General features: G+C 40.4%; 2 protein-coding genes across 2 annotated transcripts in view; both read right to left on the bottom strand.

Moving 5' to 3' along the window:
- Positions 1 to 20349, bottom strand: part of stk17a (serine/threonine kinase 17a) — a 25358-nt gene extending 5009 nt beyond the window's left edge. Inside the window, exons 1-5 of the mRNA XM_061094133.1 lie at positions 20153 to 20349; positions 9416 to 9628; positions 1672 to 1813; positions 677 to 803; positions 50 to 98 (exon numbers count right to left, since the gene is read on the bottom strand). Of these exons, the coding sequence (XP_060950116.1) occupies positions 50 to 98; positions 677 to 803; positions 1672 to 1813; positions 9416 to 9628; positions 20153 to 20334 (713 nt within the window). The 5' untranslated portion in view covers positions 20335 to 20349. The remainder of the gene's footprint in view (positions 1 to 49; positions 99 to 676; positions 804 to 1671; positions 1814 to 9415; positions 9629 to 20152) is intronic.
- A 7462-nt stretch (positions 20350 to 27811) lies between these two features.
- LOC133026912 (E3 ubiquitin-protein ligase HECW1) lies at positions 27812 to 91083 on the bottom strand. Its single transcript, XM_061093899.1, has 29 exons — positions 91054 to 91083; positions 80918 to 81239; positions 78994 to 79101; positions 75760 to 75854; positions 68083 to 68158; positions 66262 to 66431; positions 59817 to 59959; positions 59396 to 59496; positions 57907 to 58898; positions 56686 to 57259; positions 47233 to 47331; positions 43727 to 43880; positions 42351 to 42454; positions 42080 to 42186; positions 41410 to 41595; positions 40262 to 40396; positions 38720 to 38831; positions 38506 to 38602; positions 36716 to 36799; positions 36457 to 36563; positions 34631 to 34745; positions 34039 to 34152; positions 32775 to 32927; positions 32309 to 32407; positions 31693 to 31822; positions 31326 to 31472; positions 30932 to 31046; positions 29940 to 30138; positions 27812 to 27923 (listed from the first exon to the last, which is right to left on the bottom strand). The coding sequence occupies exons 1-29, from the start codon at positions 91081 to 91083 to the stop codon at positions 27812 to 27814; spliced, it is 4980 nt and encodes a 1659-aa protein (XP_060949882.1).
- Positions 91084 to 144179: the final 53096 nt, after the last annotated feature.

The following is a 144179-nucleotide window of genomic DNA, read 5'->3' as shown; positions in this document are numbered from 1 at the left end:
TGCCCATTAAGTTTATCAGAAAAAAAAGACTTTAAAATAGTTTTCTTACCACATATCTGTTGCTGTGCTTATAGGCTCATAATTTAGGATCTCCGGAGCTGAAAAAATAATAACACAAATTATCATTCAGAATTACATCAGTTTAAAAAGTAAAATTACTTAGTCATGATTTTAAGCCTCTGTCCACCCAGATTTGAGGGTGTGTTTGTGTGTGTGTGTGTTATTGTGGTGAAAGTGTGCGTCATTTGTCCTGCAGATATAAAATATATAATCCCAATGTTCTTGTTCTGCTGTTTGTACATTCATTAAGAGAAAAAAATAAAAAATAAAACTAAGTTGTAGCCATGACAGGATCTTATACATTCACTCCAGATTCAAGGTGGGAAGATCAAGAACACGATGGTCATAATCCAACCAAAATGTGAAATTCAGTCACAGTTTCTCCTTCTATTCCTGAGGTATGGTGTTAAATAAAGGTCATAGAAGTGTTTTTGCAGAACAATGTGATGTCACAGTGAAGTTGACATTGTTGATTTAAAATTATATCACTTCCTTATTTTATTTTTATTGACTTTTGTATGAAACTTAACTTAATAATTCTTGAGACAATGACTTCACAAGAATGTGACGGAGGGACAAAGTTGTGTCGCATAAGTGAACCTTGGCAGCGACTCACCAACATACTCTGGGGTCCCCATGATCTCCCGGAGCTCCTGGTGGCTGCAGACAATCCTGGACAGGCCAAAGTCCACGATCTTAATGTCACCCAGAGGAGAACTGCTGGTCAGCAGGATGTTCTGAGGCTGGAGGGACATCACAGCAACCGTTACACACTCACCTCACACACACACATGTTAGGAGGGACTGTGGCAGTCAACCATCTCAAATTCTGTCCTTCATGGACTGTGCACCAGTGCTTTTTATGGTATACCACTTTCATGGTCGTTTTTCATGTAAATGTGTAAATTTATCGTTTCAATTCAAAAGTTGGTTTGAACAGTAACAGAATAATTTAAGTTAACTTAGGTTTGGTAGCAGGGCCAAAACTCAGCCACACCACAAGATATCATTTACCTGGTCCACCCACCACACTCACTTTGTCTCAGAATATCCCTACCCACCTTTTCCCTTCCTTCCATCATTTCACAATTCGACCTCATCCCTTCCTATTAAGCCTGGTGCACAAGTCTCATTCTAGGTTCCATCTACAGGGTATTTAGTCAGCTTGAGAGGAATGAAGCAGAAGAGTGAAGAGATGGAACCACTACATTGAAACTCCCTCTGCCAAATTCTTCAGGGCATCCTCCAAGACACATCTTCACCTCAACCACTTACCTCAACATTCAATCCTCTTTCCTCTTCATCCAAGTTAGATATTAACAAAACCTTTAAATTACATGCTGTTGTGGCGTGGTCCTGTATAGAACTAATTCATCAAACAGAGCAGGAATTGGCAGAGAACTTTGCAATGCAGGCTTTAACTGCTCTGAAATGTTAAATGTCTGCCATCTTAGGTCACAGCAAAAGCATTTTACCAGAGGATGAAATAAGCTTTTGCTTGACTAACTGGTGAAGGTTTGCAGATCAATGAGGAATAAGAGTGGAACTGAATGGAGCAAAAAATGGAAATGAGAAATATATGTGTGTCACTGTGTGCTCCCCTTCACTGACCTTCAGGTCGAGGTGGACTATGTTGCTCTGATGGAGGAAGGTGACTCCCTCCAGGATTTGCCTCATGAGCCTCTTCACGTCCTCCTCACTGAAGCCCTCGTCCTCTGACACACACTGGTTGAAGATCTCGCCTCCAGCCGCACTGCATGACACATACATCAGATGAGAATACAAAACATGTTCACGTTTAGGCTGAATCTTTAGACTAAAAGGATAAGAGTTCATCCAGGTTTTCTGTAAGGCTCCACCAATCTTTGTCCAGTGTCAGGAAGGCTACAGCCAGGGCAGGTCACCAGTCACTACCTGTGATTTAGAGTTCTCACTTGACCTAACTTCAGTGTGTTTGGACTGTGAGAGGAAACCAGATCGTCCACAGGAAAACTCAAACTACAGCTCTGGTTCCCTGTATCACCACACGCTCACCAAAATGATCATGAAACTTAGGTTTATGTGAGACTTTTTATGGTGAATACCACAAGACACCATGGGAATAAAAACATTGTCTCGTCCCAATGTGTGTTTTGACTTGCTGGAGTTGGAGGCAGAAATAGAAGAAGTCCTCTAAATATAGCAAACTAATTGCAAGCTTCTCTTGAATGAGGCCACTTGTACTGATCACATTCTTATCACCTCTGACATGAGAAAACCAGGACTGCAAGAATAAAATAAAAACAACATGAACATTGACTCAACCTACTATCAACACTGAAAGTACTGGCCTTCTTTAAGCACCTTTAATTTCCTTTGACCTGATAAACTCTGACGGACAAACTCAATTAGAAAACCGAAAAAGGAAAAAGAGGGAGGGCAGTCAGGAATAGACAAGGTGTCCCCTCAGGGTGCTGGTGAATTAGGCTTTATCTCAGAGGAAGGTGGAGAGGGGGAGGAAGAGGAGGGGTGAGGGAGAAGGATGTGGATTTACAAGTTGATAAAAAGGGCCTTTGACCCGACAGAGAAAATAAAAACATAAGTCTGGGGGCTGGACCTAATGAAAGTCAAATAGTTGCTCACAGGACATCCATTCTACTTATTCACAGTTATCAAAGAATCAAAGAAACCCAGACGCACAGAGCGACCAAGTTCAAAGACATTTTAACTGAGCTGCAACAATAATAATCATTAAGATCAGTGTGATTCAGCTCAGTTTCTCATTTTGATCTGGTTTTGAGCATCATTGTTATCTTATTTCAGAAATCTCTGTCTTTCTGTCACTAAACCATTCATCTTAGTGGCTACACACTTGGCTTAATTATTGTTAAGGGCCCATGAAAGTCCAATGTCAAATTTGATGTGATGCGTACAAGACTGGCGCACCAGCAACAACTTCCATGACAACTTCTGGACCTCAGTTGCAAGGAAACTTCTCAAGCTTTAAGATATGTTTCCATTTAACTTAGGTCAAACTCATATAAACTTGTGTTACTATACATCATTTCCTGAGGTAAACCAGATTTACATAAGTAGATGTGGCTAAACACACCAGAACAGCTGTGACGACACCGAGCTAAACCCTTAGCTAATGTCTCTGCTAAAGAGGTCAAAGAGTTGATTCCCCCCCACACACACAACAATTTCTCACTGTTACATCTTGTTTCAGGTACCTCTAACTTTCTCTTATTATAGAATACCACATCAATGTGTGTTTGCCAATGCAAGTACAATTTGTCAAGAAGTCAGCTATTATGGCTAAATCAGTCTTTACACACATCCTCACAATGCAGGGTTTGGTTTGTGTGGCTGCTTTAATGAGGAAGTGTATGTGTGTATATTCAGGAAGTATCAGAAGCCAAAGAGTATTATGTTTTATAATCAGGTCAGCTGAGGGAAATGTGTGCGTGAAATGATTGGTTTCTAATCTGTGTCACTGTTGCGCGAGCACACACACACACACAGGGCTGCTTTCATGCGTTTAACTGTTTGAATTACAGTTCATTCCTCAGAGGATCAGACAGAAACTAAACCAAGTTGACAAACAGAAAACAACAACGACAGACGTCCCCATTAACCCACTCACAAACACACAAAAACAGGAGCTTTACTCATGACTACTGAGACTAGACGCATATCTGGGAAATTTGGCCTTTTATTGAAAACTGAATACAACCCATGTATTTCTTAAAAGTTTGTTTTGACTCAGGAATAGCAGAGTGTGAAACCTGCCTCGTCTTCATCAAAATCTTGAAACCAATGGAATCATCTTTAAAAATTTGTTTTGCCGAACCATCTTCAAAGGTGCTTTGTCAAAATTGTTTCAAATTGCCCTTTAAATCCATTTGCCAGGACACCGTAATGTGCAGAGTGTAGAGTACGTCAAATTATTTGTTGAACTGTGAGACTTGATGCACCAATCAATTAAAGTGACTTCACATATATCTCCATCTATTCTGAAAACCCCAGTGACCGAGAAGCCTCACTAAATGGGTCATTCACACCACCAGCAACATACACACGGCTCCACTGATACGGTCCCTGACAAAAACAGAGTTTTGCCCCTGAACCCTGACCGTGGCTTTGAAGTCCGACGAGAGGTCAGGTTCAGCCAGTCACAGTTTGATTGGCGAGCTCCTAATGTAATGAATGAAATCAGTTTCGGCTCAGTGCTGTGGGAATGGATCATTTCAGCTTTGATCAGCCACCCGTTACGCTCAGGCCTCAGATGGTTTTAGTGGAAAAATAATAACATTAACGTCAGCTGACCTAATTATTTGACATGCTTTGGTCATGCCATAAACATAAACCCATGAAAACAATGAGGGCTGGGAAATGTAGGAAGCTTTGAACTGGAAAGCAGGGGAACTATAAAAGTCCTGAATATTCATTTATGAGTGAGTCTCTTAAGGATTCACAGAGAACGAGTGGAGAGTGCGATCTCAATCAAGGCAGACAGAGATTCTCTGACAGTGGAGGAAGCCATCTTCCCAAAGAACAGCAGAGACAAAGAGACAAATGTGCGTGACAGAGAGAGGGGAGGGATAAAGTCAGATTGAGGTCAAGTAAATTCCTAAATGTGGCCCTCCATATTGAACTCATCATGTTTTCCTGTCCACCAAATTGGAGTTTCCCATGAGGTAATGGCTCCATTTACTGCAGAAAAGTAGCAACGTGCAATACGCTAATAGACTCACATTTGTTCAACTGTCTGACTCATTACAACAAATTAAGACTGTGATGGGTCCTTGGGACATTAATGAGATGAGATCCAGGACATCCGTTTTCTCTCAGAGCCCCAAGAACACACCAATATCTATAACCTGGAATACAAAGCTCCAAGTTTTATTATGAGACTAGACATACAAATTTATGAATATCCACAATATAAACACTAGATCAAGGATTCTTATTTTACCTTTAGTTTTTATTGGGCTTTAGTGGTTAAAAGCCAAAAGGTCGGGGATGTTTTTTTTAAAACATAAACTAAGAAGTAGCTGTCATGCATGACACACAGCTAAAGGTAGGCCAATGAAGTTCTCATACAAAAAAAAGTAAAAGCAGCGTGAAAGACAAGCAGAAAATATATATATTTTGAAATGCACATTTAAAAGCTCCATGCCCCCCTTGTTAATTAACAAACAATAAAACATTCCGTATATTAGCTTTTTTTGGATCACCTAACTTAATTCAGCAAATTCACATGGCTACCATTTCCGTCTGATGTCATGCTCAGTGCGGGAAGCTAGGGTAAGGGTGACGTTAGCTAGGAAGTGGTTGAATGCTAACATTAGCTATTATCAATAGCTACTGTGCTATCAAATAAGCTGTTTTACTTTGAAACGTTTAGTGTGACCTCCAACCATAGCAGAACAACATTACTCTGTAAGGATGATATTTGAAATTCCCATCCTGAGTGTGACATCATTGGAAAATGGTCAAATTGTGCATTGCTGAAAACTCAGTGGAAGGATGTGGTATTGGTAAGGCAAAAAAATATTAGTGCAGAACCAGATCAGGGGCGGATTCAGGATTTTTTTCCCTTCAGCTTATTAATGTTGCGAGGTAGGGTGTTTTTGAAACTTTTTATTTATGTTTAAGTTTAAGACATATTTAGGGAACTGATATCAATGAGCTTGTGTAATTTGTGTTATTCTAGACAGGATATAAAATCTGATGGTACTGCTAAATGAACATGACACATTATTTATTTTGCTACTATAATACAGTAAGAATATATTAAACCAGATATTGAAGACCTGTCTTATCCTAATGTCATTTGCAAGCTGATGATGAATAAGTAAATAAAACAGAAAAACCTCAATAGAGTCGACCTGGGCCATCAAGTCATTCCTCTGTTTTGTTTATGCACTGTGACTCTCTCTCTGGGCGAGCGACCATACTTTGGCTGGTCTAAAGAGCTTGTGCGCCTCAACTGACATAATAAACTCCCAGCTGGAGCTCAGCCAGCAATGAGGCCATGGAGCTCTGGGCTCTCATCCATTCTCTCTGGATTCCTTCATCTCTCCGTTTAATTGTTTTCTCCAACACATTTACACTATTTTTGCTTCTGTCTTTTCCCTTCCTTTTCTCAAACTTCATCACTTGCTTTCATTCTCTCCCTACCAGCCTGAAAAAAAGCTTTGGGCCTCTTTGCCTATTTTCCTCACTCTTACCACCTTCCCTCCCTCTTCTCCTCCCATCGTGGCATGAATAGTTTTCTATGTCAAGTTGACCCTCATTTGCAAAATATCTGCCCCCTCCTTCCTCCTTTCATCCTTCAATCCTCCTTCATTACCATTTCCCCACTACCCAAAATATCTGTCAGCTGTCAGCCAAATAAAAGATGGGCAGAGAAAAAGAAAAAAAAGAGAATGTCGTCCCTCTTCTGAAAGAATGAAAGCATTCTGCTCTACTTCCTTTGATTAAGAAAAAAAGCACAGAAGAGAAATGCTCTAGCAGTCCATCGAACACTTGGCCCTGAAGTCCTGTGATTCCTATGGTCATGACTCGAATGATCTCATATCTTCAGATTGTTGATTGTTTCATGGGGTCTAATGTAGCTTATGGTGCTAGTCTCTTTTATTCAAACACTTAAATGACAAATGATCCATTCTATTGTCTGGGTCAATAACAGCGGATGTGATGCAGACTGATATATGAGCATATTTGATGAAATTTAGGACAATGAATGAGTAAATCATAAATTGTCAGCACGGCCCCATTTAATATCCTTAATATGGCATTTTATACAGCATCCTTAAATCTGGATCCTACATCTATCCATAAATGACAGAATGAAACATGTCACTCAAACTGACCAAACCTCATACAAAAGGGTGTGGCAAAACTACATTATGCTAAAACCACATAAACAGAAAACACATGAATTATGAGATAAATATATTGTCCACTGCAGGGGCCTTTGAGTCATCAACGTGAGAATTCCCATAAAAAAATAATAACCCTCATATGATGCATATTCCTTAATAACTTTCCCAATTATAGTTGAATTGTATTACCACACCATCAAAGTTGTGGTGTCTTTCTGTGTTAGTATGGGTCGTCTGTGTGCGTCTGTGTTGACTGTGTGTGTCTGAGGAGGAGCACTATCCTCACCCAGGACAGCAGTTAATTCTGAGATTATCCTTTTAATGAACAATGGCTGGGATTAGGATTATGGGCTGAGGTGGGGGAGGATTGGGCCAACTGGAGAATTTAACGGGGCATTTATTGGATCTCCTTAACAGAACAGATTGCATTGTATAACCTGTGCTGCTGACTGCAAATAATTCTGTATAACAACAAAATTCACATAACACGGACAATACTTTAACTTAATTTCTCACTCCTTTTACAGTTTAATTCAACTTCAAACAATAATTTACATTAAACAGAGGCTGCACTGATTTACTCATAGAGACAGATTAGGAAAGAAACACCCAACTTTACGAAAGCGCAACACTGAATCCGGGATTAACTTGTCCGTCATCCCATTCAACACAAGGGGCCAGCTGGCCTCCAGTCTCATCAAAGGAGGTTCAATATCGCCACCTGATATGATCTGTTGCTGTGTCAAACAACCACAGATGTATTTGGAGCTGTATACTGTACAGTAAAGGATTCTTGTTTCACATTTGTATCATTTAGTAATGGGAGCTTTCTTACAGCTTATGACACTATATCTGTGCAGTGAAATCAGCTCTGCATTGTCAATGGTGTATGTGTAGAGGTCAAACACGACGGATGACAGCTGATCCAGGATGTGTCAATACCTTCTAATCCGTCAGACTCTGACGGGAAGGGAGTTCTGTGGGTCACTATGGAGAGGGACGCAGGCAAAATCCAATATGGCATGGAAACGGGGAGAAAAACAGAGGGGAAGTGAGGGAGACCTTCTTGATCAGCCCGCCGTGGCATGAACTAACGTGCACGCGCAGACACACACACACACACACACACACTATGGGAACCAGGTCAAGCGTGGTCTGGGCAAGACCAGTGAAATTAGATCATCGACAACTGGTGTAGCTACTGCCATCATCACCATGCAGTATCACATGCATGCGTGTGTGTGTGTGTCTCACATACTGGGTCAAACTGAGCTTTGCTCCAGTTGGTCTTTTTTCACGGTTACTAATGGATTTAACACATCAAACCGCTGTCAGTGTCTGTCTCCTTCACCTCTAATCCTGGGACACAGGAAACCCAATCCAGGAGAGAGAGATAGAGAGAGAGAGAGAGAGAGAGAGAGAGAGAGAGAGAGAGAGAGAGAGAGAGAGAGAGAGAGAGAGAGAAGAGTGTGTGTGTGTGTACAGAGGCGAAGCACATTGTTGGAATAGCTAGTGTTTACAGGAGTGTTAACATTTGTCCTGAAGCTCTACAGAACTAAAGAGCGGTCTGTTTCCTCTATCCACTTTTCTTTAGAAAATATCACGTTGTTCATTTCCTGAACTTTCTATGTTTAGTCACAGACAAAACAAATCTCAAAACATTTATGAAGAATTCCCCGACAAATAAAGTTCCAGAACCAATAATGACAAACATAACTCATAAAGAGAGACTCTATGACTTGGTGAAAATCACCAAGGGAGGACGTGAGGAGGAAAAACTGAAAATAGCATTCAGACAACAGAGCTTTTATTCACAGTAGACGTTTGGAAAAGTTTTGGATCCTTCATTAATGTCATTGGTGAAAACTGTGTGTTTTTCCTCTTTTTTCTGACTGCAGGATAATATCCACCTGGATTTCAAACAGCTAAATATTAAATGTGACATGGAAAACCAATTTTAAACTGTTCTAATATAGCGATAAATAGGAATGAATAGTTTTTTTGTTAATCTACATAATACAATGTATAAATAACTCATATTAATGTTCTTTATCTGATCTGTACTTTACCTATTTACTTTGACAGTAGGTACTAGTAAGTATGTCAATTTGTCATTATTTACTTATTTAAAGATTTCTTCTTAATGACAACGGGGCATTATTCACTGCTTGTTCAGCTTCTACCTGGTCTACCTGTGTGAATATATCATATTTCACCTCCTGACTGATCAGTAACTGAGAAGATAATGAACAGCTCAAATCTAAGGGGGTATGGAGCTTTCTACCCCGAGCGTACCATTAGTGGAAAATGGGCAACGTGTGAATATGGTTTATATATCACTATTTCATTATGTCATACATCCCTTGTTCCATGGCTGATTAGGAAACCCTGGAGTTCACTGGTACACATTAGTTTAAACAGCCAAGTAAGCATTCCTAATTGCCACTGGTATACTAATCATTGTGTATAGATTGGATACTCACAACTCCAGGACCAGCACCATCTCAGAAGCCATCTCATAGACCTGGTGGAGGTTGACCACCCGGCGATTAACTGTAGCCAACTCGAGCACTGCAATCTCATGAATGATCTCCGTCCGGCAGTCCTGGCCTTTCCGTCTCTTCCTCATGAACTTTGCAGCGTACTCATGGCCCGAGCATTTCTCCACACACTTTCTGACCACAGCAAACTTCCCCCTGGAAGACAAGATGAACATCAGTGGTGTGTAGGCACTTGCCATGTACCGTTTTGAATGGAACAGGAGGAACACTTGCACTTGTTGCATTAAGCAGATACCAGGGTTTATTTTTATATGGAAGACCTTCTACTATGCCACACCTCATATTTGTCTAACAAGCTAGTTTATAGTTAAGCATGTTTAATGCTCTAGTGTAATGTCTTAGCGTGCCAACATTTGGTAATCAGCACTTAACACAAAGTAAGATTGCCTTGTGATCATGCTTGCAGTTTGCTATCATGCATACCATACCAAACCACAGTGAGTAGAGTGAAAAGCACACATTGAACACACATCTCCCTGGCTGTAAGAGAACTGTATGCTTGTCGTGCTAACATGCACAGTGAAAAGGGTATCTACCAATGTTAAGCCAAATTCTGCTTTCCTGCAGAGGATGTTAAAAATGTGGATATTTTGGCAGGCTACCAATGCTGTGAGAGAGGGATTGCGCTAGAGAGGGACAGAGAGAGTGAAAGAGAGAGAGACAGAGAGCAAGAACGACAGGGGGAAGAGGTCAAGTGCCGAACATAGCTCTACAATGAAGCAATGATGCAGGTCATCGGGCGGGGGACATTGTCTACCACATTCACGTAGTTAATGGGGACACTGCCCACAATAAAGAAAAAAGATAAGATATGCACTGATTTTGTTTCTCTGAAAAGTTTTGCTGGACTGTATCAGAGTTGAGAAGGAACAGCAGCTGGTAAATCAGAATTCTGAAATCCCAAAAACTAATTTAATAAAAGAGTCAGAGCTGAAAAATGGGTATTATCTGCAAGAAAGTATGGTAAAAACATATGTCAAAGCTAAGTACAGATCTGAATGTAGTTTTATCCAATAATGAGCGGTGCCTGTGGATATTGTTGGCAGCATTTCCATTTCTCTTTCCACCACCACAGACTAGCCTGACCCAGTTTTATAAAAGAGTGGAAGGATGGTTTCATGTGAAGACCACAAAGTGCTGTGTGCACACATATGTGCTCTGCCCAGGGGAAATCCTCTGAAATGCAGCTGGTGATGGAGATGACAGGCTCCCATCACGCCTTCCCTCTGGCTAGTGTTGGCAGTCAATGCTCCAATAATCAGCAGCAGCACCCTGTCTGAACCTGACTGGTTCATAGCCAAGACGAATACACACCGACACGTCAGAGCTCTCACAGCTTCTATAAATTTGGATCAAAAGGTTTCTATGGCATCACATGAATAAAGATGGGATGTAAAGACATTATAGTAAACAGACCTTTGCATTTCTCTAGGTATTTGAAAACACAATTGCACCTACTTTCTACTGACTTCTACCTAAGAAAGAGTAAATGTATATTTCAAATTTTTTAATTTGGTCTGTGTGATAACCATCCAAACATTTGTATATAGTGCAGCTAACATAGCAGTCTACTTAAGCAGCTACTTACAAAGCCACTGCCACAGTAAGTTACACACAGAGTGGCAAGTAAGAGATTTTAATGTTTAATTGTGAATATTAATTTAACCATGTCAAATTTTAGCAGGACCAGCAGACCCTCCTACTACAATAGTATCATGAACTATTACAACACTCAAAGATATCAATGTTTCCTTATATTTTGAAAAAACAGTTTAAATATAAAAGGCAAATATGCTTAATCTGTTAAATGTTTAAATTAACTCTCACCTTCTCATCTCTTGCACTTGTGACTTACACGACTGACTCTCTATAAAAGCTTTACTTTGTACAATTTAAACTAGAATATTACACGCTTTCAGCGACTAAACATTCAAATTTGTTTAGTTCTTCAAATTAAACTTCCACCTCCCATTTGCACCTGCAATTTTCAACATCAAATATCAGAATTTGAATTACTCTGGAAAAAATGGGTGATTTCTAGTTATTGAGTGACTGCCAACCACAGCAATACAATCAGTATAAATGCCTAATGGTTTTCACTGCAGGGTGAAAGTGCAGAAAGAGTGCAGAGTTTTTACAGTCTTTTTACATTTTAATCATAAGACACCATGCTTTACATATGACAACACTCGTTAAAAGTCCAGAGTGAGCGAATCAAGGATTTTAATTTTAACAAAGAAGAGTATTATAATAATTCAGTGCTGCAGGGGCCGTAAAACATGTTATTATGATTAGAAGTGGCTATAGCCTGCACAACACGCAAGAGAGATATTTGAGATAAGACTAATTCAAGTTCAGTCTTTATGAACCCACAGCTAAGAGCGAGAGGGGAAGCTGTGAGATAAGACCACAATGAGAAAGACTGTAGTAGCCATAGAGGCCGAGTGTCAGGGCACAGGGCATGACGAGTGGCTCTGGGCCTGAAGCTCTGCACTGAGCTGCTTCATCCTCAGCTGGCCTCATGTGAGAGTCATGGGGCCGAAGCTGCTGGAAGCTACAGATTCCAGCAGTGAGAGATGCTTTTGATTACGAGACTTGGCATCACAGCGGTGACTTGTAACACATCTATTTATTCCTGCAACTGGCTTCTCCCTTTGTTAAGTGAATTTGATAAGCCCCATTTCAAACGGCAAGATTGATGTCACTAGATAAGTTAGTGAAGGTTTGAGTGATGACAGTGATGAACTTTGATTTGCGTGAGCATAGTTTTTCTAGTTACTGACTTTTTAGGAAAAACTGTCAATCAATTACTTTGATCTCAATAGATGTTGATAAGACATTATAATCACCTGGAACTATTGTCTTTATACAGCCAATACTTTCACTGAAACAGGACTGTCACACTTTACAAAATCATTTTGAACGTTGCCTAACTCGAAGTTACATTATGATTAAACAGTCATCAACACAAGTTCGACATCCGTGAGGTTGAACCCGAAATATGTCCTCAGACTTCCTCTGAAAGGTTTTGTATAATTGGCCATGAATATGCATTAATCACAGATTTCTAGTTTTCTCGCTTTTCAGGCATTCATTGGGTCAGAAAGACACAATATACCACTTGGTTGCAGTTGTACTATGCATTGTGAAATTCAAATCAAATAAAAAAAATTACAATTACAATTTAAATATGGATTATTATTATTTCCCCAAATTCAAATAATATTTCGGCCTTAAAATTAGGATTCCAACACTGTGGAACCATTCCTACCTGGTAATAAACTCAATAAAGTGTCAAAATCAATCACACCGGACATTTTAAAGGAAATACGTGTGTCGGCTCAGTACTGTAGTGTAGAGCTCAAATTTGTTTCTTTAAGTTAGATTTCGCTGTGGGCTTCCTCAGTCACTCTCAATTTGTGTTTTGTGCCATTGCTTGATTGTTGAGCTGCCATCTACCCCGCTGTCGCTCTCTCTCGCTCTCACCCACTCACTTTCACACAAACACATTGACCTGTTTGTAACTGGCGATCAGCAGCACCAGGAGAAACCCCATCAAGTCGGAGAGCTGGTGGGCCATCAGAAAATCCTTTTTTCAATCACATCAGACAGGAAAAAAGCATTATAGCACCTGCCATTTCTAGGGTGCACCTTTCACTGATCACCTTTAAAACTTAAATCACCATCATCAAGTGATATTTCGACAAGTACATTCACTCTCTCACACACACACACAAAAACACACACACACACACACTCTCACACACACACACATACTCTCACACACACACACGCACTCACACTCACACACACACACACACACACACACACACACACAGATCCAAACAATGCCCTGCTTGTATGGCTTTTTTCGGCATGCAGGGGTAATTATTAAATGCAGAATTAAGTTGGGATTTGAATTTTTCTGAGTTTTCATGGCTTACAGAACCCTGGAGGCAGTGTGTTGGAGTCTGGGTGTGGCTATGCCTGGGATCAGTTGAGAGATGATGTTTGGTTTGGGAGTCTGGGCCTGCTCTTTAGAAACCATACTGGGCCACCACAGCCTTTTCTAAAGCGGCATCAGCACATTTTCAAAGCCAGCAGCCTCATTCACAGGCTACACCCTGAAAGAGATGGCTTTTGTGTGTGTGTGTGTGGCGGTGTGTGTGTGTGTGTGTGTGTGTGTGTGTTTGTGTGTGTGTGTGTGTGTGTGTGTGTGTGTGTGTGTGTGTGTGTGTGTGTGTGTGTGTGTGTGTGTGTGTGTGTGTGTGTGTGTGTGTGTGTAAACAAACCAAGCCAAAGGTGGCATGGTTACATTTAATGGAAAGAAGCTTTCTAATGGATGCAGTGGATGGCTTTGAGAGGTCAGAGCCTAAAGCCTAGCTGCAGCAGAGAGCCTGACAGTGTTCAGTGTGTATTAATACACTGATACAGTGCATCAGCTGTTCAAAGGTCTAAGCATGGCCTAGTTACTGTGCAAGTGTTTCCTAACTAAGTGAAGATGTATGCATCACTGATTAGCACATACAATCTTTTATAGAGCTTAGCTTTTACAGTATATATTTACACTGAAGAGTTTTCAGGTTTAAACTCTCTATCTGTCCCGCTAATGTGCCCTTGAGCTTTTCTCCATTGCAGTGACTTCGAGGACGCTCTAAATAGGTTTTTCAGGCGGACAAGTCACAATTTGCCATGTTTTCTTAGTTGTAACAACTTATAGCTTTTAAACATATTATGTATCTGTCACGACTTTGCTGAATATGATGTCGTCAATTTTGTTTGTTGTTGTATAAATGGTTTATAAACTATAACTAAAATGTTGGTTGCACTTATACATTGACTTATATGTAGCACTTGTAGTTTTGTTTTTTTTAAGCTGATTGTAATGACATAATTCTTGCTGTTCTGTGTTTGTACTACAGTTAGATACTGGAATTCTCTTATTTGTATGCATATTATCAGCAACTCCTGCTTGCAATGTATACCACTGGATGTGCAGACAGCTACAAGTGGATTACACCAATACTGAAGTTTCTGGCGAGTCTCTTTTCTATTATTTGTAAGCATAATCATGGACGTTTACTTGTAATGGTCTCTAGAGCTGATGTATAAATCACACTGAATGAAATACAAGTATGTTTCATGCGCTGTATTACCATTTCACTGAGTTATGATTACGATTTTTGATTCAAATCCACCTCATATGGAAACTCTTCAACCCATCTCTTTGGCCTTTGATTTTATCCTGAAAAGTCCCTGTCTATGACTGATCCCATCCTTTAGTTTCCCAAAGGGCTAAAATGCCAAGATGATTAGTACGATTACAGGGTAGCACAGTGACAACTTTATTCCACACTTCCCCTGTCTAAATGGGGCTTCGGATTTCATGCAGTAGAGATGTTTTTCCATCCACAACCAAATATTAGCCGCGAGTACATGGGCTTTATAAAAACCATGTCAGTGAATCCCTGGTTCTCACCATGTGGGCTGTGGAGGCTGTCTGCAGGCTCAGAGCTAGTCTCGGTGACAGGCGGCCAGGCAGCCCTGGATGCATTTAATGTAATAAAGATTTCCATTGGCCTGTGGCCAAACCATCCTACTACAACAGATTCCCTGTGTGCACAGCAGAGCTGGTTGGCAGTGTGAATCCTCATTTACTGTCATCAAATATGTTACAGGCAAGATGACCTCAACCCACACGCAGGTCTAGAAAAAAAGACATTGATCGGAGTGTGCCCAATAGAATATTACAGACAGTATGCCCACGCATCTGGAGGTAATACTGAATGAAGAAACACGAATCAGCCATGAATACACAAGTGAGAGTTTAAATTGATATTAAGTCTGCAATTTCAGAGTGAAACTGTCCACAGACGGAACAGATCGTATTAGCTAGCAGCTAAATCTGTTCTCTGAGCCATCTGCTAATTTTGTCTTCTGAGCTTACAGGTTTACTTCTTGGGATATTAAACATTTTCTACCCATTATTATGCAATTCACACAGTTTTTGGCACTAAAGCAACTCTTCATGTTGATTTCCTCATTAGCTCTCATTTATTTTGGGAGATGACATCATTGATGATTGTTTCTTTGACTAAAAAATGTGTATATATAGTCGACCATCGAGTGTAGGTTCAACTTAACAGTTAGCTTGGATTCTATCACAACATTAGCTGACAATAGAGGACATCGTTTAGATAAACTGTGATTCGGGATCTCAATGTTTTCAATTTAAAGTTGATAGATTAGGTTATGGAAATAGTCAACATCCTGACTTTGTCATGACATGGAGGAGTTGGTATACCGTACTAAAAAAGGACAAGATTAGTAATCAAGCTTGACAGCGCCTTACAAGTGTGTGTGGAAAATTGTATCTATCAATTAATCAAGTAAGTTAGTTTAAGGACCTCCCAGAATAGAATTAAATTGTTGAAGAAAAACATAACATATAAGCAAGTCTTTGTAAATGAAGAGGTCTAAATACAAAATAAGTGTGTTGTGTCGACTATTATCAGCAAATGTATTCAAAAACTAATTTAACCTGAGCCATGCCATTGGCTTCCTGGTGTGACATTCATTCACGGAAGATGAGCAAAGAGCTCTACCCAGGACCATATGGGCTAACAGGAGAGTGACCATCTCGGTCACTAAGACCCATTATAGAAAAAGCTTTGGGTCTTAACCGTATGCAATTCAATTTCCACTTGACCATTGTCGGAGTCACTAAAGGAGCTTGACTGCAGACCATCTGGGACACCCACTGCAGAGACTCAATGGAAGGTATTACCTTAAACTCCCCCCCAGCTGGACTTCAACCCCCAAACATGCGACACACCCAGCCACTATAGTGTGGGGCAGAGTGCAGCTATTTAGTGCATTGACAAATTGTTATTATTCTTTTCACAATACGCACTTTCCTTATTGCTTCTGGAATGGATTTTCCTTTTAAGGTGATCTCAGCAGCCAACTCACAAATCTCATGTCATAGTTTCGAGCAACAACAAAGACTATTTACTGAATAAATACATTATTATAGCCATCATAGTTTTCACTCTAACTTGAAATAGAAGAACTTGACATAAAAATGTGAAGGGTGAGTATGTATATATTATGGATTGTAATTATAAGCCCTGAGAGCCTGGAACTGTCATCTTTTACTGTCAAAGACCAATTGTGTAAGGGAAGTTACTTAAAGTGTTTTTGGCAAAGCAAAGCTGTTCTAAAATGTCTATATTCCGTTTTGGGGATTGAGTTTAATTAGAACAGGGGTTTGTTCCATTATATATACAACATTTTTAGAAATGAATGGAAATAAAACACTAACTTTTCCTTCTTTCTAGATATGGACCAAATCCAACACCAAAAGCCCCACTTCAACCTGAGAGGTGGCAAGTAAAGAAACTTAAATGTTTTAAAAGTGTTTTAACATTTGACTGAGCACAAACTCAGGGCTGAGTAATTATTCACAACTGCTTTTAAAGCTTCTCACACTTGATGCATTTCAGGAGTTGGAAGAATTTTTAGAACCTATGAAGGTGAGGCACTGGAAAGCAGCTCTTACTTTTATTATGAGAACTGAATCATATAAATGCTGAAAATTCTGCTGCTAAATATTCCGTGTTTTAATTTTCATTGTCATTTTATTGCACATATGGTTCTTTCAAGAGACCTCGTGTCTCACAATTGAGCAGCACTGTAATGTCTCGGTTTTCCATTGGATTTAACTGTTGTTTTGATTAGAAACCTGAAATATGTATCTCCTACTATAACCCGTCCAAATTCCTATAAAAGTTTAAATTTCATGTCTCTTGCTGGATGAGAGACATGAAGAGAGACTTTACTTTTTTTTAAATGCTTAGAAAGTGTCAATGGTGGCAGGTTTTAAATGCTTTTGGGCATTTCTCAGAAAGGCAAGCGAGAGAGGATAGTATGAAACAAAGGACCATTGGCTGGACTCAAACCAGGGATTCAGCTTCGATACATAAGCATGCACCTATAAAGGTGAGCGGAAGAGCCTAGGAAGTACACGCTTTAAACTTTGTTCAGCTGTTCTAAATGTAATCTTAACCAACTTCTACCCAGCACAGACTGAGTTGGGTTAAATAAGTTTCCAGGTGATGATTATTAAACTTATTTCATGCCAATGTCTTGATGCAGATGAGTGTATGACCATTGCAATGACAGTTGTTTCAGAATTTAAATTCAGGGAAGGCAGGGCAGATTATAGACTAATGTAAAAGCTTCTGCAACCTGGTTACAGAGTGGGCTCTGGTTATTATCTCTTGATAGCTGCTTTATAAGTCACAACAAAAGTGGCAAAAGTCTTCACTAATCAGAGGAACTGATGTGTTGTGAACGTACAAACTGAGGTTTTTGTGGAGCCTGAACATTTCCCTTTGTGGGCACTGTGAGAAAGTGAGTGGGCCATGTAACAACCAGGAAACCTTGTGCTTCAGTCCACACATGGTGGGAGGTGGGCTGCGTCTCTCAACAGCTCAGTGGGGAAACTGCTCACCATGAACACCGCACTTCACGCTTTATAAACAAACACACACACACACACACACACACACACACACACACACACACACACACACACATGCAGAGCTACAATGCTGCGTTACAGGCAGAATGTTCTGCATGCCTGTTTCATGATCATGCTTCAGTTTTAGGAGCTGTGCAGCTGTGAATTTCCCCAGCAGAGAGAGACCAGTGTGGGATAAAGGGCCAGAAAATTTTACATACAAAGAGTAGAAACAATTTCTATGGAATACAAGTAAAGCCATATCAATTCAGAATTTTTTTTTTTTTAAATGATTATGCACATAATTCAGGTAATAACTCAGTAACTGCACAGAACAGTGTATGGGCAAAGTTTACAGCCAACCCTCTAATCTGAAAAGGCCTCATGAATGGAATTCCACCACGGACTTCAGAAGGCTCGGAGAACTGGCCAAGAGTCAGCCAGGGAATAAAAACACAAGTGGTTTGGCCGAAGCACGCCAACCCCTTCATGTGTGATTACACAGATTTACCACCACAACTATGTGCCAGCTTAGAACAGCTTCAGCATCACAAAGAGAAAAAGAAAAATCACCTAAGTTGATTTGATTCAAAACTATTTAGTGGGACCACGATGCTGCTAACCCAAAGCTCCATCAATACCATCTGGGCTATTGTCCTAACTGCTGCTGCAGAAGAAGTCAGTCGAAGAGTTCTGTAGCAAATGGCCCTGTAGTCGCTGAATTCATCTAAAATTAGGCCATATTTTAGAAGAATATTGATTTTTAAGTGTGTGTGTGTCAGTATGGGAGAATTACTATTACTATTCAAATTGTTTTTTTTGAAAGAAGTAATGTATAAAAACTGTATAAAAACCTGAATAGGCAGAAGAGAGTATTCGTTACTCTCAACACTGTTATGAGCATGCTTACATTAATGAGTAGACTAGGACACAATGATCCAGAGCAGCAGCTTGCTCCACATGAATCTTAACACATGAACTTGGGTCAGCTGATCTGTTTACTTCCATGCTGTGGATCCGAGTAGTACTGCAGATTAATGTAACCTTTCATGTTGTTCTGTGGCAGCTAATCTCAGTCACAATGTCATGTCATGCGATACAAAGCCACCAACTCAACCACACACACACACACAGAGCCTTTGTTGTGGTCCTCAAAGACTCGCACAGCTCTATAGCAGGAGATTGTTGGCTGGAATTTACTTTAATGAGCCAATTCGATGCTCAGCTCTTATCTCTAAAGTTGAATGTGGGTGAAAGCACCAGCACACCCACAGTCCTGTTATCTTTTCCAAGAAGCTGAGAGAAAACCAGTTTACACTCACAATTTGACCAAAGTCATACTGCGGTGATTAATCATGGCAGAAGCACATTCATACCAAAAGGGGATTGGCCTTGTGACTTCGTTAGGGGCTGTATTCCAAAGCAGTTGAGCATACTGGACGGAGGGGATTTCCCGTAATTATTAACCTTTAAGAAATTCTGTGAAACATTAGCTGTTTCAGGCAGGCGCAGAGCTCTGGCATCGCTCAGTGACCTGGATCTGACGTTTGACGTGACAAAGACATAACAGAGCAAAATGGGGATATGTTAGATTTGACAATATTTTTATATAATCCTTTATTCACCAGCATTAAAAAAAAATGCCAATCTTTCAATCAGCTGAATGCATTGCCTAACTATTAATGATATTGCTTTGGAATTAAGTCAGAACGGATGTATTTCTGTGCATCAGCAGTTGGTCATTAATGAAAGTCAATGCTTTACTTCTGCCAAATCAAGCTGGCTTAGTGATCTGAGGGGAACTTGGCACAATAGGATAAGTGATATATATATGCAATACAAGATATATGATTTGATTTAAGTTATTAAAGAAATGGAGCTAAGAAGACACATGTTAACGGTGTCTCTCTGTTAGCTGTCTCGATCCATTCACTGTCATCAGGTGTGGATCCAGGAGCCTGGCAGACAGCCTGTGGTCCCCGTGCCAGCAGCTGAACATATATCCATTCAGCCCAAACAGCACGAAACAAACACAAAACTTCTACATCAACAACCAAAAGTCACGAATTCCGTTTCTGATCGCCCACAGGACACTAACTGGTTCGGAGGTAAGTCAGTAGGTAAGTTGATCGTACCTTCCGAGCTCTTTGCCGGGGATGATGGTGTAGTGGTCGGTGAACGGCTGGTTGTTGATGCTGGTCTGGATCTCCGTCAGCAAGCCGCTGGCTCCGCGGCTCGGGCTCGGCTCGGCCGCCGGGCTGTACACGAAGCGGCCCCGGCTCCTCGAGTCCCCGGCGCGGGGACATTCGGGGATCATGGCGCTCGGTTCGTTTGGCTCGGTCCGTTTGGCTCGGTTCGGGTGAAAAACGTGAGCTAACGGCGAACGTTAGCAGACTGACGTTCAAAGACAAGTTTAGAAACGAGTGGAACGAGTGGAACGGCAGCGCGACGGGAAAGTACCAGGGCTCCTCAGCTTGGGAGTTAAATCATCCGCATAGTGGAATGTTGAGATGAATGACAAGAGAGTCCGGCTCATGTTGGATGAACTTCTTCTTCTCTCCTCTTCTTCTTCTCTACTTCTTCTCTGTCACAAACCTGCGGCTGCTGGGCTGTCAGTTACCATGGCAGCTCGTGTTGACTGACAGGTGCGCTGACCTATAGGATGAAGGACAGTGGAGCGTTGTGTTGGAGGAGGGTCCCGCCTTATTGTTCTGCTGCGTTCCCATGGAAACACACAGCATGGAGCATTGTTCTCACCGAAACATTCAATAAGTGGATACATGAGTACTTATAAAGTAATAATGAAAATGAATAATAGTATAAATTATAAAATACAATTATTAGATGATGAATTAGATGAATAGTATAATGAAAGGATATTGTTAGCAATCATGGAGCTCTCAACTCTACGATGGCCGAGAGAGCTCAACACAATACAAATTAAGAAAACAAATGCAAATAGAAAAAGCATGCCTATATGAAGAAAATTACTGTGATGACATGTGCTCTGCAAAGTCTTGTGACCTTTTGCAGCGCACGTTTCATCTAATTGATTAAGTTAATTTCTTAATTTGCAAGTGGTTTTTCTATTTGCATGTATTTTCTTAATCTGCAGCGGGTTGAACTCTCCTGGCCACCATACAACTCTCTCTCTCACTCTCTGTCATATTCTGACTCCAGATATGACATATACTCATAATAATAATAATAATCATAATAATAACTGGTGCCGCTATTTAAAATAACATAATTACATCAATAAACATCAATCTAATTATTTTCATAGTAACAACTAGTCTGACAGAGCTTAAATAAGACAGCTACAGCACCGTTCCTTATGCTACTGGTTAGCTACGATGCATCTTCCATTTATGCACCAATGTTTGGCAAGGTGCAAGTGTATGTAATAGATCATTCTTCATGAGAGTTATTTCAAACAATATTAAAATGACAAAGGAAAAATGTGTTTGACTTAAAGAACTCTAACCTTTTTTAAAAATGTTAGCCTAAAGTGGCATGCTAGCAAAAATAGCAAATGTTGCCTGAAAAGCCCAAAACAAAAGCCTATAGGGCAAAGTGCAAACTGGATGTGAGCCTAAAGTGGCCCATGTAGTATTTGGTGACTATGGCAAATAGCACAAAACCACATACTTTGTGTGACCTTGACCTTTGACTACTAAAATGAAGTTCAAGTGTATGTTCTCCCACAAGGAGATATCGCATTTATTTATTTATTCACCTTTTGACCTTTGATGAGATATAGTGTTCATAAGAATGGGAAGGACAGATGGTACAGGCAGACGGACAGCCTGAAAACATTATGCCTCTGGCCACTGTCGCCGGCACAGAAACATACAAATGAATGTGGTTATAATACAAATGGCAGCTTAAAACTGCATATTATATTCTTGAAAGGAAAAAAGCATAAAGATATTAGTTTATTGCAACATTATTCCTATCAGCTAAAGTTCACTGTGTAGAATTTAGTGTCATCTAGAAGTTGCATGTGGCAGCTGAATACTCCTCAACTCACACTCCCCTTCCAAACCCGAAAGAGAACCTGTGGTAGCCTTCAGTTTTCATAAAAACTCAAAACGTTTTAAGTTTGTCCATTTTGGACTACTGTAAAAAACATGGCGGCCTCCGCACAGAGGACTTTCTCCAGATGTAAATATGAAGTAATTCTATACACAGGGCACATTCAAGGGTTAACAAAACCCACACAATACGTACATTTTAGATGAATCACACTAGTGAGAACCTCACTAGGATCATTTTATATTCATTTTCTGCCAATAGATCCCTTTCACCTAAATCTCACACACAACTTTAAGAGACTGCACCCACCTATAGATGACTGCTGAGTAAATGCCATTAACTCAAGACCACAAAATGTGGCTAAAAGCTCCAGCAGAAGACAAGTTAGTATGAACCGTATAACACTTTTTTGACAAAATGTTAGAAGATCATCCTGCTGACAGTACAATAACCTTGGGATGAGAACGTTTTGTCTGTTTGCAAGGATAAGAAAGAACCTTGAGATTTTATTTGACGGTCACACAGAGTTTGAGTCTGTACAATACAAACACACAATGGCAGCAAGGTAACAAAGTGACCTTTTTTATTGAGCTTCATAAACAGTTGTATGGTATGGTGGAGCATTAGCACAGCCTGAGTATTTAGCAACCTGTTCTCAGACAGAGCTGTACTATTCAACATTATGTACATACAGAATGTGTAATACACTCTCTCTTTCTCTCTCTCAGACACACACACGGACACACACACACACACGGACACACACACACAAATACGCATGCTTCAGTGTCACTTCCCAGTAAATTTGCCTCCATCCATCGAGTCATTCACATATTCCCTTTGCTAAAATTCCCTTTTGTAAAATAAGAATTAACAAATAAATAACTTGAACAGACACAAATACCAAACTGCTGCTACAATTTGCCACCACTTCACCCCTCTGTAGACGCCCCATAATTTACTACTTGTCCAAAAGCCTAATTAAATATTTCTCAGTGCACTAATGCATCCATGTTATGGGAGTGTTTTTCCTTGTTCAAGAACAAATACCAGTGTTCAAGATCTACAATGCATGTATTCAACATATAAACCCTAATAAGAGCAAGACTTCTGTACACTATCTTTACATTTTACATCAAATAACATACAAAAATCTCTTATTTTTATGCATTTCATTTGTTGTCAAAATTGCTCGAAGCTGAGATTACTTACTGAATACACTTGGCTTTGAAATTCATGGTACAGTAAATTGATCTATCTATATATGTATATATCTATATATATATAAGTTATGACATGGAAGAAAAATCAGTGAAGGCATTGACAGAACCTTAATAATGAATGTGATGATGCCACCAGTGACAGTGGTAATTAGAAAAACAGAGACACTGTGAACTGAATGGAAACGTAGCTTAATGCAGCGCTTAATGTAGCGACAGATGACCAGCTAGTTTAAGAGATTATTAAAAAGACACATATTAAAACACAAAGGCTTCAAAAGTGAAGGCAAACTGTTGGACTGATGCTTCTTAAAAAAAAGAAATAAAAAAAAACAAAAAATAAACAAAACATTCAAGGAAAGCTTCTGGACTTTCCTTCAGTTATAATTACAATACAGTATAAATAACAGTACAAAAGATTTGTAGAAAAAAACACTGGGAATGCAACATAATCACAGCCTTGTCCTGTAGGTCGGAGAGATGTGTGGATAAGGCCTCGCCACAGTGTTGCAAATGTTCTCACTGCCAGTACAGTTATATCGGACTCTGATCAAATCTATTCCTAAACTCACAATATCTACTCTTCACATAAACTGTGGTCTGTCCTACTGCAACAATTAAACATGGTATCCTGCATTTATGTTGCTTTTGCAGCACCCCAATTCCCCCATTTTTGATTATTCTCAGTGATTGAGCGAATAAAACACGTATCAAGCATCATTCCATTGATCTTGTGAATTCAACTGTTAACAGTATAATAAATAAAATAGTATAACGTCATGTGAGGAACAAAAAGCCTGGAATCTCTATGGAGGATTAGGAGGTGGGTGGCTGAATCTTTAACATCTTGCAATGGGTTGACAACAGGGCTGCAGGTGGCCAATCTCTTAATTTAGGCCCCATTTACACTTGACTCATAACTTAACCCCATTGCCAGAAAACACCGTCTCTATCGGATGTTTCTCTAAAATCCAAGATGTTAATTTTCTCCATATGAGGACAACAATTAAACAAATTCTCGCTTTATACAATATCCTGCAAATACATTGTGTTTAAGGTTGGTAAAGAGTGTCCTTGTGGCAAATAGGTTTGGTTAAGGTCTGGTTAGAGTTTGGGACTAAAGCAACTTAAGCTAAAGAACACAGGGACGACTCGCATCAATGGCCTACAAATGAATAAAATCATTTTTTATTTCCCACTTTCTTCCTCATTGCAACTGTCTGTTTTGCTAATAGAGGCTAATGTAGCCTGAAGCCTCAGAGCTGAAGAGCGAGCTACATGACAGTGGTAAACTCACTTCTTTTTAACTTCCCACCCGCAGATTGTTTTCATTTCCCAACTTGTCATCTTCAGACCCAGCTGACACTGACACAAGAGACATAACTTGGAGACATTTATCAGACTTCACACAGCTCACTCCGGAGATTAAAAAAGGCTTTGTACAACTGTTTTCACATATGCAGTGGTACCAGGCAACACCTGACAAACACTTCAGTTTTCAAATCAGTGGATCTTCCCTTTAAGCTTATACAGCTCATTCAATGGTTGCAATAACAAACTGTAAGGTAAGTGGCTTTGAGAGATTAAAGCTTTTACACCTTTTACACATCTGGCTTAAATGTGTCAGATTTCAATCCAGCTGTTATATGTCTGGTTGCATTTTTCTTAGCTTTTTTGGAAATTAGATATTTTATATCTGTGCATGAAGACGGATGAAGATGATGAGTGAAGTCTGGTGTCAGAGTTTCTGACAAACCCGAGTTGTGTTTTGAGCATGACAGGATAGCCACGTGAACACCAGGAGGAACATGCTAACAGTTTTCAAAAGGAACCAATGCAAATTCTGAACTCAGGACCTGTCTGATATGAAGTATCAAGTATGAAAATCACAGGCCACATATGAGGCAGTAAGTAACTGAGGCACAGTTTCATTACTGGACAAGAGATGTAGACAGAGGGTCAGGAATGTGGAGGGAGCACTGCTGTCAGTCACTGTCTTAAAGAATATGGCAGACTGTGAAACAGACTTATGATGCAGTCTTTTAACTGTTGCATATAGTACACTGGTTCATCCAAGGGCCCCTGTCCACAGGAGAAGTTTATAGCAGAACAGCTTTATCAGTTAAGGATCCCGATCTGATGAAGCCCTTGAAGACCCACGTGCTGCTTTGCACTAGTCCCCTTGTTTGAGACAGTACAGGTTCAGATGTTGGAGTACCTGCTCGGTGCACAGAGCAACACCCTGGTACACAGACAGAGAGGTTCATCAGTGGAAGACCTGAATAAGAGTACAAGAAGCTCCCATTCAAACAGCAGGACCAGAGATGCTGACAGATGAAGCACCGTGCTGGCCAACAGGATTCATAAAAAGTCCCCTTCATCCAGTTGGAGTAGACATGTGCATTATTTTTAGTCAAGGACTCATGAACTACCTGTTTGCTGGGTCAACGTGACCACACTCCACAGAGGAAATCCCAGAAGCCCTTGTCTTGGAATTGATGGCTACTTTGAAAGAGGACACATGACATCACTGTCTCTGCTGTTAATAGCTTTGCAGGGCCAGACGGCTTGGAGGGACTGTTGGAAGTTCTTTCTGTTCCTTTCCAAAGATAACAAAATAGTTGTGCCCCTGGGACACAGAGAATGGGAAGATGCAGGTCGTATCAGAACTGGAACTGAAAGTATTGTAGTAGCTGCAGAGCCTGTAACTACCCATAAGACCCACCCATTTAAGGGAGTCTGACATACCCATTAGCTTGATTATCTGTTAGTGTTCTGTATCGCAATTCTTAACTGAAGGATGTATGTAGTATGAAGTTCCTGTTGCTTTCTTTCAGCACTTCTCCAGTGTCACCGCTCCATACTGAGTTGTTTGCTGAAGAAAAGCACTGACTTTCAAATGATTGACATTGAATTGTCATGGTTAACTAAGAGGATAACAACTTAATGTCCATTGATGGGTAAACTGTTTCCTACATTGAAGTATCCCTTCCGTGGTCCAGTTGTCCTTCTAAGATAATTACTTTGGTTATTTTATCCAAATCCTATAGTTCTGTTTTGGGCTGTATTTTATTTTCACACATGCTGTTGTTTGTAGCTGAGGACATCACAGGTGCGTAGTTGTTATACTTATTTCTTGTCCATTGGGAATATGCTTTGATAGATGCATGAGCAATTGGTGCCCTTGCAGCGTAGTGGCCACACAGACCAGCACGGACAAGTCAATGCTAATAAATTGGGGGGGGGGGGGGGGGGGGCACGGATGTCTGCACAGTGGACCCTCGCATTCTTGTGGATAGGGAAAGAGTTACACCAGCCTTCTAGTATTCTGAACAATTTGTCTGTTTCCCAAATGCCTTCTGCTAAAGTTAATGTGCGGTGACTACTTCTTAGAATGAAGCAAACAGACGAGGTCTATATAATTTAAGCATCTTTACACTAGTTCTAATTATAGATTTGTTTGTCCAGCTCTACCTGAGGCCTTGCTACATTGCTTTTCTTTGATCCCGCATTTCTTAAGGTCCCAGTCTGAGATCATATTGACCTGCCACAGTGCAGATTCTTGCTGGCTCTCCAGATTAAAAACCAAACATGATTGTTCCTTTTGCTGCTACACTTCTGCATTATACTCTGAACTACTTTTATAAAGCAACATTTATAGATTATCTGAATGGATGAGTAAATAATTTACTATTATCAGAATTATATTCGAGCAGCAAACCACCTGAGAATTTGTGTGCAGGACTGTGCACGCATCGATAGCATTCAAGTTTGAATTCACAAATTTCGACGTCACCATTTGAAGGACTCACAGGATGCAAATCTTGTAAAACAAAATTTTCCTCAGCAGACAACATTTTCCAAGTAAAAGTGTAATTTTACTTCTCCAACCCTCAACCTTGATGTCTAACCTGCTTCAATTTAAGCTTCTCTTGTCTTTAAACCGTTTATTTTTCTTTCTGACTCTATTCATTTGTTTCTTTGTCTTTTTCTGTATAAGCATTTTCTATCTTTTATTACTTATTGATTTATTACTTAAATATTTTTAAAATTTCAAACCAGGCATGTCACTGTTTTTTCTTACTTTGTACACATTTGTCTTTATTTGCTTTTGTTATGATCTATATATAAATATTTTTATCATTGGATGGATTATGCATTTTAGGGCATGCAACTATAAATGATCTTGAATCCAGCTTGTATACCCTTTCTTTGTGTATACATGTACCGCCATATCAGTAGTTTCGTATTATCCGGTCTTAATGATTAATATAAAAATAACTCTCGACCTTCTGTAGTGTACTAAGTGCTGGGTGCTGTCATAAACATCCGCATAGCTAAGTGAAAGATTTCACCACATTGTACCGTGACAGTGACATACATACATCCACACGACCAAAACCTCTTTGTTCAGTACAATCCAGGTATCTGTACCACATGGGCCAACCAGAGCCAGAGCTTTTTCCTTCTCAGTATGGCCCAGCCAGGTGTGATACCCGGACGGATGCAGTCTTGATTCCTCATATCCTGTCTGTGTCACTCCAGGCCAAATGTGCTGGTTTCCTCCACAGCGATTAACAATTTCTCATACAGCATGATGTATGAAGGGTATGGAGGCAGGTCCAGGCGGTTAAAACAGGTATGCGCCCTAAGAAAGAGAGAGTGAGAAAGAGAGAGAGAGAGAGGGGTACAGAGTCATGGCTTGAAGGGAAAACCTGGACCTCAAATCATAATTTAACCTATTCAAATTAGATGTATCAAATGTACAGGTGCAAACATTTATAGTTTTACGATTTGCCAATAGGTTATTTCAAACAGTATAATCTAACGTGGCTCAATAATATTAACCAGCATAAGGTACTGTCACACTAGACCAAGCAAAGCAAAGACTGAACTAATCAAGCACTGTATTATGTTTTCTCATTCATTCCTTTTTTAATGTGAAAAAAAAGATGATGTTATATTTTTCCTGCCTGTCTGTTTCCTGGAGTGTTATTGTGAGGGGTGGTGCAGCATGCAGGAGACAGGACATGATGTATTAATTCCACTGAAGGGATCATATGTCTTTGTTTACACCACATTTGCCCACATCACAAACTCTTGATTCTTGTCTTTCCTAGTTCAGCGTCTTAGTGTCTGGGTCCTCTTTTTCATCCTGAGATATTAGTGTTCTTTTAGATCTTTTCAGTTTTGCATCTGTGGTGTGTTAGAAACGTCATTATCATGCCAATCCGCTCGCCACACGTTCAAACTGTGGCACTTCTCTGCAGTGAAACGTGAGCCCAGCTCTCTCTTTCTGCTGAGCGCTCTCACATTTTAACTGCTGTTTACCTAATGAATGCCCTGCAGTAAGGTCAGAGGAACACGCCTCAAACAATATCACATCTACTTACACTGCAGAGGAGGGGAAAAAAACAAAACAGCTCTTCTGCTGAGTCGGTGGATTGTTTGTGTACTGATATGGGCAATGCCAGAGCATTTATATAAAGCTCCAAGCGTCAGTTATGCAGTACTGTATACCAAACACAAAAGTGCTAGTGCAGTCTTATTATTTCATCAGTTTCCCTGAATGTTTGAGTCAAGGGAACATGCTGTGGTCCAAAGTGTCAAAAAAAACAGCAGGGGACCTTTGGGGACAAAAGTCCAAACAGTGCAGCTCATTGGTGTCCTTTAAAGATAAGAATCTGTCAGTTTATTGTTGGATTCTTTGTTAATATTGACAATAAGTAATTTAGACCCGTTTCTAGACATGACCTCTAGAGGATGTCCGGAGAATTGGGTCCAGACTTTCTGCTGAGGTTGTCTTTCACACATGCAGCAGGAAATTCTCAGCTCAGACGCGTTCACAACAACACAGAATCTCCAGAATGCTAAGGTGAGGGGTGGTAGAGCATGTGGAGGCAGGATGTAACATAGTTTGTCACGTATGTTTTCATTTACAAAAAAACAAGACCAGCGTCAGCTCTTATCACCAAAGGCTCTCCTGACATCTTTGTCAGTGTCTTCTACATGTAGGCACCAATTATTTTATCCACAGATATTTTTTTTCTTTTCTTTTTTTTCATATTTTTTTCTGTCCTCCATGTCCAGAGGATCTACTGAGTTCAGCAGCTTTGAATATCAATAGTTTAAACCTTTACGATACAGGAAAATATTTCCTCATTACACACACAAAACATTTCCACGACATGTTGCCCCTTATAAAGTGATGCTGTGCTGTGAGTGAACCTTCCACCTCGCTTGTAGCACCTATTTGATATACAAGATGAGGAGATCAGGCAGAAGAGTGTGAACATGGCTTTGAAGTAGGGCTGCAAAATCTATCTTTTCAATTTACTGTCATCAAAATAGCAACATGCGCGATATACGTATTGCAAAAGACTGCTTGAACTGCAATGAATGGTGCCATTAGTTTACGCTCTGCATGTCAATATATTTTGCCAATCAGATGTAGCCCTACTGACCTTGATAATAAATTAAAGGTATTGACGGGCATGTCCAGGTTTTTTCTTCATAGAGAATTGTAAGAAGCCTAGGGCAAAATTTTACTTTAACACCATATACTTAAGCTTTTGTTTATTTATTTCAAGTCATATCCATTCAACAAACGTTATGTTTTCCTAATATCGTGCAGCCCTTCTTTGTAGGAACCAAAGTAAGATACCTTGGTAGTGATGTGACTTTGCCCCACTTCTCGATGCAGAAGCGCCGCAGGCCGTTGGATCCCCGCAGGGCGGCAAAGCCTTCATAGGGCACGCTGGACGTCCCTGTGACGAACTGCAGCAGGCGCAGGCGCTGCTCATTGTTGAAGCGCTCCACAGCGGCCCAGAACCAGCGCATCACGATGTGACCATCATGGTAACCTGGTTAGATGGGGTCAGGAAGTTAATATTGACTTTACCCAGACAAGTTGTTCATTTCTATACGCATTTCTATAACAACGTATACTGTAGTGTACATGATAAAAACAAGTACTTGCATCCAATTACTCTACTTTTTGAAAAACTTAGACCAGACATTTTACGCACTTAATTCAAACGAAGTCGCTTTTGTTGACCAATCAGTATCCAGTTTTGTAAAGGTTATATACCTGAGAATGGGACACTTTACTACTCTTTACAAAAGAGCTGACAGAGAGAGCTCATTATGAGGTGACTTTTTTTCTTCATGTAATAGTTTGGAAATTGTGGGTCTTGTTGAGAGTAACATGAGACGATTCACATGGGTTACACATCTGTACAGTGACGAATAGAGACTGAAATCAGAGGCAGGCAGCGAGCCTACATCAAATCCTCTACCAGCATCTCTACAGTCCACTGCTTAAACATCTTAGCGTAAAAAGCGTAAAAGCGTAATGGCTACTTGCTGACTTCACATTCATCGAAGTGTCCTTGGGCAGTGTGTGATTTATGTGTGTTAGAGAAAGTGCTGCACAAAGATACAGTATGAATGGGTGTGTGAATGGGTGAATGGCACAAACTGTAGTGGAAAACCCTTTTGAGTGGTCAGCAAGAGGAGAAGCGAAGGCTCGATATAAATACAGACCATTTACCAAACTAACTACAACAACTGGTGAGACTCAAACTCATAATCAGAATAGATCAGAATCATACTAAGAAAATGAAATTATTTTGTTCTGTTGTCACACAAACACACCTCCTCTGTACTCTGTGTTGCTTCTCCAATCACCGAGGTCGATCTCAACTGTCCCGGCAATAACCAGCTCCAGCTCCCGTGCATCGAATACGGACACCAGCCTGGAGTCAACCACCTGGGACAAAGACAGGTACACGTTTCAGTGTGTGGTTGCATTCATGTGCACATGTTATAGTGATATAGTCACAGGACAGTTCTAAATAACTTAAAATATAGCAGCGTGGCGTATTTTGTAGGAATTTGATTCAAAACTGACTCCTCCAGCTGGCACCAGTTGGCCTTGGATCTTATTGCTGTTTTAATAAATGAGAGACAATAGTTTCCTAACTTTTCTTTATCTTTCAGTGTTTGTAAACTCATTTCAATCTGTTCTTGACATCTGAAAGTTGTTTACCTCATAGAATCCTCTGACCAAGGCCTCAGTCTGCTGCACCACCCCTCTCTCCACTCTCCACTTGGCCATTCGCTCTATGTAATCCTTCTTGTTCTTCTCCGTCACCTGCAGGTTGGAGCCGCCTGACTTCAACTCCCGTTCCGTTACCTAGCAACACAGCAGGGTTCGAGTTGACGAGTGAGTTATCATAGCGGTATAGTGAAAGTTTGCTACTCATGAGAAATACATGTAAAACAGCACTATGGGCATCATGAAGAAAAATGAAAGAGCTACACGCAGAACAGATCATATGCACATGAGGCAGGGTTTGAGCTGACAGACAGACAGACAGACAGACACACACACACACACACACACAGAAGCTGACCTGGCCAAAAACTTCCTCGTTGACGGTGAAGGTGAGGTCCAGGATGTCGGTGATGTCGTTGTCTTTCATCCATTGCAGAGACTGGTGGAACTCCTCGTCCAGATACTCCAGATCCGATAAGTCTGTCGCCCTGTAGGACACAAACACACACACATGTGATGCACAAACTTTTTATACATAAATATATATATATATATATTTATCTCCTATATTACGTTGTAATCTATTACCAAGTTACAGTAATAAAAGATTAACCTCTGTGATAGCATGACTCTAACCAAAAACATCCTAATAAAGACCTCATCCTTTTCCAAGAAACAGTCATCTAAACCATCACATTCTCAAACTGTGAGCTTTATCACTTGTGAATGACATTTTAATTTATGAACACTGGATGCTGAAAACAGTCTTCCTACTTTACAACTCTATACAAACATTGCATTTTTAGTTGAGGTCTCATTTGAATGCTGTACCCTAAATTACATTTACTTATACTGATTTGAACCCCTGAAACCTGAATAAGATGATGACGTATGAAAAATGCTGTATTTATTGTCTGTGTGTGTGTGTGTGTGTGTGTGTGTGTGTGTGTGTGTGTGTGTGTGTGTGTACTAACAGTCTGAGCAGGGCCTTGTAGAAAGGTCTGGTGAAGAAAGCATCCAGCAGGTACTGATGAATCAAAGCCAGGCCCAGGATACGACCACTGAAACGGAACCTGGACAAACACACACACACACACAGATGCAGACACACATACGGAAATGTGCATGCAATCAGTAATGTGTCACATGACGGTAATAATTCATCACACTTCCAAACATTTTTCTCTAACAGGTAAAGAAGAACACTTGCATCATCCAATGGAATCATCGCACATTTAATTAATAGTGAAACCATAACTTAACCATCAAACATTAAAACAATATACTTTTATCACCACAGATGAAAAACGTTTCCTTATTAGAACACTGGTCATAGATAACTGTGTGTGTGTGTGTGTGTGTGTGTGTGTGTGTGTGTGTGTGTGTGTGTGTGTGTGTGTGTGTGTGTGTGTGTGTGTGTGTGTTAACTTGGCTGCTCACCATTCCAGATGGTTCTCCACAAACGCCGACATGGGGCTGATCTGAACAGTATAAGTGTCGTTGGCTGAGTACTCAAACAGGCCATAATACGGATTAAACATTTCCTGAGACAAGAGGAAGAAGAACTCTCTGGATGGACCGCTGTAATCTAACCTGGAGAGATGGGAAGACAGGAGGACGCATTTTTATATATTTAGTTCATTTGGACACATAGCTGATAATATAGCCTTGTTTTTGACTAATAATAGTATAATTTGATAAAAACAGACGACACAATATCCACAGCAGCAGGCAGGGATTTCTATACCATGGATTTTGCTCTGACATTTCATATTTCCCAAAGCAATAATTCTAAAAGCCTTTTTCACTAAAACTCACTCACTGATGAAGGACAAAACTATAGCAATTCACATTCAAGAATATTTTCTTAGTTTAAACAATGATCACTTGCTAATCTATTCAAAGACAAACCACAGAAACATTTTAGCCAATCAATAGCATAAGAAGCTATATTTCATTGTCCGGTGTCACTAATATGGACGTTCTCTGGATGGTAAACAAAGCTGAATCAGATGCTACAAGTTAAATGTGCATACAAAACTTGTGATGAAAGTAGTTTGGAACAGCATCAACATTGGAAATAGGCCAATCCCAAGCTGAGAAATGATTTGCCCGACATTAACTCTTGTACTCCTGATCCTTACACACAGCTTAACTGCAGTCATGGGGCAATACCTTTTAAACATGCCTTTCATTCTTCTCTCTAATCTCCTTCATTCCTTATGTTGTAAATGTGTTTACATTCCTTAGAGTCAGCAGATATATGTATGTTGTCTAGTTAAACACACTAGTGATCAGTGTGGCCTAACAGATCTTGTTTAATCTTTCATTTGTTGTGTAGCTTGTGCTTGTGTGAGTTTATCTGTTCTCTATAGTTTTGCTCCTTGTGGTCTTGCATTAAATAGAAACCATCTGATAAACGGATTTCCTCCTTTGTGTATTAGTTTGTGTATCAAGTCGTATGAGTGAGCTGCTTTCAGCATACACTGAACTTCAGAGTACTTTTGGACATTCTCCGGAGGGGCTGCATGTGAGAACACAAAAGTATGTGTGACAGACTCCAGACTTCTCCGGAGTGCATGTCTGAAAATGGCTATAATACTCGCAACATCACAAAAATGTGGACTTGTGACCACTTAACTCACAGCAGCACAATACATTTAGCGGTTACATCACTGCTCATGTGTATGTGTACTTGTCTCACCCCTCCTCCCCCAGGAAGGTGACATAGAGTTTGTTCCGCTGCAGCTCTTTGCGGGAGTACGCCATGACCTGGTTAAAGGTTCCTTCCAGTAGGTGTTCTCTCCTGATCAGCAACCTGCAACAACCCCAACAGGCCACACATCACACTAGAACTACATGTACTGACAAAAAATTGAGTTTACAAGTTTCCTCTATACAATCACATCAAAACGTCTGACCACTCACCAAAAGTCTATAACATATTTCAATATGTTGGATTGTTCATTTTTTACTTATTTAACAATTGAATTTATCAATTATATCTTGTACTTTATGTTAAAATTCCATGTCAATCCCATTTCTACAGAGCCAGGAATTCTGGTGGATATTTACATTAAGTATTTCAGTTTAAATTGAAGCCACATGTTGTGGCACTGTATCTATGGCATCAACGACCAACTGACAAATAACTCTGACAAATAACTCACATGATAAAGGCATAAAATATTGTAACATGACATCTGCTTTAAGTGTTATAGTTTAATGGGAGTATTTGATACAGCAGTATAATCGCTGTCATTTATTTCATCTGTGTAGTTTACAACCAGTCTTACTTAATTTTGCCCGGTCCTTGGCCGTAGCCCTTTGCTTCTAATTTCCTGTAGAAGTTTCTCAGTTTGGCTTCGAAGTCTCTGCGGTACGGAGCTGGAGCCCTGGCCCTCTGTAAGCCTTCACACACAGACACACACACGTACACACAGATTCAAACGATTTCCTTTATTTATACAACTAATATTTTCATATAACTTGAAGTATTATACTATTTCTAATGTAATATATTGGAGGTTGAAATAATAAAGCCTCCATGTGCTGAATATTTAACGAATATAGATGTAAATAGCTCAATACACATACAAAAGCATTGTAAATATATAAAAATAACTGAAAATTAACTTTTACTTAAAATTGTTTTTAATGATGCAAAACTTCATCAAAAAGATTTTGTAGCAAAAAATAAGCCAGCTTTCCTCAATGTACAGCAGCTGCAGCAGAGTAAGTCCTGACACTCAGTGGACATCAGCCAGTTTAAAAGCTAAACAGATCCAACTGTGTTGAATCATTTTCTGTTAGAATAATTACTGTAAGTTGTACACATAGATCAGTGTAAACAGAAATACACAAATCACATAAACACCTGATGAAACCCTGGATTATCTCACTTTAACATAGAAGACAGAGCCTCAAATCAAGGCTCAATCAATATGTTTTGCACAAGGAAAGCATTGTCTACATTTTTTATTACAGCAACACTATATTATTTCTACTGCACAACAGCACCCTCAGCAGCCACACATGGTCAGAGGGATTAAATGATATTCATGTAAAGAAAAAACAAAGCCGATGATTCTGTTGGCAGCAGCTCTGACTGTGTAGTCCCACTGAATTTAAACACAATTGATATTATCATAAAGATCATTAATATATAGATCAAATAGCAGGGGGACCCAATGCCGAACCCAGTGGAACACCCATTGTACATATTCATGATAATAGACAAAGCATCCCAGACTTCTAAGTCATTTTAACTGATCTACACTTTGGCATTACTCATCAACTCAACAAGGTCTGATTCTGCACATTAAGGCCACAGGTAATCAGGAATCTCTCACTGGAGATTGTAACCCTTCACCAAAGTTGCATAGTGAAGGAACGGGCATTCGTGGTGAGGAGTGGGAATGAAAGTGGCACCATTCTTCCTATTTCAAGTCAGAGTAGCATCACTCTAATATAACTTGTGGAGCAAACAATCCAAGGGGTGTCATGATAGACCAAGGTCTGAAACTGCTGATCATGTAGTCATGGTGACGGGTTTAAGGTTTTAAGCCTGGTCCGGATCTTTTCATTGCCTTTCATATTTCAAAAGTCAATACGAAATGGACTGACCCGATGATGGATCTCTCTCACAGTGAGACTGATTGATATGGAGCAGTTCAATTCAACACTTCTTACTCTGTTTCCAGGTCATGTTTCAACAGAGGCAATACACAACTAACGAATGACGCACAATTACGAGCCAGGATTCCCTGCTGTGACCCAATTTCCCTTTATAGAACCTTCCATCAATGGAACACATAGATACACGCACACACACACACAAACACACACTTGTGGCCCAATAGTGGAGCTCATTATGATAACATAATTGGAGCACAGCACGCTCGGTCAAACAGCAGTGATTGTTATTGTTGGGTTTCGGTGAGTGTTTGAACTCAAATAGTAAACTAGAGTAGAAAGCACTCATAACTCATATTAAGCCTTTTAAAGACGTTTCTTATACCAACTGCATTACAATCTACAGCCTGTTTTACGATCATACCGCTCAACAGTGAGTATGTGCTGGACACCTGTGAACTCAAGACAATTGTAACTGTCCACCTACCAGGAGAGTTCTGTGGTGAGGAGACGGGAGAACAGCGAGGAGAGAAGCTGAAGCCGGGGTGGATGGGGTGAGGTGGAACATAGGACATGATTTCCTCTTCACATAAACTGCAGAAACGGACAGAACAGCAGATAAGACAGCACATAGAGTCCGAGTGTACGTTGAAGGTGTTATTTCAGTGATTCGTGAAGATAATACTGTGAAGAAACAAGATGTTAGGTTGATACTGGTCCCAGTTGAAGTCAAGGAGGTTATTTACCTCAACAGAATGACCAGGTCTGCATCACATGACAGCTTCTCCACCCCTTGGGTCCCCTCTGTCCGAATGTAGTGGATCTTCTCCCTGAACAATCGTCAAAACAAGAGTCCATTTGAGATACTGCGACCCACGTTCGCCGACTTATTGATGTAACCATACTCATAGAAATAAATTTAAACTAAATCAATGGTCAAACATCATATCAATGAAGGTTTAATCATCCTCAGTCTGTATTTCCAGTAGATTAGAGAGCACAGTCACGCCTCCACTGCCGGTGTGAACTGTCAAATCATACTGACCATTATTCTTCCATGACATCAATGCAGCATGATCCTTCAAGCCTAGCACATTTAATTTGCAAAGGTATTTTAGAAAAGTCCCTGAAGTACACTTCAGAAATGAAAATCGGTGACCGTTGTGTTTATATTAATTTTGTGGGCAGCACCGACCAAAGGTTAGAGAGGCTCTGTGGTTGGATCATGGACTGGCAGTAAAAACCATGCAGGAAATTTGCTCCAGTGACGAACAGACAAAACTGTAGTTGTTCTGGGAAACCTTCAGTGCATTCATGAGTGAAGCGATGCATTTCTGTTTGCTTGATTTTTTTCTGATTGAAAAGAAAACAACTCAGAAAAATGGACAAAACAAACTCCTCAACTGATTTAGACCACAGCAAACTAAATCTGGGTCTGAAAAGCACCTTGAGGGATGACTAGACGAAGAGTATCTTATGAGGTCTTATACCATGTTAAACTACATGACTTTGAATCTGTCAGACTACTGTCTCCAGAAATTGAGCCTCATAATTAGTTCCTATATATTGACAAAATGAAACAAAGTACAGGTATGAAAGTGGAAAATTATACAAAGTCTTAAAACAGTTGGAGAAGCCATGTCGATTGTTGCAAGCAAAGCTGCATTCATTTCATTAGGTGTATACTACACTATCTTTAACCTATGTGCCGAGCAAAACATGTCTTTCTAAAAGCGGTGGGGGAGCATCATGGACACAGCTATGGCTGCAGCTCTGTCTGTCTCCCTCTAAAAGTTGTATTTACAATCAGGAGAAGAGAAACACAGACAGACTCAGAAACTGGTATGTTCTGACCTCCTCCTCTCCATATCTGTATCAGCAGGGCACCTCCACACAAACAGGGCAGTCAGAGTGTGTGTGTGTGTGTGTGTGTGTGTGTGTGTGTGTGTGTGTGTGTGTGTGTGTGTGTGTGTGTTGTGATGTGAACCTGTGTTGGTTGTGCAGACTTAAAAAGTCAATGAAATCTAATATTAATGTAATGCTACTCTGAATGATAATTTTGTACATTAAGCCTTTATTCACAGAGATCATCATCTTTCTCACAACCCTAGTTTATAATTATATCATATTATTAAAAACAATTTGAAGTATATTTGGCATAATTAAAAATATCTCAAATTAAATAAACCTACAAAAATGTACTAACTGAATGAAAATTTGTATCATTATTGTTAAAACCTTCAATGGATATTGTGGTAATCTTGCCATTGTGACTTGTTTTGGCCACAATATGATGACTGAATGACAGAGGAGCAGCAGTAATAATGCACTTTGTATTCACTGCACAGCAATGAACACAGCCTGAGCAAACACAGAGGAAATAATTGATTCTCTAAAGTGGACTGGAAGAATCAAGTTCTCTTTAGATAAATGTGTTTGTCTGTGGGGAAAGAGTTGTGGTGGAGGAATTCTCACTACATAGATATGGACAGTGAATATAAATCCAACTCGTCATTATTTCTGAGTCAGTTCTTACCTGAGTGCGTGGTTTCTGCTCAGGCTGGGCTGTCGCTCCTGCAACATTTCAAAAATGTTCGGCTGTCGGAGGAATGCAACGATCTTGTCATTGTAAGCTGAGAAGTGAGAGAGAGAGACAGAGACGTCAACACAGCCTGAATATAACAAAATTTCATCAGAAAGAATAGTTACAATGATCCAGATTAATAATGGCGTGTTATGACAGTGCCTACTTGGAGGGTTCAGTGGTGAGTCAGTGTGATGCTGGCTTCTTATGGCGGCTACCAGACTGTTTCCTGGCCGGGCCATCAGAGAAGCCACCCGACTCCTGGACACATCGGAGGCCTGAGGACAAACAGGAGCAGGAAACAGAAGGTGGTCAAATAGAGTCACAGAGCACACCACCTCTCCGCTTCACCCACATTGATGTTAGGGGATGTAAACAGAATATATTGTGATATACATAAAAAACATTATGATTCTAGAGTCAGTTATGAGGAGCATCAATTTTTTATATGCTCTGGTACTGGTGGAGCTGACAGTGCCATAAGAGGAGAAGTGGGAGATAACCCGTTAAAGGAAGAGCGTACATTTGCAGACCAGAGTGCAGGGAAGGTGGATGGAACACAAAACTCTGTCCGGTGGAGATCGGTTTGTTGGTAGCTCAACACTACACCTGCTCTGAGACATTAGACCACAGGACAAGGAGCTACAGAGAGACACTAAGGAGCTATCACAAGAGGCAGAGAGGCTGAACAAGATTTGGGGAGCGAGCAGCTCCTGATAAAGTTTAGCTGCTCTGAGTGTCAGGGAGATGTTCAGGGATAAGATCTATGAACACTTGGCTAGCTGATGACCCAGCAGCCAGTGGACACCAGTGGAGGTGCGGCTGGCCCAGAGCCGGGCGGGTGTCAACATCTACCTGTTCAAGTCGATGTATACGATTTCAAAGTGGATTAATGGATAGTTGGGAAAATGAAATGAAGTGTGTGATTTCTTCTTTAGTTTCCTCATGAGTTCTTAGCACATTGGATATGCTATCTGATATCAGTAGCAGGACTAAAGCCTGTGTGAAGGACCTATCTAGATTTGTTTCTAAACATTACATTATACAGAAAACCATTACCAAAAACATGCGAAAACCGTTTAATAATCTTTTGTCATTTTTGAGTTCAGGTGTGTTTTTTGCGAACCATAAATCATGAGTCATTGACGCCACACTTAACAAAGCTGCTCCCCTAACACTAACTTTATGAACAATGGAGCAGATTAGCACTGGTGGTTCTCTGTTTCCACTACAAGTTCTTACACCCGCAACAATCTGCCAGCTGGCTACACTTTAGTCCTGCAAATAATTATTCCCTGGATTGGACAGGATTTGAAGAACATTATTAATATTTCCTTGGAATATTAACATGAAAAGGTGAATAGCCACATTGAGCAAGCTTTGATTGGAGACTAGGACATTCCAGAGTGGAGCTGAGAGTTGGGGAAGAGGGGGTTGGGGAAAAAATTATCGAGAGGAGGGTGAACACATTGATGGTTTAAGTCTTTTCCTTTTTTCTTATTTTTTATAATGACGGCACGACAACCGACCTACAGTAGCAACCTGAAGATAACTTAAAAGCATCCCAATCACAAAGGTGCAGTAAAATGTTCACCAGCAAACATTTTTCCAACAGAATTTCAAGCTGCATCTCCAACTACTTGAACAGTGCTGCTCTTTAACAAAGGACAGGACATAGGCAGACTGTATGAAGTTGACATGTACGTACCTCCCCTGCGCTGTAGCTGCGTAGTCTCTGTAGGTGCTGCCTGTGGGCGAGGTGGCCCGGCAGCCGGCCGTTCTGCAGAGGGATCCGAGGGTCTATGAAGGACGTTGCTCGACTGTTGTGGTCCACAAAGAAAGACTGAGGAGCCGGGAGAAAAAGATATGGATTGGAATGATTTAATTACAGTAAGTGAAGGAAAATATACATTTTCAAATTATCCCTCCATATTCAAATGATTATATGACTAAAGGACAAAAGGACATCCCAAAAACGACACTATTATCCTCTAATATAACAGACCATCACCAGTACATTCCATTTGAGAGTGCATGTTGATGGATTCATGTTGTAACTGTCAGCAAAACCGGCCAGTTTATGCTGACTGTTTTATTCTTTTATTTTGTTGTCTTTTACACGTAGCGACTCCCCTCGCATTAATACCTGCAGCAAAGGAGCGGACGGTTTTATTCAACACACCAGATCCCTCGTTCCGCCCCAGTGCAATAAAATACCGGCCGTACAGCCCGGCACAGATAGGAGCGGAAACCAAACCGGACGCCAGCTTTGAGGCATTTCTCTGACCTAAAGAACCAACCAAGCAACTATAGCTTAACACCCCTCGCCAAGCGGAAAGAGGTAAGAAAGCTGGTCTCATTCACTTTGCTGCGGGTAGCACGGAAGGGAGTCGCTATGTCACGTTAACGAGTCAGATGTGTCTCACGTGCTGATTTGTTTGTTGATTGTATTTTAACGTTCGTGTTTTGTTTTAATGATTAAAATCCTTTTGTAACTTGTAACTGTTTTACGGTGTCACTACTGCAAGCCAAATGTGAAAATAAAGAGCCGTGTAACATCAGTTCAAGAGACTCAGCGTTTGTATGGAGAAGCGGGGGGCCGTTACACATGTGGTCTGTAATTTTGGCTGCAAATGATAGACTGTGGACTTTGTAGTAACTGACCTTCTCTGGTGGTTATGCAGCTTAAAGCATCACAGAGAAACAGCTGAACACGAGTATCAGTCAAGTGTTCTGTCCTTGTTTCGCTTCGTTAGCTTCACCCAGTGTGACGCGCTGCTGACGATCAGGTATCAACCTCCATCCCCTCCTGCAGATCAATTCAAACCTCTTCTACATGTGTGTGCAATGTGATACCTTGCCCTGGGGGTCGGTCTTAATCTCCCAGCCCCTCGGCAGCTCCATCTGCATGTCTGCAAACTTGTTGAGGAAAACCACCAGGTCCCGGTTGTGTTGGTAGCGCTCAAAGTTCCTGGAATCGCGGCGCACCTTCAGGATCATGTGCTTTACGCAGCTACTGCTGGTGAACATCCTGTAGGCTGCCTGGAAAACAGGTTTACTTTGTGAGATTTTACTAGGGAAAGATAGTGTGAGTATCTGGCCAAGACGGTTTCCTCATCGTCACACTGACTACACAACTTTTGTTCGTTACACTTTCGTTTGGCACAATATTAAACGGTATTTTATTTAGAAGAAACCAACAGACACATGCTACATGCTGCTAACATTGCAGCATTTTAGTATGTAGAGACTTATCTAGTTTTGCCTTGTATATGTTGTGTGCAGATGTTGTGTGGACTAGGCTGTCTCCAAAGTGGCCGACAAATGGGTCATTCCATCTCCAGGAAAAAAAGGCTCCATGGGGCGGTCTTCACTGGCCGACCTATCCCAGGATTCATTGCACTTCAGTGACAAACCATTTTGGACTGTATAAGGCTTAAGAGTTGCTTTAAGGTGAAGCTTGGGATGAGTGTCCTCACTAAGATGGAAGTACAAGAATGGTTATGTGTCTGTGTTTACTACTCACATAGTTACTATGCAACATAGTGAAGAATTCCGGGTGTGTGATGAACTTGACAGCAGGTGATTGGAGGAGATGGCTGATCTTCTGCTGATTGACAGGGGAGGAGGGGCCTGCAGACAGACAATAGCAATATAAACATTTTCTATTGATTTATGATTAATTATCTATATATACTCAAAACAAATCAACAGTCCCACAAATGATCACTCAGTGCAGTTGGTATGTTGCGTACAGATGACTGGACTTAAACATGTGAGGAGGATCGGTAGTGTACCTGTTGGAGCAGAGTCAGAATCAGTCTCTGTGCTGCTGCTCCTCTCTAACCTCTGACCGCCTCCCTCCTCCTCTGTGGCCATTGTCCTCTGGATGTTCTGGTACCTGCACGGATGAAACACGTGCATGTGTTTGGTTTAGGAGGTACTGCTGAGTGTACAAAAAGTGTATCTGCACCTTTCACATTTCACTATGTTAATACCTGTTCAATACTACTTCTACTCAAATGACCATTTTATATATTGATGTTGATCTATTGCATTTTTGTAAGCGTACATTTTTTTGGAGCCTTGCTTTGCACTTTTTTCCACATATATTGCAAAATATAGTTGTAGTTCCATCTCCAGTCACAAGATGTCAGCCTAACCCCACTACAGGACCTGTATAATTCTCCTCCCTCTGACAATAGTTCCTCCTTCATATGTATATCAATAAGGCATTTTGGTATCTTCCACTAAGGTGAGTTTTCTTGTTACGGTGTGCAGTCTACATTTTTCTGTACATAACACTGGAATCAAACATTCAAAATTCACAAGTTTAGCATTTTATGGGTGTTTTAATATTTAATACAAAATAATAATATCAAAGAAAATGGGTTAGGGTTAGGGTCATTTTTCAGCAGCTAATTGTTGCCAAAATGACTTCATCTCAATCATGCTATAAAACAACAATAATTTTAAGAGGTTAAATAGCCTAACAAATTTTTAGTGTTGTCAAATTGAGTTTAATGATGATGAATGGTCATTTTATCCTGTTATTTCATGACATGTTCTTGTTATTACTCAAAATCCATTTGCTTCTCTTTGTAACATAATAAACTACTATGCTATCATAAAAGGAAACTTCCAGGTTCAGTTATTAGAATCAATCCTAATTCAGATTCTCTAAATGATAAAGAAGGGAGCTTCAATTATGTCCTTTCAATTATCTCTCCTTTATGAAAGGAAAGGAGAAAATGCCGCCCCACAATTCTTTGTGGCAACAACATTTAAAGTGTAGCACACCCACAGAACAGCTGTTTTATTCTCCTGACACAATCCGGAACTGATGTAAATCATCACATGGTCGTCTGATTTCTTCTCAGTCACATCTGTCCAGTGAACAACAAGCTGATTGAATTTAAAGCAATATCATCATCAGACCCAAATACTTTTTTTATACAAGGTTTTATCCACATATATTTCTCACATTATTATATCATTTCAGTAATGTGTCTTTTATTTTCATTTTCAATTAAATCTTCTTTTTTTCTTCTGAGAGTAACTAATTAGGAAAGATTATTTTGACTTTCCGAAGACATTCTCTCTCTCTCTCTCTCTCTCTCTCTCTCTCTCTCTTTCTCTGTCACTCTCTCTCTGTCTCTCCTCTGAGTCTGACCTCCTGTTGAGCTGCTCCATCTGCTGGGTGGACCCTGACCGAGGGATGCCATGGTTACACTTGCCGCTGATGCTCGGCCTCTGCCAGGTTGTAGTGCGGTTGACGTGGTCCACATAGAAAACTCTGCCGTGGCTGTCGATGCGAGCTTCCCAGTCTGTGGCAGCAGAGAGGGTGAGGAGGGGTTAACAGGGAGAAATTGTTCTTCTGTGTCACTGTTCAGAATGTGGCACATCTCAAATTAACCGGATGAAAACAAAATCCTTATGAATATCATTAACCCCAATGACAAATGAAGAGGAGCTCCACAACTCAGTAGATTCTGGTGGTATACATTACCTGGTTGTCTGCCTATATTTAACTACATTTCTTTGTAGTTTGTTTTTGTCTCTGTACATTTCAAAAAAACCTAACCCTAAGATCTGAAACCACCTCTTGATTAACACACAATTATATATCAAGACATCAAACCAAAAAACGATAGACGGCTCATCCTTTCAGCAAAGAATAAAAAGTATTTGAAGTTTTGAAAAATTCCATTTCTCTGTTGTTGAACTAGCAAAACTTGATTAAGTTTGTCTACTGTTTGGTGAATGGCAGGTGTACAGTAAGTTTACCAAGTATTTTTCACGGTGTACATCCGGCTGCTCCTGCTGTTGCTGCTGATGGAGACCAACGCTAGAGTGGGTTGTTGTAAAACCAAAACAACCTTGTAAAATATCCAGAGAGCTGAGAACAACTGCAGAGATGACTTTACAAGAACCACTATTTCATCACTGTTTTCAATTACAGTCTCTGTTACAGTTGATGTGATCAGAATTCTAAGGATAGCACTGAAATGACGACTGTACTTTTTGTTACGTTTGTCAATGTTTGATGACTGAAATAGAAAATCTGTTGTTGTTGTGGCTGTCTGATATGCCACAATGAATTTGTCATTTGGCTTGTAAACGACCACAGAGTTAATGTGTGAAACAAGGACCTGAGCAGCTTTTCTCAGCTCTGAGGAGGAGGAAGATGACGACTGTCCCCTGAAGGATAGAAAACCCCTCTATTGGCTGTCACGATTTCTCTGTCCACACACACCCAAACACACACCCGACCACAAGCAGGCACACATAGAACAACCTTTATTGGCCAGTCCTGACCTTAACTAAGAAATGGGTGGTCCAACCATGACTTGTTGGTTCTGCTCTATTTCATCAGGCTAAAGGTGACGTGAATCAGGTTCTAGGTGAATGTGTGTTTTAATCATGACACTCACATGTTCTCTTAGTTTCTACACAAATCAGACAGTGGTCAGGATGTCGGCTTTGCACAAAATACTGCAGAGTGTCACTAGATGTAAATGAAGTGCTGTAGTGCCTCTATGTGTCATATGTGGGTCCAATTCATGGTGTCAGGTGCCTGAACGGAGCATTCTACACTCTGCTGTAGAGTACTTGGAGGAATGAACTTCACATTGGTTATATTCTGTAGTAGATGCTTTGGGGCTTGTGTTACAGTAGAGTACAAATTTTGTTCTATTTCTTAAATTGTGTTTTTGTGTTATTTTTCACATCTTTGGGAAACAGGCAACTACAAGAGACAATAGGTTATTTTCTATTCCTGTTTGTAACTATCACTTAATCACTGTGATACTGAAAAAACTCAAGTTCTGGAATTTCAGCATCTTTCTTGTATAATTCTAAGCAGATTCATGAACATCAGAGTTGATTATATCCTTGTGAGCTGTAACTGAATGTAACATATAAAACCACATTTAAGTTCACAAGATGGATTTTGACTTTGAGCTGCACCAAATCGCGCTCATAAATATCAGTCTCCTAAATACACCAGATGTTTTCAACAAGATTCATGAATTATACCCTTGTGAAATTCAAGCAAATGTAAAAGCTGTAAACACAACCACGGAAATGTAAACAAACAGAAAAGTGAATTGAAAATAAAAATCCTGCATCTGCCCCCTGATCAGGATCGGCACCAAAATGTAATCCGTTCCTCCTTGGGTTGTGCCTCACCCCTCCAAGAAATCTCCTGGAAATCTGTGAAGTTTGTTTTTTTTATAATCCAACTCAACATCAAACAAACACACAAAGAAAAAATCAAATCTTTTGCGAACGTTAAAATATGTGCGATTGTGTTCAGATTTGATTGACGGTGATTTCTGATTTCTGAATGTCTAGGGAGGGCTGACACCTGGATCTGCAAAATAATATATTTAACAAGGTCTTTCTTTCTCATTAGCAAAGAGGAGTGTACAAACCATGAACCTGGTTAGCTTCTTAGGCCTGTGTGTCTTAGTGTCACCAGTAAAACTGACAAACATAGCTGGTGGTAGTTTATATGTTCATGCTCTTATACTGAATATCGTGTATAATTTGATGACAGGCGGAAAATGTGTGTTGTCTGTTTAATTTGATCTCTGCTGGCAGTGTCTAATATCACTTCTGCGTAACCATCGCTGAGCTGTGTTTCCGTACTTACAGGAAATCCAAACCCAGTGGTACATTTTCCCACAAGCAGACTGCACCAAAACATATTCTCCCAATTCAACATATACTCAATAATATCTGCCATTTAGGATTTTAACCTTTGGTATTTGGATCCGGTTCCTCCTAAAAAATAAGGTTTGCCAAGGTTTGATACACATTTCATCTAGACTCAGGGAAATGTAAGTATCGAACCAGACTCTGTATTTCCAAATAGCCAAGTTTAAAGAATTTGGATTAGTAAGGGTGAAAAGCAAGCGTTTGAACACTCATCAGTGACACATGCAACGCGTCCCTTGTGAGTTCAACAGTTTGGAAACACACTCGTTTTATTTTCTAAGAATGAGAAGGGAGGGGGGATACCACTTCATTAATGTGTGTTTCACCGTCGCTGGAGTCAGGACCTATTCAGCCTAGCTTTGCATGTCGTCTGTTCAGAAATACACAGATAATGACTCTAAAACTCAAGAATACTGAGAAAAACTTTACTACTACTTTAATTAAAGAACCAGACAGCATCCACACTATAAATCACAAAAAATTTGTTATAAAAAAGAAAACTGTTTTAGAATTCTCAGTTGGATGATGCCATGAAAGCTAAGTGGAGTTTGGGCCTGAATAAATGACGACGAGTGATTCCTGCAGCATCCATTGAATACTGAGTGCAAATCCAACCATGAAGCAAGCCGCACAGAGCAGGACAACACCTGGGCCACAATAGGTGCAAACCCGCACCTATTGTGGGATAAGGAAGCGTGTCTGCAGTGTAGCCGCACTAACCTGATGTGATGGGTACCTGAATAAAAAGCAAGATGTTCTGCAGCCGGTGTGGCCCGGGCGTTACATCTCAAACATAAGGAATATGCAAGGAAGGGATGATGGCAAACAAAGAGGAGGTGGAACATATCATGAAAGTGAAGGTTCATGGCAGCATGCACACACAATGAACCACAGTCACAGCAAACCAAGGTGTTGGGATGAGACTCCAGAGTAAGACTGGGAGCTGTTGGTTCTTACTTGGAGGTAAGGCTTGGTCAGTGGCAGCAGGATAATGGTTAAGGTCATGGCTGGGTCGCAGGACTGGAAGATGGCCGACAGGAGGGGAGAAGTCTGAGCCTACGGGACATCAGAGAGACAGTATGGGATAAATGACCATGAAGCTTGGGATACGCTGTACCCCCTTACAAACTGGGAAAAGACCCATAGTACACTTGATGCAGAATTTCCATATTTTTTATTTTACACAGTTTAAATTTAAAGCAGTATTAATATATTTCGTTGTCCACTGTGGAATAAACTGTAAATATTTTCGAATTATCACCATTTCAAATTATGGCAAATGTGTTTGCTACATTTTCCTATTTACGCATCCTGTGACTAACATTAGATAGATAGATAGATAGAGTACTTTATTCATCCCCGAAGGGAAATTAAGTAAGCATTAGTGATTTTTCTTAAGTCCATTAAGCAGTCTCCTTTTAGCTCTGGTTTGGTCTCCACCAAGCTCTCAGCAGAGCATATAGCTCTTCAGCATGTGCATACACAAACTATTATAATGAATAACGTAATGCTTTTTTCTATCCTTAATGGAGACACTATCATAGCTACAACAGCCAAACAGTGCATGCACCTAGTATCGTGTAGTTTACAATACATGAATGGGATGAATGAGGTGGGTGCATTGAAGGAAGGCAACAAAATAACATAATGAAACTTTCGCACAGGTTCATTGAAATATTTGAAAGAAGTAAAGAAGTAATTAGGGATGCACCGAATAGAGAATTTGTGGCCGAAGCCGAATAATAATCAAACGCTTGGCCGAATACCGAATACCGAATGTGGTTGTTAAGTTTTTCATTTTTTTTTTTTTTTAATTTGCAAAAATAAAATACATAGACATGATTTTCAAAGAAAGTAAATGTTTATTTAACATTTCTGACATGTAGTGCAAAAAAGTGCAAAAGTTGGCACAAGTCTACTAAGTAACAGTAGGCTATAATGTAAACAATAATGTAATGGCTGAGGTAAATAGCAAGTGTGCTTGTAACATCAAACACTTACAGGTACATAACATATCCCTGACCAGAACAGATTTGTCATCAGAAAGAAACTGACATCTGAGACAAGACAACCCAAATTGCTTTACAGACAAAAACATTAAAACAAAACAACTGTGCCTGTATCAAGCCATAGGTCTACTTAGCCTACTACAGGAACAGTGGCAGGTTCTTCTTTATGAAGAGAAGCTTCTCTGCTTTATCACATGTCAGTCTGTTCCTCTTCTCATCAAGGACATGTGATGCAGCACTAAACAGCCTCTCACTATCAGTGCTTGTGCATGGAGCAGCCAGGTACCTTGGAATGGAAACAACATTGTAGGTTCAGTTCATTGTTATCAAGCAATAAAAAAATAGTAATAAAGAGAAAAAGAAAACCAATCCTTTCCCATACTTTTAGCTTATTGTTTTAAATGTTACTGTACATCACCATTACTCTTGTGCACTTGCATTGTAGTATTCCTATATTGTTTTCTGTTGCATTAATTACATTATACATTTTGTTTTACCACTGTAAACCACTTTGTAAGTATGTTTTGAAAGGTGCTGTAAAAATTATTGACTGTTATTACCTGCGTGCCATCTGTGCTAAGTCAGGAAAGCGGCCTTGATTGGTCCTCCAATATGTTAGAGGATTGTCACTCCTGGGGATGGGGACTTCTGACAAGTAAGAGTCCAGCTGTTGAGCAGTGGCACTCGTTGTCTGCCTGGCATCTGGGTTGTTTTCCTGGAGGATCTCTTCAAACATGTCAGAGAGTGAGGGCACACGTACTGCCTCCGTGGTGCGGATTCTTTTTTTCTCTGCACCCTCTCCCCCCTCTCTGTGCGTCACTTCACTGTCTCCAACTGTCGGACGGAGTGTGGGTGCTGCTCGGAGCTTTCCTCTTTGATGCTACTGCAGCCGTCGCTCGCTCAAACTGAGCATGCTGCTCGGGGTGTTTGGCTTTAAGGTGGTTAATTAAGGCAGTAGTGCCAAAGGTCTTTGCGGACGACCCCCCTCTAGATATTTCGGCTAAACACTGCTTGCAAACTGCAATTCTTGTGTCGCTCTCCGACACTTTAAAACATGACCACACCGCGGACATCTTTGTTTACGTTTACCGCGTCACTAGACGCTGTTTGCTTGCGTCATTAAAACGCGCCGCTAATATTCGGCCTTGTTTTTCACTCATTTTACCGGATACCGAATGTGGCCGAATGTGGCCTTTTTTGCAATATTCGGCCGAATATATTCGATGGCCGAATATTCGGTGCATCCCTAGAAGTAATTGTTTGAAGCATCCGGTTGGTTTGTGATTCTTCAGTCTGAAACCGTCATCATCATCAGTGATATAAATTTAACACCAAAAGCAAAATGCTCTTTAATAGTTATCTCAGTTTCTCTATATGTTGATCCAAAATGCCTTTGGGATTGGGCCAAATATAAAATGATTAAAACCCTATTTGTGAGTGAATATGTGATCCAGATGAGGGGAAATGTGCGCTAATGCACAGTGGAACTAAACAGAACATGCATTGAGATGGAGATACGGTCAGATCCGCTGCATTCCGCCTGGTAATCCATACGATTCCATCTCATTAATGAGGAAGAGTGACTCCACCGGGTGGAATCATAATCCCCAAAGCAACCACGATTCACAAGGCAACAAATCACAACAAAAGCTATCAACGACTAAAGATGTTCTGCTTACTGCCCTTTTGTCCAGAGCACACTCTGATGTAAATTATGACAGCTATGGTTTGTTAACATCAGCTTCATAATCGCAGTGGAAAAAGTATTATTTCTGCCTGATATAATGGAAGAATAAAAATAAACTATGCTGCAAACATAGCATGAAGAGGTTTGTACTTTCAGGTAAAGTATCTGTTCATCAGCTGATTACCACACTAACCTTCTGTAGTGGGAGCTTCCCCCCTCACACCCCCACAGACTGATAAGACTGATTTTGCTGTTTACCTTGGCTTTTTCCAACCTTCAAAGTGTAATTGTTGTTCAGGTGGGTAGCAAGACAGATACCTTATTTGTTGTGTTTGGGTTGAAGACACATTGTGTCATAGTGGTGGAACTAGATGGCCCATTTCAAGGGGCTGCTGACAAATGCTTGCTTCCATCTGTGAGAAACAAACATGGGTGGATTTTTTCCAACTCAACCTATCCCAGGATTCATTGCGCTTCATGGATGAACCGAATATCACGCTTTAACTCAACCGAAAAGCTAAGAGTACACGTTCAAACACCAAAGGCCATTAAAACTTTCCTGTCATGACATACTTTGGCTATGTGGCTTGACAACAGCAATAAGGGAAATCCGCTTTAGACCAAACTGTCTCATTTCACATTTCACAGGCAGTCTTCGTGGCCCAAGGTAGACCACATCTTCCGAGGGATGCAAATGAAATTGTTGTAAATCTTTTCCTCACCTAAATCATAAACATTTCCGGTTTATATTGTGTCATCCTAGTTATCATGTCTTCTACTTACTGCTGCCTCGTGGTCTGGAGTTAAACAGCTTCATGTAGCTGACTCTTGTTAATTTGTCAACAGGCTCAGTTTAGTTTAGTCTAGTTTAGTTTAGTTTCTTGGACAAATCTTCTACCCTGTAGTTGAACCTTTGAAATCAACAATATTTGCAATATAGTACAATCTTATATATATATTCTAAAATTGTAAAAAAGTTGATTTTTACCAAATGTTTCATTAAGTACAAGGACTTTGGTCCTTCTCCCCAAAACACAATGTTTAATCTAAAGATTCAACAATGTCCCCAAAGGAACTAAGGTGAACACAAATCATGCTCCTTTTGTGATGATTCTGTGTTGCTTTTCGTTTCATTGTATGATTTTGTATGTTCTTTCTGTTCTTTCTCCTGCAGGGCATGTGTGTGTGGCAGGGGGCGTGACTGGCTTCCCCTGCAGCAGACAAGGCACACCTGCTTCCCTTCATCCACCTGCCTATAAAAGCCTGCTCTTCACTCCACTGCTCTGCCAGATAATTCCATCTTGTTCGGTAGTGCCCTGCTTTCTATTTCCTTAGTGAACAGTCAGTGTTTTTTTAAGTGTCTTACCTGTGTTTTTCTCCGTTTGCTCAGGTAGTCCTGTGTGCCATGCTGCTCACCTATGTGTCTTCAGTGCAGAGTTTCTTCCATGTGCTCAACCCTTGTGCTGGGACTCTGCCAGCCAGCCAGCTCTCTGCCTCCTCCTTTTTTGCTTTTTGTTGAGTAATAAACTCTTTATTTTTCTACCTACCTCTGTCAGTCTCCACTTTGGGGTCCATACCAGCACCCCCCCCCCCCAAAACTGAACACCTTTTATGTCATTAACGGCAACAAAATGAGTCAGAACATGTATGAGGTGGATCTTGTATAAATTAAGGCAACAAGAATACAAGCATAATTTATACCAGAGGATGACTGAGTAGAAGTTAATTTAGTAGAATGAAATGTTTCAGTTTTTCAGATTTACTGACTTCAGCTTTATATCCCTCTTGTTTTCTAGCAGAGTTGCTGTCCTGTACACACCCACAGGTCCAACACAAGCTCCAACTGCTTCATCCAAATATAACAACCAACACAGCAATACATACTCTGCATCATCATCATCATCGCCTACTACCCCTTCTGGGGCTTAGGCCGCAAACAAGAGTTCTCCATGCATCCCGGTCCTGGGCCAACATCTCAAGCTGTCCCCAGGTGTAGCCCATTTTCTTGGCGTCTGCCTCCAGGTCTCTACGCCAGGTGTTTCGCGGCTGACCTCTCTTTCTTTTCCCTTGGGGATTCAACTTGAGGGACTGTCTTGTGGTGTTTGTGGCTGGTTTACGGAGAGTATGGCCTATCCATCTCCAACGTCGTTGGAGGATCTCTTCGTCCGCTGGCTTTTGGCTGGTACGTTCCCACAGTTCTTTGTTGCTGATGGTGTTAGGCCAATGGATCTGGAGGATTCGTCGCAGACAGGTATTGATGAATGACTGGATTTTATTTGTTGTATTCACCGTAGTCCTCCATGTCTCAGCACCGTAGAGTAGGACTGACTTCACATTGCTGTTAAAGATCTTGATCTTTGTTGTGATGGCCAGGTCTTTTGCGCTCCAGATGTTTTTTAGTTGGAGGTACGCAACTCTGGCCTTGCCAATCCTGACTCTCACATCTGCATCTGTTCCACCCTGCTTGTTGACAATGCTGCCAAGGTAGGTGAACTCCTCAATCTCCTCCAGAGCTTTGCCTTCCAGCATGATGGGTGCAGTGTTGGCAGAGTTGACTCTCATGACTTTGCTCTTCCCTCTGTGGATGTTGAGACCGAGGCGAGCAGAGTTGGTTGCGATGGTGCTGGTCTTTTCCTGCATCTGCTGCTGGGTATGAGAGAGAAGGGCCAAGTCATCTGCAAAGTCCAGGTCATCGAGCTGCGCCCACATTGTCCACTGTATGCCGTTTTTTATTCCTGCTGTGGAATGCTTCATTACCCAATCCATTGCCAGCAGGAACAGGAATGGCGATAGTAGGCACCCCTGTCTCACTCCAGTTTGTACACTGAAGGCATCGGTAGGTTGTCCCTCGTGGATCACTCTGCAGGTCATTCCCTCATAGGTGTTTCTGATGATGTTAGTTAATTTCTCTGGTACTCCGTAGTGCCTGAGAAGCTTCCAGAGGGTCTCCCTGTCCACACTGTCGAAGGCCTTCTCGTAGTCGATGAAGTTGATGAATAGCGGTGAATTCCACTCGAGTGACTGTTCCAGGATGATGCGCAGTGTAGCAATCTGGTCTGTACACGATCTGTCTTTGCGGAAGCCAGCCTGCTGGTCTCTAAGCTGGGGGTCAATCACATCCTTCATCCTGTCCAGTAAGATCCTGTAGAAGACCTTTCCTGGGATGGAGAGTAGCATGATCCCCCTATAATTTCCACAGTTGCTCAGGTCCCCTTTCTTTGGCATCTTCACAAGATAGCCCTCCTTCCATTCGCATGGGATGTTTTCCTCTTCCCACATTTTCTTGAAGAGAGGCTGGAGCATCTCTGCCATGGTCTCTGCGTCCGTCTTCAGTGCCTCAGCCGGGATGCTATCTGGTCCTGCAGCCTTGCCGTTTCTAAGTTTTTTAATGGCTTTCCTGATACATACTCTGCACATATCTCTAAAAAGCTACAACTCAGCACTTATCCCAGCGTCACTCACATACACCTCCCTGTTTGTTCCGCTGCTTGTTGTTCCTCCATCACACCATGTTTACATCATGTTAGAGGAGGCAGAAGACCCACTTCCTAACTCCTACACCAAAAATCATTAGAAATTACAGCTTGAAAAAGAAAATCGGGTCAGCACGACATAAACTCAGCTTAACAGCTACACTAAGCATATATTGCAGTACTTGTATGTGTGTATGTGAATGCATCATTTCAAGTGGTCTAAGGTCTAGATAAACAATAAGATGTAATCAAGCTCTAAAAGAACAAAGCTGAAGAAAACTGGAACAGATTGATTTATGAAAATGAGAATAATATCAGTAACTGGACCAGGATTGATTTTTCACTGAAGTGCAAATATTTTTGAAAATATGTAGAGATTCTTAGAGTAAGCATTGGATTATATTTTCAAAATAGAAAAATAAATAATAATTTTGAGGTGCAGTATGTACTGGTGTGTCCTGATGGAAGCGGGAGGGTAAAGAGAAATGAAAAACGTTTGTGTGTTGAGTCGGATTTTGAGCTGGACACCATTGTTTCTTATACTCTAAACATGTTGCACTTTGTTTAATATGCACACCTAACTTTTTTATTTTGATAAGGGGTTAAATAGATACTTATATATCTTTTTGAGTTGCACTGCTGACTTAACTTATAAGCCCTCTTTTTTATTTCTTTTTATCACGTTGGAGTTGCTAGTTTAAACCTACAGTTTTGCACTTTAATATTTGAGCCTTTGTTCACATTTTGTTTTGTGCTGCATTACATGGTGACATACAGTTTGTTGTTATCAAAATAAAATTAACTGAATTGAAATGGTCAATTTGATTTTTTTGGAGGAAAATTAATCGTTTAGATTATCGACTAATCGATAAAATAGTCGTCAGATTAATCGATAGAAAAATAGTCGTTAGTGGCAGCCCTACTTAATATTAAAAAAAATTCAAGTTTGCTGTGAACATAGCAGTCAGGCCTCTTATTTCAGAAACAATGAACTGTAACAGTTTGGTTACCAATAAAAGATAAGCGTACTACTTCTTTGCTTTCAGCCAGCTACTCAAACAGACAAGCAACAAAATAACAAACAAACAAAATACACAGGCAAGTGTCGGCCTACTTTGAAATAAATTAAACACAGAACTTTGTAGGGCTATTTGAGTCCTCCTCATATTTGTGGAAAATGTATGAAATAAGAAGTACCCTATTTTTAAATAAATAAAACCAAATAGCTGCAGCCTAATCGTGTAACGGACTAGGTTTATGTTTATGTTCGGTTTTGACTTATGTTCAGTAAAACACTGTGTTGAAGGAGCGTTCTGATGTCTGAGGGTCAGTGAAGGTGACATATGTTCAGTAAAACACTGTGTTGAAGGAGCGTTCTGATGACCGAGGGTTAGTGAAGGCGTCTAGGTGGGACATGTGACTGTTTGGACCAATAGGATGGTGGCTTGGGGATCGGGGCTCAATGAGGAAGTGAAGTGTTGTTGATGTGCGCGAGTGACGGATTTTTTTTTTTAAATAAAAAAAACATGCGACGCTTAGCCTGGCGGGGGGGGGGAGTAAAGCCTGGCGGCCCGCCAGGCCTATACAGCACTGGGGGAAACCCTGAACAGTCATGTCACACTCAGCATTCTGCTTCTCTCAATTTCTTGTTTAAAGGAAGTCTTTCATATATTAACAGTTTCTTATGGCTTTTAACTATCTGTTTTTCAATCAATGTTTGGTGACTGTGTTCAAAAGGTGGTAAAGGCTGCAAACGTATCACAAAACAGGCCAACAGGAAAGGAAGCTGATCGGTCCAAGGGCAACAGAAACATATATGGTCCAAAACAACATTTTCCAAGATATCTACTCAAATAATAGACAACCATATCGATCATGTGATAAGTGATGTCATGAAGTAGTCACAAAATGACATACTTTTCCAGGGATCTCCAATATTTGATCATTTTGTAGGAATGATGTCACTCTCAAGCAACCCATAAGATAAGAGGTGCAACACAGTGTATTTAGAGTAACCAATCATTTCCCATGATTTGGCATACATGACCTCATGATGATGTCATTATGAAATGTCATTATTGTATTTTAAACTAGAAATAAACTGTGGTTGCATGCCTCTGCCAACCAATGCAGGTTCTTCTTTTTACAAGATTCAAATAAGGTCACGGTTACCTTTACTTTTGAGCAGTGGAATATAATCAATTCATCTTTGAATCCTAGTGATAACTGATCACCTTCTGACCAAGTGAATGTATACCCAATTTGAGGACATTCCCTTAAGCTGATCTTAAGATATCACATTCGAGAACAACATATACATAGTTTGTGAGGTCATCATGACCTTGACCTTAACCTTTGACCACCAAAACCATCCTTCAGTCCAAATTAATGTTTGTACCATTCAAACAAATATTCCCCAAGGTGTTCCTGAGATGTCACGATCATGAAAATGGGACCAACAGACAGATGTACGGATGGATAAAACAAAAACATGATGCCTCTGGCCTTTGGCTGTCACCAGCATAGAGACATACAAAGTTATCATTGCCTGACTGGGATGTAAACAGCAACTGCAGGGTTGTTTGGACCTTGACAAATAAAGTGACCTGGCAGCTTATTCGTCCAACATGAAACTTTGCCAGCGAGTTAAAGCTTCAAGCATCTTATGCGACAACATAGCCATGTGTTCCAACAATGAGCCCCCACTCCTGCATCAAGGCTATGTGTGTTGTTTGCCTGACCTCTGAATTTCTTTACATCTATTATTTTCACTTCCACTACATTTATCATAATGCTTCTGATTTTAGGTAAATGCATGGCAGTACAAGATATCATTAATGAGGGTGTCGTCCAAACGGAACATTTACTTTACATTCAAATAAGCTGCAGTATTACAAAGAAGAAAAAAGGAGGAGTAGTTCCTCTAACGTCTTCTGTTCACAGTGTAGTTACACTACTGTCACTGTCACAGCACATTACTACTTCACGTGCTTCAAAATAAAAGCATTGCAGCCAGCACATTTGTATAAGCACTAAAATAAATTAACATATAAAATTATCTTACTTTTTTTCTGTGTGTAATGTAAACAGCTGCTTCAGCATGCATTTAACTAAACAATATAAACTTATACTATTTAATCATTTTAAACATCACAAGTTACACCAAAATAATTCACAACAAACGCACAACTAAGCCCAGACTCCAGCAGACAACCAATAAGAAGATCACGTTTTATCTCACCATTGCTGTTTCTGTCGCTGGGCCCGGCCACAGCTGGTTCCACCTGCTCTCCCCTTCTGGCCTCCTTACACCTCCCCGTCCTCCTCTCGCCTCCCGCCCCCCCGGCCTCCTGGCCCTCGGGTGCATTGGCCGTATCAGGTACCGACTCGAAGGCGCTCTCCTCATCTTCTTCTTCATCCTGCGAGGAGAACACAGTGCTGCCGGAGAGCCGGTTGCTGTCCACTGATGACAGGCGGGTGTGGCTGCAGAAGCGGCTCCTCCCCTCATAGCCTGAGTTGCTGTAGCAGGACGTACTGTAACAGGAAGTGCTGTAGCAGGACGTGCTGTAGCAGGACCTGTCGCAGAACTCGCACTCGTTTTCGTTCGGAGGTCTGTTGGTGCTCCCGCCGACTCTTCTTCCTCCTCCTCCGGTACTGGAGTCCCCCTCCTCGTTCTCTAAACAGGAGGGAGAGATCCTCCTGATGGCTGGGTGTCCTCCTTCACCCTCCAGGAGCTGGTTAAGCTCAGAGAGGCGTTCGATTGAGAGGCTGCGGGGGAGAGACCGCCGGCAGCAGGGACCTGGACACTCCAGGACCTGCAGATAAATACAGACGTGGACATTGAATTATTACAAATTCCAAATATATCTTGGTTTAACAAGTTTAACCTTCACTATGGACTGTAACATCATACACAGGTTCTAAGAGGACATTTGGATTTTAATTAGTTTACTTTAGTAAGATTTTGTGGTAAGCACCCCCAGTGTGACAGAGTGTGCTGGTCTGAAGCACATGCTCTATAATAAAACTTTCCAAGATAATTATGGATTTTGAAACTTGGCAAGAGTTTTCCCTAAATATTTGTCAGGCCCGAGTTATCCTTCGAAAGAAAACAAAAAATCTAAATCTGGAGGCACAAAGAGCGGAATAAACAGAAGGCGCTCAGAAAAAAAGCCGTGATCAAAAAACTAAAAGTAATAAGTCGATTACATGAACAGTTTGTGAGATATGTATTCCACAAACAGAGAGACTTGTGGAATTAGTAGGTAGATACCTATTTTACACAGATCTTTAGAACTGGGTCATGAATAAGTGAAGATTTTGTGTATTTGATTCTGTTCCAAAAATATGACCTCAATAATTGTGTCAGTTTTAGGCCACTCTAGCCTGTAGGGATTTGTGGTGTGTGGGGTCAATGAAGGGTTGTGATGAGGTTTGACAAATTCTGAATGTCAGACTGTACCTGAGAAGGCGACTGGGCTGTATCCTCCTCTTCCTCATCCTCCTGCACCTCCTCCTCTCTGTCTTTGGATGTTTTGAGCGTAGGTGATGTGGAGGATGTATCTTGAGAGGTGATTGTGATCTCTCCCTCTTCGGCCTCATCTTCCTCCTGGCTAGGAGCTCTCTGTTGGGCCGATGGGAGGCTGTGAAGGAGGTGGTGAATCCGGATGTAGTGGGATCGCGGCGTCTCCGGCTCACCACAGGCCGAGGCGATAACTGTCTCCAGCTCTGACACAGGGAGGGAGCAGGGGCGGGTTTTACGGCGCGAGGGAGCATGGGAGTTGCTGTTTGAGAACAGGGACTTGCAAGCACAGGGGATGCAGCCTCTCTCTCCACCCTCTGTCACCTCCTGTTGGGCACTGCCCGCTGGCTCTCCAGGAGCGTCCTGGGTTTCCTCAGTGGGATCCTCCACAGTAGTGCCCCCATCATTTGTTGTTAGTGCTACAGGATTGTCACAGTCTGGCTTTGGCTGAGTTTCCTGCCCAACCTCCATATCTTCCTCTGTTCCCTCCTCCACCTGTGGTGCTGACACTTCCATCTGCTCCTCCTCTTCTTCCTCCGACTGCCTGTCTTCCTTTCCTCCCTCGTTTTCCCCTACTCCACTGCTCTCCTCCTGCTGCGGAGCTGAGGCCCCCTCCTCCTGTTCCACCTGCGGCTCAGTAGACGGGGGCTCCTGCCTCTCTGTGCTCTCCTCCTCCGTGGATCCATGCTCCAACTCCGGTGACGCCTCAATCTCCATCTCAGCACCAGGTCGCACCTCCTCTGGCATTGACTCCTCAGCTGCGGAGGCTGGGGGTGCAGACGTCTCAGAGTTAGGAGAGGCATCTAAGGGCAGGTCAGGCATGTCTGGTCCTACGCTCAGTGTGTCATCATCAAGTGGATCAGCAGCATGGTTGGCATCTTCTGCATTCTCCTCCTCAGGACAGGCTGGCTCGATGACCAGGGAGTCCTCATCTGAGGAAAGATCCAAACACACTTTTCATGGTGCTCCGACATTCACTATAGTCAAGTTCTGTCTGTTTTGTGTTTGCGTCCAACTGTTCAACATAACAGACTCTTCTTTCCCGTCCAAACTTATTTTGGAAATATGTGAAGCTCTTAAGTTTAAAGTAAGATCTGAACACGACATTTACATAATGGAGGTTGAAAGTTATTTTTCTAGAGGCAGCTGATACAGTCTCCTGCAGGCGACAGCTGACAGACAAAAAATTATAAACCTGACATCTTATCCTGTTTACACAGCATGCTCACACCGATATGGTCAACTAAGAGATTATATTACCAGCCATCAGATACTTCAGAAGATGACAACATGCAGTATGAGAAAAAACAATACTTCCATGTGCAGTCGTTGTTGGCTTCAAAGTTTAACCACTTAAACACAGGATATGACTTGAGATAAACATGACAATGTCTGCTCATGCTTCTGGATGTCATGATGCCTTATGTACCTTGGTGGATGGAGGAGCTCAGCTCAAAGCGGAACTGCAGTTGGCCACACACATGATCTGTCGGTAACCTGCGGCCCAGAGAGTAACTCACGACCCGATCCCTGCAAACGAAAGACAGAGACAGTGAAAGGGAGGAAGGGTGAATCGGGGGGAGAGACAGGAAAAAGATAGAGAATTGAAGATGCAGATGTTGCTGTGATAATATTGATTCTGACCAGCAATAAAATGCAGTTAAGACTTGAGAGCAAATAAATCTGCAGCTATCAGATGGTCAAATGAGATTTAAAGGGACGACAGCCTGTCAAATGCCTCAGCCGGTGGATGTAGGGAAAAAGTCAGATGACTGGACTCATTAAGCAGAAGAATAATATGTGGACTGCTGAGAGGGAGTCCACACGTGTGTAGTGGGTGTGTGTTTTACCCAATGGCATGTTTTTCCAGGAGCCTCTGGACAGGGACAGAGAGCTTCCCCAGGAAACGCTTGATGATCGGTCGACTCTTGGCGAACTTGTCCTTCACCTCGATCTCCAGGACGTCAGTAGGCAGAGACACAAAGGTAAACCTCTGGGGAAACAGACACACAGACAACACACACTCAGACACAGGGAGACTTAAGGATTAGAGCATTGCTTAATTTGATAATATGATATTCGTCTTTGCACTACAAGGTCATTGTAGGACTATTGAAAATGACTTTCATATCAACTATGTGCTTTCTCGGAAATGGTTCACAACAAAAGAAAAAGAACAAGCTTTGATCTGCAGAATATCGCTTTTTAGGCAGATTGCTTTAATACACTGACTGTAAGGTCAAATCAACTTCAGTATCCATGTCTTCACTGCGGACAAGTTTATTTTGTGAGAAAATGTCTACTTGGGTCATATTGTTGTAAAACATTCAAATACACACTTCATATGCACCTACCTATCATTCATCATATTATTAGATTTTTCATTTGCTTATTTTTTTCATGATATATGCAAAGTCACAGTGAGAGCCTCTTGACTTCCTCGGGAGTTTTACATGTAAATATTTGTCTGTAGGAGCCGATGTGAGAACACAGCCGGAGATCCTCAGAAGGATTCACCGAAAGGAAGTGAGTGGGAGTGTTGATGATGATTGTAACACATGAAACACGCAAACAAATTTAAGTACAATATCCCAGGATGAAAAAGCATTTCAACACACATAGAGAACACCCATGAAGATGACAAGAAAGCTTTTGGCGGAACCGATGTTGATGTTGGTGCTGTAAACAAAAACGCATAATCTCCACAACAGAAGTAATATGTTACATCCTGAAGAGAAGAGATTTTTTATTCACTTAAATTTTGTTTGTATAGCTTTCTGTGTTGTTGTGAATGCGCCCGAGCTGAGAATCTCCTGCAGCGTTTTTTATGTGTAAATGGCTCACTCTGGAGAATGTCCAGAGGGGGGACACAAGTCAGAATAAGTATCAATACGCAACAGAAGTGACATAGTGTATTATTTTATATTTTTTAAGGCATTTCTAATGTTTCTCTTTACAGTCCTTTGAAATGTTATACAAACCCAATGTCAATGCCTTTCTATATTCTGAGCACGCTGCTCCTGCAGGAGCCTTCATAAAAAGCTATTTTTCATCTGAGGACGAGGCTTCAAGGGACCTGTGTGTAACAGCATTCTGCTTTCACAGCACCAGAAGGGCTCTGGTGTTGTACAGGAGCTGAAGCAACAGACGTTACAATCTGGCCCTGATGTCAAACTACGGTACATGTTTTTTGCTCAGGTTTCTATTAAGACCTCAAAATGCTAGCAACTCACAAAAGCACTTTTGTGAGTTGAAACCTGTCCTATACTGTATCTCTGGTATGATTCTGCTTTATTTGACTATTCTGTCATGCTGGGCTGAACGTCATACAATACTTTTGTTGTAAAAATAAATTTCAGTATTTCAATCAATCAATCAAATTGTATTCACATATCCCAATTTCAGCCATAGTTCACATTCAAAGAAGGTTTTGTTTTACAGAAACAAGGATCCCAATCCAATGTATTACAGTAACAAAGGGTTAAACTAAGTAAAGGGTTAAGGTGTGTTACTGATTAATGTGAGTAAAAATGGGTGTTATTCCAAATGAAGATGACGTAACGTGGCCCCTTACTTGTTTAAAAGTGAATAGAGAGAGAGATTATTTATTGAAGAAATAGGAAAGACTGATTTCATGTGCATGTGCATGAGGAGATGTTGGGTTCCTAAGTGGCTGCAGTGCAGAGACATTGATGTGTGTTGGATTGACTGCAGAAGTGGTCATGGCGACCTCAACTGTGTATGTAGCCAAATGAATTATTCAGAAAACGCCAGCTTTTCGCTCACCAGTTGTATCTGCTGCGTTCTTATGACTTATCATGTGAGCATAGGGAGTTATCTGCTAATGCACTGTTAATATAATGCATTGTTTTCCGCATTCCTAAAATGACATGAATAACATTTTGTTAGCAAATTGTTTTCATGCATTTTAAGTGATTCTCTCAGGATTCTCTGCTTTTTCTGCTTCTCTTTCAGCAGCTGACTTTTTTCTTGTCCTAGTTTAGTTTTCTTTTGGACTATATCTCAGCAGAGCTACAACATACAGCATGAGGCTAACGGCTTTTATTCAAACTTCAAATTGCTTTATCCATCAAGTTTTAAAGTGCATGCGCGTGTTTCTGTAGCATTTTGACTGTGTTTGGTTTTCTGATGTGGTCAATTATCAGCGTGTGTCTCTTCTGCTTTTTCTACTATTAGTGCTGGAAGACAGATGAAAATAAAAGGAAACACAAATGGAAACAAAATCGGTGCAGGAAAGAGGAGCGAAATAAAAAACAGCACAGCAAGGAAATGGAAAGAATGCAGGTGTTTGCATGGAATGAAATTAAATGACAGTGTGGGACTGAGAAGGTAGAAAGAGAGTGAATAATTTACAAGATGAGCCAGAAGGGAGCAGACAACAAAAGTGTGTGTTCCTGAGTGGGGGATGTGGGACAAACAGAGGGAAAGAAGAGAGGAGAGGCTGAGGAAAGAGTGTGTGTTTTGTTTTGTTGTGTAAAGTTGTGATGTGTTGTTGTCACAACAGCTTTCTGATTGGGTCTTTTTGGCCATTGCAATTGGATAATCAATGAAAAGCATTCCTGACCCTGTTGTCTTTGATAACAACTATTGTAAAATAATGAATTATCCATTTTACTATGCAAAACTGTTTACATGGCTAGCAGACAAGCTTAAATTATTTGAGCAGGCTGCAACAATTTAGCAACTAAAAAACCAAATGATTCCTGTGTACACCAGCACGTGCATCCCTTCCGCTTTACACCGGTATGTGCGTGAGTGGTCACGTGATAGTATAGTGTGAATATAGACATAATGCTTGTGAGGATAGAGATTGGATTGTATGGATGTAGCCTGGGTCTCTTGTTATAAAACATACTGTTTCCCTCACATGCAAAAAGGTGGACGTCACTCCCGCCCACCACACTATCCACTCAGCAGTTTATGACCTGCAGCGTGGCACATAATGAGGGACAGCAAAGGTTTGCATGTCTCTCTCCACATGCGACAGCATTGATCCCCACACGGTAATAAAGGTCGTTTTCACTGGGCTGCACAGTGGCTTGACACTTATGTCACATTTACAATATATGTATGAAAAGGAGAAGAAGGAGAAACCAATCAGCTTCAATGTGACCAAAAACTAAAGAGTGTCACCGGAAGGTCAGATCATTTTCATTGCAATGTTCCCTATTTTAAGACGACTATACAGTTTCAACATGGCCTTGTTTATGAAATGTGCCTTCTGTGTTTAGACTAACGTTTAAAAATTCCATCCACAATATTATATTACACATACATACATATAATATTCAAATATTGTAGCACACTATGCATATTTCTATCTATCTAGCTGAACGGGACTTATATGGCAAAATTACTTTTATACACTCTCCATACGGTGTGTCACCCAGAACTTCGCTCCCCCATAAAGTCAGTTTTGTTTTTGTGTATTTGTATTTGAAAAGTATTATTTGATGTTCATACATGTTTTATCACATTTTATAATAATTATCTTCAGCAATTGATTCTTATTTTTCTAATTTGTTGCACTCTTATTTCCTTATTTTGCTATTGTTCAGTTTCCTTCGACAGATGCTCATACTGAGAGAGGGATACAAGTTTGTGATTATTGAAAAACCTCATTAGGAAGTAACTTCAAATGTGGTTTTACAGATTACCACGCATGTCCACATTTACCTAAACCTCTTTAAGACAACCGAAGAGTAAAACTCTGCTAATTAACCGCCAGTCAATCAAATCATATTAGATGCAGTGGCATTAATCAAGGTCAAAATTGATCTCACTGACAGGTGAAGATAAATATAACCCAACATTAATTATTCAAAAAAGTATTGGACTCCATCATCAAAAACAAACTTTTCAGGTGTCCAGGCATCAATTCTTGTTGGGCTACATTATTTCTTCATAATATTTCAACATGAGATGAATCAGAATGAATCTGAAAGGGACTAGAGTAACTAGCTCAGTGCTAAACTTACCATTATGCAATGGTTACTTTAGCGACTGAGCTAGCAGGCTATGGAGACCCATTAGAGATATACAGTGCATTACTGCTTGGCAGCCTGATATCCACTCAACATGGGAGCTGTTTGGAAAGGGAAAGTGGCTTTGAGCTGAGTGGATGCTGCCAAGAGGGTCACTGCAGTAAATCAGTGTACGGAGTCTCATGAGGGACACTATAAAGGGAAGAGATTGTGGCGGTAGAGCACTGTGAGACACTGCAGTCAGACAGGCAACAGCCCAAACACCACACCAAAAGCATTTACAGTGTTTTTAAGGTCTCATCCTTCCCTCATTAGTTTGTGTTCTCTTCACAAATCAGCAGTTCAACCAGACACAGAAACATAATGTTGGTTTCTTGTGCCTTTATATAAAATAAACATTAGCAGAAATTCCTGCAGCAGATCCTGAGAAAAATGTGTCCATCAGGCAAAGGTAAAGGATATTTATTTGAGTCAGTGTCTGTGTATAAATCTGGGTCATCTACTCAAAACTTACGTTTTGAGGATGTTACATATACGCTAGGCTCAGACAAGGTTCCTTAAATAAAAGCATTTTCTGTAGCTTCTGAAACTGACAGAACCAGGACTGTACCGACAACTATTGACACAGCACTTGAAAGAAGACAACCTGTTGGACATAAAGTTGCAGTTCAGCACACATCTTAGGCAATTTTATCGTCAAAGAAGAGAGAAAAACAGATGGATAGTTTTTCTTAAAGGCCCCATATTTGAGACATTTCTGGGATTTAATTTGAGGTATTAGTACCCCTGAGATGATATATCAGTGGTTTAAAGTGGGAAAAACTGCTGCAATGTGTATTTCCATGTCCTCACTCCTGTGAAAGAGGCAGCGAAAACAGGCTGTTTAACAGTCTTTTTTCGCCGCCTCTTGAGCCTATCCTCTAATTGGTTGACTGCGCTTTGAGTGACACACGAGGCAGCCTTAGGAGGAATGTGCACGGACACATTCTCTCCCTTGCATCGCTCCACTTTGCAGTGTTTCTTCAGTGTTGTTTGTTGTGGTTAGCCTGTGGTAGCTAACAAGCTGCTAGCACAGCAACAAGTCTGTTTCATGTTGCATTCGGTATGGAGGGATGGTGGGTTCGGAGGCTGGACTGCTACCGGCTGGGTGGGGCTGAGAGACGAGTGCGATCCCGAATGACATCATACGGAGAGGAAGTACGAAACGAGACGTTTCGATAACATATTTTTGAGAATGGACTGAGTGAAGAAGTCGGCGGGGTGACTGTTTTCATACTTTGAGGGTACCTACTGACCCCCCTTCAAGTAATTATGGATAGTAAAAGCCCAGAAAATGTATTTTACACAATATGGGCCCTTTAAGTTCTTAACTTCCAAAAGTATTACTTATATTTTTTTTACTCTTTTTATTATCAAATTACTAAAGACTGTGTATGTCACTGCTGATGATATATCCATAGAGAGGTGTTAAGAGATCTGTTTGTCTAATTGGCAGTGCCACCTTGTTTCCGTGTTGATAAATAAAAACAAAATATATATATATATATATATATATATACTTTTTCAATCATAATACAACTTTGTCATTTTTTTCAATATTGATCTGTCGAGAGCCCACTGGTGAAAGGAGGTCTCAGAGGGATTCTTGTCCAGCATTTTGATTTTATATATTTACATTTTTGTCTTTCTAACATAATACTCAGATGGGTGAAAATGGTTTAGCATAAGTCAACCACTCTGCTAATGCCATTACTCTGCAGTGTCCCTAACTGGATTGACCAGCAATGAACTTTCCAGACAACGTATGGATTTCCAAGAAAAAGTCCTAAATGAGAAAATCAATGGGCTGTTCTTGTTTTCCACAAAGCAAGCATGATTTTCATGGATTACATTGTTCCTCTTACTCCACTACAGAAGTAGCAAATCCCCCCTCCACTGTTTTGTGCAGTCTTCTCCGCTGGCTTTATATTGGACATGTTTGGAAAAAAACCTTTAAATAACATTTCTATAATGAAAGAGATTAACCTGCACCAACTCTTCAAAACACATCTACTTATTTGTTTGCTGGAAAAATGATGACAAAATGCATGGAGTGGGTGGTCAGGAGGCACAGGGTAGATCCTCTTTGTGATCTCCAGTATGATAGGTTGTGAATTTAAATGGGCTGGTCGGAGGCATTAAACTCCTGGGCTGAAAATAAGACCCGCAAGAGCCACTCTGGCCCTGAGCATATATATTAGATGTCTAAATATAGCAGTGAAATCTTTCAAGAGTGTATGTGAGTGTATACCTCTATGCTCCACTGTGGGTTGACAGTGTTGCAGACCACTCCAGAGCGTTTCTCCTGGCCATGGTGTGGCAGCGAGGGGAAGATGCTGTGCTTTCCAGGCTGGATGGAGAGCTTCAGGTAGGGGTCAGGATTGAAGAACATCCCCTTCTTCAAACCAACTGCCTGGAGGTCTGAAGGACATGCAATTAAACAGGGATGATGTTATGTGAAATAGGAATGACACGAAACTGCTTCTGTCTGCTGTTCAGCAAATGATAATTTCACCAGTCATTAGATCTGACAAGGGAAATTCTCTTTCATTAAAGATTCAAATGACCGCTGATATCAATCTGCATTGATTGCAGTGATTTGTGCAGATTATGTTTGTAGATTACCTTGGCATTTACATCAAATTGCAACCAACAATATTTTCCTTGGATTTTAAAAACTTGCAAAAGCAATTTTCAGACATTAACTCCAGAAAATGTCCACACAATTGAGTCCAGACTTTCTATAGACTTTTGCCTTTCACATATGATGAAAGCAGCAGATGATTGTTTGCTGTCTTGTCTTGTTTCCAAAAGCTCTTGCATCCGATTGTCTTTCCAAGTTCTTCATCAGTCTGCTCTACATGTATGTAACGTTTTTTTATCCTGGGTATTTGTATTTTTCTTTTTTTCCCGGTTTTGCACCTGCTGCGTGTTAGAAACGTCATAACCAGTCACTGTTGGGGATGATTCCTACAAACAAAATCCTGTTACATCCTCCCATGGACTCCCTGACTTTCTCTGGAGCTTTTACAAGGGGGCTGGCAGGAGAAACCATGGCCACATCAACTGACTCAGACATTTGCGTTCTCACATACACATCCTCTATACGATTTCAGGAGAATGTCTGGAGTTCAGTGCAGTCCGAAAGTCAGAAAGCAGCTATAGAAAATTCAGTGAAGCTTGAGGCTCTCTAGAATACAAAATAATGGTCAAATAGAGAAAAGCTACTTTAGTCACCGAAGACAAAAGATGATTACCAGGCTGCAGCTGCCAATGAGATTATGTCTTTCATATCTTTGCTGTCTACTGGCATGTTGTGTTGCCATAGTGATGTGTGTTTCATTTCATTGTAGAAGGTTTAGAAGCTAGAGTTACTTCTCTAAAAGTAAAGAACTGCTGCTGCATTGGACGCTGTAGAGTCACATAAGAATCAATCAACTGTATATATAATGTATGGATTTGAGTTTTGCCACATTATCGAACCATTAAATGTCAAAGCTACCCCTACTTGCCTAAAGCCAGCACAGAGATGATATAACAAGAGAGAGCAGCAGCTAGAGAGACGGGTCAGATGAGGACAGAGTGTGGGAACACACTGATTGAAGGGTGCTGATTCTCGGACTAAAGCATTACAGGAAAAGATGGAAAGACACCAATCTCTGGGCCCATCGGTTATTATCTGAGTGTCAATTAGCCTCTGGATATCTGGGTAGAACATGGCTTCTTCCTTTCACCATGAACCGTTACAGTCCGACTTGTTTCTTTCATCACATGTTTCTTGGCCACAAATAGTAATACTTTTTGTAGCTGTTTTAGGTCCAGGTGACATTTCAGCTAATTTCTATTAATAACTATCTGCAAATAAAAGTATATGAATTAAAAAGTCAATGTGTTCCGCCTCTTTTGCTCTCCACACGGACCGTTTGCACCTGCGGGAACTGAAGTCGGCTTAAATGTGATTCGTCAAACTAGAAACAGAACCCAGAAGCTTCCAGTCCCAAAACCTCCGCCCTCGCCTGCACACGGAGAAACGGTAAGATAAGACAGAAAGAGACAGATGTGTGTGGCATACCTGACAAGGAAAAGTTGATGAGTCTCCTGTTGCCCAGTCCATGGTTGACCTCAGGACTAACCACTGGCTTTAATACCTGAAGACACAGACAGACATAGGGTTAATATGTGTCTATGAACCTGAGGAACATGAACACACACTGAACTTTCCTTCTCCTCTACCTCTCTACCGTTTCCTTCCTTTCCTAGAGAATGAAAATTTAATGATGCCTATCACAGAAGTAGGTCACTGAAGCCAAACCCTTGTATGCAAGTAAAACAAATATATACAAGAGAACGCCTTATTTGGTGTAGTCAAAGTCAGCGACAAACTGAATGAGCAATTTAATACACTATAAATAAATTCCTTTAAATCCTGAAGGATGGGAGCGAGATTTTAAATACATGGAAGTTTAGGTAGGGACACTCCGTCCAATCTCATTTCAGCACAGTGTTTTTAAAGGCTCCACTTTCAGCCTGACTGCGATCAATACTCTAGTCCTCATTATCCTGACATTGATTCTTGAGCCAGGAAGAGAAGGAGTGAGGGGGATGGGGGGAGAGACAGTGGAGATGATGGAAAGTGGAGAAAGCGGAGGACAGTGTAAATACTGTGTTGCGTCAGCTCCACAGTACAGGGTTTTGCTGACGTCCCCTATCTACCTAAACCAGTCAAATAAGAAAAAAAGAGATGTGATGGGCAAGATATCTTAAAGGATGTCGCGATTGAGTTTCACAAAATCTACATTCTTCCCTCTGGATTATTTTTAATGTTCAGATCACTTATCAGCCCGTAGCTCCATTTACAACTTTGTGAATATAAATGTACAGTAACAAGATAAGTAACAAGACATTTATTGCTACAAAAAAATGGGCCTAATTCTAAATGTGCTCAGATCTCCCAAGGAAAGCAGGAGAATGTTGCTGGGGAAAAGGCTGTATGTGGTGCTCTGTTGTCACCATGGCCCTGTCCACGATAAAGACTTGTAATTGATGGTGGGGTGATTAAGCAGTAGGCTGACAGGCCAAATGAAATCAGAGCAGGTCGGTACCTGTGCCTTGCTTACACATGGCTGTAATTGATAATATTCATCAATCCATGCCACTTAACCTATGTGGGTTGGAGGAGGGTGAGCCAGCTCACAATCTGTAAATGTAGGGTACATCCAGGAAACGTCACAACTCTATCTAATTAAGCACTGACCTTAGAGATTAGTAATGGCAGCAGAACCATGGGAAATATTTGTTTCCAAAAACCTGAACTGGATGTGTGCTGGGAAACATGAGTCATGGAGACCCTCAAACATCTAAAAGACAGATATCTGCTTCGCCTGTACCAGAGAATGTTCTCCTGATGCTACACACATCAAGGTATTGGTAAAAAATATAATGGATGTGCCAGACAGCGCATTATTTTATACCATGCAGTATCATTTGGCATTAGGCAAATCACCACAACCATTTTATGGATTACTGCAGTAATTGTACCAGATACTCATGGTTCCCGTAAGATGAATTATAATCAGTTTGGTGATCTGCTCACCTTTTTTTCAGCGATACCAGGGATTTGACTTTTTCATTTGGGCTGGATTACCATGACATTTAGTATGCATATGCATATGCATTTTCCAGCCTCAGTGACCACTCAAAAAACTTCACATTCACACTTAGATAACCATGCATATTCATTAATATCTGCTTCTTTATCACTATTCATACACTGTCAGCACAGCTGTCGAAAGTAATTTGGGGTAGAGTTTCTTGCCCAGGGGCACTTCAGAATAGGACCAGAGGTGCCGGGGATTGAACCGCCGAGCCTCTGGTAAGTGGACAGCGCTACCTCCTATGCCACAGCCGCTGTTCCCTCTCTTACATCACCATTAGATATCTCCTGGTCGTATACATCGGTCTATGACCTTCAATATTGCTTATATACAACTTATAATATGTTCACTATGTTCAACCCGTACATCAGCATGTTAGCAGTGTCACTATGAGCATGTTAGCATTCTGATGTTAACACTGTTATAAGAAAAATCATTAGCACAGCCTTAGTCCTAGGCCCTATTCAGACTTGGTATTAGCATCTGTCTCAAGTGATCCTCATAAGTGGCTCCAGTGACCACCTGTGATCAGATCTCCCTCCCCACTCTGTGTACAAATAGGCACATACTTAATGGCTGTTCACAAAGACCAAGTGATGTCAATCTGGTCTGCTGTCTATGTGAGAAAGAAAGGGGGAGGCCAGGGGGGTACTTGGTGAACCAATCTGCTCTATCCAGCTCTACAGGGAAATTAGATTATAACAAATTGAAATGGTAAAAACTGTGTTGATATTCTGACCACAAATAACTCAGTTAGTGTGAAACTGAGAATCCTGCAGTACCTCCTTCAACTCTATGTCAGGTCTCAATACTTGTGTAACTGGCTGGAAATGGAAAAAAAAAAAAGACAGGCAGTGAAAACAACAAGATAAAGGGATAAAGGATATGACAGATGTTTGGACCAATTCATTTTAATGAGATGCTAATCTGGTCTGCTGAGTAGAGACGGAGAGAGAAGCGGCAGCGCGGGTCTCCTCAGTGATTCTAATCTCACAGATAAACCGAATGACAACTTCATCCATCTGCAGCACACTTTATATAATTTAACATCCTGCTGCAGAATGTACAAAAAGACCAAATACCAATGCACTATCAAAATATAAAAGGCGCTGAATGCACTGTCTTAAATGTTTTGGGGGAAGATAGATTTTAAAGAGCCTACATACATGCAATGAATCCACGTGTGATTACAGGTCAGTTAAACCAGGGATCCCACCTCTGTGTGAGTAAGATATTTGAATAGACTCCAGTGGCTTTAAAAGCAGAGCAGCTTGGTGATCCAGCTTATTGAGTGTGGCTGCACAGGATAGTGGAGAGGAGGTTACGCCAGCTCAGCATTGAGAGCAGGTCTGTGGAGGGTACTTTGTCAAATGCCATTGTCTAATGTCAGTCACTCAGCAGTAGCAATGAACGTGGTGCTCCGTGACATTTGGAGAACTCCACAGTACACCGATGTGCCAATTAGGGTTCACCAATACGCCGGTGAACTCTCAGTGTCTTCCAAGGAATAACAAGGTATTTGTGGTGGGCACTGATTGAAGGGTCTTTATTATATTGTAAGTTACTTATAAGGTGCTCCCTTAATATTTTTGATGGCCTCATAAACGACTGAACATTATGCAGTTTACAGCTCTATCTGTTGTAAGTCTCACCTGTAGCTTCTGCCAGAGCAGCCTCATCTCCTACTTCTCTCTCACCATTGGCTACACTGACACCTCCCTGACCCTGAGAGGGACGGAACCCAAGAGACCCACATGTTAAGAACAAATGAAATGAACAGCTAATTACACTGTTCATCTCTCCCATTTGTTTTTTTGTGGGGGGGTCTGTAAGTACTAGGGTTTGCTGGATGCCCCCCTCCCAAATGCAGCATTCCCTGCCACACTCACAAACGGCAATAATGTAGAAAATATATTTATTTATTATTATTTATCATAGTCTGAAGCAGTTTTTTTGGCCCCAACTAAGTGCGATTTTTTCATTTTTACCGGGGGGGGGTTCTGATGATCCACTCGCAGCCCTCTCTCTCATAAGCAATTTTCAGGCATGATCGGCAGAGGATGTCTGCAGAATTGGGTCCAGACTTCTCCCAGGAGATCTCTCAGGGGATTCCCCGGTCAGATGCATTAATGACAACACAATAATCTTGAGTCTTCAGGTGAGGGGGGGCCCAGCAGACTGCTGCGTCAGTGTTTTCTACGTGCATGGTACCGTTTCTTTCATCCTGAGCTATTTGTATTCCTTTTGTGTTAGAACTGTCATTAACACACCCACGTATTGCTGTGAATGCTGCGGAGGATCTCCTGCTGTATTCTCAAATTGGCTCATTCAGACATTATCCAGATTTCTCACTAGGGGACTGCCTGGAGAAACTCATTTGTGTTCTCACATACAGTCCCATACAGTACAGTGAGGTGTCAGTAGGATCTCTGGAGTTCAGTGCATGTCTGAAAACAGCTATAAGAGATGGAGGGGATGGCTTAGAGGGGATGGGAAAATGTACAGGTTGTGTAAGGGGGATCATTATGGTTACAGGGGATGACACGGGGAAAGAGCTGTGTCCAGCTCTACTATGGATCAGATTTTACCCATTTGAAAAGAAAAAACATAAATTGCCTCAAAGAAAATTAACATATTGGCTGTGAGAAGCGAACAATTACTTAAGATACATTGAGAAACTGTAGCAAGTCAGTGGACGTCAGCTGAGTAAGCGGTTCCGTATATTCGTCCCAGACCACCTAATGTGGTCTGTATGTTAAGTCCAAAGTCAGGAGGTAACTAGCCTAGCTTAGCGTAAAGACTGCAACCAGGGGGAAGCTGCTAGCCTGACTCTGTCCTTAGTTCAGAAACATGCCCATCAGCACATCTAAAGCTGTACCTTGTTTGTTAGATTCAAATGCACCAGAAATCTAAAAAGGTACAAAATTCCAAACTATTTCTACAATATGTAACCTATATATTATTGATCAGATTGATAAATAATATGTACAAACTAGGGTTTGTACAGTTACTGCACAATAAACCACCAGCGTGCCCCGAGTATCAAGCATACTTTTTTCAAGTGAATATTAACTCATTGTGTTTAATCATATCTATGTTGATATTAAATACTTTCAGTCAGTTCCGAGTGTCAAACTGATGAATTGCAATCAATGCAATCCGACACAAATCATATAATCTGCAGCAAAAAAACAACAAAAGGCAGGTGACTGATTGAGGTATTCCAAATAGAGAAAGACATATTTATGGTTACCCAGGCTATCCAGCTGAGCCTCGTCCTCCTCACGCTTCTCCTCTCGGGATGACTGGGAGACAGCAGTCCCAGCTGAAGACACAAACCATCCATCACACACATACACAAACAAACGCTGTGTCTGCTCTGTCTGCACCGTCTGACTGGCTATAGTAGAGAAAAATTGAAGCAAACAAATGTCCATCCGCTGCTTCTCTGTCAATCCATCTTCTCCGTCTTTTCCTCTCCTTCTCGACTTCAAGCTATTAAACCTGGTGCATTCTACCTCTTGCCTCCAAAAACCTGAATGATTTACCTAAGCTGGACTATCTCCTGTTATCTCCACTCTGCCTTCCCTTCCTTCCCCCCTCCCTCCCGCCCTGTCTCCCTTCCCATGGCGGTTATTTTTATTCATTTGTCCTCAGGAAGCAAGTGCAGATCATGTTCTGGGCCCATCAGCATTTCCAGAGGCCCACAGCAGCAGAATGGGAAGGCAAACATGGAAATCCAATCGCCCTGCTGGACACTCTCCTGAAAACAGGGTGCGACTGACAGAAGCTTTGGAAGAGCAATGACAACATTGAAAGAGTGACAGTAACACTGTCGTTCGGCTCAAAAAAGGAATACAACAATTTCTGCATAGGAATCTATTTTAGCTATAACAATAATGCCCTATTACTTCATTAAGAGATCCCACAGCCGCCGAGACTGCTGTGACAAAAGCCACAATTGTGAAATCACTCCACAATTGTAATGTAAGAGGTTACGCGTTAGTAATGTTAATCCACAAATCAAATGTATCTAATAGCTAAAAGTAAAATTGTTTTACTTTTTTTTACGTACGTATATGTATATGTAGAAAAATCACTGTGAACAGTTTAAGACATGTTTAGGTTCTGGTTCATCACAGATACCAAATTCAATCTGCAGCATGACACAGTCCCAAAAAAAAGAAGAAGAAGGAGTCCTCCAGCAGATGCTGTGGCCCACACAGAGCCCTGATCTCCACATCGGTTACACAAGGAGACACAAGACCAGAAAAGAACTGCAGAAAGTTGAACAACCTACACATAAAACAACCTACACAACAAGTACCCTGAGAAATTGTGCTCAAGTACTTAGAGCTGTTTTCAGGCATTAACTCCAGAGGATGTCCACAGAATTGGGTCCTGAATTTCTCTGGAGGCTGCCTTTCACAAAAGAACTACACAAGAGATTCTCTTCTCAGACGTGATCACAGCAACACAGCAATATAGGGAGCGTCACAGTTAGGAGGGCTGGAGCCAATCCCAGCTGACATTGGATGAGAAGCTGGGTAAATCCTGGACAGCGTATCGCAGGACTGACATACAAACACAAACAACCATTCACACCTACAGTAGATTTAGAGTCTACTGAGAGAGGAAGTCGAGGTACCGAAAGACAAACCAACACAGATGCGGGGAGAACATTAAAATCCACACAGGAAGGCCTTGGTCAAACCAGGATTCAACAAAGAACCGTCTTGCTATGGGGCAACCACTGTTCCACCATGTCACCTGTATGTACAATTATCTTTGTTAAACATTTTTATTGCATTTCTTTAATCTCTTGTACTCATGTATACAACAACAGACACACAAAGTGTTGCGTGGAACAATAAAAGGTCAACGTGCTAATTATAACCTTTATCAATCCTGACAAGTGATAACATATTTTTGATGTTTTCATGCAATGTGTCAGACTACTGAGCAAATACCATACAGTTCCACACTGATCCATCCTTCCCAAGTCTGCAGCTTTGCTATTTATTCTCAAGATACAATACAACATTCTTTGTAGTAATACAGTCATGCTCACACTCTACACTTACAGTTGGAAAAATGGGGGCTCACTAGAACTCCATAGCCCACACCTCATCTCTGCTTGAAGCTAGAGGCTCAAGGCTTCATTAGCCTTCACTACTGTAACACAACTAACAACTGTGCTGCATTGTGGTTAATTTCGGCACCAGGTGGAAAAAGAATGTGTTGAACAAAAACTCTTGGTTCTGCTAAATCAGTTTTAAAAAAGTACATCTGGCTGAAAGGTTATTATTGCTCAAAGCTAGGTGTTGCACCCTCTGTTTTGACTCACATATCAAATCAAATTACAAAACAGCCTGAGGAACACTTCCACTTTCCTGAACTGTTGCAATTGTTTACAAAAAACAACTCCTTGCATGGTTTAGGATCTCGTTTGGGACGTTACTTCCCAATGTCCCAAACAATTCAAATTACATAAGCTTTGGCGCTGAAGTCGGTTAACACTGGGTGGTGTTGTGTGGGTAATGCGCAAAGATAAACCTATAAAGGTTGATTCTTTTGTACATTTTGTAATATATTTTATCACAGTTAAGTCAAATTATTTGTTTACAGCTCAAAAAACACATTTAAAGGCCCTATATTTTACACCTTTCTGGGATTTAATTTGAGGTATCCCAGGAAATATATTCTACACAATATGGGCCTTTTAAGTGTGCAGTATCTCTTTATTAGTTAGTGACATATTTCACATCTTCATATGGAAGACTGGTTAAATCCCCCAGACTCTGGTAATAATTAGTCTGCATAAGGTGATTTCCATCCAAATTTAGGAAATTGAGTTTGCCTCAAAATTCAAAAACCTAGTAGGATGCCTTAAAATGTTGACTTGTCCTGTCCATAAGCTTCCTCACCACTAAGCTTGATTGACTGGCTGACAGAAGTGGACCAAACTTAAGGAGCTGGACTGCTTTTCCCTCAAGACATTGGACAAACAACACTGAGTGACCAATGAAGGCCCACAACTCTCTCAAGACAGCTCCATATGTCAAAATAAAGCCAGGAGGGATGGTGAGACTCACGGGTGCCGGGCCCTTCTTGATGGTTACAGTGGGTGTTGTAGCCCTCAGTGCTCCAGTGACGCCGTGGTAGTACCTGAAGCAGACCTGGGTCTCAGCTGAGGAGGACACACACATGTAAGGTAAAGGGAGGAGGCAATAATGGAGAGAAAATCAAACAAGGATTAGTTTCATTTCAACACTGCGTGTAATACTACATATTTATACCTGGATTTAACTAAATGTGCCTGTTACACAACAAATGTTTTTTTCCAAGGTGCTTTGACATGTCTGTACCTTATATGATCATGTCAACAAAGCCTCCTTGAGGTTGAGGGGGAGAGCCATGAGGTCAGAGGTCAAATCAAATGTAATGAAAGTCAGTTTTCCATAAAATGAACAAGTGTATGATAGGTTATTTAAGTAATTAGTGATAGCTACTCAGCAACGTTTATCATTTGTGGGACTCAACAGGGGCAAAAAACGCAAAATGCTTGGGGGACATGAGCAGATTAAGGTCATATTAAATCTCCATGTTTTTCTGCCTGTTTGAGCAGACACACTCAGATGGTTTGATGAGAAGAGGGGAAACACACAGTGACACTTCACTGTAAGCTCACTGACTACAATATCATTCCTGCTGGCAGCCTTAAATGGTTTGATAACACTCACATTATCAAAACTGTTAAAAGTTCTGTTGAGCTGTTCAGTACAAGGACATGCAAGAAATTCAACAGTTCTTCAAACGATGCTCTCATTATTGAATAGGCTGGTGACAAAAATGAATTCAACCCAATGTTGAACAGCATATTCAAGGCTTGAACCCTTGGTATGAGGCACAGGGTCATCAACATGTTGGTTTCACAGTCTGACATTCTCTGTTCTGAACTTATTTATTTTACAAATGCTAAATACCACACCACACTGATCGGGTAAAATCTTGAATTCAATACTTAGCAATTAACAATATCCTTTGAGATGGTCACACACCCTAATAAAACCAGATTAAGCAAGAGTGTATTTTCTATACAAGCTGGAAGTGTTTGACCAACCAAAACAAAGTGGAACGGCTGGCCAAACAGAGCAGATATCAGATTATCAGGAGGTGGGCCTTAAAGAGATTGGAATGTGTACCTTTGTTGTACAAGAGTACTAACATAAAAATAAATTATTCCGATGTTCCTCGCTTACTGCCGCCATTACCTCTTTGAAAAACTGTTGCTATTGAAGCGCAATGGATCATAGAATATGGAAGGCCGGGAAGGATCCTCGCGGTGGAGCCTCAGTTGGTTGTGAAAGGAAGCATTAGTTGGAGCTTTCGAATTGACACACTAGTCGCGTTGCTGTGGCCAAATTGGTCTACAAATTCAGGTTGTGTCTATAAAGACAGTGTATTTATGTCCATTGGATATTTAATTAATTTTGGAAATATTCACTTGTAAAAAACTGTGGATCACATGTGGATCATTTGGATTTGACGCAGTAATGACGCAAGGCTCTACAATTTCATTAAATAACAAACAATTTTATAAGAAATTCGACATTCGAATGCGAAATAGCTTTTCGAAAGTTGAATGTATTCTGTGCTTCAGCTTCAGCAATCCCTTTGACTCCCACCTGTGATTGTGACAGTTTTTCTTTTCAATCTACTGTGAACTTGATTGTTTCTTTATGTGCTATTTTTGTCTGATATGATGTGAAATTTATCTTTGTAAAATACAGATGAAAACTACAACTTAGAAAAACAGCAAAAAATGTTGTTTTCTATCCGCATCTAGTGATGCTTGTAGGCTTCCTAATGTAAACAGCAGTATTGTGTGAGGAATATATATAATACGTAATGCATTAGGCTTCATCCGGACACAGATAAAACTGCTCTTACAATTTAATATAATAGCTTCAGTCCTATAAAGCCTAAAACCTGTGTACAATGCCTCCTCTGCCTGTGATAGAGTGGATGGTGTTACTGAATAGAAACACCTGCACAGTTTAATGCTGATGAATTTATACTGTTTCATGTGAGCATCTCTCTTACTCCCGCACACCGTTCCCTTCGCCCCTAAACGCAGCAATTGTGCACCATTTGTGATTGTCTCCTATTTTTGCATCCGTTTTCACTCTGTTCTGTTTCTACAAGAAACGCTGTAACTTTTCCAGAGACTGGTGTTAAAGTGCTGCTGCAAATATCTCAGGGCTTACAAGAGCGTAAGCCCTGTAAAGCACCATAGTGAAGACCACTTGGCATTGTAACTGGGAAATGATATCTGATGATTGATATCATTTTTCTGGTATAATTGAAATCATAAAAAGTGGTGAAAGTACTTTATGAATGCTCATATTTGACTTCCAACTAAAGCTGCTCTCAGACATGCACTGAACGTTCTCCAGTGGGGTTATACGTGTTCGCAAATGTGAGACTGACAACCTCTGAACTTGCTGCACTTCTGGCAAGTCCTCAAGTAATAAGTCCGCAGAAAGTTTGGAAGAGGCTGTGATGACTCTTCAGGGCAGAGTATCCCCTGCTGCCCTGTGCACGTAGAAAAGGCAAACTCCAGAGAAAGTTCGGACTAAATTCTCTTGAAATCCTCTTGTCTGAAAAAAGCTGGAAGCTGCCTCACATCTGACCCCTTCAGTGCAACACGGCTGTGTTTATCTGTTTGGTTTCCATAAGACAGTGTGGTACAAGCTTTGCAGTATTTTTTTGAATCAAAAGCTTGATTCAGCAACTGAAAACGCCTGCTTGCTGCCACTGTAAATGAGTAGTAAGGAACTATAACAGTGAACTGTAAAGTGAACTCATTGTGACACACCGCGTCCAGTAAACTGCTGCACGAGCTGCTGTCAGTCTTCAGAAATGATTTCCCTCTGTGGAATGACATCATCGTAACTGACCACTGAATATGTTTCCTCGTCACATGACCTCATGTTTCCCCCAGTGTGAAGACAGTGTGGAAAGGACACAGATTTTTCTCCCTTTTTGACAAAATGAACCAAAGTATTTTAGAACAGGTAGCTACAATTTGTGTCTGCTCAGCGATTGGTTTCATCTTATCATTACAACATTTTCAGCACCTTTTAACAGAGCGACTTTCAAACGACTATGTGACTTTAATTCATAAATATTGTTCATAGATGGTTTTATAATAGCTGCTTTTGACTAAGCCTGCACAGCATATGAACTGCACACGGAAATGGGCAAAAATTGTATCATATTTAATATGAAACAACTTGTTGCCTTGCAGGGTTTTTATTACTTACAGTCGATGATGTTGGAGGTGGAGTCAATTTTCCAAACTATCTGTCCCCTGTGGGAGCCGTTGATTCCTCGGTTCTTATAGTCCAGAAAGTTCTCCGACAAAGCCTCATCTGCAACGAGAGGAAAGTGATGAAACCAAAGTCTTAATTGGAAGTCGTATCATTTTATATTCCATTTCCCAATTCCACTCAGCAACATAAATACAATTGATTCTTCAGGAAGAGTTGTTAATGACACTGCATTTTATTCACCACCAATGCTTTCAGGAATTTTACTCTTCAGTAAATAATTTCTTAAACAGCACTACATCAAGAGTCCTAACCGCCAAGTGTTTTGATAACATCATGACTGCAACTGAGGAAGCAAATCTAAGTAATGTGATCAAAAACCCTAACCCAGCCATGTTAGTGTAATTTAATATAATTTGATAACGTTGAGGTTGATGGCAATATCATTAGTTATTTTGAAGGTATTTGGGTCACAAACCGAAATGAGGGACATATTTAAATTTTGACCTGCTACTGGTGCTAGATAAAAGCTTAGGGATCAAAGACATTTTAATTCTCTGGGGACCACGGATGTGTCTCCTTTAGATGTCAAGATATTTCCCTCTGAACCCCAAAATGTCAACTCATGATGATGCCAGATAAAGAGCAGAGGAAAAGTCAGGAGATCTCCAAGGTCGGTCGGGTTCTAGTAGTTTCTGTACAAGATTTTGTGGCAGCCTGCAGGCTACCACTTTGATCATGACTGACTGAGGACTGCCAAAAGGGAACGACTGAGGCATTTATTAACGACCAGGATGGCTGTCAGTGATGCGGAAAAATCGGTTGAGTCCGTTATCAAGACAGTATGAAACGAGGTGGATGGAATATTTTCTATAATGGAGTAAACAAGTAGTTTGTAGTCTGTTAAAAAAAATTCTTAAGTGAAGAGTGAAAGACACGCTCTCCCATGCGAGAGAGAACCACATCGCATGCCACTTGCAGGAATGCACAGCAGAAACTATGAGGTCCGACTGTCTGCACGGAGAGTAAAAGCTTATATGGACAATAGCACACAAGATCTCTTATGTTATAATGACAAGGGTTAGCATTTTTTTTGGTTAATTAAAAAATTGTATCAGCACAAATTAGAAAATGGCGGACCACAAAGTCTTGATAAATAATAGGAAACAGTGCATTGACATGGCGAGATGGGGCATTAGCCTTAGCAGAGGTAAACACTTTTAGAGCTCCCTTCTAGTTGGTCTAAGATCTGTTCTGTGACTCTTATAACATCACTTGGAAATTGAAAATAAAGTGGTTTCCAGACCATTTGCAAAATGTGAATTGGCCAAGCCATGGCAGGCCACCAATGTGATGGATCAAAAATTCAGCATTAATTGCGAGATTAAACATTTTGGGACCTTATTAGACAAGGATTTAAGAGTAAGTAAAGAAGAAAAAGGTATGGAGTTTGTCCATGTTTGTCAACATGACCTCTCGCTCAGACACTGTAACCAACAACACTGCTGCAGTTGTAATGTGGTCAGCGACTGCCGAACAATGTCGTCACGGTGCTCTTTGGCTCAGGAGGTAGAGCGGGTCATCCTTAAATTTGATCCCCGTCCGTGCAATGAAACATTACAAGGTGTCTTTGGAAAAGAAGAGTAGAGTAAACTAGAAAAGCGCTATATAAATAGAGACAACTCGGTTTAGCACTCCTACACCAGCAGCTGTATTATAGGCAGATTGTTATATGATCATTACATAACATCATAAACAATATAAGTATTGCCTTGTTGCAGATTGACAAGTTGCAAAGATTAAGATTGTCAACCTATCTTGTAGCTTTTGAGGCTTGTGTCATTAAACTAGATAAAAAGTATAATTCATCCTGTACCGAACTCTAACATTCAGAGTCTTCATGTTATGTCTCACTTACCAACTTGATACATTCCAATCCAGTCTCCAGCATCCACGTCCTCCTTGATGTCCCATGTGATAACCAGGTCCTCAGACTGACCTATGGTGTAGTGGGAGGAGCTGATGGTGAGGGTGGATCGGGCATCCGGCGAGACCAGATCGGTGTCACTGGTGGACCTTGCCAGCCCAAGCATAAAGGCCTCCTGGTTCAGGCCGTTCACAGCGTAGCTGTCTGGGCCGTAGCTGTGCCGAACCGCACCCTTGCAGCGTTGGCGGGTCTGGCTGCTGCGAGTTGGGGAGGCCATAGCTGCTAGGCCCAGGAACCTATTCTGGTACAAGTTCTACAACAGAATACACCACAAGAAGCTTTTTAGCTGAATAACAAGGCTTTTGTTCTGTAGACAAAATAAAAAAGTCAAATGAGAGAACAGTAAATCCGCAAATAAATAACAATCATATCAAGGGACAACAGATGGCAAAAATATTAGTACTCATCCAAAGAATGCTACACAAATTTGAGGTTATTAAAAAATACTAAATATGTTAACTTCCCTGCAAAGACAGGCTGTGTCTTCTATTTATTTTTTATTAGTTTGCAACTTTACTTCTATTGTCATTTAGTGTGTTATCTTGGCACTGGATTTTGTCAAAAACACAAAACAGCATTACCTCATACAAAACACACTGTAATTATACACAACTATAATTAAGGTCTGTTGTATCAGCTTCCCAGTACTGGATGGATCAAATACCAGAAACCAAATATTCAAACAAAATATAAAACACCACAACCTTATCGTGTTCATAGTATAATAGAGTCAGTTAACGAAAAGTAACCTGTCAACATGAACCTTGCCAAACCTGAAGAAATGGTTAAAACGTATAAAGTGACCTAAGAGTTCAGTGTCTGTGCGGTGTGGATGCTGTGATCACTGCAAGATGCAGCATCATAACCAGAAAGTCCACATGCAAGGGAGAGAGTTTTCCACCCTGGCATCTCAGATCAGATCAGATCAGAGAATGTTCCAGTTAAGACGGGAGCTTCAGGGCACCACTCAGCCAGCATCGACGGATCGGGGGAAATGCTGAAGCACTATGTGCGTGCAGTTGATGATGAAGAAAGGGTATACCCAATACAATTTAAATGTGTTTGCTTCTGTCACCATGTGATATGACTATTAGTGAAAAGCCAACATCAGTGGGGATTCAGCCTAAAGATATATCAGTATTTTGCTTTGGAAAATATTGTTCTTTATTAAAAACAGTTAGAATTTTTACATGAAAACACAGCTATACATATGTATGCATAAAGGTGGGTAAATCTGACAGACAAAGACAAACGGCGAAGGGTGTTTCATGTTGGTGAGCATGCATAGGAGAAGGTGGCGGGTTATTGTGGTAGCGGGTGAAGCGGGGGCACTGACCTTGAAACTACAGAGCTGCATCAGCATAATGACCAGTCAACCCAAAGCAGACCAAAACCTAAGGGAGGTGGGAGGAGAAGGGTGGCGTGTTACAAACCACAGAACACAAAGCAGAGGCAGGGAATGTAGCGGGTGAAAGTGTGTGTACACTCGTTTTAGAGGATGGGGGGGAAAAGCTCATCATCATCATACTTTTATTCTTTGTTAGATAAGAATATGAATTATTGAGGAGCGTTAGCACAGATGCACAGACAACAGGAAACAGAGAGACAAAGACAGTTTGACCTCCACCCAGAAGAAAGAAAGAATGCCGATATACAACAGACAGACACAACAGCAGCGTCTAATGATGGTCAACGTAAAACAGACAGATACAGCATCATTGTCATGTGCATCGCTCGATAGTCACATGGTTTGTTTGCATTGCTGCATTGGAAAGAGAAGCCTGCAAATGAAACCAACAGTAGCAGCAACATGGCGATGTGTATGCGTTTGTTTGAAATGTGATTGGTCCATTGAAGGTGGTTCACCTCGGATATGAAAGAGCTTTTTGTGGCCAGTATTCATCAGCACCACACTGGTCGTTCATCAGAGGACTTTAACCTCTGGTCGGTTGTGGCTACAATAACCTTTTACTGTGTGGTGCCTGTGGACAACCCAAATTAAATCATAAAACTTGCTGTGTCATGGCCTCGACTCTCATTACACTTGCTCACTGTGCTTCAACACCTTGCTGGGTGTGTTGTGAAAAATGAATTACAAAATATTTCTCTCCAAAAGCAACTGCAGTATGACATCCCACTTCCACATATTGAAGGAGAATTACATACGTTACAGACAGTTGTCCTATTATATAAGCATGTTCTCAATCTGCCCCTGCATATAATTAAGAAAAACATTCATATTAGAAAAAGAAACGAAACACTGCTTCTGTCGCTCTTCCCAAAAAGAAGCAAAAGTATATATGTCATACGTGGATATTGATAATGAAAAGCATCTAATGTGGTTATCACAACTGCAAGAAGCAGATACTCTCCCAGATACTCTCGCTGTCCTCACAGACGCAAGAAGCGTTCAATTTCACATGATCCTTTTTCTCATGTCAATATTTTCTTATTGTCCCTCGTTACTCAATAGAGTGACTCCATTCTTATATTATGTCTATGATGACCTCTTTGTAGTAAACTTGTAACAGTCTCCAGTGATGGCTGTGACTGCTGTAGCTATAACTACCATAAGAGGCTGGAATACATACAAACTCAAGGACACAATGGTGTGCACAGTGACACACATATGCAAATAAGCCAAAGCCCGGTCGGGTATATATGAAAACTACACAAACACATTTCAAAGTTCCACTTAAATCCCCACAGTCCTCATTAGTCATATCGCAGGATATTAGTACAATGACGTAGCTGGCTGTGGCATCTCGAGGGATAAGTCCCCAGTTGTTCTTCCCACTTACTCAGACACTCGCGTAATTAACCAATATAATTGCATTCAAGACGACGTGTTTATGAATCCAGTGCACATGCAGAGCAGATAAAGATGTAGAGCAGATACACATGTAAAGCAAATGTAGAAGAAACTAAAAATCCTCTGCTGGACCTGAGATGATCCAGAACTATGGCTCTGAAATGACCTTCATAACCATTCTAGTTGTAGTCTTGCTTCAACGTACTGTATTATTATTAATCATCCAGTGTTTCCCTTATATGCATTTTGCAGAAGCTGCCCAACAAAGAGGGCTATTAATCTAAAACAACGGATGAACATGGTGACACCCTGCTGAGCTGTGAATGGCTGAAATAACAAAAAAGGCAGATTTAATGTGATTTAATAATCACATTAAGTTGGATAGGTTGTATTGCCTTTTGATACCTACTCCAAATGCCGCTTCATTAGGTATGTGTGCCACCCAGGTACAACAACATTTTATCATCAGACATCAAGATTAGTGGGAGAAATCCAAATTGGATTGAACATTTTCATGACCCTGTTGTGACAGTGTGAATGTCTCTCTGTGAATTGACAGGCTACGATTCAGGGGGTGCACAAGAGAACATGTTGCATGCATTGTCTGGGACTGGGGTCTCTCTACAATGCTGCTTCTAGTTTCCGATAAGACAATCTAGTCATCTTCCTCCTCCGTTTCCCTTTCCTAGCTTCTTTAACCTGACCATTTGCCGTCAATTTTGAAAAGCCGGCCGGGTCTTATAAAATATATGAAACTACTGCCATACTATGAATCATTACTAATTTATTACAGTATGTAAAACACCGAAATATCATGGCAACATATTTACTACAGCAGCTACAGTATATGATTAAGTTGGTTTCAGAGTTGAGAGAGAACATTGACACCACCTCCCTCCCTTCTATAATTAGTTGTGGAATAATAGTTCCATTTTGTCGAATATACACAGGAAGTATCAAGTTACCTTACATTCAGTGACTGACCACAAGTTAAAACCTGACCCAATCTTTTTTAAATAAGTGTAAGTTACACCGTGTTTATTATGTGTAAGATGTCTGTTTAATCAGATTTCACCGATTTATAACTCCAAGAACAAAAGAAGACAATAAGGAATTTTAAAGTACCTGAACTGTGTCACAGCTTCTGCTGCTGCTATAACTGCTGGGCCTGTTCTGACCTTTGTCAGTCAGCCATGACAGAATAGGACTTAGAGCGGTAAGGTTGACGTCTCCGATGTTATTGTGTCCTATTATATACTATGTGCGTAGCCATGGTAAAAAAGTGCAAGACATAAAGCGTTGCCTTTTAACTGATTTTAATGATTAACTGAAGAGGGTGTGGAAGGGGGTTGTTCGCAGGGCCAAGTTTATCCATCCATCCATCCATCTATCTCCCATGATTCTAACTTTTAGAGAAAGATTGAGAGAGAGAGAGAGAGAAAGAGAGAGAGAGAGAGAGAGAGAGAGAGAGAGAGAGAGAGAGAGAGAGAGAGAGCGAGAGAGAGAGAGAGAATCTCACTAACTGTTCAATGAAACAACAACAACCCTGCAGCAAGGTCAGAAACCAAGGAAAAATATCAGCCAAAAATTCTCTGTTCACAAACCACTGTCAATTGTGGAAGAGGAAAGGTTCAGATGACTCATGTCCTACTTGGATCCGCTCCGCACTCTGCCAGGGCCTAAATATTATGCTGATGTTTGTTATAACAAATACTGTACAAACAGGGTTCAACCCCTTGATTTAAAAACATCAACAGACACATTGTTGGAAGCAGCCCAGAACAGATTAAATCTGAGCCATTGTACACCATCGCTACGATTCTCAATCTGATAAGAGACTTTTATACACAAATTCTTTAAATTCCTGTGTGTGTGATGTGTGAGAGTCAGTTGCTGGGAGCAAATTTTTGGAAGGTAAAGGAGGAAGTGCATCAAACATGTTCAAGAACACCATCCCAGTATGTGTCCCATATATAATTTTACTTCCTGACAAAAACACATGCAAATATTTAAAAGTTGATCAGAAAATATGCCATCAAAATATTTTTCTTTCAGTCTATTTGAATCAGAACATTGATCTGAGCCCATAAAGAAACACACACAAATGTTCCCAGCTCAGGGGCTGACATTAGGTGAGTGTGTGTGTGTGTTAAAGGCCCAGACAGAATCAGCGCACCTACAGAGAATGTGAACTGGATATCTTTGATCATGGTTTTGAGCACTTGTGATGACATTTCTTACTATTATCTGAACGCTAACAAACCAAACAATAAATCAATTAATGGAGAAAATAATCAGTGGATTCATCCATAGTGAGGATAATCACTATTTAAAAGAGCTCAAGCTCATTCCACTACAACAATAAAATCCTGCTTATAGGTCAATGCATTAGTAATACTAATCTCACACCATAGTATATAATAGTATAAAGGTCACAGGGAACATTTTTTAACATTCAGTTCCTCCATGTGACATGTTACAGTTAGATGTTTCTTGTTTTAACTATCGATCCCTTCAATTCCATCTAATTCCAGAAATCTGGTGGAACGCATTTGAGAACAAGAAAGCCCAGTGTCGAATTTGGCGCAATTTGGTCATGTCATATGTTCAATAATAATAAAGATTGCATACACATAACCAGGCAAACAGAGCTCTGTAGCTGCATGTGGTTGGAGCAGAGCGCTAACAGGCGGTCTGCGGACTGAATTGAACCAGTCCATGTCCTCAGATAACCTACACGAAACCACCAGTATTTCCTGTGATGAGTAATGAGCACAATCACATCACCTACAGGGACAGCGCCACTCTGCCATTAAAAATCAATGCCATACTATACCATTGGCATATTCCAGGAACCACTGTCTGTATGCTGTCTGTCTGTCTGTCTGTCTGTCTGTCTGTCTGTCTGTCTGTCTGTCTGTCTGTCTGTCTGTCTGTCTGTCTGTCTGTCTGTCTGTCTGTCTGTCTGTCTGTCTGTCTGTCTGTCTGTCTGTCTGTCTGTCTGTCTGTCTGTCTGTCTGTCTGTCTGTCTGTCTGTCTGTCTGTCTGTCTGTCTGTTGTCTGTCTGTCTGAGAGTTGCAAGCAGCATCACCACAGGCCAAACAACAGCCCATTCAATATGTTTACAGTGGTTTCATTTTATTTCTATAGCCCATATACACAAATTATAATTTGTCTCATAGGGCTTAACAATGTGCAACATCCTCTCTTCTTAACCCTCAACAAAAGAAAAACAACCCCAAAAAATTTTTGAAAAGTCAGAGGAAACCACTTGTAAAGGATCCTTCTCACAGGACGGACAGAAGTGCAATGAATGCTGCGTGTAACATGCGTGAACATATTAAGATGAATAAAAAAGTGTGTAAATGTTTAAAGTATTTAAACATAGGAAAATGTCTGATTGAAATGAAGGGAACAGCAATGAAATGGAGGAGTTATTGCCAGTAATGGTAGATTATGTGAGTAGGTATAATGTACAAGCAGTCAAGATGTTATCATAGTTAGATCATAGATCAGCTGCCACCACGATTACAATCCATCACTACCATTTGATGAATTCTTAGGTTTTTTCTTAAGCAAATGATAACATTTTCTGTTGTAAGCTTCTAAAAGTAAATATTTGCAAAATATTTCTCTGTTTAATGTCCTTGTAAGTATAAATATATTTAGGTATAGGTCTGAATATGATAGACTCCATGAGCTCTGTGATACTGTGATGGGATTTTTTCAACATTTCACTGACTAAATGTAAAATAGTCATGGGTCGTGAGTACTGAAAATAATAAATAGTTGAAGTCTTTGTCTCTAAGAATCTCACATTCCTTCAAAAGTGCAATTTCAGGCCTTGTCTATATAACAGTGGATATTTTGTAACAGAAATTCCCCCTCTATTTAAAAAAAATTCTGTCTATATACTAAAATATCTAGATATCTAGACGGGGATGGAAGAATCACTACAAACGCTCAAATGAAGCATGCCAGGCCAGTAGGTGGCGAAAAAGTCTACATCAACGATTGGTCAAATACTGGAGAAGAACGCCATTGTCCTATTGGTACCATGATTGGTACTGGGCAAGGTTGCTGGTGCAAGCTCATTACACAAAGCAACAGTGGACTTGTGTTAAGTAAGCTGTGACATCATTGTTTCCCAAACAGTCCGTTTAATATGTACACACACATACATGGAAACCAGAGTTTTTGAAAATGTGCACTTTGAAAGTGTGTGTAAAAGGGTTATAAAAGTAAAAGAGTAATAATCTCCTTTTTAGTGACTTAAACAAAGTTCACATGTAGACCCAAACACAGAGGAAAAAGTTTGTCTTCAAAATTTGTGCACATTAAGGTGGAGAGGGCATCAGTGTGGCGAATTTTAAGAATCGTCACAGGTTTCTGTTTTGTGAGTCTTTCAAACTTCTGTGATTAATACAGAAGACAGTCCAGTCAGCTGGTTCTATGTGTTTCAGATCAGAGCCAGTGTGACAAAACATCCCAGTGCTGAGTCAGTGCTCTATCATCTGCACAAGGAGACGGGTGTCCCACTGAAAACATCCAAATTGCTGCTCTTTTTAATCTCCACAATATGCGAAGAAAGCCAGCACCAGCACAAATCTAATCTACACAGCTCAGGACATAATTATGCAGATGAGAACACGTGGCAAAACTTTCTATTTCTTTACAGCATGTTCATTATGATGGAAATGGTTTCAAAGGTCAGCAGTGTTGTGGCAGATACAGTATATGGACACTTGCTTACAGGAGTAACGTGAATAGAAGTGGATACGTACTACACATTTGATGGCTGATGGCGTCACAGCGACACAACCAATCTGTCCCAATTGGAAGGCTCCTTAAGGCCGATATATGCCTCTCCGTTTTGACTGAAACGGACTGAAACGGACAGAGAAACGCCCTCTCCGAGCGCCTCGGAGAGCTTTTCTCGCACCTCTGATTTTTCTTACTATCCGTGGTTATTTCAGAGAGCCTAGGGACAGCCCTCGGCTGTGATTGGTCCGCTAATGACAGCATTTCGGAACGACATCATTTCCGGACCTCAAATTTCATGTTTCATTCCCTATAGCACAATAAACCCAAACACAACTACGATTCTACGATTAATGTGACAAGTGTGTTAAGCCAGCAGAGTTGTTCGGCTGACGGTGGCTTATTAGAGCACAAACGGCATGTGTGTACGGTCACATACGGTTATAGCAAACTTCATAACGGCGTTAGCGTGCTAGCCACCATGTTAACAGCGGTGGTAACAGCGCAAAAAAAACGCTGTCACAACATTCATTCCACTGCTACCATGACACTGTTTCTCAAACACCGTCAGGTTAGAAGCAAACACTGGGCTGCCTCCGTGTAGCTTCAAGCTGTGGAATTAGCAACACAGTTCGGAAACAAGACCGGGGAACTACTGCGCTAAGAAACGATTACATCACCATTTTTACCTGCTGGGTGTCACTTTATTTAGTTCTGTTAGTTGCCATTGTTCACTGTGTGTGAGGAAAGCCGGGAGGAGGTAAACAAACAAACGTGGACTTCTTCTACGCACATAGAGGTAGGCTTCTCTAAGCTCGTCTTCTGTTGCGCCACCTACTGTTTGGCGGTGAACTGTTTTCAGGACGTACAGTCGTAGGAGAAGCATAAATGAAAAAGAGTTTGTGGGATCCGTCCGTCTCTCCGCTGCGCCACGGAGTCGGAGTAACATACTGGAGCCTTTAGAATGTGCCATATGTGTTCTTCCACCCCCAAGCAACGGAGGCTCCACTGGGTGGATCCTTACCCACAACCTATCCCAGGGTTCATTGCGCTTCACTGACGAACTGTTGGCGGCAGCAGGTGAGGAGGAAACGGTAGAAAGATTCATTTTTTTATTTAAGTATCGGCTTCAACCCAACCTAAGGGCGCACAAAAACACATCTTTTCAGCATCTTTCATCAACCAAGAACTTTTACGTCCATATCTGTTGCTAGGCGACAGCAGTAAGGGCGAGACAAGCTGGTGCTGCAATAAGAAGACCATATTGTCTCATTTCGGTTCAAAGACCATGTCCTTCTAAGGCCCCCTGAATTGAGACACACATAGAGACTTCTTGGGTAAACCACTACACTCTAAAGCCACGTGAGTGCCTGTGATCTGGAGACAAGACCAACCTCACACCAACACTAACACTGAAATCACACACTGTCAGAGAAGATGGGAGCGTGTTAATGGTAGGCATATAGTGAGAAATAGTCATTATTAGAGTGGTTTCTGTATTAATGGTCACGAGCTGTAGGTCATAATAACAAACACACTCATAGGTGATTTGTAGCACAGTCACGTCAAGCCCTAAAAAAGTTGTTGCCGTTTCTCCTTGGAAAATACATATTTTTTTGTGATTTTTTTTTTATCTATGTCTCTATTTTATACATATTTGATTGTCTTATTATTGTTTCATAGATGTCCTGATATTCTGCAGTGTTTTGATTGTCGTTATATCTGTGAAGTGTCCCTGAGTGTCTTTAAAGGCACCCATAAAATAAAACTATGATTATAATTATAATTGCACCATTTAATGTATTCCCCCCCATCGTTATTAAGAAAACAAAAGGCCACAAAAACGAAAGCAGCCATGTGTGGTGTGAAGCTCCGGGATTTAAGAGGATTTCGGGACTGGGAATCCCCCACACAACGAGGGGAAGGGGAAGCCTCACAGTCGTAGTAAGACCCCGAATCAGGAGAAACTAGGACAAGTACGGCTGTGGGGCCCAGGCATCTCCAGCGCCAAACACCATTTAGAAAATTAATGAATTTCATGTTGCGTGGCTCCCTGGGGAATATAGTCTTCCTTACATGGCGAATGACTGAAGGTACTCTCTCCCCCGTGGTCCCGCTGTAATTCGGCAAACATCTAATCGCTCATAATAGCAATTTTGACCTCTTTTATTTGAAAGAATATCAACTTTTAGGGATGATGTGTACAGAATTTAGACTTCCTCTGACAGGCGATCTCAGTGGAGTGCTGCCCGAGGACAGTTCAGCCTGTGTGGTCCATTCGGAGGCAAGAAACCGAAACAACCCGACGTCCTGCGACTGTTTCCTGTTGGCGGTGAATTCCGCTCAAACACTAGAGAAGGATTCAGCGCAGCGTGTCCCCCCCGACAAGGAGGAGGTGCTGGGCCGCTGCTGGGGGCTGACATGACGGCAAGGCTCCCATCGCATCACCCCCAGCGTTCACCCAGCAACAATGGAGGCCGAGGAGGAGACCTACCTGGGACAAAACGAGCTGCCGGTGGATCATTCTCCAAGCACGGTGCCGGTGAGGACGAGGGAGAGGTGGCTAATTTCCGCCGAGCTCCATTTTTGTCCACGGTTGATGCGGGGAAGGAGGGAGACAAACAACAGCAGAGAGAGAGGGATGAGACATGGGAGAGAGAGAGATTCACATCCTCTCCTCTTCCTCTGGACCTCAGTTAAGATAGATACAATGCAAGGAAGCATTTCCGGTCCCAGCTAAAACCACGTTCAAATACTTTAACATTTCAAATTCATAAATAAATTCCCTCCAAACGCACTTATTACGAATTGCCTTCATTTGATTGTATATTTTGCTATTACGTATGTGTCTTTTATTCTTTAATGTTGTATTATTTCATCCCTGGTCTTTTTTAGATTTGGTATTGTATAATTTGCGGTCTATGATTTTAAATGACTGCTTCTTGTCTTTGGTGTTCTGTATTGTGGTATTTTCATTTGCCCTCTTCATGAGGTACTTATTTATTATTATTAATAAAACATTACAATAATAAGAACAACAACAATGATAATAACAGCTGTATTAATAACATTCCAAATTGAGGAGTATTTTCACTTGCAAATGTGCAAATAACTATTCTGATCAAATTACACAATCCAGAGTGAAAATACTCTTATTTTGAAGGTTTCACTCGGCATATTCGACGTAAACATGTTCACCTTGACATAGCTGGGTACCAGAGCCCTACAGCCAATCAGGGAACGCGCTTCTCTCCTCGCGTGCGCTGCTGCCTCCTCATCTCCTCGCCTCCACCCGACAACGCGCGCATAAACACGCAGTTTACGCAAGCGCGCCAGTCATCCAGTCATCCCTCCATCCATCCATCCATACGCCCCCCCTCCCTCTCGTGCTCGTGCTCGTCTCTCCTCTCTGTCAGAGAGATGCAGCTGATTCGAGGAGGCCCGTTCACTTGTCACTGCTAAAACAGGCTATAGGTAAAATAACGAAGAGAAAAGAATTCCTTGTAATGTCATTGCAATCCAGTCGGTACATTAAAATAATAATCATATTAAATATATAATATTCAGGTTGAATATAACTTGAGAAAACAGTGTGATATAGACTCTAACCATAAATAGAGTAATTGTTCTAACAGTAACAACCAATATAAAAAAAAAAACCTAGATCAGCCCCATGATCTGTGTCGGCATTAAAATGTAATGAGTTCTTCCCTGACCCATACTGCATCCTTCCACCAGGTTCAGCCACCGCCAGTTCCAGGCAGGAACTAAGAAATACAAGAAAAAGAGCTTCTGAGCTGTCATCATCATCTTTAGCCAATGAGAGGTGGTTGCAGCTGAGCTGGATTTTCACATCATCTTGCAAACAAAGATGTGAGAGTTAAAATGTGTAACTGTTTGGTTCCGCTCCACAAATTGGACTTCAATTAATCACTGCTTATTTTAATGTTGTTTTTCTGAAGTTACTATGCAATTTAAGCTTAATATAAATATAATAACAAGTGTCATCTTGGTCACCCCAAAAAATATCCACATTGTGGATACTAGAGCTGCCACTTTTTTCCCGTAATTTTCAAAATTATCAACAGAATTTGGTGTTTTGTCCATAAAATGTAGAAAGAAATATAACGACTCCAAAATAAAATAGTGAGAAAAAGGAATTTCCCAGACTCTAAGATAAAGTATTCAAACCTCTAGCTTGGTCTCTCCTGCTACTTCAGTCTTTCAAAGCTTCTTTCTCTGCCCTCTCACACTCTCCTCCATGTAACGTTGACTTCTGTCAGTGTTACTCTAGAGCAGTGGTTCTTAACCTGGGTTCGATCGAACCCCAGGGGTTCGGTGAGTCACTCTCGGGGGTTCGGCAGGGGTCAAGACACACACAGTATAGCCAGGTTCACACTGGCAATATCTGGACGTTTTTGTCGGCCGTCAAAAAATTGGCTGAAGACAATTTGGCAACACACAATTTTTCTTCGCCTTGTCAGATTACAAATATTTTGTTGCTTAGTAAAAATTAGTTACACAAAAGAAATTCAGCCCACTCGTATTATTCGTGAAGTCCCCCTCCGCTTGGCCGTCATTGGCTGCAGCTGATCACGCCACATTGCTTAGCTTTGATATCTGTGCTGCAGGGAACTTGAAGCGCTCAGTAGTCGACTTGTGGCTGTTGTGATTGTACGTCATTCAGCAGAGCCAGCTTCAACAGCAACTCTTCAGAACAACAACGCTCTCAACGTTTTGGTGACCCTTGAGATACTCACACCGTTTGTTACAACTTATTTTTGCGTGCAATACTTTTCGAGGATGGTAGACATGAAAATTAAGAAAAGGAACAGACTTTGTTGTGAAAATGATATGAGAGTCGCACTTGCCAAAGTGAAGCCGCGCATTTCTGAAGCTGTATCTGAAAGGCAACAGCAAAAATCACATTGATTTGCAATAAATATTATTTATTATATTAGTTATGTTTTTGTGTGAAATTCCTGTTTGTTGGTTTTGTTCTTTGAACACCGTGATTTTGTGTGCACTTGATGCATGGTTAATTTTGTGCACTAACAAAATATATACCTATGTTTTGAAGAAATAATATTTTATTTGTCCAATGACGAAGGGTTCGGTGAATGCACTGATGAAGCTTGCAGGGTTCAGTACCTCCAAAAAGGTTAAGAACCACTGCTCTAGAGGTTCACAGTGTGGATGGTGAGCTTGGCAATGAGCTCCACAAGTTCCATGTTTTCAGTCGTGACACTAGCTTTTATTGATTTACTTTTATGCTTTTCAAGGATGATGTGGTTTACCTTCTTCTCCAAGGAGAACTCCCTCTACTTTGACCATTTGGTGCTCGACCTGCTGCATTTGAAGATGAGCATTCAAGGATTTTACCTTTTTCTCTTTTGCTCTTAACCTCATGTTCATCCCTTTGAGCTCGGACTCTTGCAGTATTCACCGTGCTGGTCAAGTCTTTTCTCCTTTCTCACCATTGACGGATTTTAAAGAGTCTGTCTTATCCAGCCTCCTCTTCTCTCTAGATAGATAGATAGATAGATAGATAGATAGATAGATAGATAGATAGATAGATAGATAGATAGATAGATAGATAGATAGATAGATAGATAGATAGATAGATAGATAGATAGATAGATAGATAGATAGATAGATAGATAGATAGATAGATAGATAGATAGATAGATAGATAGATAGATAGATAGATAGATAGATAGATAGATAGATAGATAGATAGATAGATAGATAGATAGATAGATAGATAGATAGATAGATAGATAGATAGATAGATAGATAGATAGATAGATAGATAGGTAGGTAGGTAGGTAGGTAGGTAGGTAGGTAGGTAGAGAGAGAGAGAGAGAGAGAGAGAGAGAGAGAGAGAGAGAGAGAGAGAGAGGTAGGTAGGTAGGTAGGTAGGTAGGTAGGTAGGTAGATAGATAGATAGATAGATAGATAGATAGATAGATAGATAGATAGATAGATAGATAGATAGATAGATAGATAGATAGATAGATAGATAGATAGATAGATAGATAGATAGATAGATAGATAGATAGATAGATAGATAGATAGATAGATAGATAGATAGATAGATAGATAGATAGATAGATAGATAGATAGATAGATAGATAGATAGATAGTTAGATAGATAGATAGATAGATACTGTTGAATCCTCTAGTTGATCATTTTGATCAGCACAATGATATTGCCACACTTTCTTGACTTCCCTGCCACCTAGAGGTGAAGAAACTGATTTGTTGTTGCAAAAGAAGCTCTAAAAGCTTCATACAAAGATCAAGAATTAAACGTCTTTGAGATTTGTTTGTCATGACCTCTTTAGGTTTAAAAACAAACATATTATTTCGAATATTTCTAAGATGTCTTGTTGTTGATTTTGTCACCACGGAAGCATTTTATTCCTTTTGTTTGTGGTTGTTATTGAGTTTTTTATTGTCATGAAAATTCACAGTTCCCACAGATGATCTGGTTTTGTGTCAACCTCCTCTGAATGTATTTATTCACTTGGCCTCAGACAGAAAACACACATAGATAATTTGCCAATGAGATAATAATTTGTATTATTGATGTTATATTGAGGAGCATTGTGGATTTACCTCTTCAGGCATGTAAAATAAAGGACTTATTTTTAAAGACAAAGCTCGAGACTCCTAGAAGTGGGAGGACATATCAGTGAAATCATTTACTGCATAGATCAGAGTGGGAGGACTGTTGCTCTGGTGGCATCTGCTGGACAGAAACTGTTCATGCCTCAGTGTTACATCACTGATTCACCGATCGTCCACTGATTCCACAAGGGATAAATTCTGACTGTGGATTGCAAATATACCTGTAGTGTTTCAACGGACACAGTGTTAAAGATGACTGTTGTTATTGTGCCTTTATAACCACTGCTAAGAGATCACTGTTCGTTCCATTCTGCCTGTGCTTGTGTGTTGGAGGCAGAGGAGGAGCGAACAGTAGGAGAGAGTGGGAGAGACAGAAATTGCCAATGAATGTAAATGAGTAACCAACATTTACATCTTCCTGGGTTGGCTGCGCTTGTACTCCAATGATATCTCCCTGTCTCCCTGTCATGCCACCCCCTCACATTATCCCTTATTCCCTTTCATTCCTCTGCACCACCACTCACTCTCTGTCTCTCCCCATTGTTCTCACCCTCAGGCTTTCTCTGTCACCTTCTCCACCTCCTCCTCCTCCTACTTCCAGTACTTGGTTTCATTTTCCCGGTCCCTCTGTCAGCTCCTCTCCATTAAGGTTGAGTCATTGAAGTACCGGGAGCAACAGCTGCCTATTCATCTTTTCCCACTGACTGAGACATGAGAGGCAGAAGGAGGTAGAGATACAGGAGGAGGGAGGAAAAGGCAGATTCTTTTTTTTTTTTGTGATGTCCAGTAACCACACATTCATGCCTGCTTCTGCAGCACATGGATTTTCTTCACACCAGCCACATCCTGATACACACCACAAAAATAGCTAAAGTCCCACTTCAGCATCAGGAAGGGAGGATGCAGATTAAAGGTCCAGGGTTCAGAGAGTTATATCTAATATAATGTATTATTCATGATTAGGTTGAGATTTTCATCAGTGTATAATCAACTTAGACTAAAAATATTTGTGTTTTCTTTATGAGTCCTCTTCCACAGAGTCCGCCATTTTGCACCAACATGTTTTCAAGAATGAACAAACTAAACACTGGCTTGGAAAGGGAGGATTGGGTGTGAATTCATCACAAGTTCATGGCCTTTAATGCCATTGACGACGTTTTCAAAACACGGCACAAAGGAGAAAACAAAAAAAAACAAATACCTCAAGGTGAAAAACGCCATCCACGTAGAAAAAACTGAAAAATATCTCATAAGACCTTTTGGTGATAAGAGCTGATGGTGGTGTCGATGTTCTTTAAACAATATGTGAATTAATCCTGCCCCTGCCTGCTCCTCTAGCTCTTACCTGAAAAGCAAACTGCGTAGAATGTTGTGATCCAATTCAAGTTCATGTTTGAAAATGTCTTATGTAAGGTGCCTTGAAAAAATGATATGGTCTGATGATATATCATGTGATCAATGATATATGATAATGTTGTGGCGCCACTACATAAATATTAAGATGAATTGAATTTTGTTCTTCATACTGACTATAACCTGATTGATTAACATGTCCTTCTATGTGTTTTTGAGTTGCTTTTATGTATTTATCAATTTCTTCATGGGATCTATAGAGCCTGGAGGCATGACATACCTCGGCCATGATATTATGTACACCCTGTTTGTTTTTGTCCATGCTCTCAAATTGAAATGTAAAAAAAATAATATTGCATAACCAGTGGTGTTCAGGGACATCTTGGAATATTGGGTCACTTGTCAATTTCATTTTGAATATAATAATTATTCGGCTAACCCATTTCCCTCAACCTGCGTCACACAATTACTCCAGTAGTAGTTATTTCCAGACTAGGGCAAATTTTAACAGCCATTTAGCAAAATGTTTTGATTTGGTGAAACCTTTTCTTCTATAAAAATCCACTGAAACTGGAAGTGATGTCATGTCCTCTCCTTCTGCCCCCATCATACAGTATTTTATAACATAACATATTGTGTCATTACCTCAGTGATTTTCTTTGTTGGATTCAAACACAATGACTATTGTGAAATGTCGGTGTTGCTACATGTAGGAAGTGTAGCTATATGCCATAGGGGTTCAACATGATGTGTAGGCAGTGCTCATACATGTTATCTTATTAAGTGCTAAGATACATTTAGTTGCCTTCATTGACAGTTCAATGAGATGATGCTGTAATCACTTATCCAACAGCAATAGAAAAAGAGCCCTGATGGATGTGAAAAACAAGGAGGTATTTGGGTTTACAGCTGTGACAGTAATGTGACTGCAGTTGACGCAGCCAGACCGCAGTCTGTTTACCTTTAAATTGACACTGTCATCTGTATATTTGCTTTGGGCTGGTGATGCAAGGCACAGTGGAGAGCAATTAAAATGCACCCTCCCCTCGTTATTAGAGAGTATATTCACAAGAGAATTTGTGGAACCATCACGGGGCACCTGGGAATAGTTATAACCCAGAAAGCGATAAAAATGTGGGCTTCAAGTCAAAAAACACCTCTGATTAATTTGAATGGCTTTCAAAGATATGTGCTTTAAAATAAAACCCAGTTTAACTGCAGTCTAGGCTGTAATAATACAAATAACAACCATTGGTGTGACATACATGTGCAATTTTTTACATCCACAAATGCATTGATTAAGAGGTGAGGTCTTGAGGTCATGTCCATTTCACATCTCATCCACTAGCTGCCATAACTTACTTCAATTTCTCATTCAGCATGTCTTCCATCCATCCATCATCTATACGGTTTATCCTTTGAGGGCGCAGGAGCTGGAGCCAATCCCAACTGACATTGGGCAAGAGGCGGGTACACCATGGACAGGTAGCCCACATATCACAAGGCCAACATACAACCAAACAACCATTCACTTTCACATTCACATCTACGGCCAATTCAGAGTCTCCAACTGACCAAACTTCAATCTGCCTGTCTGTGGACTGTGGGAGGGGGCCGGAGACATGTAGCCACCGTGTCGCCCATAGAGCATTTTCTTTACCTTAAAAAATTGAGCTGGTTCTTGTGTTTTTCTCTTCATATTTTAAACGTTTCATCCACTAAAGTAACTATAAACTGAAACCTCATTTTCTCCAATTGTTAACTCAGGAGATAGAGTGGTCGTCTGACCACAGGTTCAGTGGTTCAATCCCTGGCTTATTATTTATGTGAACCAAAATTACTTTGGCCAAGGCTCTGAGCCCCAAATTGCCCCTGATGGCTCTGCTTGTGTGAGTGAATAAAGTGCTCCACATAGATGCACTGTATGAATGTGTGTGAAACAGGGCCGGGTCTAGACAGGCATGTATGAGGGGGCAGCCACAAATCTTGAGGGGGCATTGTGCTTTATTATATTAATATTATTATAAATTCGGATTTAGTTTGAAGGGGCACAACATTTATTTGAGGGGGCCAGTGTGTCTGTGTGAAAAAAACACACAGACACAGACACACACACAAACACACACACACACACACACACACACACACACACACACACACACACACACATGAAAGGCCCTGATCTGCTGTTCAAACCCAGACGATTCTTGCAGTGTAAACCACTACTCCAGCGTGTAGCTCTTGCACTGTATATTTACCAGTATGGCTGCATATCGCTCAAATAAAGCCATACAGTAAAGCAACAGTTAATAGATTTAACAGAGCACTCTGAGACATTTGTATAGTGCAGATACAGACATGTCAACCTAAATAGACTATATCACCACAGCCCAAGAAAGAATAATCCGCTTAAAGACACCACTTTAAAACCATAAGAAGATAAGACAGAAGGAATGGAGAGAAACAAGGAGGACAAACAAACAAGTGTCATAGAGAGGAGCCACTTTTTATCCTGTGGATTTAGGGGGAATGAAATCATCTGCAGTGTTATTCTTTCTCCTAGCACTAGAGGGCAGTGTGGTCATTCTCTACTGGTGCCACATTGCAGGGTTTTTTCCCCACGCTGTTTTTGAAGTATTGAAAAGGCTTGCTCTGTGCTCTCTGTAACATCATGTGCTTCTATCTATCTCCCTCTCTCACACCACTGAACAATCTTGTATTTACATAAGAAGGCGAAATGTGTGTGTGCATGCGTGTGTGTGTCTGTGTGTGCATCTGGGAGTGTGTGACTAGTCGCAGTATTGGTTCGCTTCGTCTGTACTGGCCAGCGGCTGCAAGGCACAGCATCTGCTGCAATGAACAAAACATCTTCTAGCACCACCAGCTCTCTCTCTCTCTCTCTCTCTCTCTCTCTCTCTCTCTCTCTCTCTCTCTCTCTCTCTCTCTCTCTCTTCTGTACCGTATTTGTCTTGTTCTTTCTCGATTCCTGCATTGCTGTGAAGGTGACACAAGCAAACAGGCTTGCCACCACCGATAGCAGCATTTCAAGGCTGATCCGGGGTTTCGAATGTGCGCAGTGATTGAATAGGTGACATAATCAGTGTTTGGAATAGCTGAATAACTAATACTGATGTTCCACACTGTTACGATACCTGCTGCCACCACAACTACAACACTACTATACAAACAGTACACCACTACTACAGCTGTAATGACTGATATCACTTTTAGTATGACTGCTGGTTCCAACACTACGGAGACTACCACTGTTAGTGTTATGATAGTCCTGCTGCCTCTCACACTCTTACTACAACCACTTCTACGACAAATATTGCTGCTGTAGATTATTATTACTACTACACCATAAGACATGTATTGTTTTCAAGTACAGCGCTTGGTAACCAACCATATGCTGGGTTAAAGGTAGGATTGGTGAGTTTTTTCCCTAAAAAATTTTAATATAATATAATTTAATAATTTCATGTAACGTAGTTGTTTGGAAAAGGGAAAGAGCTGATGTCTGTGGCCCTCTAGGGGTCATTCAGACCAAAGGAACTGATTGCATTTTTTAAAAGTGTAGTCTGCTTCTGCTTTCTCTTCCAGGATTACCAACCCTAGCTTTAATTTATGGATTGATTGTTTTACTCAGTAAGAGTTGTTAAATATTCTACATCAATCAATAAATCAATCAAATTGTATTTGTATAGCCCATATTCACAAATCACAATTTGTCTCACAGGTCTTTAACAAGTTGGGACAACCTCTGCCCTGCAACAAGAGTAAGGAAAAACTACTAAGGGAGCTAGTACATGTTGGTTCTCAGTAAATGTTCCCTTTGCAATGACTTCCATTGCGATTCTTTGTTTTGAATTGAAACCTCATTGGTAATTTACTGTTAAATATTGTAGTTTTTAACTTGTATGTCTGTATATATTGTTTTATATAGTGAGTAGTAGTAACCTAGTGTAGTAGGGCTGAACCATCCGATCATTGCCTATCGTAGCTGACATGATTTTCGTGGTTTTGGTGAAAATTTCCATGGGGACAGGGAGCTCTACCAATCAGAGACATATCTACTACACCTGAGGATTGTGGGTAGTGTAGTACCTCTTGGCATTGTGTGTGAAACACGTTTTATTGAAACACAGTTGATGTCATACAGACTTGGGGCTTCTAGGAACATACAACATAGTTTAATTTTATCGTATCTTGTGGTAAGTCTACCTTTGATTGTAAAGCGCTTTGAGTGGTCTTCATCAGACTAGAAAAGCGCTATATAAATACAAATCCATTACATTTACATTTGATTGTTCAATATTATTGTTGATAATCAAGATTTCTGTTATGAAAATGAAGGGGATTTTTACTTCTAGGACCACACTGTGGAGATCTACTACCACTTCCAATACTTCTGCTAACACCACTTCTGTTGCCGCTGCCAACACTTCTGCTGCTGTAACTAGTAACAACTGTTCCCAGTGTCACCTTCATTAATACTGCTGCTGTTGCTTGTACTACTGCCACCCCTGCCACTGGTACCTGCAGCTGCTGTTCCTCTCAGCACTGCTGCTGTCACCACTAAAGCTATCAGTGCTCGTGCTCATACCTTTAGAAAATCTGTTCCTGCTGCCTCTGCTGAGGAAATAAAGCTGTATAGAACAGAATCAAGAAAACCAGTCACAGTGCAGGGGTGCCTATGAAGATAAAATGCAGCCACGTTGTAATCATTATGCTAAAAAGAGCTTGGCAGGGACGACAAATTATCAGAGGCACACTGTGGCTAATGAATCTGTCTTTGCCAATGACTTGAACAGTTTTCATTGCAAATCTGACACCATTGATTATACAGCACAGCGGGCGGAGGCAGTTGATACAATTCAAAGTTTACCAATCAGTGACATCAGGACATCAGGACATCAGGATTAGCCAGGATGAGGTGGAGAACCTGTTTCATCACTGGTAAATCTCAGGGTCCAGATGGCATTGGCTGAAGAGTCTTGCCAGCGTGTGATGATTAACTCGCAGCTCCTTTCCAAAGGCTGTTTGAGCCCTGGACACAGGTTAATCCTTGACCTGTGGACACGGCCTCTGATTATACCTGTGCCCAAAAAACAGCAGGCCCAAGGAGATATTGAACCTGCCGCCAGTCGTCCTAACCTCGGCCCCCATGAAGTCTCAGCATCTTCGGATCCTTATAGGTATGCAGAGTAGTCAGAGTCCAAGTTTGAGGATGCACTACCGACTCCTGACAATGACCAAGCATAAACAAACCCTTGGAACAACCTCAAAGTTATGTGAAGATTTGTTGTTTCTTTTTTTAAAAACACTACGTGGCGGCATATGTCCTGTCGCCCCTGACTGTGTGTGACAGGAACATTACTGGAGAGGGTATTTCCAGATCCAGAACTACAGAGCACTCACAGTGAATACATTACCCCTCTAATGCTTTTTTCACTTTAGTTTTAGTTTAACATCAGCAGCCCCTCCACTGCTGGTTCATAAAGTGATTGACGGGTTGAAAAAAAGGTTGATGCAAAGGCTAATCTGAGGATTAATTTTTTCCAAAACCATACTGAGCAGGTCAGATTCAAACAGGGCTGTTTCCTCCCGCAAGTATAAAAATAGCCTGCAGAGCTGCGTTCTGCCTCTCATACTTAAGACTATAAAACAGAAAGTGTCAAGCTTCCGTCCCCACCCACAATCACCTAAAAATGCATATTCAATCCATCAATCACATTTTATTTGTATAGCCCCTATCCACAAATCACAATTTGCCTCATAGGGCTTAACAAGATGCAACATCCTCTGTTCCTAACCCTCAACGTGAGTAAGGATCTATCTCCCAGGACAGACAGAAGTGTCACAAGCAAAACAACCAAATAACAATATTTACAACATTGATGAGAATAGACTAACATACAGAGAGGTCTTTCTTAAAAAAACTGAACATATTTACAGTTGATTGTTATGTTTAACGACTGTTTAAGAAATCTGGTCCTTACAGCATCCTGCCCTTTGGCCTGTTAGGCAGAGTTATAGCATGTGACAAGATGTCAGCTGCTCAGTTGTGGAAAGACTTCATTCTGAGTAAGGCTCAGCGCATCTTCAGTGACCCCACTCACCCTCGACACAACAGGTTCCATCTAAGCTGTCAGGGCAAAGGAAGAAAATAATAACAACCAGGTTTACCAAGTCTTCAGCAATCAGACTGTGAAATAAAAGAGGCAAGGGACAGCACAAAACAAAAAGGATTTCTTGGTTGATGTGCAAAAGTAGTTTGGCTGAATGGCACAATATATTTTACTCTATTCGTTATTGTCATGTAGTCAACTGTTAAACAGGTTGGGACACTTATATTAATAACATAACATCATCATGTGCACTTAGCTCCAAGGCCTCGTTCTGCATGGTATAAATGAAAAGTACTGAGACAGTAAATAATGTTACGAACTCACTTGAGTAGTGTTTTACAAAGATGAGATTAGTATAAGAACTGCAGGACCTGGCAGACTGAATCAAGTTTCCTCCTCAGGGCCTACTCTGCTGTAAGCACTCACGGCCGAGACTATTCAGTGATACAAACCTATATACTTACTTGACCTGATTCAACTACTGTTGACTACACTCTAAAAAGTGGGACTGGGGTTAATTAATATTTAATAAATAAATAATAGTCACCTTTACATAATAAAAAATACTTTGTGCAGTTTTGAATCAAAGTGAGCTGAATTCAACAAATTAGATGTTTTTATTGATTGAATTTTACTAATTTGTGAGGGAATAAAATCAGCTCTGAATCACTTAGTAGAATTTAATTGCAATTTTTAGGAAAGTCCAAAGTTCAAGAAAATTAATAGATTTTACTCATTGGGAGGCCTTAGGTTTTAATAATGTTACACTTCCTGAACCTGCTGGTCCTGAAACGGAGGACCCTGTAGCGCCTCCCAGAGGGGAGGAGGGCAAACAGTCTGAAGCTTGGGTGTGAGAAATTGGGTTGTTAACGAATAAAGGTGTCTCTAACTTGGTCCAAAGTGAAACATATGATTGTGTATAAATCAAACATACATATTTTGACCATATCTGGCCATCAAATACCACTTAAAACAGATTTGACAGATTTGATCCAGCTTGGACCTCAAAGGGGTCTGAGAACATACACCCCAGAGGGCCTGTGTTTGGCGCAAGATGAAATCTAAACTTTGTCGTAGGACAAAAGCAAAGACATCATCGTTAAGGTCTTGACCTCGGGAGTAACATTATGTCAGTGAGAAAATTGTGGATAGCTCCTGCTCCTCAGGGATGACCTTTGAACCTTGCACCTCAAGTCAGTTTTGATGGCTTCAAGGATGGAAACTAAATATGCAACAGATATGTTATGAACTGTTTTGGAAAGGGCTTGAACTCCTCTACCCTAGCCCAATGCAAACCTATGAGGGGAGCAACTGAGTAGGGCCAAAACCTTGAAAACACTAGATTTTACCGTTTGTTAGTAAGAAAAACTAAATCTGACTAAACAGGTGTTTTTCTCAAACCAAAAAACATAAAAAAGCAAACAAGGTTCCCAGTCCCAATCTCACTTAATAGTGAAAACACATTAGAACTACAAAAGATGGGTTGAGATTAGGGTTGTGAAAATAGGGTTTAGAAAACATATTAGCGGTTTGTTTTTTAACCATGAATGAAAATATTGAAACTGAAACACACATATCTCACCATAAATATCATCAAAACACATTTTTATTAAGAAACATTGCTAAAATATAGCGTTTTTCCACCAAGAATACAGCAATCTCCGCCATCTTGCTTGATCAGAGCGCTACAGAGGTATGCGCAGGCGCACTTGTCATGGATGACTCTGCATCGATGCAAGCTTCTGTCTGCGTCAGAGTCTCTGATGGAGTCTGTTCCCTCCTCACTCCCCCTCTCACCTGCGCTCAGTTCACACTTTTACAATAAACAACACCATCACCTATCACAATTTATTAGGACAAGAACAGGACTGACTTTTACTTTGTGTTTGTTTGAGATCAGTTCTAGGTGTGAGTGATTAGAAAACATCAGAGGAGCATGAGAGAGAGAGAGAGAGAGAGAGAGAGAGAGAGAGAGGTGAGCATGCCGTCAGTGTGTGTTGCAGCACCTGCTCTGATGGATTTGATTGGACACCTTCGACAGGAGAACTCACTCTGATTGGCTGCTGGCATTTTGACTGCGCATGAAGTACTCGGCTTCCACTCAGCTCAGCCTCTTTCATCTGCATCAGGTAAGTGATGGATCAGTCTATATTAGCTGCTGTTACCTGCTGCTGCTGCTACATGTTTAAATACTGTTGATGGCTTGCCTTGTGTTTTCTGCTAGTTATATTTGATCCCGGTGTTATTCTTGTCATTATATATTGGCATTTAAATGAATGAGTGAGCCGTTAGCGTGATGCTAAGTAGCGTTAGCTTGCCTCGGGCAGGCCAGTGTGGGAAAAACGCCTTTAGCCACGGACTATTTTCACATCTTACACGGGTGAAATAAGGGTTTAACTCGACCTGACATCAGTGTGAGCGGTTATGAAACAGTGCGGGCGGGCTTGGTGAGTTTTATTTAGTTTCTGCGGAGTTTCATAAATAGTTGGCAGGGAAGCTAAGCTAACGCACGTTAGCATTAGCTACGTAGCTCCCTTGACCGGAGGTTACTGCTGTGTGTGGGCGTGCGAGAGAGAGGGAGCATGTCCCAGTGAGTACACGCTACTTCCCCAGATGCACGTCGAGTTTCAGCGCCGTGCTGAGGCAAGCAAGCAAGCCATGAAGTCTCGGCTGGTTGGATTTCTGTCTGTGTAAAATGTGGACTAAAAAAATCCTTCACTCGCCTTACAGCTTAGTTTAGATCTCAATGAGGAAACACGCTGTGTTTTTTCTATTTTCACTGCATTTTAATATAGCCTATAAATAGGTAATAGGTAAATTATATTTTTTTTCCCTCTGCTGCTTGTGTATTCAGTACTTTCCCAACTGAAATGTGCTTAATAAACTTTCCAAAACTGTTGAATTAGTGACCACAATCTGTAATAGATTTGTATCCTCTTTGGATAATTAATTGAATTAAAGGTAATATTTTTTTTTTTCCCAGGTGCATGAATCAATGTCAACTTCAACTTATCAAGAGGTATGTATCAGACTTATATGCATAATACAATATGCTTGGATATAACATTTCACATACATGTGTAAAGGATTGTACACCGTTTGTTTTGCAATACAACATTTTATTATTACTACTTTTTGCTGGTTAAAAAGCAGATTTGCTGCAGTTTTGATTGTCAGTGATGATCCAAACCTGTAGCTCCAACCTGAATTTGAAATTAAATCACCCAGAAATATATTGATATACTGATCACTTGATGTTTAATTAAGCTAAGATGACACATTGTTTGCGCATACTTTTACACACCATTCTTACCATTTATGTGAATTTGATTGCGTTGACAGTTATCAATCAAACTTTCTTCTTGTAATATTGTAACAGTGAAAAAAGGTTTAGTTTGAAAATTATTTTGAAGTCAAATGTCTATAAATAAAATTTGAACTTAATTTGTACAACATAAAAAAACTAAAGAAAATGCCAAATCTCTAACATTACATTGTTTTATTTAAGTATGCGTACTATTAGTGATAAAGGCTACTTTTTCTTATGTCTTTAGGTTTTCACCTATGGGATGGCAGTGTAAGATCTGCAAGGCTTTGTCTGCCACAAAGGGAAATCTACTTAAGCACTACAGACTGCAACACGCAACATTTGGTCCTGGGCAATCCCAGCCGTGTCTACATGTAAGCTGCCCTTGCACATTTAAAACACGGAGTGCCCTTCACACCCATTTGTCCAGATACCATACAGCTGAGAGTCTAGAGCCAGGAATCTGCTCTGCTTTTAAGTGTTTAGATTGCGATGCTTGTTGTTATACAGAGAAGGACTACTTTCAGCATATTGGAAATCATCTAAAGAGCCACAAAACTGTCTTTTGTGTATTTGAAGGATGTAACTTTAGGACAAATATATACAATACATTTCTGAAACACAAAAGCAGAAGACACAAATCCTATTCTTTGAGTGATTTTAAGCAAGAAGTGATGGCAAGTCACCATAATCAAACTGTTGATCATTCAGATTTACCAGAGGCCAGTGATGGTGAGGGTTTAGATTGTGATCAGGAAACAAGTTTTAGGTCAGTGCATGATTTTTACACCATGAACTTGAATAATGTTTGTTTTTGTCATTTCAGGCTCCAAGGAATCCTAGCATCCACGTATCCAGAGATGTTGTCATTCGTTGTTTGATTGTTTACCTTGGGGAATCGACAGATCAAATCTTAAAAGAGTATGATGTAAGTTGAAGAACATATAAAATATAAAGAAGGTGATCACTATTTCTTTCATCTCTCCCCCCTGGTTTGTCTTGGGAAGTTCAAAACACAAAATACAATCACAAGTAACTCCCAGTAATTCTTGGCAAGCTGCTAAGGTTTGTGAAGTCATGTAAGTAATCATTGGGGATTGTACATTTGTTTTCCATTAGGGAATTTTAAAGTACTAAATCCTCCCCATCTCTATCTGATTCACCAACTGGCAGAATTCAAAAGTTATCAGTTTACTTATTGTCTTTATAATGTAGCCCTAAACGTTCCTAGCTAAGAGTTTCTTCCTAAGAACTATTCACAAAGCAGTTGAGAGAGACTTTTATAGAGATACTGAGGCAACTTCTAAAATTGGCAGAGTTGGTTCAGTTGCTGTGGTCGACTTCAAGAATCAATAATGAGCTAAGGGTGCTTTATAAAGATTGGTTGACATGTGACCAGCCTTTTTAAGTCAATGTAAAATAAGATTTATCAATACATACGTGTCAGGAAGAAAATAATTTATGTAGGTATCCATTGATTTCATTTTAAAATTTAATTAACAAATATCTACAATAGTCAGTTCAGACCATCATCTCTGGTGTCACTTAATTTTTATCATTTGTTGGTGAGCTGGTTTGATCCTTTTTAAGTTATCTTGGATGGCAATATACTTTTGCAATTACATGATCTCAGATTTTTTTTTTTTTAGCGTTATAAATGGTGAAATAGGCTGTGACAGCCCATTTCAATAGATTTTATTGTCCAAAGGGTTTGATGCACTGAGGGAGATATTCAATTAGGACATTCACATTTGGCTGTATAGTCTGAGAAACACAATGTTTTTACTCTTTCAGGATGCTGATGAAGACAGTGTTTCACAGGACCTTGCTGAACAAAAGATGAAGATCTTCAAGATTAATACATCAGAGGGTGCCGACAAAGTTGGTATCGTGGTGGAACGCGTAACAGTTCTGACTGCACTGACCAATTTTCCAAGGGCTTGCTCCATGCTCGTTGGACTGACATATGCAGTGAATCTTGCCTATCCTAAGGAGCTCAGGTACACTTTCGAAGCCTTCCAGAAACTCTTCCTGGAACTGGATTGTTCAAAGCTGTCCCCAAAAGTGAACAGCCTCAAGAACAAGCTGCTAGCTTAAAAATGAAGGGAAGTTTGTTAGGTCAATGGCAAAACATCAACAGTTTTGACATTGACAAAACAAATCTCCTTTCATTTGAAAGGGTCCCTCTTCAAGTTTTAAGTTAAGTTTTGCTTCAAGGCTTTGGTAAATCCCACAGTGTCTGTGTTGAGGGATTGTCCTGTCTCAACCATACTCATTTGAGGGGAGGGGCATTATGTTTTTTACTATGCAACTGTTCTTAAACTATGTCCACTGTGCACACTAGGGATGCAAATTTAAAAAATTTTACTGAGGAATTTTAAATCAAAAAGTATCCAAGACCTTGTCCCGGATTAGCAGTATAAATTGTATCCCTATTGTACATATACATGTTTTTCATAATATTTGTATAACTCCTTTCTTGTTTTAAAAGTGATAATATAGATATACTTGAAATATATAAATATGCATTGCAATGTATACTAAATAAATAAATAGTCCACATTAAATATCAATCATTAAATAGTTACAATATAGATAAATGTGATATAAATAAATATAAAAATGTATTGTAAATGTATAGATAGATAAATAGTTCATTAAATTAATAAATAAGTAAAACTGGTTAAAGTCAGTTAAAACCCATGTTAAAGATCATTTAATGGAGAAATATTAAAAGTCTTCTGACTAAAAACGCTTTCCCTTTAAGACAGGTGAGAGTGCTTTCCCCTTTAAGAGATTTTCCCTCTGTGGAGGTGACAGGAAGGGGAGGCACATAATAGAGTATAAAAGGGAAGTGAGGGAGGAGACTCGAGAGAAGCAAAAGGACAAACAAAAGGAATAAGGAGAGCGAAAATGTTTGGCTGCTAAAAACCATGTGTTACAAAGATATGTTAAGACTTAAAAGCAATACCCAGAGTTTGTTGAAAAGTGCTTTACATGCTTGAAGAGGTTCCACGATCAGGGAACCTGTGAGGAGACACGTGTGTGTGTTGGAGGATACACATGCAACCGAGACAAGATGGCGAGCGAGAAGATCGGCGGACTCCGGTCGTAAGGGCTGAATCAACCATCCCTTTCAACCTGGACTGGACTTCTGCCACTGCCCGGATTGGACTTTACTCACTGCCAGAGTGGTAGGAGTATCAACATTTTCTTTTTTTTGAATTGAACTAAATAAGGATTTCGAACGGAACTTTATTTTGAAAAGACTATCACACCGAACAAGAGAATACAGGGAAGAAGAGTGAAGAGCTCCACTCGTCTAACCCCTCCTTTATTGTTTGAATTATGTGTGTATATGTTAAGTTTATTATGTTTATGATATATACTTTATTTATTATGTTATTTGTTAAGTGTGTTCAGTAAAGTGCCGGCTTTGAATTTAAAGTACCTGATCTCTGGCTTATTATTTATGCTTTCACCCCACTCCTTAAAACCCAGAACCTAGAACTAGTCCAGTATTTGGCCCATTAGAGGTAAATGCTACACACTTCAAAAATGTTGAATAAACATGTTTAAGCAAAGTTGCACAAATAAATGTTTACCTACTGTTCTTGTTATACATGGTGATCTGTTGATCCTACTGAAGTAACTTGTGCCACCAAAAGTCATGGTATTGATTGGGGTAGATAGACAAATTTTGGCAACAAAGTGACATCCAACATTATTGAATATATTGATTTAAAGTATTGTGAAGCAATTTAATACTTGAATTAAAACATTATTTAATCACGTAGAGATAAATAAGAATAGCAGCGTAATTGTGTTGAACAATATGCAAAATTAGTTGATATAGTTAATATTAAGTGAATCCAAATCATTTATATCCTAATATTTAGTAAGGTTAAACAAATTTTACCCAGATAATCAGTAAATATAAATAAATTTACACCAGATTTTCAGTAAAAATAAATCAATTTACACCGAATATTCAGTAAAAATTAATCAATTTACAGCAGATTTTCAGTAAATATAAATACATTTACACCAGATTTTCAGTAAAAATAGATCAATTTCCACCGAATATTCAGTAAATATTAATCAATTTACAGCAGATTTTCAGTAGGTATAAATACATTTACACCAGATTTTCAGTAAAAATAGATCAATTTCCACCGAAAATTCAGTAAATGTAAAACAATTTACAGCAGAATTTCAGTAAATTTAAAACAATTTTACACCAGATTTTCAGTAAAAACAAATTAATTTACACCAAATCTTGAGTAAAAATAAATCCATTTCCACTGAACATTCAGTAAATCTAAATCAATTTTGCTTAGTATCTTTTTTTATGTTTAAAAGTAGTTAAATTATTCAATACTTTTTAATCAAAGTTGTAGTAATTAAAATCTACTCAATTATATCAATTGTCACTTTCTTGCCATAATTTTTTTGAGTAACCATTGGTCACATTTTTTAGGGTGTAGGGACGTCACGATATAACATTTTGTCACCGTGATTATTGTCAGAGGAAATATCAGTTTCACGGTTTCCACGATTATGAATAAAGAAGGAAAAAGACACATAGCAAGCATAGCTAATAATATAGCTAATGAACTAAAATATGTATTATCATCAACTGTATCCAGTTAGTTTTTATAGTGTCACGTTTGGCTATTTAAATATAATTTATGTAAGCTATTTTATTTAGTTGCCTTATTGTGGAAGATTTGTCAGTGTTTCCTGTATCATAAAACACACAAAACTTTCATACCCACAATATTTTGGACTGATTTCTGGAACATAAAATATACAGACTATGGTCAGAACATTGATTTCACCTGTTCATACTGGCCATTAAGAATTATGTTGTTAGAATGATTACTACACAGCCCTGGTTGTGTACAAACATGCATTTTAATGTCAATTCTCAAAAAGGAACCTCGGGTTCTCAGGTCATCACAGATGATGCGGTTTGGTACTTTTATAAAGGTGTTGTGCAATGCTACAAACTGTAATGAACAAGACCAAGCTTCTTGTAAGGATGTGGCATGGGCCCAAGTTACCCAATCAAGTGCTGATGAGTATCTAGTTCATCATCCCTCCACTGCTAGAAGTTCAGATCAATCAGATTGTTCACGACCATTCCAGAGCAACCGTCTGTTCTGCTGCTGAGGGGCAGTGTGATATGAATGTTATCAAAGTAACTCTTTGAAACTTAGTCTGCTGATTTAATTAAGATCTTTGCGTACATCTCGGCTTTTTAGAAGACGAGAAGTACAGATACAAGTTGTAGACATAAAGATTTTCTATGGTACGACCTAGTTTGCACAGTTGGTTGCAGTGGGATTACATCATGATGCTAATACAGTTTACAAAGCAGACTGATGAGCTGCTAATGCAGATAAACTGAGAGGGGATGTGCAGATGACATTTTTTAACCTCACTTGCAGTAGCTTCACAAACTTACCACTGTAAATCACACACTGGTGCTTTTGCCTGGACCAAAAGCAGAAAAGCAAGGTACGATGAGACTGCTTTGTTGATGACAGGGGAATTGCAGACTTGAGATTATCCTTTATCCAAACATTACTTCAGAGTAACTGTCAATTAATAAGAGCCAAAACAAGATACATGTTTTGTTTTTTATTTCTTAAATGAAGAGTGCTGCTGACCACAGATGCTGAGCAGCTGCACAGCTTCAGCGGTGGTCACAGGCTCTCTGTCTGCCCAGTTATAGGTTTAACCAATGCCAAATTTGACCTCTAAATGTACTGACCTTTGCATGTGCATACATTGGCATTTGTGTGGAGGTTCTCAAACATCATGTCATGACGCTGGACTCTAGATTTTAACTTGGACTTTTAAATGAAGAGTATTTTATTTTGGATCTCCGAGTCTTTATTATTTTTCCTGTTTTCCTTGTATTTAGGTTTGTGTTGGTTCAAGCAGTTTTTCCCTCCAGCAAACAAAACAGAGGTACTTTGAAAGGCAATGGATTTAAAAATGTATAAGAAATATGCATTCTTCATGATTAATAAATGTTAGAAAACACTATATGTTTACAACAATCTATCCTTGGGATCAGCAGTGATGATAGATCGCCTTATAAGACCTTCCAGATATAATGTCTCCCTACTACAGCGCTTTACTTTGCAATGTTTTCAATGACAACCCCCCAGCAGCAATCAAATCATTGTATCCTTTCCAATAAATGTTAAAGGGGTGTAACAAATCAAAACCAACCCATTTTTTTTGGCAGGGGCAGATCCAAGGGGGGAGCAGTGGGGGCACTGGTCCCAGCTAAGATCTGGCCCCTGAAGTGCCCCTGTCCTGTCAGTGCTAGTGGTTCAGTGGTTTTATCATTCTTTTAAGAAAAATAGTCACTTACAAAACTAACAATAAATGTGACACTTTAAGAATTTTGTATTTTGTGGCTTAGCTCAAACCTATAGAGATAACAGTAAACAGGGCATGACCTAAATATGCAATCTGTGTGAATTGTGGCCCCTTAATGGACCCGGATTTAGTAATCTCCTGGATCTGCCACTGTGGTTTGCTGATGTCTCTTAGGTGTGTCTGGGCACAGGGGGGTAGGATCCAGCTTTCAGACCCTTTATGTTATATCGCATCTTGCCTGGGACTAGTGCTACAACCCTGCGACTTTCCTTTTCACACGTGTGCTAAATATTTAGCTTTTTGGCAAAGATGTGTATAGGTCCCTCTTGATTTGCTATGGTTTTAAGGATAAGGGGTTGCTATCTTTGCATAAATAAATATGTTAGGCAATGCACTCTGAAAGGATAACTGTCATCAATCTAACAGAGTACGGGCACATAAAACAATATGCTTTTACTTTATTTGTGTTCTCAGTTCTCTTTCTGTTAAACATTCAGCCAGACTATTCGATAAACATGATGAAAACGAATCCACAACAGCCAATCAGCCGTTTCAGTGATGTGCCCACAGCCCATAACATAAATTAGGTGGGCATCAATAATTTATAAGTAAATGGATTCACGGAGTTGTGTTTTGTTTGTAGCTCAGGTAAAAGCTGATGTGTAATGGTGGAGGCCTGCACCAACCTCACCTCACCTCCTCTGCATATTGGACTATAACTCTTAATTACTGCTGCAACTACCACAGAAATAACAACTCACCACCAGCCACATATACTGTACCGGGAGCTTATATGTGTGTGTGGTCAACAAAATACACTTTCACACTGTGCAGTCACATAGGGGAGGGAAGCAGAGATAGAGAGTGGTACAGATCTCTAATACACATGAGCTGCTTGTTTTTCCCAGCAGGAAGGAGAGGATAACACAACAGTTATCCTACATGATCCTCTAAAAGATGGATAGATCACAGGGGAACAAGTACCAGTGCACCATGGGAGAAAAACACCATAGCTCACACCGGTAGGGTTCAGCTGATAGTGGATATTAAATAAAAATTGGCATTTTATTTGAGGATGACACCATACTTTTATTTATGAAACACATTATCCCAGGCTGGTGACAGAAACAGGGAACAGGGTAAACATTCAGTTTCACACATTCAGACTACATTACAATTACTTTCTATTTAAATATTCTGAAATCAACAACTGGATTAATTAATTAATTGGATTAATTTAAATCAATATATTTAAGGGGATGGATTAGTAATAGAATGTAGAAACTTGAATCTTTGAAACTGAAACTGTAAAATCTGTGATTTGTTTTTCCTTCATAGAGAAAGAAATGTGTCAGTACAGTGTTTAAACAGCCGATGAGTCGTGGGTTTATACCATTATTGTGATTGACAGACGGATAATAGTGAGCTGTTAGAAATCCTAAGGGACCTATCATTTTAAGATTGGTTCACAGATCTGGGCAGTGTGGCTGCATATGAACAGATGTCTTTGGAAAGAGAGAGAAGATACAACGTACAGTGATCTGCCACAACAGTTATAGCAGACCTGTGTTTTGAAAGAACCGTCAGAAAAATTAAAACCTATTTTGTAGGTTCAGTTATTTGCTCTGGTTTCATGGCCTGACTATGTCCAAATGTACCTGATGTACTTGAAAATGGGGCAAATATTTATCATTTTGATGATGTTATTCCGTGTCCTGACCCCCATAATGTTATTGCAGCCAGTTGCAGCCACAATGCAGTTCCATGGGTAACACTTTACTTTGACTCCCTATTTGCATTCAACAGTTAGGTGCATAATGTAGTTGAGTGTAGATACAAGTAACCAACTGTCAGTCCTATTGACATCTAAACATGGAGGTTGTTGTTAAAGCAGTTTATAATATATTCAAACACACATGTGTCATTTCTTATTGGAATGGTTATATTGCTTATATGTAATTGTAAGGACATTTTAAGTCTGTAACTTAAAAACACTTTATATTGTGTTATGCTATTTCTTAAATCTTTATATAACACATGTCTGACATTTTAAACAATTAGTTGACTTTTTATATTTATGTAAATACTGTGTTTTATGTATTTGTAGTATCTTATGAATTGGATGTGTGTGCATAGATATTTGCATATTTAATAATTAAAATGAATACATTCTTGTTGGATAGTTTTTTTTATAATACATATTTTTTATTAGTAGTAATTAAAGATTATAGCAATTTTGATTTAAAAAAGAAAAATCGTAGAAAAAAGACACAGTGTAGTTTCAATCAAACAGCGACCGCAGGCCCAGGTGGTATTTGCAGAAGTGAAGACGAGTGTTAAGGGTCACAGATGCTCCCTCTGCTGCTAATTCACACCTCCTGTCTCTGCAATAGACCTCTGTCCCGTCTGACTTCTGTCTAAATTTGTTGAGTTGCTTTAGGCTAATATCACTGAATGCTCTTATGAATATTGAGTCGAACATGAAACCCTCATCCAGCCCTGCTGACATTATCCCCACAAGATTGTCTAGAGAGATAATAGGGGCCATACGCTCTAATGTTCTCTGTATTATTAATAGCCCTCTGTCGTCTGGATGTGTACCAGACCATTTTAAGACATTCTGTGTTCAACTGCTGCTCAGGGAGCCTGGCCTAGAACCCCGACATTTAAAAAAATGGAGGAAAAAAACCTTCAGATCACTTTCCGAATATCTTTCACAAGCAGCTTCTTGCCCCAGTTCTAGATGGAGCCAATAGGTAATCCACGGGGTATTTTCTGTGTTAAATTCCAGTCAGACTTAGAGACAATTGTTTTAATATTATTTGTATTACATTGAAGTGTCTTTAGAAAGCTTTAGGAGGCCCACACTGCTAACTGTGGTAGTCATTATGTTGCCAGATATGCATATGTAAACCCTCTACATCAAAGTAAAAGAGCCAGGATTTTTATAATTTTTGTTACATTGTTATGTGCAGCACGATCAGGCAGGGTCAAAGGGCCTGTGTGTTATCTTCTCTCTCTCTCTCTCTCTCTCTCTCTCTCTCTCTCTCTCTCTCTCTCTCTCTCTCTCTCTCTCTCTCTCTCTCTCTCTCTCTCTCTCTCTCTCTCTCTCTCTCTCTCTCTCTCTCTCTCTCTCTCTCTCTCTCTCTCTCTCTCTCTCTCTCTCTCTCTCTCTCTCTCTCTCTCTCTCTCTCTCTCTCTCTCTCTCTCTCTCTCTCTCTCTCTCTCTCTCTCTCTCTCTCTCTCTCTCTCTCTCTCTCTCTCTCTCTCTCTCTCTCTCTCTCTCTCTCTCTCGGCAGCTACACAGCTGCCGAGCTACACAACTCTCTCTCTCTCTCTCTCTCTCGATAATGGCTGCCACCTGTGTAGCTGCCGCATTGGTTCCCTCCATTCATCATCAGCCTATCACAGTCCAGGTCTCCAGAATAAAGGGAGCAAGCCCTCAGAGTTCACAGTCTCTTTTTGACTTGGTCTCAGAACTGCTGGTACGTGCTTTGCTTTTGCAACAATTTGTAAGGTTCGTGGTGGGAGGTTTGTTTCGACGTTTGTCACATGTACCTTTTGACTCTGTCAATTATATTGGTTGTCTCGTGTTTGTCCCTGTTTATAAAACAAGGGACGTAACATGTTTTTAAAGGTTATCACAGATTTTTCAGAAAACGGTATAACTTGAATAAAAACTAGATGTAACTAATGGAATAAGGGGGACCACATGCATGCAAGTGAGGTTACTTATTTGCTCGCATAAATACACTTAAATACACAAAGTAATTCCTCAACTATACAAGGATAAGCCAGACCCAGGACTGAAACATTGAATCAGGCAAAGATATTGTTTTCTAACAGACAGGAGAGCATGACCTTGCAGTGAACTGGAGGCCATCACCACTCCTGTGTGGATGCATCATGGAGGATGCAGCTTCTGCATGAAAGGCTCAGAAAATGATCTAGCCAATTATGTTTGCTCAGACAATTGCCCTTTCTAACTTTACAGTTCATAAGGATTAAACTTTTTGATGCTGGTAGCTCTAACATGTTGCAATCAATCTGGCTCCCATCTTTTCTGTGTCTGAATGTTCCTATAGAAGGAGGAAAGGAGAAGCAATTTATAGATGCCTGAAACCATTTTGCTCTGCCAGTTGTTTTAGGTCATTATCCAAATGTTCATGGTTCCCTGCAGGGTTATCTGTTTAAAATATATTCATGATGATAGCTTTTAATTGCAACTAAGAACGAGGCAGATTCATTCAGATCGATGATCCAGGGCTGTGTAGTAATCATGCGCAACAATTTAAGTACTCAATTTACACAAGTTATTGTGTAGTGCAAGCTAACACTATTTACAATATGTGCAATGTGACACAGCTTTTGAATTCAAGGAAATGAAGGAACAATGTACAGATTGATCATTACTGCGTTTGCATCCTGATTATACACAACACAACAGGCTTATTCATTACAATTGTCATATGGCTTACCATGACTGTATATATTTGCACTCGAGCCTCTGTATACTTTTTCAACTTGTACTCGATGAAATGTTGATTATTAAATTCATTATCGGTAACAGTGAGAGATGAACAGACTGTGGGAGACTGTTTCTCTAACTCCTGTGGCTTTGGACATTCTGTGGATGTATGTGTAATGTCTGCTGTGCAGGAGCTGAGGGATATCTGGTCCTTTGCCATTTGGCTCTGTCTTGTTTCAGCTCGGCTTCCTACAGGGCATCATCTTTATCAAGCGTCCACATGCTGCAGAATTCCTGACAGCTGTTTGCTGCACATCACAGGTTTCTAGCTGACTTTGACTTTAGGCCTAACTTCAAGAAGCATCACCTTCCTGAGAGGCTGGAGGTGTCCCCCGAGCTGCATGAGCACACTGGCTTGATTTACAGGAGCCAGCACTGGGGCTGCCTCACATTCTCCTCCTCCAGCTTTAAATATGTTTAACAGCAGAGCACAAACGGATCTGATATTTTTTCCAGGAATCCCCCCCCCCCCCGATTCTGAATCCTCCAAGTTATACCGTTTTGTAATGATCCTTTGTCGATATCTGAAGAAAAGACAGGATTATTGTCTCATATTGCTGAATCCCAGCCTTTTTTTAAAAACCCTTTTATCTAAATCCACAAAAGCCCCACAGATGCCACACTTACAAGTGGAAATACCAAAAAATAACTAAAGATGTGGTTTATTGTGCTGTGAGATGACAACCCCCTGAGCGCTTTCCTGCTGAGACAACTTTATCTTTAACAAGTGGAACTTCTATATAAAAACCATGTGCCTCTGCTTTGTTGTCTACGCCTGTAAAGCGACGAAGTCTCAACAGCTGTGCAAAAACATGTCTACAGCTTTCAAGATTCGAGATTAGTCGAGATTATTCAGCTTCCCAGTGACGCTTGGTTTGTGGTACACTGATATGAAGCTTTGATTGTGCAATGCAGTACTGAAAGTCCAAATCCACTCATGCAATGGTAACTCACATCACTCTCTACTAGTTAAGAGTAATACACAAATAAAGCAGAACTATTGTTTTTTTTGTGTGTTTTTATCCTTACTTTTTTCAGTTGAAATATACATTTTTGGGAAGGTTATATCCACTCCAATGAGGGACTCTTCAGTTAATTATTTATGACATTTACATTTGAACAATGCTATTGCTACTCTGTTTGTAGCAGCTGACTGGCTGCTGATGGATCCCACTGCACAAAGGCATGTAAGAATGGATAAAGACAAGGTGTAACATGGAATAGCTGAAAAACATACTAGCCTCTATTTCTATATCAAGAAAAAATATTTTAACAAAGAAATCTGACATTTGTTCTGGAGCCTTTGGCCATATCACACGTCCCTCACTAGCAGACTAAGTTTGAACTTTTCAATCAACTTCGATAACAAGTTGTGAAAAGAGGTGGAAATTTTGAACATCCACATTGATGAGAAACATGTTTTACGGTCAAAAGTTCCAGAACAAGCGAGTGATTGGATCCTGAATTTAAATTGTTTTTACAACTGCTGTTTTCAAGGTAAAGAATGATCCAAGAAGCTCAGAAGACAAACACCGTATGAGGCAAATTGTAATTTGTAAATATGGGCTTTACATATGTAGGGAGACTCACACACACACACAGACAAAGACAAGCCACACACTCTCAGTAGCTCCCCCTAAAAAACCTACGCAAGAGCAAAGGCAGCAACTGTTTTGTGCCCTGTTCTATGTGTGACAGTAAAAAGCTGTGATCAAGGCTGTGTGCTCCGTGCAGTGGCAACCCGCTGTGGTACCCTCTAGTTTTTCTAACCCTCATGTTTCACAATTGTCTGGCCGTAGTACTTATTTTAACACTATATGCAAGAGACTTTCATAATCATGGCATTACTTCGGTTTCCCCCTGTTTTTCCAATATTGCTCCTCATGGTTTAAAAGTTATTCAACTACAAAGTACTTGAGTACAAGTTCTACTGAAAACGCACACATACTTCTAGGTGTTAAAATTAATCGTTTTTATTTATTTGTTTGGACATCGTAATTTACAATGGGACTCTTGTTTTAGTCCTGTAAATTACTGCCAATGGGCATGAAGAGAGATAATGGGAGAAGTCGTTGAATCTCATGGACAGCACGTAAATATTTATGACCGTGATTGAGGACCGGACGCCTGACCATAAACATTTTTTCCCTGAAATTAATTCCTAAATATCGGAGTAAAATACATCGCCTGTAATTGAACAAGTGAAGACAATAAAGTTAAGTTCAGTCACAGTGGAGCAGCCAGCAGGTGATTACTGATATCATGGTTCCATATCACCGCTGATGATTAATGTTACGCTGTCTTTTGTGTGCTGTGCTCTTTGTCGGCGCTGTTGCTTCCTCCTGCCTCAGAAAGAATTCCCCTCCATTTAAAAGACGTGCTGCTTTTTTAAGTGGTTCATTTTGTCACACATAAATCTGTGGAATGCAACTGCTGTCAGATCCACTGCCAACACACACTGTTTTTATGAGCGTGCTGTCTTTGTCCATTATGTTAAACAGTATTTCATGAGAGGTGTAATGGTGCTTGACCGCTGTTTGAGAAAAGTCTTAAACGGAAAAAAAATATTTAAAATATGTTTTTGGACAATGCTGCGTCCCATGGGTCCATTTTCCCATTTTGCAACTAAATGTACTTCTAAAGAGAAATCAAAGTTTGTATTAATTTAAAGACATATTCTGGAGTGACAGGAAGGAGTTTCACCTTTTTTTAAATTGCACAAAAAGGAGATGATGAAATAAAAGGAAAGCCATTGAAGTCTGGATCACTTCCCAACCAACAACAAATAAAAAACAAACACCCAGAGATGCACTTCACATCTCTCCATAAGTAATGGAATATAACAATGTTTTATTAACACAATTTAAATGTTAAACATAAACATAAATGTGTGTTACTTAGTTTTAATGCAGTGCTACACGGTTCCAAAACCTATTGGTTCCTCCATTCAACCATCATCTATTCTGCTTATCCTTTGTGGTGGAAGGGGATATGGAGCAGAGTCAGCCAGCTGACATGGACAAAAGGCAAGGGAGACCCTGGACAGTTTGCCAGAGCATCGCAGGGCCAACGTTCAGAGACAAACAATCATTCAAACTCATTCACACCTACAGCCAATTTATAAAAGCTTTAGAAGCTACGTAACGCAGTTATATCAGCAATATGTTAATTGGGCTAGTAATATGCAAGGAGTTGTTATTTGACAGGTTTTCATTAGTAATTTTATGATTTATTGGTCTCTCTCAATGATCATAAAGTTTATAATGGGTTTGATCTCCATGTGTATGTATGTTTGCACATATTTACTTGATCGCTGCAAAATCACTAAATTATGCCATTACTAAATCCAGGGTAATTTAATCTTATACAGCCAAGTCCCTCTGTATTTGATTTACAAGACAGAGAAGAAGAAGCGAATTTCAGAAGCAGCATCCTCTCTCTCCCTGCAGTTGTAAAGTTTGATTAGGCTTCACCCACTCGTGAAAAAGAAAGCCCTCTGCATTTTATCATTAATCACTTTTATTACATTTTCACGTCGACATACAGTATGTTGTAACTCTTGGTTTTTAGCAGCAGGCTGGTTCCTGACCAAGCTGGTTAGGGTAAATACATAAAAGTGTAGATGATGAGAGAGGTAATAATCTAAAACAATACAATAATAACAGACCTCATTCATGCATAAAAAGTGCTTTACAGGAGAAAATAAAGACACATCTTCCAGGAGGTGAGAGGCAGCAGACAATAAGCAATAAAACAACATGGAGGACAATTTAAAAAACACAAAAAAGAAAGTCTAAAGCTCAACACAAATATTTTTTTATTAATTAAAACACTTAAATAAAGCAAAATCATAGAAATAGGTCTAGAGCTGTTTTCTAACACTATCATCCGAAATTGCTTGTCATTTTGGCTGGGAGTCAGCTGTGTTCCAAATCTTTGGTGCATAAAAAGAGAAGGCTGCCTCACCTAACTTTTTATGGTTCACTTTTGCAACATTCAGCATGCCTGCGAAAGACGACATAAGGTGGAATCTGGAACACAACCAGATCAGCAATCAGAAATATATGAAGGTGCTAAAGCAATAAGAGCCTTATAAACAAGTCAAATCTGTTTTATATCTATCCATCACTACACAGGCAGCCAGTGTCATGATGTTATAAGTGCAGTAATGTAATCTCTTTTAACAGCTCTTGTTAAAACCTTTGCTGCTGAAGTTTCAGCCTATGAATATTATTGTTTTTTCTTGATAATCCTGTAAGCAAGAATCATATTCTTGTAATCTTCTTTTGCATATAAGGGTCTTACCAGTAACATTTCTTTACAGATAAATGCAGTATTTGAAAGTATTTTTGATCTTCATAAAATCTAACTAAGAATCAATAATATTACTTGTTTTGACTTGTTCTGTAGTGCTATAAATTTGCTAAATGGTAGCATATATATATATATATAAAAAAAATAAAGGACCAAGAATTGGACTGTGTGGAATATCAGAAAGGCTTTCATGTTTTCCATGGATATGGCAGCTGAGGTTAACAACATATTTTCTGCCAGCTAGATATGTATTCAACCAATACGAAGCAGAATCTTTTACACTAATCCAATTTTCAAGTCGGTCTTGAAGAATCTTCTCAAGAACAGTATTTAAACATCCAGAAATCTATAAATACAACCTTTTGGGTGGGACAATTAACACACTGGAAAAATGCATAGCCTTGCAGTATGAGGCATTGAAGTAACCAGTTTTGAGGATCCCTTTCGGGAAACATTAAAGACATTTAAGAAAGACATAATAATCCAAATGATGAAAATTCAAGTGGCTGCATTTAAAAATGTCAACTGATGCAGCAGCTAGAACTCATCTCTCCCCCTCATGTATCCTCATGGGCATATATGGGGCTGATGCTTCATTTAGTAGAGAGTCAACGAGTCACGTTTATCTTCTGTCCATGTCTAAAGTTTTTTGGCTGAGTGATGAGCTTTCAGGGGTACAGTTAAATAATTCAGATAATGAATGCGTTTCTAGAAGAGTTATCGATTATAGTATTGTAGACATAATGTGTATGACTGGATAAAATGCTGAGGCAAAGGATTTCTTACCAGACTACAAATGGGAACATACTGATGTGATATTTCCAAAGTCCTCTTGTCATAATAGCAACAAATGTTCCATTAAATTATTCAGTAGTGCAGATGTGCTGCTCTGACATGGATAATAATTATAAATAATTGTAAATAAAAATTCACATTCCAGGAGTTTCAGGTTTCGGTGAAAAAGTTGTAAAGATCCATCACAGTTTACAGATCCACTCAGTGTAGTGTTGAGAAATTGAACTTATTGTTGTCATGTACAGTTTTTATGTGTAACAGAGGAACGTTAAGTGTGCTCAAATTCAGCTTAAATAATATGGATGAAATGACTTCCTGAGTACCATCACACTTATTGTAAGATTGTAATCACATAAAAGTTCAGATATGTTGTAAGGGCAGCAATGTCTATATTGCACTCACTTAATGAAAGTGTTAATTTAATCTGTTTAATATGATTTTCATTATCAAATCCTCTCTTTATTACATCTGCTTTGATTATGCTGTTCGTTTAGTCCAAGAACTGTCACAAAATAGCAACAGAGGCCAATCACAATGTAAAATTGGTGCACAAGCTGAAACTGCAAGAGTGACTTGAGATGGGATGTTGCAAGTCCCTCCTCTTGATGGTGGTCGGGTGGTTGGGTTTGTGTGCATTCCTTTCTGACTCTTCAGCAGGCAACTCTGGCTCATGGACGTTTTGCTCCTTAACCTGTACGTCTCACCTGAGTGGGGCAGGGAAGACCATATTAGCCTTCATCTGCGGAAGGGTTCCAACTGCTGGCTCTCCTCAGCCACAACCATCTCGTTCGGGTCCCCGCTGCCATAGCCAACTCCCCCGTGGCTTTTTTCAGTTGTTTGGATTCCAAACCAATCTTTTATGCAGAAAGTAGCTCACTGATGTTGCTGGGAAGCCCCGGCAGCCGAGGAGAGGGAGTAATGCTGCTTGCCACATGAATTTGCGCCTCATGTACCAGATCCTGGTAGTTTGCTCTTTTCTGTCGGGGAGAGTTGGCTTACCTTTCTCCCAGGGCACCAGTCACAAAGCTAAAAAAAGACAATTGATTGAAATGATTAACCTGTTTCAAAATGGCTTTCCTGTGATTTTGTTGAACAGTCACCCTCTGCTCCTGGTTCCCTTCCTTCTACATATCCTCCCAGCCTTCACTGAAGGCCCTGCACCATCAGCAGCTCTGCCTGCAAAACATACATTTGCTTGAACTCACAGAAATTCTATTAAAAGTCATTCCATTATTTTACCCAAACTACAGGACTTTGAATGACAGTTCACTGCACATCACATTCACGACCATCAGCAACATCAGGATTGTCATCATTAAAAATGTCCTTTGGCCATCAGGTCCTTCTCACAGCAGTTATGCAGAATCCTATGCTTTCTATGCACTCTACAAATCTCTTAAAGTTGAACATGACATCCATGTTTCATGAGAGATGTGTGTCAATGAAAAATATATAGGCAGCATCAGCACACTGGCGTCTTTTGATGGTAGCGACAACATGCCTGACATCATCGGCAAGTGGCCAGGCGTCCTGCTGGAGACGCCTCAGGCTGTTGATACAGAGGCATCCTGTCCAAGCTGGACAGTGGCAGTGCCTTCAGGCTGGTGATACTCAGGTCTTACAGTTATCCACAGGTCAGTAATAGAATTAGGATGAATGCACCCACACAATATTATTTGGTTGTATTTAATTTATGTTAAATTTACTTTCCTTAAAGTTAAACTTTTCAAAGATTATACAAAACCCCCCAGGTCTCGCAGTGGTCTCTGTGATTACATCAACATGCCATGTCGTTCAGGGAAAAAGATTAGAATAAAATAATAAATACATCTAAATGTCATATTTCCTTTGCACTTCAATCATCTTTCTACTGTTTTTTCACATAAGCACCATAACAAACTACCAACAGTGCTGGACTGGACGCAGCTATCGACTTTACCGCTACTGCTGTAGAATATTATAAAATATACCCTCCAGTAAAAGAGAACATGATGGCAACATAAGAGGTTGTCATTTGGAGCAGTATCAAATATAACTCAGTCAAGAGAAAACACGTGTTAGGCCATGTTGAACATTTCTGCTCCAAGAAAAGAGGAAAAATCCAAGACGTTTCACACACTTGCAGATGCAGCGTGAGCGTGCAGAGAAGAGCTGAAGCTGCACTTCAGGAAATCTGTCCAAGAAACGAAATATCTGTGTTTGAACACAAGCAGAGCACAGGCAGAGTCTATTTGAGTGTGAGAGTAGGGTTTTGAGTGAAAGCATATCAAACATAAAACAAGACCAAGCTCTTAAATAAAGATAGGACCAAAAAAACATATACTAGGTTATTGTTGGATCCAAAGAACACAAAGGCAACAAACAGGTGAACAAGAACAAGAATATGAGATTGATTCATTTATATCTACTAGAAATGGTAATACCACAGGGAATATGCAAATGATATAAATGATGACCCTTTGAGTTATAGCAATGAAATAAAGCGGTGATAATTGGGGTGATGGTGGGACTGTGCGGTGTTAACCGGCGGTGATAACATTAAGAGGCCAGGAATGTCCCCTATAATTCCGACAGGACGAATACTGCAGCAGGAGAAGGGGCATTAAATTACCTCAGAGGTAATTTAACTCATTGTTCCAAGCGGCATTTCAACCTTCATGAGGTATCTCCTTGACAAAAAAACATCCACTTCAAAATCATGAAAGTTGGCTGAGAATAATCAAATTTTCTTCAGTATCAAAGTAATCCATGGACAGTTGTGTGTATAATGATAATAACTTAACAATCAATAACTATCATTATCTATTTCATTTTACTTTTGGCTTACTCTCAATGGGGCTGAAAAGAAAATACCTGTAGCTGACGTTGTGATAGTTCATTTGATCGACTTTCACCCTGAGCCCTTCCCACAGAAAGAAAACTTTGAGAGATCCACTTAAAATGTAAGGTTGAGACTTCAGAAGAGATTTATGATTACAGGTGGACTAGCCAGTTAACATAAAAACAGCAGGTACTGGGGCTGTAGTTATACCTGGTGTGGGAGTTAAAAATTACCTGAATGGGATTCAAATCTCTGACCAGTGTAGGATATGTCAAAATCACCCCAGCCTTAATGGGGCCAAAGACTCGATAACAATCAGTGATACTTTGCTGACCAGAGGCACCAAATGATTAAAAATGCAGGAAATGGCTCAAAAAGGAAGAAAAGAGTTTTCACATATCAAGAAACATGCTGGTAATGTATAGAGGTGACAACATCAGCCATTTCTCGTTTGGAACCTATGCTCAGTGCAAGAGTTAACAGCGGTGGTGTTACCAGAAATTGTTGATAGTGGTGGCAAATTGTGGCCAATGGAAACTTTGGGATGGCACACCAAAACAAAAAGCCGTAACTGAATTTCAGAAATGATTTTGAAATGGAAATTTACTTATTTTATGCATACAGCAGACATTTCCATCTAGGGCACAGCCCGACATAAACTTTATGCATATAGCATGTGAACCCATTGTCTTAAACATGTTGTGCAGAAGTTGATCCTGAGGTCACTTGAACTCTAAAGTGACCTTTGTTTTACTGTGGTTGATCTCTGACAAACTCCCTAACACTATTTCCTCTCCAGCACAGAAAGGATGCAGCTTATAAGTCATGCCTGTACATGATATATGTTCCATTCAAACAACGATACATTCAATTAATGTCAGCCCTCATAGTTTTGAGTGGAGTTGTGTGTGAGGGTAATGCAGTTTTCAGCAGGCAGGGATACTCCGGTCTTACCTGTTCCTCAGTCGAAGAGGAGATGAGAGTGAAATGTGTCAGTTCTTTTATTAAACTGAATAAAAAGAAATATTTATTTTTTAAATATCAAACACAATGGGCCACTGAGTGTCATGACGCTCTGGACTTGGACTCTTAAGAAAGAGTATTTTAGTTTTGATCATTGACTCTTTGTTTATCACTTTTCCTGTTCTCCTTGTGTTATGGTTTGGGTTCAGTTGTTTTCATTCTGAGTTCTGTTTTTCCTGTTTTATTTTGAAGTTTTTGCTCCTCTTGTGTCCTCTTGTGCCCTGACTTCCTGTCTATGTCCTGTTTCCTGCCCTTGTGAAAGTCTGCACCTGTCCCTCATGTGTTTTACCTGTGTCCAATCATCCCTGCCTCCCCTGTGTATTCAAGTCTCTGTGCGTCCCTTTGTCTTGGTCAGTCTGTTGTCTTACATGGTCTCCTTACACCCTGTCCTCATTCCTTCACCTTTATCCCTCTCTTGTGAGTTTTTCTTGTTTCCAGTGTTTGTTTTTGATCACTATGTTTTTTTGTTCATGGATTTGCGGGATTTTGCTTTTTTAAAAGGACTTTACCTTTAATAAGGGACACCTTTTGCTAGTTGACTTTGCTCTTGCCTTGCATCTGCATTTTAAAACCCTGGCACTGTGGTCACAAAACAGGGAGTGTATCTTTAAGAAGCCATAGCAGATGCTGGTTGTGTGTTTTTAAAAATGTTTGGCATATTGAATTTCCATGTAAAATATCCCTGCTGCTTTTTTCTGAGTTCTCCAAGACTGTAAATATCTTCTGCTGAGGTAAATAAATAAGCTGGGTGGTTTGACATAGGTTTTAAACTTTTTTTCTCAACCTTACTTCATAGCAGATTAGACTTGGTTGAGCAGCTGAAAAAGAAGACAACCTTGTGCAAAGAATGAATTTCTATGTGATGTCTAAAGACGTCTTCCACAGCAGTTATTTGAAACAATGATGGCCCAATTCCATCAAGTATCCCTGTGAACAAACAAGAGAAATACCCGTACCCTGGAACTAGCCCTAATTGGCAGGTCATGGGATTTATGCTATGAAAGATTTATTAGTTTTTTCTAAGTCTGTCTGCAAACCTTATACTGCAACTGGAGTACAAGAAAATAATATCGGCAATCCTTTTCTCACATTGTAAACTAAGATGTAATACAGAGTGGTTCCTTCTGGTTGTGTGCCTGTCGGGTCATAGACAGGGTCAACAAAACACATGTTGCTCTTTCATGTCTGACAAGCATAACAACTGTCAAGAATAGAAAAGTAGAAGAGGAATGTTTTTTCTTGGGACTAATGTTTTTACTATTTTAAAGGAAAAGACAACTGTGTGTGTGTCTTGTTTGCAGTTATGCAAATGTCCAAATCATTGCAGCTTGAAACATGCTAATCCAGATGACCTGCATGGCCAAATATAAAAACTTCCTTCGTGAAGAGTTTTGTACCCAACAAGAAAACATAACTGCTACCCTGAGTTTGACACAAAGGAGGATTTGCTATCACTAAGTCATGCAAGGTGCTTTGGGTAGAATGATCATCATCACTGCCATTTGACATCAGACGCCTCACAAAAGACACACAGGTCCAGCCATCGCTTTAGGTTATTATGATGTCTTCAGCAATTTTGTATAGCTCTCCAAGATACCCCACTTCTGATCTGAGCCAAATTCATTCTCTAGCTTTGGGAAGCAAAAACCTGTTACAACAAGAAAAACGGTTCTTTGCTGGTGCATTCCAATGATTCTTGGTGTACTACTACTACCAACAGTACAACACTATGACACTAAGGGGCATCAATAAAGATCAACTCTACAAAAAAAACATTATTTTCAGCTATTTCTCTTTTCAAGTATAATGCCAATGTTAAAAAACTCTGACTTTTCAAATGAGCTACATATGACAACTACAGCATGGTTCTGGCTATAGGGAAATCCAGGTTGTGGAAAATAAACAACACAGTATCATTAGTATGAGCAACTGGACAACTCTAAACAGATTCTGTCCATGGACTTTCATTTCAAGGAGAAGACCTTTAACCAACCACTGTGGACATAATATGTATATTTATTCATAAACCATTGTATTGCACACAAATGATGTTATCAACAGCAAAGTATGTAAAAAATTATCTGTCAAATATTCACCGAGACCAAGACTGATCATCACTATGGTGTGTGTGTGTATATTTAACTAATGAATATAAAATAATTATCAAATCAGTAGCTGATTAATTTAAAATTTTCAATTGACCAGCTAATTAATTATGCAATATGCACTTCATACATTATTGCCAAGTGTATTGTGATTTGTGACAGGCCACATCACTTCACATCTTTGGAATGACTGCAGATATTAAAATATTCTGACAAACTGACTTCCCTTTTTAATAACCTCAAAAGAAACTCTGGATGGCCTGACAAGAACAAACAAAAACAGATGAGATGCCGCTGATGTTTTAATTAGCCAACGTGCTCCTCCACAGAGACGGAGTCTGAGCCCAAATCTGCTCCTGTGTTTGTTTATTCCTCTAAGACTGAGATAACATCATTATGAGCAGTCAGGTAGGACCCAAGCACAAACATTTTAATGTGCTTGTGTTATTCATTTCTCTGGTACGTGTTACTTTGTAGGGATTCTTTTATGCAACACCTGGGTTGTCATCTTTTTTTATTATTTAACAACCGCAACTTCAAGCATTTCAATTGGTTAAACAGAACAGATGCAGCTTGATGATTCACAAAAGTTTTTTTGACGGACAGATAAACAAACACCGCCTGTCTTCCGTGACGCACTTACAGTGAGACTGTCTCCTTCACAGTTTTTTTTTGCCGGCAGTTGTACTTGTGTGTATGCTGCACCACTTAGGTACTGTTGAGATCTTAAATTGAACTTGACATCTTCAAAATGAATACATTTTAATAGATGAAGCTATTGTGGATGTGTCCAGACTCTGTCCCTGACCGGAGACTCAGAGCGTTTCTGGTCTGAAGCTCCTATATCTCCCTAGCATGCTGTTGCACTCCCACTCGCCTGCAAGTAGCCAACTCCTGTCCTCTGACAGCTTTAGGGTTCAGTTATTTATTGTACACCTGATTGTCCTCCCAACATGGCGGTAAAAGTGAAAGGTAAAGATAGACTTTGTGTTAGTTCTTTTATCTGATCTCGCTGGCAAGTCGCCACCTCCTCCTCTCACCTACAACACAACTCATCAGTAAAACCCTGGACTGCCTCATTCGAAAAGAAAAGTCCTGAACCTCGTGTCCTAACACCTGACAGTGGCAGGTAAAAGTGCAAACAATAGGAAGTTTGTCGTGGAAATTACAGGAATAAAACAATAGCTTCATGCAAACGAAACAGGCTTTTAAACAAAGTAGAAAATAAGGAAAAACTTTATCCCATGTAACTGCTATGTAAATTTACAGTGAGAATATTATAGTATGCATTTATTTGAATAGTTCATTTAAATGCTTTTTTATACTACTACTTAACTACACTGCTATAGATTGTTTTTTTATTAAATGAGATTCAGGCTGTCAGAAAATGACCGGAGCAGTGATTGGCGCAGAATACATAAAATCTGTCTCTGCAAACCACCAAAAAAACCTTTTGAATTATGGTCCATGGCCTTGGTAACCTTGCTAATGGTAATGGTAATTGCTTTCTGCTAAATGTTAATACATCTCATTCTATTGGCTTCGTTTATTAATATATATTAATTTGCATGAAGTACAGGGAAGGCTGATGGGAATGCCATTCGTTTCATATGACCATAAAATATATTGGACAAAAAAGGACTTTGACCCAATGACGGTGCTAGATGAGACGTCAAGGGAGCAACAAAGGCTTCATCTTCCAGGAAACACGACTGTCAAAAGAATTATTGCCAGTCCAGCGCCTATTTCACTGTAGAGGTGAAAGCTATGACCTGCGGTTGGAACAGTTAGGGGGTCTCCAAAGTAACCAGGACTCACCCTCTGGGTGCCAGGGTTATTTGACAAAATAATGGAAATTTATATCTTATTTGTTGAGCTATTTCAGTCAAAGTCAGACGTGTCAACATTATGCACAAAAAAATCTACTCTTTTTTGGGAACATTGTGTGTTCTTTCCTTCCATTAATCATCCGAGATACATCCTCAGATAAATCTTGTGGACCCAACCGCTAGATTGTTCCTGGATTGTCCTGTTTTGTGCAGTATTACTAGTCTGAAACTCATTTGTTAAAAAATCTCTGTCCACAGCTTTAAGTGGCCACAATTTATATTCTAATGATAATACCTCCATTTAAATGACGATGGCTGGCAGTGATGAACAGGCCTCGAGAAAAAAAATCCTCATTTGAATGTGCAGGTGGCCTTGGAAGTTCATGCTAAGTTTCAGCTCATTATTTAGTTGTCCAGTGAACACATTTATTGTTTTTCTTTCACTATCAACCATCACAGAATCCTTTTCACCGAGAAAAGCCCTAAAAACCCACTTTCAAGGAGGAGCAGTGGTGGCCTCAAGGTAAGAAGAATGGCTTTGTGTTCCAGACAGAGGCTTAAATCTGAAGTAGAATAAAATAACAGCGCTTGTCCTTTCCACATCACATTGCAGAGGTTCCCTTGAGCAAAGCACTTAATACCAAACTGAGCTGCTCAGTGACCAGTGACCAACAGTGTCAGGTACAGAGTAAAGAAATGAGTTTCGGCAGTTCTCTTTTATATTTCACCATATTTATTAGACACTGAATTATATAAACTATTGTTTGGTATTCAGCACTGAAATGTGTGAGGGCTTAAATGGGGTTAAAATGGCACCATCCCATCTGTGTGGGCTATGAGGGAATACTTGAATATTCCCAAGGAAAATGCCTCACTACAGGACAGTGTGTTCTTATTCACCTGAATGGAAAAAGACTGACCATCTGGCAGCCTTGGCAAATGAATGACTGACCTACTTATCTGATGCAAATGTAACACATGGGAATAATCGTGACTGTCCAGAGGAGCTGCAAAGTAATGAGCAAGGGGCAAGAAAAGAAAAGAAAAGTTAATTACTAATGAACAGATAAGTAGTTTCTTTATAATTCTGAATGAAGGTATATCAGCTACTGTGGAAGTAAATGAGTTCAAAGCTCCTGAATATCTATCATTACACACAATGGTCACCTCAAAGCACAAATCAGTATATACGTGCTTACAATCAGTCCAACGTCTATGTTATATGGTATATGAGCCTTCCTTTATGGCAGGTAGTCAATGGGGGGTCTGTGTCACCATATCATACTGACACAGACCAGCAATGGCTGTGACTCCCATCACTTCACACACACATACACCCACACAAACACTGCAGCAGAGCACTGGCCACTTGTTTACTCAAACTGTATCAATATTAATCATATGAGATGTCCAAATCACACCTTACTTGGCACTGCACTTCCCATGACAACTAAGAAGGCACAAAATGCCAAATATCAAGTCAAGATGGTTTGTGAGGTAAAAGTTCCACATTGCAAAATACTTCATCATCACATTTTTTTTATCTTGTGTGTCAACAAATACGTTTAAATCCTTATAAGACACACATATCAGGAATCAAGAAAAAAATACACAATCATATTTTACAAAGAAAAAAAGGGAGAAAACCATTCTGAATTTGGGGGGGGTACTTGCATACTAACAATCAGCAGAATACATACCAGCATACTAACAATCAGCAGAATACATACCACCACCAAGGCCCAAGAGTCCCCTCATGAAACCACCTTTAAATTCACTGATTTAAGTAAGATCTAGGAATTAGGAAAATTACGGAGAAATACAGAAACACCATTTAAATGAATTTATAATTTCATGTGATGATCACGCTAAACGTTTTAGGAGAAATAAGGAACTGATTGAGGATAAATCATCTGATTTGATGAAAGTGATGTAACTGGTAAAGTTTATTTCAGCATTGTGAATCAGTATAAAGGTGAAAAACCCCTTGAAAACCCCCTTACCCTTTTTAGGGGTAAAAATTTTAATTTTACCCCTAAAAACGTGCAGTTTGAGACAGAGAGGGTGAAACAGGAGCTGAATGAAAAGTGCAACCAGATCCAGTGGATGGAGCTTTCCTTCGACAAGAAGATGAAGCACATCGTCTTTGAAAAAGATGCAATGATTGCCAAGGTGAGGTCACAAATGAATGTCAAAACTGAGAAGTGAGTGAAGGAGGCCTGCTCTGAGAAAATGGAGGACACGGAGGAGAAGTGTGCGACCAAGCAGGAGGACTCCCTCAAACAACATCGAGGAGAACATGGAGCTGCTGGTGGCCCAAAACACTTATCTTCAGGTATGTTTCAACAGCCCAGTTAGGTACGTTGGTGGACTAGTGGTTAGAAAAAGGGACATCAGCCTGGAAGGTTGCTGGTTCAAGGTCAGGACTGGCTAACATACCTGGGCTGGAGGATGGACCAGATCTCTGTTTTTACAGGGACCTGCTTTGACGACTGCCGACGCTAAGACAGGATCCCAAGGGAGGAGGAGAAAGAACAGAATGGAAAACTGAAGGAGGAGATGAAAAAAGAGCAGGAGAAGAAACAGTGGGGGTTGGTTGCCTCGGGAGCACTTGAAGGGTGAGAGTCCAGTAGCCGAGCTGGGAAGCGTGTTCTTCCACACACAGGAGCTGTTTAGACCAGGAGGAAGGATTGTGGGAGGCAACGCAGTGAAGCCATTGTGTTCTGCAATGTTAGCCACATCTCTGCTCCTCCTTTGTGCTGTTATATGCCTCTTCAAAAAGAGAAAGCCCAATTAGCCAAAACAACCAATTGAGATAATTTCACAGAGATTAGGATTAAGCCCTAGTGCTGGACCAAAAGAATTGTAAATCTACAGTCCTGGATTGAGCTTAATCTGTGTCCATGAAATCACTTTATAAACAACACATGGCAGAAAAACACGTGGTAAGACTGCAGAATAGGCCTGCATCGTAACTTAATATTGAAAATGCCTGTCTCCAACATTACAAATGAATGTCAAAATGGAAAGTACATAATCGGATGAAAAATATTGTGGTTGAAACAGGCAGCTGTCCTTTGCAAGTAAAATGCAATCTTTGTCTTGTAAATCCAGCCATTCACTTGTCTGAGTGAGTTCTCCAACAATTTCATGGAAAAGATCCATACAGTGACCGACTTTTTTTGTTAAAGGTCCAGTGTGTACGATTTAGGTGAAAGGAATCTATTGACAGAAATTTATTATAAAATAATCCTGGAGATGTTTTTACGAGTGTCTATGATCTAAATTATACACATTGTTGTTTAATTTAGCCTTGGTTGGGCCCTTTATATTGAAATACTTTATATCTACATCAGGCGTGGGTCCTCTATGGAGGCTGGCATGTTTCCTGTAGTAGCCTAGACTGGACAAACTAAACACCCGTTGAGTTTATTTGAAAACGGAAGGTTACCACAGGTTCTCTTTCGTGTTTGGAAGGGGAGAATGAGGTGAGGGGTGTTGAGCTGCAACATCACTTCACCAATAGATATCACTAAATTCTAAACACTGCAACTTAACAGAGTACACTCCTTTTTTCCTTAATTTTTAATCAAAAAGAGCGCCTATGTCCCACGGGTCTGACTAACAGCAGTTAGTAGCTAAATTAAACTCACCCAAACCATCCATACCAAACAATTACACATCTATTGTCCACAGTATCTGAACAATACATGCAATTTTAATTAGCTCCAGCTGTACTTGGTGTTTACAGCTATTTTGAACCCATTGTATGTTTATGGCAAATAATTTCTGTCAGTTTCTTTCATCGCAGTTTGGTTTTGGATGTGCGTTTAATACTGCTCCCAAAAGAATACTAGAACATATTGGATCTATTTGAAATGTATTTGAAGTATTTCGTTCCATTTTTCAAACAATGCAGACATTTTAAATTTTTTTTGGCCAATGGACAAAAAAAGCAGCACATGGACACAAACATTCGTAGCAAAACTACTATTTTTCTTAAGCAGCTTAGAGTAGACACTCTTTTAAAAACAAATGTTATTACTAAACAAACTGAAATTTTAATAACCATTAAATCCCAGAAACTGCCATGTATTGCTTTGATATAGTTCCAACAGGGAGTCGCCACAAGTCAGGCTTCTTGTACAGATAGGGCAGAGACAATAGGTGTTTTGGGCCATTTTGCATCTCCTGTGCAATGTGTCTAACTCACATTTAGACAATTACATCACTGATGTAGGTGTGAAATGTAAAGAATATACAACCTGTTGTATCTGTCTGCTGTCAGTGCAACAGGCTGGAGGATGATCTGAGTTCAAATTTGTCATTTCTCTTTGAAAACTTAGGCTTTGTCAATTATTTAACTCCACTTGAAAAGTTCCGAGGTCCTGATGCAGTGCACACTTCAGGTTGATGTCGCTGAAGGATTTTATTACAGAAGGACTGTTGCTAAAAAATGTTTTGTATATTTCCTTACTAAAACTAGCATTGTTAAACAACATGTAGTCTCTCTCTTATTGAGAACGACACAAACTCCATGTGCCGAAGTCTGCAAGACATAACATTGGTGACCTTTTTGTGCAAGTATCACTTGTTTAAAAAATCGACTATCCTTGTTCAATACAATTTAATTTCTAATGGGTTACTCAAGACTATAGAAAAAAGATGTGGACAAATTTAAAATGTGCAAATATTCACCTGCCAAATAGAGCTCCAGCTTAAAAGAGGAGATGGGATACTGAGGCTGCTGCTGCTGTAAGCCTTGATCCTGGCCAGTTGTAAAACTTTCACTGAAGTTTTTCCAAATTGGGCTTTTTTCTGAGTAACCTGTACCAACAAATTTATTAGTTGTAGTCTGATTTCCCTAAAGAAGTCATTAACGTTTCATCTAAACTTTAAGATCCTATAGATACAATGCTATTGTATTTGCCAACAATACATGCTTTGATCTCTGTCCCAGTTTTCTTCCTTTGACTGAGAATAGGTCTCTTAAGAGGATTTGTGTTCATCTACTTAGTTGTCAAGAATTATAGCTAATGTCCATGGATTGGCTTTTAATGAGAGGTTTATAACTTTCAGAGTTTTTAATGCAGTATTTTATTTCAATAAAGTTAATCATTTCCATTTGGATTTCAGGACATGGTTGGATTCTGTCAGACTATTTCGACTCGTTGACCATATTCCCTCTTAGGCCCTGTCGAAAAGACATTAAAAATATATTTACTGTTTCTCAAAGCAGGGCTTCTGATTCTTCCCAGTGTTCTATGTAAGTAAGAGGAAAAACAATCCCTGCATTCAATGACAGAGTATGTTCAATGAGTGTGTCGCAGTGCCCAGAACAAGAATGTTCACATAGAAAGTGAGAATGCCGTGTCTGTTTTCGATTACAGGTTTCTCGTCTACTGCTCCAGTCAGTCCTTCAAAACTCTGGTCGGCTAGTGATTTAACAAAAATAGACTTATCCTTCCCTTTCTCCTGGTAATACGCTTAATAATTTCCTCTCTTGCTGAACAAACTGCTGGATCATCCACCTCCCTGATGGTCTCGGATTCTGCAGCTATGCATGCCTGGCTGGCTTCGATGCACACTTGATACTTTACTATTTCCCTGCAGGGTCTCGTAGTCAAGTACCAACATTGTATTTGGACACTGCACCGCACCAGAAACTCAGCCCCAATGGCTTTTACGAAGTTAAAGTAGTGGGCTACAATCCGTTACCCATGGTTACTTAGCAACCTACTAGAGCTTCAGAAAGAAGCCTGACAGAGATGTAAAACTAAATTGAGATTGTTTTGGTACTTAAAACCACAAATATATCTTCTCATGGATATAAAAACTCAAAACATAAGAAAAGTGTGTAGCATTGGACCTTTTGGACTTGAATCAAGACATTAATTTGATAGGTTAAACAACACAAATATGTGACTTAATCCTTGAAGCTCAGAGCTGTAGCTTTTTTCATTATGGCAGAAATGTAGTTCAGAGAAATGTAAGCAGCAATTAACTTCTCTTTTAAACTTATCACAACTCGCTGCTGCTCAAAGATGTGTTCGTTGCTGAGTGTGGGGAACAAAGAGGAATCCCTTACTGCAAAGACAAAACATAACTCAATACTGAGGAGAGGTCCATGTATGAGATGGTCATGGACTGAATTCTCGCACATTGAATAGTGCTGCGGGGGGTAAACCAAACAACCTCTCCTGCTCATAGGCCAAGCCCGATGCTGTTTGATCACTGGAAATGTATTAGTCAAATTGTCCACTTGTGACATTGCGTCCCTGTGCCAAAGGAGATCCCAGGATCATTATGGGAAAGCATGATGCGTTCATGCTAGGACAGTCGCTTCTCCTGGATATGTGCCAAGAAACAAGGTATCAGGGGAATGAGTGAGAGAGTTTCGGGCCATGGCTGAACAAAGGATCCATCGGAGGCTCCTCCTGTGAGATCATGGAGAACCAGAGTATGCACTGGGAGTTTCTGTGTGATGCGAAAAGATCCACCTCTGCTCTTCCAAACTTGGCCCACAACATCTGGGCAGAGGATTCAACTTCCCTTTGATCTGCAATTTTGATCTCCCTGCACTATTAAGTCCACAGCTTGGTTCTGCTTGCAGAGAATATATGGCTCTAAAGTTATAATGTGAAGCATTTGGTTGAGGCATAGACAACTGAACCATCTAATATGTTTTCTCATGTGAGAAAAACTCAAAGCGACCACCACCTGACTGGCTGACATCATGCCAAGCAGGTGCATTACAGACAAAGCTGTCACAGTTGCCACTGACACAAGCCTGGACAGGAGTAAAGCAAGTACCTCTGACCTCACAGGGGACAGCTTCACTTTCATACTGGCTGAATCCAGCTGCTGCCAGAAACATTTCTGGGAGGGCAGTGGTTAGTAGTTCATGGCAAAACCAAGCAGTGTAAAATGTTCAAGATAAAACAGAACTCTGAAGCCTTGCCTGTACAATGTTTCCAGACTCATCTCTACCCATTTGGAGAATGTGCGCAGAGCAAGATAATAACTGAAGGGTAAACAGTTGTATTGAATCTGACCCCTCTGAAAGAGAAACGCAGTCGGTATCTGCGTCCTTCAGATCAATAGGTGTGAAGCAATCACTCATTTCATTAATCTGTTCCCCGAGTCGTCCATGGAGAGCAGACTTTGCGTTCACACATATGTGGAGCCTCTGTGGACAACATTGGCAACTAGTGAAAGCCCTCACTGACACTGCGTGAGTCAAGCAAGTGCCCAACACAGCCCATGGGAGGGCCGAGCTAGACCTGTGTGTGTGTGTGTGTGTGACATCAAATTCAATATCCGGCGTATGCCAAAGAGAAAACAAAACACTGCTCACACACTGATGATTGAGAAGTGGGGAGGCCACAGAGATGTGTTAGGATATGAGAAAGTGGGATTGTCAATCTTTCTTATTGTGGAGGGCTTTGACTCAGAAACTGAATCGAAACTGATCCTTAGTGGGAGGGGAGAGGCTCTTAAAAGAACCAGTGTTCACTTCACACAGGTTTCATGGGTTCTATATTTGCCACTGGTGTTAGTTTGGCGGCTCTAGAAGGCGAGTTGGAACAAAGCCCATCTTGGTGCCAAGGTGACGGGACTCTGCCTGCTTGGCCACGCAGGCTGTAGTGGAGGAGGATGGAGCTGTGAAGCAGCCTGAGATGCAGCAGGCATGTGGAGCCACATGTTCCTCTGTAGTATGGTGATCAAGGTCATGATCCTAGGTTGTGCCACTCCCAGCGCTGAAGAGAAAGCTATTTGTTCATGCCGTGTCAGAACAGTACGTCTGTCAATAGCCCATGCGTCCGCACAAAAAATAGTAGATAGACAGCAAAAGTTTAATTTATGTTGTGCAATAGGAGTAGACTTGACGTTGGCTAATTATTAATAATCATGAAATATGATTATTAAAATAAAAATTATCTATCAAAAATAATTAAATTATTAATTGAAGATGATCAGTAATCAAATAACAATAAAACCACTAATGAGAAAATAGGAATTATCAATTAGAAAGTACAAGCTATCAATTAACAATGATAAGGTTATCAACCAAGAATAATGAAAATAATTAGTCAAAACAATAAAATTATCAATTTAAGAATAATACTATCTATATTAATAATTGAGAAAGGGGGGCACCACCCTGGTTTCCCAGGGACCAACGATGTCAAGCTATAATTATCAGTCTCATAATGATAAATGTCAAATTAATAATGTCAATATTTTAATATTAACGATTACTTAATAAACAGTGAAGGCTTCTAAGTTCGAGCACAGGCGATCATAATCCAGCTGCAATCACATACATATGCACAAATAATCACAGACTACAGATACTTTAATTACAAAAGTATTTATTAAAAAGGGGAAATAAAGTTATAATGTTATTCAATGATTTATCATTTTAACAAGCTCCAATATTTCAAAGGTAAACACAGCAGCAGCACTTATCACAATTCAGAAAATACATGGACAACCTGCGGTCTACCTATGTATGTCTGTCTCTATGTGTGTGTGTGTCTGTGTCAAAGTGTCTCTCTGTGTGTGTGTGTCTATGTGTGTGTGTGTGAAATAAAGTTAGTGTTATTTAATGATTCATCATCTTAACAAACTCCCATATTTCAAAGATAACAACAGCAGCTTATCACAATTTAGAACACGCATGTAACCTCTGGTCCATCTATGTGTCTCTGTGTGTGTGTGTGTCTGTCTGTGTCTATCAATGTGTGTGTGTGTGTGTGTGTGTGTGTGTGTGTGTGTGTGTGTGTGTGTGTGTGTGTGTGTGCGAGAGAGAGAAAAAGAAGGGGGGTGGCGATGACGCGTAGTGACATCACATCTAAGATGGAGGCCGATCATGATTCGTGGAATCAAGGCCTAAAAACTCTCAAAATGGCGGATTGACTACAAAACAAGATGGCGGAGCCGTTATGAATTTAGAGCCAGGATAGGAGGAGAGAGAGAGCGGAGGCGTGGCAATAATAGACTCAAAATGGTGGGTTTAACTTAACGTTATCCAAAATGGAGAATATGTTAATGACACCATGTGGCCGGAGCGCACACTGGTGGTCGTCACATGAATTACACAAAGGAAATTTTAGACAAAGAGAATTCTTATCTCTGCTTGGCTTTGGGGGCCGAATGGTTTCCAGATGTGTTCAGCCTCTCTAAGCATAGATTTAACTATGTGACATGACCTGTATTATAAATACAGGTCAGAAGTGTGTATAGGTCGGTTTAGAAGGAGAGAGAGAGAGAGAGAGAGAGAGAGAGAGAGAGAGAGAGAAAACATGAGAAAAACATGTAAGGAGAGTTCAAAGAAGCTCTTAAAAGTACACGCCTGAGATGAGTTAACTGTGATTCACCCCTCAGCCCTCAAGCGAGCGTTGTGGGCCGAGGTTCTGATCGGTGAAATCACTGCAGACTCACACAGACGTTAACAGTGCGTGGCTGGAGGCTTTCCTCGCGGCCTCAAGCACTAACACAAAACCCGGAAATGAACCGGAAGTAGCGGCTCGTCGTAGCCGGCTAAAACAATGAGACTCAGCGGTCTCGCAACAAATACAATCAAATGTTAAATAATATGCTACGTATCAAAACTAACATCTGCCCAGATAATCAAGCCTCTTACTGTACCACCCTCGCGGTGTGTCTGCACCTCGGCGCGAATGTGTCGGGGGCCAGTGAATCACGTAGTCTCTCTCACGAGCGGAGCTCCGGGCTCGGCCGCTGGACCGGAAAAGGAAGCGAATTATTCGTGCTGCCTTGACGGAATGAAACTTCGTCTTCTTCTGTAACAGCGGAGATCGTGCTGTTTTACAGGAACGGAGTGGATTGCCTCTTACTCCTCAGCGGGATGAACGTCGCGCTTCTGCAGGGGACGGCTGGTTTGAAGCCGTTTGTAGATCGTTGGAAAAAAGAAAAAGTAAAGTCTATGGAAGTGTGTGAGTCCGTCCAGCGGGGCACTTCCTGTTTCGATGTCTAATCGCCTCCTTAGTTACTGAGTCGTGTGGTTAGACCTCTTGAGGTCAGAAAACAACTTGAGCAGCGTGGAAAAAAGGAGGACGAAGAGAGTCTCTTAAAAATACCGAGTTAACTAGTAGAACCCCGGAGGGGTTCTGTTGTTGCTTGGGCATCTGAGTGAAGAGAGTGAGAAGTCTGTGAGTTCAGCCCTTTTAAGTCATGTCTCAGGTGACTCCCCCCTGGGAGGAGGGGTCAGGGGTCAGTGTGGCCCTCCAGCCAATTGAGTTGTCAGGATTTGGCCCCCAGGGGCGGGCTTACCGTGGGGGACCAGGACGTGATCTTTTGCCACATGGAGATAAGGGCCCATGCTGGATTTTTAAATGTAAGGGGTTACCCGAGCCTGGCCTAAGGTTTTACGACCCTTTGTTCTAAGTCGGATCACTGGGCCTTGCCCAACAGTCCCCCTTTGACCTGGGAAGTGGGTCGTTACCCAGTTTCCAGGGCACGCTAGGGTCGAGAGTCCAGTGATAATCCATGAGAGGTAATCCTTGAGTGGAGTTGAAGCATTGAAAGTTAGTTCATCATGAGGCATAAATGTCTTTGAGGCATGAGTCTAAACAGAGAGAGGTAATTGTCTGGGCAGACAGAGGCTAAACAACATATATTCTAAAACACGGCGCACATTTCAATTTCACATAATGCTTATCGGCAGTTATTGTTAACATACTGATGAATTTCGGTGAAGAGTGAAATGAAAGAAAAGTGGAAAAAGGAACAGAAGAAAATGTTTGAGTAGGTGCTGGTGTTTTGAGGTAATCATGTGTGTTATTCTGTCAAACCAAAACATTTAGAACGGCGAGTCACGTTCTGTTGTTCGCTAACCTGTGAATATATGGTAAATCCTATTTCTAGGTTTGCAAATCTACAGATATTGAAATTTTTCTGCCAAGACTGAATTGCCAACTGTACCCGTGAGGGCTGCACAACCGTAGTGGTAACGACTTCAAAATCCTCAACGAGGTCTAAGGAGTTCACTACCTGAACATACGTTATACAATTTACTGACAGAGGGTCTAAAGCATGCAGCTATTGATGGAGTGAGTGGTTTGAGCGGTCTTTGTTTTAAAATTGGGATTTCTTCCCCCCCCCTTTCAGGTGTGGAGGTGAGAGGGGGTTTCTGGCAGCGCCTCGGTCCATCCCAGTCATTGAAGTCATCTTTAGGAGTGGAGAAGGAGGGCAACTGCTTCTAGTTTCGCCAACGGGGTTCAGTGTCTGGTCTCTCAGTGGAGCCTGGAGGAACACGTGGCACAATGTCTCTCATTGCTTCATCCACACATCTCCGTATTAATTCCTCTGTGCCAGGATGCATCCCATGTGTTGGACTTCGGTCACCATCTCTATACTCCTAGTATTGATGAGGTTTCCTTTGGTTACAGCCCCTACTTCTCTGTGGAGAGGGATTCAGGTGCTGAGGTCGAAACTGTTTGTGGGGCTGGTTGAAATCCTCACCCCCTTGGTTTTGAGGGGCACCCTGTTGGAAGGGTCGTTGTTTCTGGTTCTCTTTGCTGGGGTTCATCTTGGCGTGGGGAAAGTTGTCATCTTCCAGCGCCGGGTCCACATGTGTTGGACTTGAACTGCCAGAACCACGGTGTCGTCTTCGTTACACCCTCGGTTGTCTGGGTCGAAGCGATAAATGTCTTTTTCAAGGGGCTCTTGCCGCCGGTTGCGGATTTCCTCTCTTTGAGGGGGTGCTGAGTCATCAGTGTCTTTTGACTCGAATGTGCCAAGGTACTCATCTTCGTGGCCACCATCTCTTGCACCGGGGTTGGAGGACCATCCAGGACGCGACCGTGAGTCATGGTGCACCTCTGCCTGAGTGGCAGACTGGGAATCTCCTTCAGCCCTCCAGGACGGAGTCCTTCCGTCGTTGTGATGTGGATCAGCATGGCTCCGTGCAGGATGTGTTCCTTCTGGCTGGAGTGGATGCTGTGTGTCCGCTGGACAGGCATTTGATGTTGCCTCATAGCGGTCCCAGGTCACTGCACGTCTAGGGGTTGAGTCCTGCTCCCCCTTTGGTGTTGAGTGGGTCGGAGCGGTTGACTGCTGGGTGTGTCTGGCCCGCCAGATCAAAGCTTCCTCTGCATGAGGGTTGCGTAGCTGTGCTCGCAGCTTTTCTCCCAGTGTCTCTGTTCTGCTGGCTCCACCGGGAATGACGTCAGCTCCTGGCCCTGTCATCAGGGATCTCAGCTGGAGGGGGGGACAGCTCTGTTTGACTGTGCCCCCCTTTCTGCTGACCTTTGACCTGCGCATGCTCCTGCACCGCCTGGTCCTGTTCTTTGCGGGTCTCGATGATGTGCCGCAGGTGGGAGTTTTTTTTTTTTCCTGCTCCGCTCGACATGCTGCTTGCATGGCTATGAGCGCCTTCGCATGTTCTTGGGTCTGCAGCTCGGCTCTCTACTGGTAGAGGAGTGTCAGTTGACCCAGAGCATGGGGTATTCTTGGATGCGGCCCAGTGGGGTTGATGAGTGCATGGACAGTTCTTGATCTTACGATCGCAGGTACTTATTTCATACTCACTCAACTCACTCACCGCATCATTAGAAAAAAATTACTCAGACTGGCTACAGTCTCTAATAGGACCTCTGGTCCTGAGGGAGCACTTGCCCCACGGTGTTACATGCTACTCATCTTCTGAGTGCGAAAAGGCACCTGGTGGACTGCTCAAGCTTGCTTGGATAAAGTGGGTAAAACACTTAATTAAAAACTACACAACAAGATACACAGGTGAGCTTCACCCTGTGTCTATAAAGTAGCAATGAAGGATAGCTCGGTGGCTCAATCCTTAAGACCTAGTTGGTCAACAACTAGTCTTCTCAAAACTAGTCTCTCAAATCTAGTTTGTCTCCTTAAGATCAAAAGCATGCAGAAAATCTCCTATAAAAATTACCAACTACTGAAACGCAGTCAGCAACCAACCATAGTTACACAAAAGTCTGCTTAGCAAAGGGAATTAAGAATAAAGAAAATTCAAAGAGAAATTAGTTTCGAACCTATGTCTCTCTTCAAAAATTAATCATAATTATTGTGCATTGAAATACACAACCACTGACATGCTATAAGCAACCAACCACGGATACACAAGGCACTAGTATACCTGCTTGGGACAGGTACAAAGGGATAAAAATAAAAAAATTTTCAAAGAGAAATAAATTCCTAGAATTATTTTTCTCTTTTCTTAAATTATTTATGATTCTTGTGCTTCGAGAACACAACCACCGATTGCACTCTGCAGCCAATTACGGATACACCAGGCACTGGTATACCGGTTTGGTAAAAGTTCAAATGAATTAAAAATAAAACTTTGCAAAGAAGAATACATTTCCAAAATAATTTTCTTCTTCAACAACGAATCATGATCAATACCAAATGAGAGAAAGGAAAAGTTTTGAAAAAAAATTAAAAAATTTCAAAAAATTTAAATTTTTCAAAAAAATCAAATTTCTGGAAAAAAAGAATCTGGATTATTGTACACAGTATTATGATACAGCTGGAGTTAGATCGCCTCACAGGGGGCACCATTTATGTTGTGCAATAGGAGTAGACTTGACGTTGGCTAATTATTAATAATCATGAAATATGATTATTAAAATAAAAATTATCTATCAAAAATAATTAAATTATTAATTGAAGATGATCAGTAATCAAATAACAATAAAACCACTAATGAGAAAATAGGAATTATCAATTAGAAAGTACAAGCTATCAATTAACAATGATAAGGTTATCAACCAAGAATAATGAAAATAATTAGTCAAAACAATAAAATTATCAATTTAAGAATAATACTATCTATATTAATAATTGAGAAAGGGGGGCACCACCCTGGTTTCCCAGGGACCAACGATGTCAAGCTATAATTATCAGTCTCATAATGATAAATGTCAAATTAATAATGTCAATATTTTAATATTAACGATTACTTAATAAACAGTGAAGGCTTCTAAGTTCGAGCACAGGCGATCATAATCCAGCTGCAATCACATACATATGCACAAATAATCACAGACTACAGATACTTTAATTACAAAAGTATTTATTAAAAAGGGGAAATAAAGTTATAATGTTATTCAATGATTTATCATTTTAACAAGCTCCAATATTTCAAAGGTAAACACAGCAGCAGCACTTATCACAATTCAGAAAATACATGGACAACCTGCGGTCTACCTATGTATGTCTGTCTCTATGTGTGTGTGTGTCTGTGTCAAAGTGTCTCTCTGTGTGTGTGTGTCTATGTGTGTGTGTGTGAAATAAAGTTAGTGTTATTTAATGATTCATCATCTTAACAAACTCCCATATTTCAAAGATAACAACAGCAGCTTATCACAATTTAGAACACGC

This window comes from Limanda limanda, chromosome 20 (assembly GCF_963576545.1).
Source record: "Limanda limanda chromosome 20, fLimLim1.1, whole genome shotgun sequence".
In the NCBI taxonomy this organism is placed as follows: domain Eukaryota; kingdom Metazoa; phylum Chordata; class Actinopteri; order Pleuronectiformes; family Pleuronectidae; genus Limanda; species Limanda limanda.
Note: the sequence above shows the minus strand (reverse complement) of the source record. Positions and strands in the feature narration are given on the sequence as shown.

What these genes read in the sequence shown, in the direction of transcription:
- LOC133026912 (XM_061093899.1), bottom strand. Translation starts at nt 91,083, where the DNA reads ATGATCCACCGGCAGCTCGTTTTGTCCCAG. An exon ending in GAGCTCCTCCATCCACCAAG is followed by an intron (nt 58,899 to 59,395) that starts GTACATAAGGCA and finishes ATCTTTCCTCAG; the next exon opens with ATGAGGACTCCCTGGTCATC. An exon ending in TGGTCAGAGGATTCTATGAG is followed by an intron (nt 31,047 to 31,325) that starts GTAAACAACTTT and finishes TCTTTGTCCCAG; the next exon opens with GTGGTTGACTCCAGGCTGGT.